The sequence below is a fragment of the Lotus japonicus genome, chromosome 5 (assembly GCF_012489685.1).
Source record: "Lotus japonicus ecotype B-129 chromosome 5, LjGifu_v1.2".
In the NCBI taxonomy this organism is placed as follows: Eukaryota; Viridiplantae; Streptophyta; class Magnoliopsida; order Fabales; family Fabaceae; genus Lotus; species Lotus japonicus.
Genome location: NC_080045.1, coordinates 1,887,482 through 2,003,525, shown reverse-complemented (window position 1 = coordinate 2,003,525; position 116,044 = coordinate 1,887,482). Strand labels below are relative to the sequence as shown.

The following is a 116,044-nucleotide window of genomic DNA, read 5'->3' as shown; positions in this document are numbered from 1 at the left end:
ATCAATTGGGTGTACTACCCCTCAATTTGTACATTCTATTTCTTCCGCTTCTTTTCTTCTTCTTTACATCACTTTGTATTTGACTTTGCATCTCATTTTCTATTTTTCTGTCACATTTTCTCTTTTCTTTTATTCTATTGCTAAACTTTCTTCATCTTTATCTCACTTTCTTTCTTTCACTCTCACAATCTCATTGTCTCAAATCGTCAATCTATCTTCGATAATCACTCTACTTCCATCATCTAAGTTCTCTTTATTTGTATCTTGTCATTTATACTTAATTTTGTGAATATGATTGTTACAAAGAGAGAGGCTGACTGAGAGAAGATTGCAATACATGAAGATTAGAAGATAGTCGTTCTGACCACAAGTATTATGATAACATATATTCTTATTTGTTTCAGATGAATGAAGACTTTAGTAGTGCAGGGAAATGCTTTAAGCATGTCTTCATCGTCCATGATAATTGTAAGATGTGTTTTGTTGCTCATTTTCAGCTGATCATGTTCAGGCTTGTTTTGACTTTAGAGAGCTTCTTAACCGTTGAAGCTAGGTGTCAGATAAGATATTCCTTCTTTTGACATATAGACACACTCCACAGCTTTTTGATGACGTGACAGTTTGATACTTTGATTATGAACATTGTACTCTTGTCAGACTCACAAAGTCACGTGTGACTCCAAGTATAGTTTTTTGCTTCAGTTGCTTTATTGGAAAATTTGTGAAGAAGATCCTCTCCTTGATCTTGGCTAGGTTTTGATGAAGACAACAATACCAATAAAGAAGAAAAATGTTGAAGACCGTGAAAATTGGAAATCACAAGGAATGAAGTTTTTATAGATAAGGTATTTTCCTTCAATAGTTAATGCTTGAGTTTAATATCACTCAAGACTCATTAAAAATTAAATAATTAAGGGTTAAGTGTTTTTCAAATTAAAAGTGTTTTAAAATAAAGTTACAAGATTTTATTTAGGGGAAATAAAAATCAGGGTATATTCATAAAATTAAGTTCACTAAATGTATACCGGCTATCATGCTTCAGATTGGATTAAATTAGTAACTTTTAAACTACACAAGCCTTTATATTGGTTTTAAACCAAGACTTCATACATTTATTTAATTTTTAGAACGAGTTTTAATTAGAGTTTAATTTATATGCATTGCTGGTGTAAAATTTTTTGACAGTGTCAATCAATCAGATTTCAAGGATGTGAGAAAATATGTTTTTTTAAACTGTTTCAATTAGGCTTCAAAGCTATGAAACACAGATTCTGACACAGACACCGAACACGACACGACACCGGTACCGTGACACGGCTAAAATTTAAAAAGTAAGACACATGGACACAATATATATATGAGATGTATCTTATGAGAAAGGTAATCTTATGTGAGAAAATGAGAATAAATCACGATTGTTAAATCTAACCATCAAGGGTTAAGATTAAAAGAATCCCTTGGTATCTATCTATCTATCTATCTATCTATCTATCTATCTATCTATCTATCTATCTATCTATCTATAAACTCTATAAAGGAAGAGTTTTAGCAGCCTTAGGGGTAAATCTGTCAATCAACAAATAAATTTAAAGGCAATGAAGCTTGACCATGGATATTTTGGTAAAAGTCCCTTTTATTTCACTTAGATTGAATCTCAGCCATTGATTCACATTAAGTTATTATTTACGGATCAAATCTTGGCCATCCAAATCCTCCAGCAATCTCCTTCTTTAAAAAGAATCATTGACTCTCTAAAATCCCTAACCGTGCGTTTCTATTTTGGAGCCGCTTCGTCTCTAGCGTTTATTCTTCCTTGCTGTTACTCTCAAAGTCTCTAAAATAAAGTTCTCGCTGAATCACGCTTCAGCCCGCTTCAGCCCTTCCCCATGTTCGTCGAGCTTGCTCTTGCTGCCAACGGAGAAGCAGTGAACAACGACGGCTTGAAGGAGAAACCCAATCGACCACATTCATAACAGATCGCGAGTTGGATTCTCCTTTTTCATCTGTTTTCATTCTTCTAGGGCTTTTAATCGCGTGCACGGCTTAACATTATTTTCTTCTTGGCAGAATTGCGGTTTCACCTCAGATTCTTTGTTTTTTTTTTCTCTGTTCTGAATCTGTCACCTTCCCCTCTAGACTATGAAAATATGTTCGACCCAGTTTAATTTGAACGAAAGGGGGTTCAGATTGATTTTAATCATGTTAGGTTTTGCAGGTTTGGAATTTTTAATTTCTGTCATGGGGAAGAGTTTTTTGAAGAATTTGGGTGATGAGAAGCCTGCAACCGAGGAAAAAGAGGCAGCATATGGAAACAAGGAAAGCCCTGTTAATGAAAGTGAAGAAAAGGAGCCTGAGGACAAGGTTAATAATCTTAAAGATTTCTCCATTGATCTTGATTTTGCTTCTTTTGAATTTTATGCCTTTCATTATCTAGAGACTAACAGGAGAGTTGTGTCTTTTGATTGAATGATAAATCATTCAAGTTCAGTTTGGGTCATAAGTTCATCTTATGAATTGCATGGGATTCTTTACGAGAAAGAAACTCTTGCTCAGCATTGTTTTCTTGATTATGAAATGATGTTTTCATTCAGTGTTGGTTTACCTTTTGAAAGTGTTAGAGACTTGATCTGCATGTATTATTTTTTGCTCATATAGTTTCTGAATTAAGTGTTACATGTTGAATTTATATTCTATTGGCTTTTGTTTGTCCTTCTCTAAATGCAATCTAAACTGTGATAGGAGATGACACTGGAAGAATATGAGAAGGTGCTGGAAGAGAAAAGAAAAGTCCTGCAAGCACTCAAGACTGAAGTGAGAAAGGTGGATGCAAAGGAGTTTGAATCCATGCAGCCACTTTCCCACAAGAAAGACAATGATGAGATCTTTGCTAAATTGGTAAGAATTTTCTCCCTTTCACCATTCTAACTTTTAGTTTATATTATATTAGTGAACTGATGCCTATAAATATGTCTTTACACCTTTAATTTCTGTCCAGGGATCTGACAAGGATAAGCGCAGAGATGCTATTGAGAAGGAGAAATCAAAGAAGGTAGGATTTTTTAGGCTTTGGTTCATAATTGGTTATTATATTAAGCTTCATGACGAGCCAGTCTCCTTGATTATGGCGATTACCTACCTTCAATAATTGTGTTTTGAAAGCTTATGAGTTGATTATAGTCTAACTTTTGATAACCTGTTGAACAACAATTGATTTAATTGAAAACACCAATTTTGGGTTTTAAAATCTTTTAGTATGTTGTAGATGTCATAATTATTGATATTATGGGTTAAAATGAAGTGATAATTTTTTTGACCAAGTTGTTAAAAGAGACATTAAAATGAAGGTAAGCAACACAACAATGAAAATGACTCCCTTGCCAAGAATTGCGACAGGATCAATGAGCAAGTTGATTCTCCACCTCTGGTGGCTTCTCTGTCTTCGATACCAGCATGGATTCAGGGTGAAGAGGAGCACATCGGTGTATCCAGCAAGTCGTCCTTTTCCTCCTCTGATTCTCACCATCGATGGAAACGTATGAGATCCAAACTTCACTTCTCCATTTTCTCCCATTAACAACCACTTCTTGAAATCACCATTTGATTCCCCTTTTTTTTCTTAATTACAATTTTCCTGTTTTGGGTATTTCAGGATTTTGGGTATTTCATCTGTCATCTAAAAGCAATGAGGGCGAGTGAAGCAGCAAGCACCATTGAATGCCGAGTGGTGAACCCTTTGAATGAGTGTCACGGTTTTGATGCTGCTCCTTTTTCCATGTTCCGCGTTCCTAACCTCGATTATGTGGTGCTTTTTTGGTGTTCAACACCGCAGCACATTGATTATGGTGGTGAATCACCCCCCATGAGGTCAATGTTAGTAGGTTTTGGTTGCTCAAAAGTTCCTTCTTAATGATAGTGTTTTTTTCTCTGCAATTTTAGGGTGAGTCTAATTCTTCCACTACATTTTGTTCAACATTTTTTCTCCTTTCGTTTCATTTTGTATTATGCATTGAGTGAAATTATGTTATTATTGATGAAGGTTTGATCTCTCAAGTTCTGAAATTATGTTTTGCTACTGATGTTGTGGGTCTCTCTTGAGGTCCTATTTTCATGTGAGTATGTCTTCCATTGTTTGTTTTATGCCAAAATAATTTACTAAACATATGACTTTGCCTATTGTAGCAGATAATGTTTGCCTGAATATATCACGCCATGGTTCAGCAAAATTTTATTTTATATATTCAATCTCCAATACTCAGGACTAGGCTCCTCCACCTTCCTCCTTGCTTGCAAAATCTGGCGGTGCCAAGAAGAAGGTTTGCGTTTCTCTCTTTTTTTTGGTTTCGTTTCTTTTTCTCCCCTTAATGTAATATCTCTTGATGGGAGTAATCGGTTGGATTTTTTTTATTATCCATGATGGGTGTCAGAGCTCACATAAAAAATTTGATACCAATCATTTTCTACAAAGAATAAATTTTTGTTATGATTTATGCAATATGAAAGATGGGGTGTGTGGTATAAAGGTCATATATTTGTGCTAACCATAGGTGGAGCAAGGGATCGAAAAAGGATCAAGCCAGCTATGACAAGCTTTTCACTGAAGCACCCAAATACAAACTCCTCACTCCTTCCATTCTCTCTGAAGTCTGATTGTTTAAGGATGTCTCTTTTTCTCCCTGTCTTTTAGTTAGTTCTGATATATATTATTCATGTTGATGAGGAATCATGTGTTGGTGTTGTTTTGGTGCATGTTCTGTGTTATGGTCACATTTGATCTCATTTCGTACTTGACGCTGAGACAGGTGGAGTTGTCGGAGTAAGACCAAACAATGGTGGATGAATGTTTAATGGCAAGATTTCGCTTGACAAAAAGGTTTGCTTTCTGTTTCTTTGATTTACATCTTTGTGCCTTTAGGTAATGCCATCTGCTTCTATATTTATTTTTCTATTATCTCATTAAAAAAACCTATTTTTCCTTACTATTGTTTTATACATGTTCCGCTCCTCTGCTGCGTGTAATGAACACAAGTGGAGATGATCAGGAAGTGGGGGTCCTGGAGTTTATCAGGTAAACTTCTTTATTAACTACTTTATCCATCTCTTATGGTCAAGAATCTTGGTCCACTGATTGCGCTCCAAAAACATGCTTTTCTGACACTTTTGTGAGGAGGCTGGGTTTGTGGATGTTGCCCATGTTCCTAAGCTTTCAATGCTGGAAATATTTCATGGACTGCAGGTACATCCAACTTCACAAAGCTGTAAAGTGTACCAAGATATAGAAAAACTATAAATTGTATCAAGTTTTCATGTTTTCTCAACTTTCTTTCTTTTGTGGGCTTAGGATTTCCAACCACTAAAGCTATCAGTTGTAATCAGGTTGATTATATATTTAGCAGAATTATCATGGTAGCACATGTATGTAATATTTAGCAGTTTCATCACGATTTTTTTCCTTATATATAAAATTCATTTTTTCGTTTTATCCTTAAAATATATTTTAATAAATATAATAAAAACAACACATATTTTAAAAAATTTACGCGATAAATTAAAATAAAAATCCTCCGTGTATCGCACGGGTCAAAGCATGTATGTCTTATGTTGTCTTCACACTTTAGACTATATTTTATGTGATCTTGCTAAGAGTTTTAGTTTTGTAGCATGTTGTGTCATCAGTTTATTTTTAATGAAGATAGGTTACTACTGCTTTATGTCCGGGTCCTTGGTTAAAAGAAGTGGCCAAAATTGTCATTTGGTCCAACTGCAATCAAAGCACTATTTAGAAGCACAAAATCATGGTTATTATAACAATCTTAGCCCTCTTAACTCAATCTTTGTTTTCGGTCTTTTGTTCATGTAAAAGTTAAATCTTATATTGAAAATTCTATTAAAGAGGAAAATTAAATACATGCTAATCCAATTAATGTGAGAATTTGAAAAATTGGTATTATGGTAAAAAAAATAGTAAATTTTAAACATATATCTCCCTTTTGATAAAGAGTAAATTCATCGAAACAATATCACATGCTCATTCATGGCCATAATGCCAATTTAAGAAATTATCTTCCTTTTACTTCAAAAAAAAAGAAAGAAATTATCTTCCTTAATTAATGGAAAAAACCCTTTGCACTATAACTATTTCTATTCCATGTGGTTAATTTCTGTGCATGAAAAAAATTAGTGGTTAATATCAGTTAGGAACTTCATAGAAAATGATTTTTTTTTTAAACATCCAATGAACATAGTTTTAACATAAATTTGATATCAATGCAAAATAATTTTTAATTTTGGTTTTATTATTTAAAAACCACACAACACGTTCATGCTCATAATGACGATACAAAAAAATATCTTTCTTAACAATAAATTAAAGGAAAAAAATCTTTGCACTACAATTATTTTAGTTACATGTGAGATATGTGTTTATTGAAAATTTTAGTGGTAAATATGTAATTAATATCAGTTAGGAATTCCAAAAGACATGATTAATTAGTTAGAATTTATAAAATATATTAATCCTAAAAAATGAAAGTTTATTGTTTTAAAATTAAATTTATATTGTTGAATTCCGAATTAAAAAAAGGTGTAGTATTTCTAAATGTTAAAATAAAAAGCATAAAGCGAAAAATGAAAAATAAAAAATAAAAAGGAATTACGAAGGCAAGGTTCTTTAAGTAATTGGTCTTTATGGTTATTTTTTAGTTTTGTCCATTTTTAAGTTTATATAATTTCAAATAAAAAGGAATGTTTTTTTTGAATTCAAGAATAAAAAGGAAAGTTAAATACACTTTAATGTGAGAATTTGAAAGATTGATATTATGGTATAAAGAAATCTTTCGCAGTGTCGAATACGATTTTTTACAGGAAATGTGCAACGATACACTTTCAATTTTATTCACAATGTAATTATTCCAATTGAAAAAAAAAACATTCCATGGCTATTTTTAGCACATGACTTTAACTCCATGGAATAGATTATTTAATAGATATCGAAAAAACTATCAATCGAGCATTTAAAAAAATAAGTACAAAAAAGAAAAATAAAATAGCTACTCAAAAAAACAAGGCTTAATTGCACTTTTGGTCTCTCAACTATTGCCTTCCTGCGAAAATCGTCCCCAAACTTCAAAATTAGCAAAAAATGTCCTCCAACTATACATGTTGTTGCACTTTTGGTCTGCCGTTTGCCTTCCATGAGAAAACTAACGTGATAAACTGATGCGGCTCCCTCACGCGTGTCTCACGTGACTTTCTTCATAGCGCTTGATGACTGGACAAGTCACATGCTTCTCATGTGACTATTTTAAGGGTTCCATGGTGAAGAAGACGATGGAGGAGGGAGATGACCGTTGGAGCAAAAACATACAAATTTATGATTTTATATATCCAAAATAGATTTAGTTCTTTTAATCCCTAAAATATCTTTTAAAAGAACTCATAGACTTAAAAGAAATACACACAAAAAACAAAATGAATATCCCCGCCGTGCAAGCACGGGTAACAAAACAATTTTTTTCCTCTATAAGAAACTAAATTAAATAGTGCAACATTAAAGACAAAACCTAAGAATACATAAAATGGTTGTGCTTCTACAAAATAAAAACAAACAAATTCTCGACCGAAAAAATTTATAAATTTGTGTTTTCTTATATTCAAAATTATTTGTCCTTTTAATTCGTAAACTATTTTTTATTGTCTCCGAATGTTAGCTCAAGTGGTAAGAGTTAGATGACATAAGAGTTGGGGAAATGAAGGGTGAAGGATCTAGCGTTCGAACCCCGAGGATTGACTAATTTACTAACATTTTTGACAACTAACATTTTCCTATCAATTCTTTTTAATAAACATAACACAAATTTAAATTTTTTTGTACAATAAACAAAAATTAAAATCCCCCGTGCATCACACGTGTAAAAGTACTAGTTTTTTTTAAAGCCCATGTCATAAAGCTTAGGAAATTGCTTTGATGTTTTCTTTGTAAAATGCTAATTGTTAACAAAAAGAGCTAATCTATCTATTGATTTTCACTCCTTTATTGATCATCATCATTGACAATGCCTTTAACTCTGATTCTTCAAGTGATAAATTGACAATTTTTTTAATGCTTCACCCTTAAAAATTATATGTTAGATCTTATTATTTTAATAAAATAAGTTTATTTTTAAAATAACTATTCCACACGTGTATAACAATAAAGGAACATTAACAAGAGTGTAATATCTATTTTTTTCAAGTTAATATAATAAATAGTAGTATTCATTCATAATTTGATAAATTTATATTAACAAATTGTATAATTGCTATTTCATGTATCGCATTAGTATAATTCTGATTTTACACTATTAATGACTTTAGATAAAATAAATTGTTAATTAATCCATTAAATTAAATAAATTCAAGACCTTGAAGTTAGTTTATAATGAAATGGTTATTATTTTCGTATATGTTAAATTGTATACATATCGTTAATCTTGATGTATCTCAATGACATAAAAAATATTTAAATTGATGTATATTTTTTTAGATATTATGATGTGATAGCAAATTTTTATCAAACGGTGGACTATAAGATCCAATTATCCGATAACAAGTTATTGAAGAGTGTAACATATTACTAGTGTAAGATGTAGATGTAAGCTGATCTCATGTGTGTGTGAATAAGATACATCAAAGTTAAATAGATACATTTAATTCCAACAAGATAGGTTTAGATATCCACCAAATTCAAAATGTATCAGTGCCAAGTGAGATTATTGAGAATCAGAATAATGTACTATAATTCTCGGCTTAGAAATGACGAGTACAAAGAGAAAAGAGAAGGAAAACACATTTATAACAAGCCATAAACATTTATTAATTATTTGTAAACACACAAGAAATAATTAAGTATTCAATTGTGTGTTTAGAATGACCAATACAAGGAGCTAAAAAAACACATATAGAAAAACTCGTAACAACATCAATGCCTTATTTCATTATGATACGATCGAGGAAATATTCATTGCTTGTAGTATAGGAGCGAGACTATGCTCATAACCTGCCTGGGTCGGATGGGCAGAATCCCAAAAAAAGTGGTTAGTAGGATCTTGGCAAGAGCCACTAATGAGATTGCATAGCCCTCCAGAAAAAATTGACCCACAACACCCGGTTGCCACGTTTACAAACCCTGAAAATTATCATAAAAATAAAATTTTAGTCAGTAATTTAATTTCTTAGTTAATTTTCAATTAGTCAGCTCGATCGAGCGCTAATATTTTAAAAAGTACCATAGCACTGAAAATGAAAATTACCTGCACTAGAAGGATTTTGTATAAGATTAAGCATAGGATTATAGACATCAATGAACCTAATGTCGAAATCAGGATGCTTAGTTTTCAAAGAAGAAACCTCTGCTTCTAACTTGGTATTGAATGTTTGTGCTTGATCATTGAGATACTGTTGACAAAACAATATACCCGCTAGAGCTCTAGGTCCGGGCAAGCATCCCAACGGCAATGTGCTTAGAACCCACACATGTCGTGCTCCGTGACTGTATAGATCCTGATCAAGTTGTGATTAACAATTAACATCAATTATCAAATTAAGGATAATTAAATTGGAATGTATAATTTCATTAATTCAATGACACCACTACTGACTAACATCGAGGAAATTTGAAGCCCATCCAACTATCATATCGGCATAGATAGGGAATAATATTAAGCTCCTTGCTATGTTCAAAGTGTGGGTAAGGGCAATGTCATTGTTCCCTGATGAAAACAAATACAAGCCATTGGATACGATGGAAGCTGCTTTTTGTTGTCCAACCGCGGCATTCAGACTTTGTATGTACTCTTCAAAATTTTTCATTTGCGCCGATAACGTTAAAACAAACTGATAAACACAACAAACAAATGTGAGATGATGTAGCAAAGAGGGACCCAAAAAGAATAAGTAAGGAGCCACAAATTTAACACCTTAATTAAAAATAACAGTAACTAATTGAATTAGATAATATAAATTTTTAGGGAGAATATAACAGTTGAATGTCATTCTATTAAAAAAAAAATGAACTGCTACGTATTTACCTGCATTTGAGCTGTAAGATCATCATTCCCTGAGCCACCTGAAGCAAAGCTTACACCAGTGCTAAGTTCATCAACCCCTAAATCGCCAGATAAATATGCTGGCACCAATTGTTTGATTCCTAGATGTGACGCTGCATAGAATATACACATATTCAAATTAATAACAATCGCAATAGATAGTTATTTGTTTTTGGCATCATGAACAAAAGGAGAATAAGTCGAGTGAAAACGAAAAAAAATATCAAAAATTGCATATACAATTGAATGTGTATATAGATACCTATAATATCTGTGGGAATTTTCCCATTGCAGAATCTTCCTGTAGGTTCTTGATTTGGCAGGTCTCTTCCATAGGGAGCATAATTGCACTTAACAAGTGAAAAAAGGTGGTTGTTATTTCCTGTATCAAGAATTGAGTCTCCAAATGCAAACAATGCCGGATATGTTGCATCAGCAGTTGCTACATCAAGAACTCTATTAGCAAAACAAACCAAAACAATAGTCACTAACATTCTCTTCAGTGGATTCATTTCTACTTCGGTGCTGATTTTCTTGCAAGGTAGTTGAAATATTTATAGGCAATAGTTTTTTTCCCATGCAATTGTTTAAGTCAACTAATTAAAAAAAAGATATTAGGAAATACACGATAGAGAATTGGCTAGAGATAATTCATTTGATTTTGTTTGACTCAAATCCTCAGGAGCAGTTACACCATATCAGACAAATATAGACAACTAAATATATTTTTTAAGTAGCTATTCACTTTTTAGTTAAAATAATATGAATCATTTAAAATCAAGATTCTGTAAAAAAGGCTTACGAGAATTGGCAGGAGAGTGTCCATTTTTTTCAACTCACTATTATTAAGCTTTAAATTGTCTTACCAATTTAATATTGGGTCCCAAATATTTGGATTTTATTTCCGGACTTGCTGAATTGCATCTCGTTGCCAATACGAATCCACCTCCCGTGTACCCATCACTAACTCCACAATGTTAGCACAATCAGAGAAACATAACACTTTCCGGAATCCTAAATCCCACACATGACAGAAGCTTGCGCACAGAGCTTGTATTTCTCTTGTAAACGTGTCTCCACCACAGCCCCAGGATGCCGCAAAACCCGTGATCCACCTCCCATCCTTGTCGCGTAGCACTCCCCCTCTGCCAATGACGTTTAGGGCTGGAATCATACTACCATATGTACATAACTCAACCGTTCCCTCCTCCCTCACTTCATGCTCTTGTGTCGTGGCCTTCTTCACATAGTTCATCCTTCCCCATCTAAGAAACTCTGTAACAACAATTTGAATATTCCTCAACACCACCTCAAACGGCCATGGGTGCGGCTCAAATGCCACATTATTTCGCCAAACCCACAGGTTCCACATGATAGCGCAAGAGAGGGAATAATCTTCATGCTGTAAGTGCGCTACAAGCCACTCGCGAAAGCTCAGCGTGCTTGGAATCCTTGGCAACAAAGCTCGAAAATAGCCCCAAACTTGCACTGCATTAGCACAGTGCCTCAATATGTGCTCCGCGTCCTCAACCTGGGTTCCACATCTAGTGCACGACGCCGACGTCGCGAGATGACAGTGGTGTCGCCGCTGGTTGGTGGAAAGAGCCTCCCTGGCGGCCAACCAAAGGAAGAAGCAGACCTTCTCCAGAGCTTTACACTTCCAGATTAGATTATACTCAGTCAGTAAGTTGTACGCTGAAGACGTCGAATAGCACCCATCATTCTCACCCTTCCACAATATCTGGTATGGGCCTCTAGTTGAAGCGGAAATGCCACCATACCAATCTCCGTCTTGATTTCATCAGCTAGTTGCGTGTAGAGACTATCAAAGCACCACTGACCACCTCGCCGCAAATTGAGATATGTACGAATGGAACCCATGTCGCTAGATGCCCGTCCCCAGCCAATTACTATATGTCGCAACCAGGATTGCGACGAGACGACGCTAAAATATTTAGAAAATCAGAAGAGTCGCCACCAATGTTTTTAAAGTGGGAAAACATTAGAAAACTCATAAACTTATGATCTTCGCAATCAGAGTTGGATCCGGGAGTCAATTACGCGTAGGGAAGGTACTAGCACCCTACGACGTCTGTTTATAAACAATTACCTCTAATTAATTGTGTAAACTTTATTAGCTTTTAAATATTTATTTCACCCTAAGAGGATTATGTATATTTATTATGAAATTTAATTAAGAAAATAAAATGAGTTATTTACAAATTTGGCCTGACAAGCCTTTGATGCTTGCACCTACGTATCCCCCCTTGTGCAATGGGGTCTTCAAGGCCATGTAGTTCTTAAGGTTTAAATAGATTTTTAATTTGGGGTGCCTGACGGGAATCGTCTCCCGGCCTACGTATTCTCTTTAGAGAGACATCAAGGCAACGTAGTTCTGAGGGAAAGCTTGAAAAAGCTTGATTTGAAAGGATGTGAGAAAGCTTGAAGAAGCTTGACAACGAAAGGCTTGAAGAAGCCTGAGCTTGACCATGAATGCTTGAAGAAGCTTGATTATGGAAGGACTAGAGAAAGCTTGAAGAAGCTTGATTACAAAAGGCTTGAAGAAGCCTGAACTTGATTTTGAGAGGCTTAAAGAAGGTGGGGGATTTGATCTTGAGAAGCTTGAAGAAGCCGGTGTGAATTTTCTTTAAACAAAGTGTATTTTTAGATTTTAATGATAATGATAAAGGGAATACCTTAATATTTTATTGGGTTTCACTTTATTATGAATTTGTGTATTTTATAAATTTCGGGGATTCTTACTATTTTGTTCTTTTGGGTAACTAACCAATACAATATTTGACCAAGTTACCATTTATATTGCTTCAATTAAATAACTAATTAATTGCATGATTTGAGAAGATTGAATAGAAAAAAAAAAAAAAAAACCTAGTCTAAATGGAAGAGGGCAGCCTCGCTGCACATCTTCATTTTTAATTAATTATTATTTTATTATTCCTTTAATTATATATAATCTTAATTAATTGATAAAATAAAATTAAAATAAAATTAGAAAACCAGGCCTAAAGAGAAAACAACAATGTTGCATCAGTGAGGAACAAGGAAAAGGAGAAAAAGAATAGAGAGGGGTCGGGGAAGGAAGAGACGAGCACTAGCGGCGCCGTTCGCGACGGCGGACGGGTGCACTGCAGAGGACCCTAAACCAGCGGTGGTGGTAGTGCCATCTTAGAGCATCTTCAATGGTAGGAACTTATTTTGGGACTTAACTCACTTTTTGTTGGCCCAGATTACCATATAGGATTTAAGACACTCATAAGGTCTCAATGCATATTTCACTCTAGTGGTTGAAATCTTATTTTACTTTTGACTGAACCTACGGTACCCAATATATTTATATTATTTATTTTCTTCTCTATTTTTCACTTTGGTTATCGTATTGAAGGAGAGAAAAAAAATATTATTTTATTTAAGATCCCAGATTTGAGAGTACCGGATCTTAGCTTTTGCTAAGATCTCTTGCCATGTAGGACAACTCCAATGGTGGGATCTAATAAGATCCGAATCTTATTTTAAGATCTCAAAATAAGGATTCCATTGGAGATGCTCTTAGAGAGATAGTGAATGAATTGTATAGATTTTAATCAAGATATGAATCAAAACAGTGGATCCAAATTTTATATATAGGAAGAAATAAGCAAGAGTTAGAGACTATTACAGGAGAAGGCAACACGATTTAGAGCAAGTGCCCAGGTGAAGAATAAGAATTTTAACTTTTTATTTCAGTAAGAAATGATCATTTAATAATTTTGAGAATACTTACGTTGGTATAATTTTCTTCCATGGATCATTATGTTATAAGGTATTCATCTATATGTTTCATCACGTCACACATCAAGATAGTAATAACAATATGCATCATAGCATAGGATTCACATAATTAAAACGAATAAATAAGAAGAATGGAGAAGAGTATAGCTTACTTGAGTGGCAATGAATTAAAAATTAAACCTTATGCATTTAGCCTTTATTAAATCTTTCTCCCCTTCTCTACTTTCTTCCATCGTATCTTCTTCTTTCTTTTCTTTGTCTTCATAACAAAAATGGTAGAAAGGAGCTTTTTACAAGTGTGGGTTTTGAGGTTTATGGAAAGTGATGGATGACTTTTATGAATTCAGTGATGGAAATCGGGTGAAATTGACGGCATTTGATAGAATAGGTTTTTAGTTGGAAAATGAATGGTGAAAGGGGTGGCTTTAATATCTATAGTTATTCTCTCTCAATTATGAACCTGATCTCACCACAAAGTCCCCTCTTTATTTAGGGCCCGTTTGGTGTGACGTATAGTATAAGGCCTGATAGTATAAGGCCTGATAGTATTAGGCCTGATAGTATAAGCCCTGATAATTTTCTTATACTATACAGCGTTTGGACATACACTGTATAATTTACCATATCGTTTAAATTAATGCAATTTTATGTTTAATGAAGTATTGAATAATGATATAAAATAAAAATCAAATATGGAGGTGATTATAACGGTGGTGGCGGTGGTGATGGAAGTAGTGGTAGGTTGGTGGTGGTGGTGGCAATGGTGGTAGGTTGGTGTTGGTGGCGGTGGTGGTGACAGTGGAGATAGGTTGGTGGTGGTGGTGGCAGCGATGGTGGTTGTGGTGGTGGTGATGATAGGGTGGTGGTGGTGGTGGTAAGGCGGTGGCGGCTACAGTGGAGGGTGGAGGCAATGGTGGTGGTGGTGGCGGCGATAGGGTGGTGGTTGTGGTGTCGGTGGTGGCAATAGAGTGGTGGCGACAATTATGGTGGTGGTGGCGATAGGGTGGTGGTTGTGGTGGCGGTAGGGCGGTGGCGGTGGCGGCAACATCGGTGGTGGCGGTGGTGGCAGCGATGGTGGTTGTGGTGTTGGCGACGATAGAGTGTGGTGGTGGTAGTAAGGCGGTGGCGGCTTAGTAGGGTGGTGGTGACGGTGGAGGGTGGAGGCAATGGTGGTGGTGGTGGTGGTGGCGATAGGGTGGTGGTTGTGGTGTCGGTGGTGGCGGCGATTATGGTGGTGGTGGCGATAGGGTTGTGGTGGCGGCGATTATGGTGGTGGTGGCGGTAGGGCGGCGGTGGTGGTGGTGGCAACACCAGTGGTGACGGTAGGGCGGTGGTGGCGGCGGCGGCGGTGATCGGATGGTGGTGGTGGTGGTGGTGGTGCCAATGGTGGTGTAAGTTGGCAGCAATAGAGGGTGGTGGTGATGGTGACTTATACGTCGCAACCTTATCATGTCTTATCCATCACTCACATGATGGATTAAATAATACGTCATTTTAACGTATAAGGGGACTTTGATGGATAAGCTTATACAATACAATGTCATCACCAAACAATGGATAAACTCATAATGTATTGTATAAGCTTATACTATCATGCCTAATACGGCGTGCCAAACGAGCCCTTATAGTTGTATGTCTAGGGTTCCTTGCTCACCACTCTTAAAATATTCTTGCGAATCATTCCTCACCATTCTTGGGGAGGAAGAAATGCTCATATAGAATAACCTAATTTATTTTGGTATTTATTATTTATTTTCGTATTTATTATATAATAATTATTCATGATTCTGAAAATTTTAATTAAGTATTATTATTATAATTTTGAGCACTTTTTTTTTTACACTTTATGTTATATAAGTTATATTAAATTATTTTTATTAAATATAGGACAAAATTAAGTGTTCACACTATACCATAATGAAAAGTTTCCGTCACCCAATCGATCCCCAAAACCGTGCGCTACTGTTGCCTTTGCCTTAAGGATTCCACACGCCATAGATACGACTCGCCCCGTTGATGTTCTTCTGTCAAGATATTCCCTTCCTTCAAGTATTTTCCAGCCAGCACCTTCACCCAAATTTTGTCTTTCACAAGCAGCAAGCTATGCACCATCTTCCCCAGCATAGCCTCATTATTTTGCCGTGCACTCCATAACCTCAATCCTCCCTTATCTTTAGGTTGCGTTATAATTCTAATTTCTGATTTTACACTATTAATGACTTTAGATAAAATAAATTGTTAACTAATCCATTAAATTACAAATTTTCAAGACCTTGATTATTTGCGCCAAATCTGGAAATTTTTTAATATAGTTAGTTTATAATTAAATGGTTATTATTTTCATATATGTTAAATTGTATAGATATCGTCTTTTTTTTTGAAATAAATTGTATACATATCGTTAATCTTGATGTATCTTAATGACATAAAAAAATTAATTGATGTAAATTTTTATAGATATTATGTATGTGATAGCAAATTTCTATCAAACGGTTTCTTTCTATTGTGTTGGCTAGGCCTCCGATTCAAGTGGGTATTCAAAATGCAAGTGTCAAAGATTCGGCGACAAAGTTGGATAAGCTTTGTTCACCGTCTCTACTGGTAGGTGATTTTGTTATGGTATCAAAGTCTTGGAAGGAGGTTTTGATAGGGAAGGAATCTGGGACCAGCACCTCGCTCTTTTCTCCAGGAGAGGGGGAGATGCTTTATGGTTTGTGTAGGTGTTACGACATAGGTCCTTGGGTGCCTAATGCAGAGTTGTTTCCTGAAATTACTTCTTTAATATGTCGAACTGGTCTTGGCTTGATGATGACTGACGGGGATAGGACACCTTCCGAGTTCTTATTCCCATAAGTCATGTCCTTTGGTTGTGAGCTTTCCGCTTGCGTAGGGTTTCTTGGTTGCCCGCCTTCTGGGGTGCAATTTGAAGGATGCTTTGGGTGTTTACCACACTGCTGGGGTTAGGGATAAGGCCTTTGCTTCGCCTCATGAGGGGCTTTCCTTACCTCATGGTTGTGAAGTAAAAGCCTCTAGGCTTAGGGGTAGGCCTAGTTTAGTTGAGAAGAGTGGAAGGAAGAAGAAGGATCTAGATAGGCTCTCTAGAGGTTACGACGTACCGGAAGACTCGACTTCTTTGGAGGCACACGAAGGGAATCAGTTGATGCTTTTGTCGGCGGAGTTTTCAGAGCATCATGGTGTTATGACTAGATCGATGAGTGTCATCTTCATGGGAAAGCGCTTGGGCATGTCGTATGATTGTACATATACGACTGTTCTGAACCAGATTGCGGCCCGGATTCAAGCGCGCAAACCTCCTTAGAAATGGTGGTTGGATGAATTCTTCTTCGTCTGATTTGTGGGTTTTTTGGGTTGTTTCTTGGGAGGCTTCTTGTTAGTTATGTTGGCTAATCCATCTTTGGTCTTTTGGGTGTGATTGATATCGGGTATAAGATTTTTTCTTTTCCTTTTTAGGGCTGGCTATATAGTCTGGTCTTGGGGCATGTTTGGGCATTTTTGCTGGGTTGGTTTTATTTGGTTGTATTCTTGACTATCTTATCATATATATCATTTTTCTTTTGAAAAAATAAAGATCCAATTATCCGATAACAAGTTATTGAAGAGTGTAACATTTATCTGATGGCGCGCGCCTCAGTCATGAACTATCAATGTGAATGTAGACGTTGCAGTTCCAGCTGGTTCGGTTATGGGCTATGGCTATATTGCAAGGAATTCGATGGGGCAAGTTCTCGCAACAACAGCTTCAAAATGGCCTACAGTGAAAACGGTGGCGCTGGCGGAGGCTATGGCATTGCGGTGGGCTCTTCAATTGTCTTTGGAGCTGGGTTTTATCGAGATATAGGTGGAGATTGATAGCCAAGTTGTGGTTAATGCTTGGAAGAACCATAGAAAACACTGTTCTTATTTAGCTCTAGTTGTTTCTGATTCAGTTTTTTATTTCCCAATCATTTCATCGTTTCTCTTTAGCTCATGTGTAGAGAGATAGAAATATAGCTGCAGACTTTCTAGTTAGATTTGCTTTGTCAAATTACTGTTTTGTGGGGATTGAGGAGGGTCATGTCGGTTTAGAGGGGGTGCTCTCCTCCGACTTGATTTCTTCTTGATTAATGAAATATCATTTCCCGTAAAAAAAGAAGAAGAGTGTAACATTACTAGTGTAAGATGTGAATGTAAGTTGATGTCATGTGTGTGTGAATCAAGATACATCAAAGTTAAATAGATACATTTAGTTCAAACAAGATAGGTTTAGATATCCACCAAATTCAAAATGTATAAGCACCAAGTGAGACTTATTGAGAAGCAGAATAATGTACTATAATTCTTGGCTTAGAAATGACGAGTACAAAGAGAAAAGAGAAGAAAAACACATTTATAACAAGCCATAAACATTTATTAATTATTTGTAAACACAGAAGAAATAATTAATATTTTTTATAAAAAATATTAAGTATTTAATTCTGTGTTTAGAATCACCATTACAAAGGAGCTAAGAAAATAAACAAAAATATAGAAAAACTCGTAACAACATCAATGCCTTATTTCATTATGAGACGATCGAGGAAATATTCATTGCTTGTAGTATAGGAGCGAGACTGTGCTCATAACCTGCTTGGGTCGGATGGGCAGAATCCCAAAAAAAGTGGTTAGTAGGATCTTGGCAAGAGCCACTAATGAGATTGCATAGCCCTCCAGAAAAAATTGACCCACAGCACCCGGTTGCCACGTTTACAAACCCTGAAAATTATCATAAAAATAAAATTTTAATCAGTAATTTAATTTCTTGATTAATTTTCAATTAGTCAGCTCGATCGTGTGCTAATATTTTAAAAAGTACCATAGCACTGAAAATGAGAATTACCTGCACTAGAAGGATTTTGTATAAGATTAAGCATAGGATTATAGACATCAATGAACCTAATGTCGAAATCAGGATGCTTGGTTTTCAAAGAAGAAACCTCTGCTTCTAACTTGGTATTGAATGTTTGTGCTTGATCATTGAGATATTGTTGACAAAACAATATACCCGCTAGAGCTCTAGGTCCGGGCAAGCATCCCAACGGCAATGTGCTTAGAACCCACACATGTCGTGCTCCGTGACTGTATAGATCCTGATCAAGTTGTGATTAACAATTAACATCAATTATCAAATTAAGGATAATTAAATTGGAATGTATAATTTCATTAATTCAATGACACTACTACTGACTAACATCGAGGAAATTTGAAGCCCATCCAACTATCATATCGGCATAGATAGGGAATAATATTAAGCTCCTTGCTATGTTCAAAGTGTGGGTAAGGGCAATGTCATTGTTCCCTGATGAAAACAAATACAAGCCATTGGATATGATGGAAGCTGCTTTTTGTTCTCCAACCGCGGTATTCAGACTTTGTATGTACTCTTCAAAATTTTTCATTTGCGCCGATAACGTTAAAACAAACTGATAAACACAACAAACAAATGTGAGATGATGTAGCAAAGAGGGACCCAAAAAGAATAAGTAAGGAGCCACAAATTTAACACCTTAATTAAAAATAACAGTAACTAATTGAATTAGATAATATACATTTTTAGGGAGAATATAACAGTTGAATGTCATTCTATTAAAAAAAATGAACTGCTACGTATTTACCTGCATTTGAGCTGTAAGATCATCATTCCCTGAGCCACCTGAAGCAAAGCTTACACCGGTGCTAAGTTCATCAACCCCTAAATCGCCAGATAAATATGCTGGCACCAATTGTTTGATTCCTAGATGTGACGCTGCATAGAATATACACATATTCAAATTAATAACAATCGCGATAGATAGTTATTTGTTTTTGGTATCATGAACAAAAGGAGAATCAGTCGAGTGAAAACGAAAAAAATATCAAAAAATTGCATATACAATTGAATGTGTATATAGATACCTATAATATCTGTGGGAATTTTCCCATTGCAGAATCTTCCTGTAGGTTCTTGATTTGGCAGGTCTCTTCCATAGGGAGCAAAATTGCACTTAACAAGTGAAAAAAGGTGGTTGTTATTTCCTGTATCAAGAATTGAGTCTCCAAATGCAAACAATGCCGGATATGTTGCATCAGCAGTTGCTACATCAAGAACTCTATTAGCAAAACAAACCAAAACAATAGTCACTAACATTCTTTTCCACAATGAGTGATTCATTTTTACTTCGCTACTGATTTTCTTGCAATGTAGTTGAAATATTTATAGGCAATAGTTTTGTTCCCATGCAATTGTTTAAGTCAACTAATTAAAAAAAAAAGTTAGACTAGGAAATACGCGATAGAGAATTGGCTAGAGATAATTCATTTGATTTTGTTTGACTCAAATCCTCAGGAGCGGCTACTCCATATCCAGACAAATATAGACAACTAAATATATTTTTTAAGTAGCTAATCATTTTTTAGTTAAAAATAATATGAATCATTTAAAATCAAGATTTTGTTAAAAGGCTTAAGAGAATTGGTAGGAGAGAGTCCATTTTTTTCAACTCGCTATTATTAAGCTTTACATGGTCTTACCAATTTAATATTAGGTCCCACATTTTTTTTGACCGTGGACCCCACAAATTTGGATTTTAATCATAAATAAATATATTTCAATGATATTTTGGTTGTTTTTTGAAATTTTTACCAAAGTTAATCTTATTAATATAGTTTAATGATAATTTATTATTGAAATTAGAAATTTAAGTAATAGTGTAATACTGAATAAACTATTTTAATAAGGAATCAATTCTAATAAATTCTATGAAAATAGCGTAGTTTTAATATATATTAAAAAAAAATAAAAAATTTCTCAAATAATATGCATGCGTATCAAACTTAATAGTTAATAATATACATTGGAATTTAAAAATGTTAAAAAGTAATTATTAATAAAAAACGTTTTACAAGGTTTTGTTTGGTTTTGAGTTTTGACGACGCTCCTTTTTGCTCCTTTTTCTTTTGGTTAAGTGAGGCAAGGTAGATTGTGACATTGTTGACCTTGATTTGTTGGGGTTTTTCGTTTATGGTTAATATATTTATCACATTTAAAAATATTATTATTTTTTATTTTTTTATACTTTTTCTTAAGTTGTAATTAATATTTCATATTTAAATAGCTTTACAATTTTATATCTAAGAAATTAAAAAGTTTCACAATTAATAATTTATATAATTAAAAATATAAAAATGTAATGTATTTATTTAGTACTACCCCTAATGAAATTATCTAGACAATTTTAATATATATATATATATATTTTAAGAACCGGATATTTATTATATATTATTAATATTTTTTTATTTTTCATTATGAAAAATATGAAAAAATTGAGATCTGCAGCACCGCACCGTCATGAGAAGGTAGGTCTGGCCGGCGTCGTCAGCCTCAGCCACACGCACGGGCACCACCGCACCAGTCTCCAGCCGCGCGCCCGCACCAGTCCAGCACAGCAGCACTCGAGCCGCGCGTCCTCCGCACCAGTCCACGCCACCATTGCCCCAATCCAGCACTCCAGCCGCGATGTCTCACTCTTCCTAGTAGGGGTGTACAAGGCCCGGCCCTACCCGCCAGCCTGTCCCGGCCCTAGTCTTTAATGCCGGATTCAACCCGGCCCTATCATTAAAAGAGACCGGGTTCGGGTTGATCATTGAGTTGTCCGACTTCGGGTAGGGTCGGGTTCGGGTTGACACTCGGGTCACCCAACTCGTCCCACATAGATATTTTATAAAATTTTAATTTGTTATAATGATAAAAAAATGTGATAGATGGTGCTCAAATTTATCTTACCATGTGAATGAGATGAAAATATTTAACATCTACCTTATGAATTAAATAAACATTGGTCACAAGATCGACACTTTCATGCTCTAACGAAGAGAAAATCATGCACGTGCATTATGCACATGTGAGACAAGTGAAGAGAGATCAAACAAAGTGAGTGGCGCATGCATATAGATAAAAAAAATGTAAGCTTCTCCAGTACAATAGATTATGCAAGAATTAGATACTCTCAAGTTTTTTCTTCTAAGAGATAGTTCCAACTTATAACTCTTTTAGTATGTTATTATCTTTAAATTTAACAATTGAGATTAAATAGTCTTTAGACTTATTGTCCCTCGGGCCAACCCGGTCCCGTCCTACATAGACCCGTCCTAAATTGAACCCGCATATTGTCGGGTTGCTTCGGGTCTAGGGACGGGTTAGGGTCTATGAATTGGCCCGGTCAATATTTAGGGCCGGATTAGGGTTAACAAAAACCCGTCGCAACCCGTCCCTTGTACACCCCTACTTCCTAGGTCCAGTCCAGCCCTTGTTGAATTGTAAGGGGTTGAGTGAATCTCTGGGTTTGCAAAGGTAAATCACCAAGCAATCGCCGCCAAAGATCTTCTTCAGGACATGATGCTCTTCGATTCTGAAAAAGAAGTGAATGCAGATGAGAGAGAGTCGAGAGAGAAGCTCAAGGTGGCCGCCGCCAGCACGGTGGTTCCGGCCATGGCAGGAGGGCGGTAAGAGACGTGATCAACGTTACCGGCCATAGCAGAAGCCCGGTGTGGGTCTCGATCAGAGTTCCAGCGGAGATCATACCCATTGGTAGCGCCAACAACGTGCTTGGATGCCATCACGCTTTCAGCAGCAGCAAAGTTCTGAAATGTGTTGGAACAACAATGGCAGATCGGATCAACAATGGCAGAACGCGACAGCGGGTTTCTCACATAAGGGAGGCCTGTAGTCTGATCAGCCATTGACTCACAGCCAAGGAAACCAGAATAGAGAAAAGCAACAGCAAAATTCGAAGCAGCAACCAGAGTCATTTTCAATCTTTGTTGATGGTTTGGGGGATAGGGTCACTCATGCTAAACTGAGAGCAATATTTGAGAAGGCAAGGCGTTTACGTGATGTTTTTATCCAACAAAAAAAGAAGCATCATCTGCGATTTATAAGTGATGATGAGGCCAGGGTTGCGATACATAAGTTCCATGGCTTGCGACTTGAGGGAAATTATCTGGTGGTACAGTAAGCGAGATTTTAGAGGCCTTCCCAAGCTGCTCCAGTCACAACTCAAGGGCGGTATCAATATGAAATCAGAGGTGGAAACCAAAGGAAGTACTTTCTGTGAAAAAACAAGAAATGGTATCCCCGAAACAGCAAGGTACATAGAGGATTTCTGAAAAACAAGGGACAAGCCAACTGCAATTCGCTGCAGCAGACATGGATGAAAAGTGGGTTCAACGGTGTGCACAGGCTCGAACACTTACAATCAAACCGGTTGAAACTTTACAGGAAGAGTTTAGTCAAATTGGCTTATTCAATTTCAGACTAATTCCGTTTGGTGCGAATGAGGTACTGTTGGAGTTTGAAAATAAGGAAGAGATGGAAAGCACTATCACGGAGTGTGCAATTTTTCTGGAACAGATGCTTACTGAGGTAAAACCATGTCTATGTTCACTTTTGGTACTTCGCACTATGTCTGGGTTCGATTATGGCAAATTCCGATGGGTTTATGGAATGAGATTTTCTTTGCTGCCATAGGAAATAAATTGGGAAGCTAAGTCTTGTCTGATACTCCAACTGCGTTGAGACATCGGGCTGATTTTGCACGTATACTAGTTCGTATGAATCATCCGATTCTACACTATTTTACTATGTCTATGGCTGTTGGAGGAACGTCGTGCGTTATATTGGTTGAGAAGGATGCAGAGGTCCATGATTATGGCGTTGTGGAGGATATGCTGTCCACGCCGGTAAAAATCTATAATTCTGAGGAGGAAGCAGATGAAACAGATGATGAAGCGAATGTGGACGACATCAAAGATGATGCGTTCATGCTTGAAGATGGTGGAAGTAAACGTTATTCTCCACTTGAAAAAAAATCAGGATTCGGCCTCTGATATTGACCCAGATGAAGAGGATGAGATTTTTAGGGATGGCGGTTTTGAAGGCCTGCGATGTTGTGGAAAGGATGAAATAATTCCTGAGGTGCTTGATGGGGAAGAATAGTCGCCGGAAAAGGAGGCGGCCATGGTTGCACCGCCGGCTATGGGGCCAAATTCAAATTCAAAAGCTTTAATGGCAGCCTTCAATTCTGTTGAGGAACAACTGCAGCAGTTACGTAAAGATGAGCAGCAGCAGTTACGTGATATTATTGATTCTGGCTATTCTCTGGAGGAGATTGAGGGATGGAAGAAGAGTTTAAAAGCTGAAGGAATTTTGAGTAAAGAAAACCAAATCTTGGATAAAAAAAAATTGAAAAACAAGAGAGAAGATATTCAGTTACAGGTTTTTCTTTTAATTCTCAAGATTTGTTTCAAAATAACAATATTTTTTGGCCTTTTAATTCAGCTTGCAGGGGCCCACGGTTCAATAATCAGGTCCTAGGGCTAAGGGGGTGTTTGCCCAATCAGTTTAGCAGCAATAATGAGCTTCTTGGCTATTTGACAACTTCTCCAACTTCACCTACGCTTCAATCACGTGAAAACAGGGACGTCTTTTTTCATACATCACCGAACCAAATAATCAGAAAGCAGGTCTCCATCCCTTAATCTGTGCGTCATGAAGCATCTCCTGTGACGCCAATTCAGAGTCGCATACAACCTGTAAATTCCCCTGTTCGTGAAACATCAATCCTTGTATCACCGGATTTGGAACAATCTCCAAATACAAACTCTTCACAAAAAAGTTCGCAACAGGGACGCCCAAAAGGTAGCAAGAATAAGCCAAAACCTTTGCCTGTTGACTTCTTAGAGCTAGTACTTGGTTACTTGGAATGCAGTTGGGTTTGAAACCTCGAGGCTCGGAAGCGTTGATGCTTCGTGGCTTAGAAGCTCAAATTCGCCAAAACCATCCTCATCTTAATTGACATGTCAGAACCATGGCTAACTTGGAACGCCCGCGACCTTGGTGGATCGACCAAAGGATAGTGGTGAAAAAAAGTAGTTTTGCATTTGAAACCAGAAATTTTGTTGTTACAAGAGACCAAACTTAATGATCAGCGACAGCGTACAGTTGATTCTTGGTCACAGCCTGCACTTGAGACATGTCGAGGTTCAATCTGTGGAAACGGCGGGAGGTTTGATGTGTTTGTGGAGCGAAAATTCAGTTCAATTGTTGTTATTGTCCATGCCACTGTATTTGCTGCTGTTGTGGCTTTATTTGCTGCTGTTGTTTGCTGTTGGTTTACTGTTTGCTGTTGTTGCTGATGTTTTTGCTGGTTTGTTGTTGTTGCTGTATGAAATTCTTGTTGTTGCTGTTGCTGTACGAAATTCCTTGTTGTTGCTGTTTACTGTTGTTGCTGTACGAAAATTGGTTGTCTTGCCGTCGTTGTACGCTGTTGTTGATTCTTATTCTGTGCTGATGCGGATTCGATGTTCTATCATGTTTTGGCTGGGTTTTTTTTGGTTATTTAACGAATCACGTGTGTCTAGGGACTGAGCTGTGTAACATGTTTTCTTGTTTAGTGCAGAATGACTTCCCCAAGACTGTAGCACTCTTTTTCCTTGCTTGTCCCTCTGGGTTTTTCCAAGTAAGGTTTTAATGAGGCTCTCTCTTGGGGCTTCATTCTGTCATTCTGGGGGTTGGTGGTGGGTTTTAAGCACAGCTCAGGTTGTTTTTGTCTGCTTAAACTTGTCAGGTTCAGTTTGTATTTGGCTCTTGCCTATAGCTGCTTTGGTTTAGGCTCTTATTAATAATATACTTTTAATTTTCAAAAAAAAAATTCATTATGAAAATGATAACTTGTGTGGTTTTTTGAGCGTTTTGACTATAATATTTATATATTTATTTTTCGGAGAATTTTACTGAGAAAAAAATCCCATAAAGTATCAATGATGTGGTAAGATACTATACATGGCAAGATTTTGTGGACCACACCTAGGGTGTGGGTGCACAACATATTCCTTGGGGAGGAAGGAAGAATTACTTGATTAATTGGGATATTGTTTGAAAATAAAATGATTTAATTCATTTTAATCAAATAAGATGATAGTCAAAATAGGATAGCTCAAGTGGTCGGAGTTGAGAGATATATGAGTTGGGTAGGAGGAGGTTTAGGGTTCGATTCCTGGCAGGTGCAATTTTTTTTTCCGATGTACAAAAAAAATTCAAATAAGGTGATAAGGAGAAATTTAAAATTTAAGATAGAGGTTTAGTTAGTGGAAATTTTTACCTAAAGATATTTAAGATCAAATTAAGTATCTATTTTATTTCAAGAGATAATTCCTAATATTTGAATTTATTTTACAATATTAAGGTTCTAGCTCAGTCCATAATCTTTTAACTTAAAGATTACGAAAATAACTATTAGAGATTAAGCAGAAGATTTTCCGCTTGATAAGAGGAGTGGCACACATAACATAGAGGGGGTTGGAAAATTCTCTAGTGATCAAAAAATTATTTGGAAAATTTCTCACTCTCTCACACATATACTCAACGTCTCTCTCTCTTGCTCTTAAGAAGAAAATTCCTTTATTCTTATTTTGCTTCAAACAACAAGGTAGGCTAGGGTTCTTATCCCTTTGAGTTTCTTCTATGCTCATCTCCATGTCTTTTCTACTTTTTCTTTTCTTTTTGGAAAGCTTGTTTAGAAAATGTTTTCTTTTGGTGAAAAGAGTTTCTTTTGATAAGGTTGCTCGTCTTTGGTTTTTTTTTAAGGTGTTGTTTGTTGTTTGGCTGGAAGCATGTTGTGGTACTTTGTAGGTCTTTTTGGTTGGAGTCTTATTTGGTGTTGCATGGATTTTTCGGGGCTTTTCCATTCCTTAGGTTTTATATCTTTTGTGGTTGGGTTTTTATTCAATATGTGTTGTAGATTGTGACTGATGGAGCTTTGCACTTTAAAATCTTTTTCAAGATTGTATTTTTATCTATTAATATCATTTTACTTTCTAAAAAAAAGTTGGGAAGTTTTGGGAGTTTTTACATCTTGTTGAAGTTGTTTCAATATATAGAGGCTGCAGCCTATACACTCTTTTTTCGGGGTTGGTGTTGTGTTGAATACTTGTATATGATTAACAAATCCTAGTTTTTGAATAGGGGTTGAAATTGGAAGTTTTGAAAGTATAAGAACCTTTTTTATAAATAGCCTAAATAGATAAAAGGTCGAGGGTTAATTTAAGTTTTTAGGGGACAAAGTCTAAATAATCAAATATTAGGGTTTTGTTTGCAAATTTATTTGTCTAGTGTGTTTTGACCCTTTCTCGAGGCCTTCCATATGGTTCTAGTCTTGTTCTTGGCTTAGTTGATAACTTAATTACTCACATGTTGTGAAGGTTCAATTAGTGGGGTTCTTGAGGTTCTAGGACATGCTTTTGGGAAAGAAAGCGACAAAGGTGAGGGCACTTCCGTCTTAGAGTGTCTATGTGATTGTTGTGTGCAATGTGTTTGATTCGTGATTATGTTATGTTATATGTTTGTCTAATTGCATGATGATAACATGATATTGTTGTATGTTGAGATGATTGTGATCTATGATGTCGATTTTAATCTATGCTAAAACATGTGATGTTATGCTATGATATTTTGATGATATGCATAACATCACATTCACATGGGGAAGAGTTGATAAAATGAATCAAAAAATGAAGGAAGATGATTGTTGGTATGTTTTGAAGCAAATAATAATTACCATTTAAATTAGTAAATTAGTGTTGGTATTCACCCCTCTTTAAAAAAAGGAATTGTTATTCGGACCCCCCGACAGTTATTTAGACCATGTTAAATTCGTAAAATCCACAAAAGCCCTTTATAAAGTTTTTTTCGCTCGCACTGTGAAAGTGCGACCAAAACGCATGTGGAAAGTGCGTCCAGGTGCGTCCATCACACACTTTCAACGTGCGTATTGGTCGCACTTTTACAGTGCGACCAACTTCTTTGAAGGTACTAAGATTTGTGTAATTTAGACAAATTCCTTCATCTGGTATTTTATTTTGAATTTCAAACATTTTTTATTACACCATAAATCTCCATATATTCTAACTTGATTTACCGTGGAGTCTCATAATTTTTAAAAATCATCTGACATTAATTATGTACAAATTTACAGCATTTCACCATTTAAAAGTGTGTTTAATTCGCACTTTATACATACGTTAACGACGCACTTTTAAAGTGCGTGCTTAACGCACTTCTAAAGTGAATTTATTTGTAGAATAAAATTAGAAACGACAGTAACAACTCCCTACAATTGGAAATTTTCAAAAACGACATAAGATGGAGTTTGTGGTGGTGGTGGTGGTGTGTGGTGGAGGTGGGTGAGAGTAGGAGGAAAGAGGTAAGGAGAGAGGAAAGAGAATGGGAGGTGGGGTTTTTTTTATATTTTTTTTATTAAGGGTATTTAAGTATTTTTGCACTTTTTTAGGGGTCGGAATAGCTGTGGGGGTCTGAATAACAATTCCCTTAAATTAATGAAGATGTATAGTTTTTTTTTGGGATATTTAAGATGACGATGAAAGAAGATGAAGATTAGGAAATAATAATTATTGATTAAGAAATGTGGATTAATTTTTATTTTTAATTAAGGAACTTAAATTAGGTTCTCATTATAAAAAAAATTGATTTTGGTCCCTCATTTAAACACGTGGGGCCATGTAAGCAAGTTGGCGGAGCTATGAAGGTTCTTAATGAAGAAGATGACAGTTTAAGGTTTTTTGAGATTGATAATTTTAGGAGATTTGAGTTTAGTATTTTTAGTTTGAGATTTGTTAGTTTTTTTTTATACAGGAAAATGTTAGTGGTGGATGTTAGTAAGTTACAAATATCCCTCAAAGTTTGAACCATGGACCTTTCCCTTCTCACCTGATATGTTTCTCCATCTCTTACCACTTGAGCTATATTGAGAATTGTTAGTGATTTGGGAGAGAGATAAAGAACATGAGGTAATTCAGGGAGAGTTTTTTTTCTTTTCTGGTTTCTATTTTTAATTAAGAAATAGATATTATATACATGGAAATAAAATTTAGGCTTAAACAAACCTTTTGTCCCTGCAAAATACATTATTTATTTTTCGTCCTAGGAAAATATTTCTTTTGTTTAACATCCTACGAAAATTAAACATTTTGTTTTTAGTCCTTACTATCACATTTTTCATCAAATTTAAATGAAATTACACATGGTATGAGTTAAATAGTTATTGTGTTAAATGGTTATGTTGTTTATTCATTTATACTCTTACATTAATTGTGTTTATTCCAACTTAGATTGGATGAAAAATGTAAAGATAAAGACTAAAAACAAAACATATAAATTGCATAGCCTTGTAGTTAGAATTGACCTAGAGTAATGATATGTACACACCTCATTTTTAAAACACTTCATTTCCACCTCCTTTTGTTTCTATCTCTCTCCTCTTACCATCTATCACATCTCATACTTTCTCTCCCTTACTTTTTCTTTTCTTCCTATCTCTCTCATCATTCCACCTCACACACCTCAAAAGTGAGTAACATTATTCAATTGACCTACAATACCCACTTACCAAGTTACCATGTTTACAAACCCTGAAAGTTACCGTAAAGATAAAATATTTAATAACAATTTAATTTCTTTGTTAATTAATTAGTCTGCTCGATCACGCGCTAATACCTAAAAAGTACCATAGCATTGAAAAATGAATACTGCCATCATTTGAAGGATTTTTTATGAGGTTAAACGTGGGACAAGGCCGTGTACAGATAATTTGGGGCCTAAGGCGAAAATGTTAAATAAATTTATTTTACAAAAATCTTAAAAAGAGACTTAGTATATTATATAAAATATAATTTTTATATTAATATTTTAGTTTCTGAGCTTCAAAATTATTTATCAAAGTGATCTTAGATATGATTTAAGTAATTTTAATTTTGAAAAATTTCTCTAACATTAACGACTGTTATAGGGATGGCCAGTAAGTTTAGGATAAATGAAATATTTTAAATTGTATTAATGATAATTTTGGATAATTTTAAAAGAGACAATAATATTAATGTAAGTTCCCTTTTAAATTTGTTACTTCCTCCGTTTCAGAAAGTTTGTTGTTTTGCACAATTTTTCAATATCCCAAAATGTTTGTTGTTTTAGAAAATCAATGCATTTTTTGTTAATTTTTTCCACCTCTACCCTCATTTAATACATTTTCTCTCACTTATCACCTTTCATATTAACCAACCACAACTCTTCTCTATTAATTACATTTTTTCTACTTATCTAAGTATAATTTAATAGTTGCAAATCATACTAGTAAAATTAAATAAGGGCAATCTAATCAAATTATGCTATTAATAATTGTTTTCTTACTCTTTGTGCCACAACCTTAAACTACAAACTTCCTGGAACAGAGGGAGTAATTTTTAAGTTCGTGTACAGATAATTTGGTAGGTGTTTCCAATGAATCTTCCCTCAATATCATATACACTAATTTTTTTTTGTCAATACGTGTCATATTCACTACTTTCTTACAATTCTATTTGTTTTTTTTTTCTTTCAAATGAACATGGTTTCATTAATAAAGACAAGTGGGATTGGATAGAGTTGACTCTCCCCTTCAATTCTAATTGTTTACATCTGATTGATTCCCATGTCCATTTCTTTGTATGCACCTTGGGCCGTCCAGAAAGAAACTATATAATCATGGTTTACCAAAAAAACATAATAACAATTTTTTGGGCCTAATTTTTGTTTGGGGGCCTTAGGCAGCATTCTTTTTTGGCTAAAGGACTGCACGACCCTACGTGGGAGTATACATCAATGGACCTATCATCGAAATCAGGGTGCGTAATTCTTCAAGCATAGGACTATGTACATTATGCTAAGTTAAATGATTTTACTTGTTATGTATTTGGATGATATTATGTGTTTTTACTTAATATTTTTTTATTTCATGTTAGTAGTTGTATTTTTGTTGAACTAGTGAAGGCTATTTCTATAGAAAATGAAAATTGTGATTTGGTTAACTAAATTGCGGGTAATAGGCGCCACTAGTAGTCTAGTACGAACATATATGTATTCAGATGGTATGAGAACAAGCATTTAAGTTTCTACCCATGTGGGTATAAGAACATGTAATTTTTGAAAACGTAGATATGAGGATATGAGTGTTATGGCACCCTACCAAAACTCTACTCATTGTCATCCCTAATTCATAACTTAAGGTGCAACATAGTTCAACATTCTAAATTACAATCATTTTATATGTGTCTGATATTTTCTTTCGGATAATCCAGTTTTTATATATTTGTTTTGTATGGCAGGACACACTTTAAAGTGCGTCACGTTCATACTATTAAAGTGTGCCACATTTAAAGTGCAGGTGGAAAAAGTCTTTTCAAATTTTATAAATTTAAGGGTGACATGAATAGATGTACGGATGACATCAATAATGCTCCCTCCGTCCTTAATTATAAGTCAAAGTTGAGACTTATGTTTTGTCATTAAATATAAGCTAAAGTTGTAAAAGCTAATGTTTCTCTCCATGTCTACCCTTGCATTTATTGGTTTCTTAATTCCAACATTTTGAATTTAAAACTCACTTTTATTCTCTTTTCTCCTCCTACTACCCACTTAAATAGGGGTAAATATGAAAGATTGTATCATTTTTTAAAAACCAATGCATCAATTAAAGGCTTTTTTAATAAGCGTGATTTTTACAACTTTAGCTTATAATTAGGGACGGAGGGAGTAACTTCCAAAAATTAATTAGAGGGAGCTATCCCTTTTACACAGTGCATTAGCCAAGATCCCAAGACACAAAATCTACGCATCTTATCGTAATGATTAATGAGAAATTGACAATGCACCCCAACCTTTTATTACCAATTATGATTATCGAAGGCTTCACATAACTGAGTTATTGGAAGTGGAATTGGAATGTCATGAATACTGGTTGGTACATCCGGTTTGGGGTTATGCTGCTTTCAATATTAACACACATGTATGTTGCTTGCACGGGTGCTGGTATCTATTTAATTGACTGCAACTCTGTGGCCTTATGGCGTTCTGCTTAAGATGGGCTTATAATTTCTGTTTTTGGATGAAAGCTGGAAGTAAGTCAAGGTAGGTTTCATGAGTTTCAAAGCAATAAGTATGAGCATAAATGAGCGGTGTGTATGGAAAAAGATTAGTTGAGAAATACATATTTATTTAATATGATTTTAGGATCTTGAAATAATTAATCTCTTTACTACTCGAATTAGAAATACTTTAGTGCTCGCAACTAAAAAAGAGAGTAAAACCACAATGAAAAATTAGTATTTTATCGGCCTAAAAGTATTTTTCAAGTTGGTTTCAATGTTTTATCAAACGTGCATTAAAGAATACATAATATTATTATGATTAAAATTTTTTATGTACGGACAGTGTAATTTTTTTATACACCGTCAACCAATCCAATTTGATGCAGAGCTTTAAAACAAAGTAGGTCAACAATAAGAAAAACTTTAAAATTTCTTAGCTAATAAACATATTTCATTATGGTATGAGGGGGCCTGGTCGAGAGGTCTCCCTATTTACAATCAAGGGTAATGGAGAGCATCATGTTACTACTCAATGGGGAGAACGAGGGTCAAACAATTACATTAAAGAGAGTAGCGGGAGAGTCGTGTGATCCTATTAATATAGGTAGCGAAGAATTAGGAGGTCTAATAGTGATGTGAGAGACTAGTGACTTGGTCAGCACAACAACCTAACGATCTATCCCCCAATTGGAGTCAAGAAACCTTGATAATGACACTTTACGACCTTACCGTGTGTGTGGATATTGACTTCAATCTCCATGTCTCATCAGGGCTAGACCTATTTTATTTTAATGGCTAACCCAAGATCATAATGGTCCATGATAAAAGTTAAGAACATAAATTGAGTTATTTTTATTTAACACGTGTATTCTTTATCGGAGGTAATCATATTTGAGTTAGTGCATATTTTGAGGGGGTTAGATTTCTCATTAGGAAACATTTTTACTTTTGAATCCGATATATTCTGTAAAGAGAATTCAGTGTATGAGTAATGATACATACACACATCCACCTCTTTTTTGCTATTTCTCTCTCATCTACTAATCAAATCATTTATATCACATATTTACATTTTCCCTCATTAATTTCTTTTTGTCTCTTACTTCCTTCACACCACATTTTTAACATGTGAACACTCATTTCTGAAGTGTGAACAAAACATTATTCTATCTACATTAAATGTGAATGAACTAAAATTCTTGAGAAAAAAAACAGAGTTAAATGTTCTGGTTCTCCTCTCCCACAGAGTTGAAATGAATTCAACTGCTGGCCATATAAATTGAATGTAGATGTTATCTTATCCCTGTCCTATGCGTTCATCATCATCATCACTACTCTTGTTTGAAAGTGTGCAAGAAAGTCCTCATTTAAGACCCAAACTTATTACCCACATCGTTACTCTCACAAATCTCACGTATACGTAACAGATGGAGAAGAACCACTAAATCAACACAATCAATCACATTCGGATGAACTCAACTCAATTTATTGATTCTCCATCACCACCCTGTCACACCACTATATAAACCCAGTTATAAACCCCTAACACAGCACTCACAACACACAACAATTCACCATAACAACATAAACAATTCCATAGCAGAATCAAAGTTTCAATGACTACTTCTCTTCAGGTTTGGGTTATGTTTTTCCTTCTCCCCATTCTAACAGCGCCAACATTGTTGGTTGATGCTGCAGGTAAAGGGGAGTGGAAAGTTCTGCAGAAAAGCATAGGAATAGTAGCAATGCACATGCAGCTTCTCCACAACGACCGTGTCGTGATCTTTGACCGAACAGACTTCGGCCTCTCCAACCTCACCTTACCAGGCGGTCGGTGCCGCCGCAACGCGCAAGAATTGGTGGTGAAAACCGACTGCACCGCGCACTCAGTGGAATACGACGTGGCTGCCAATAAGTTCCGCGCACTATACGTCGAGACCGACGTGTGGTGCTCCTCCGGTTCGGTCACCCCTGAGGGGACCCTAGTCCAGACCGGCGGGTTCAACGACGGGGACCGGACGGTTCGGACGTACAGTCCGTGTGCTGATGCTGATTGTGACTGGAAGGAGACTGCCGGCGGGCTGGCTGAGAGGAGGTGGTATGCCAGCAACCACCAGCTGCCGGACGGGCGGCAGATAGTGGTCGGCGGGAGGAGGGCGTTTAGCTACGAGTTTAACCCGAAAGGCGATACCGGTGCGTTCAAGTTGCCGTTTCTTGGTCAGACCAATGATCCTGGGCAGGAGAATAACTTGTACCCGTTTGTTTTCCTGAATGTGGATGGGAATCTCTTCATCTTTGCCAACAACAGAGCTATCTTGCTTGACTATAAGAAGGTACTGGATACACTACTGTTCTGTTTTGTTTTTGCTTTTGTTTTGTTTCACTTTAATTTTCCTTTGAGCTTATGATAATGGGGACAATTCAAGCGGGGTGTATTCACAGTTTTTGAAGTGAAAAAAAAAGGTATTATGTGTGGTTGATGATAGATATGGGTTAGAAAAATGATAAGGAAAAAAAAATCAAACTCGTTCCATATCCACTTGTGGAAAGATAGAAATAAAAGAGAGAGGAGTTGGAGTCTTGGACAGATATGATGAGTGATAGTATGAAATAAGATGAAATATAAAATAAGATTAAAAAGGAAGAAAGAATAAAGTAGAAATGAGATGAAATATAAAATTCAATAAAGAATATACAAATATAAAGTAGTGGAGTGGGAAAAGATTAGAAAAACAAGAATATGGAGCTATTACATTTAATTGCAAGTCTGAATTCACATTGTTGTCTTTTATATTTAAAGAGACTGGATATACATTTGAAATATAAATTAAAAAAAAGAGTATTTAGGAAATACAATTGAAAATAAAAATTCCTCAGCCCTATGCCCCTATCCTTCTTTTCTAAACTACCGCTATCCTACTTTACTTTTGTTGTATTTAGGATAGTATTTAAACACATAAAGTAACATAGAGTGAGTTATCTTTGGTTTCACTTATTCTCTTAGGCCTAAGTGAAGTAAATATTTTGGTCTTAGCTTATATCCAAAATTCTACTATTCTATATATGTTTAGGTAGCTATAAATATAATAGCTAACACATAACATCATCTTTATAAGAGTATTTACCAAATGTTTTGCATTTTACATTTTATTTTACTCTAGCTAGTACTTTAAATATATACCAAAAACATTTAACAAAACTCACCAATATCTTGTGCTCCTAATGTCTCTTGTTCTAACATATCCATTACACCATTTTTATCTCACATTCTATTTATAAACTCATAATCTTTTTCTCATATTATAATTTATATTCAACCTCAGAATGCAGTGGTGAAAACTTACCCAACAATACCCGGTGGAGACCCAAGGAGTTACCCAAGCAGTGGTTCAGCAGTATTGTTACCACTGAAGAATCAAGAAGCAGAGGTTTTAATTTGTGGCGGTGCTCCAAAAGGCTCATATCTACGCGCCATAAAGAGCCAATTTGTCAACGCGTTGAACACCTGTGCCCGGATCCAAATAACCGACCCGAATCCAACATGGGCCATGGAAACCATGCCCGGAGCCAGAGTCATGGGCGACATGGTCATCCTCCCAAACGGTAACGTTTTGATCATCAACGGCGCAACTTCCGGCACCGCCGGGTGGGAATCCGGGCGCGACCCGGCTTTTAGTCCGGTTCTCTACAAACCCGATAGCCCAGCCGGGTCGAGATTCGAGGTTCAGAACCCGTCCAAAACGCCGCGAATGTACCACTCCACCGCCATTTTGCTCCGCGACGGAAGAGTCCTCGTCGCCGGTAGCAACCCCCATATCGGTTACAGCTTCGGGAACGTGGTTTTCCCGACGGAATTGAGCATGGAAGCGTTTTCTCCTTCGTATTTGGAAGCGGGTAACGCGAATCTGCGTCCGAGAGTGACTGCCCCTGCTTCTCAGAGCAAGGTCAAGTACGGTCAGAAGGTGAAGGTGCGGTTTCAGGTGAAGGCGGCGTTGGATGCTGTGTCGGTGACGATGTTGGCGCCGCCGTTTACCACGCACTCTTTCTCCATGAATCAGAGGATGTTGGTGCTGGGGACAGGGAAGGTGGGAAATGTTGGAGCAGGAACGTATGAAGTTGAGGTCACCATGCCTGGTTCCTCTGTTCTTGCACCAGCTGGTTTTTATCTACTGTTTGTGGTGCACAAAGAGATTCCCAGCGAGGGTGTTTGGATCCAGATACAGTGATTAATTATCCTCTGTTTATGTCTGGTAAACTGAACAACAAGATCACCATAAAATATATGGTTTAAGTTGTTGATTATATTTAATTATTGTTTACCACTGGAGTGTGTGTGTATCAAGTGGTACAGGAGAAATAAAAAGGGAAATGTGAAGTATGTATGAACATTTCTGAGTGAAAGAAATCAAGAATCACTTATTACTATTGTTTAATTTGATTGGTAAAGTGAACAAAGCCAATTGACTATTGTTGGCATTTTTTGTAGGAGAGATGGTGGATTGTAATTATTATTGTTGGTGTTTGAAGTACTTCCAGTCTTCCTCAGCTCTCTATTGTACTATTTTCCATATGTTTTAGATTCTTTGTTTGTCATCATGGTGCAGTTGTCAAGTAAATTGGTTACCAAAACATAATTTGATGCGATTGATTCCAACCAATAGCAAAATTTTAGCAACTTGTCAAGTAATACAAATTTCAGATGATCAGCATGAGAGAATAAGAGATAAAGACTCCATAAGCGCTGCGTTTGAAAAAACTAGTAAATAACTAGTCTATGGCCCAGTTTGGAAGAGCTTATTTGAGCTTATCTGACAGCATAAGCTCTTATGCCAGTGTTTGGGAGAGCTTATACAAACAGCTTATGGTCTGTCATAAGCTATTTTCAGCTTATTTTCATAAGCTACTCAGGATAGCTTATGAAAAACAACTTATGCTTATACACAACTTATTTTTAATTTATTTCAATAAATTTTTAAAAATAGCTTATGAATAAGCGCTTAATTAAGCTGTTTATCCAAACGGGACCTATGTCTATCTATAAGCTGTTCTGAGTTTTTCATAGGCTCATGAAAATTAGGTATTTTTGTTTGGAAGCGGCTAAAGATGTAGAGTTGGAAAGATCATCGCAATTTGGTCTAATCATTAAAATTCCATCAACACAACTCAATCATACAGAGAAAATAAAAGCAACAAAATTAAGAAACACCAATGCGATTGGGTGGATATCTACAATGTAGTTAACTAATTACATGGCATGACTTGCTCATACCAGCTTGAATGCCTTGGTTAACAATGATCCATGTTGGGTAGGGTAAAAAACAATCTGATAAACATGAACTTAACAACACTCAGACAGACGGCTATATTCACAAATAACCTAGATTAATTGCGATCCTTTCAATTAGTTGGATCTATTCCTCAGTAAATTGGATAAGACAAGAACAAAAATTGTAAAAACATGAATTGCTCAAACCAGAACAAGAAAAATTAAGAAACCATAATATCAATATATTCAATGTAACTTGTCAATAACAGAACAAACTTATACGATAAAACCCTAATTATTCAGATGCTTCTGAATACGAATACTAAAAGGGAGTATTGTCCAGAACTACTACACAAAATGTATAGGAAACTTGAACGCTACTGAAACCCTAAAAACATTGAGATGTATTGCAAAATAAACTAAAGATAAACTAAAATTATAATCCATTGGCCCCTCTAAGCACGTTCACCACGGATGCGGCGAGCCAGTTGAATGTCCTTGGGCATGATGGTCACCCTCTTAGCATGGATTGCGCACAGGTTGGTGTCCTCAAACAAACCCACAAGGTACGCCTCCGCAGCTTCCTGAAGAGCAAGAACAGCATGGCTCTGGAATCGCAAATCAGTCTGCACCACAATAACAAAAACCAAATCTCAGTCACAAAAACAAAAACAATCAATCAATAAAAACTGAACAAATTAGGGTTTTAAACACAACAATTGCCGCAATTTCAAGGATCAATTAATCAAAAACTGAACAAATTAGGGTTTTAATCACATCAATTAGTTTGAAATCCTGTGCAATTTCACGAATCAAGTAATCAAAAACAGAACAAATTAGGGTCTTAAACACAACAATTGCCTCGAAATCCAGTGCAATTTCAAATCAATTAATCAAAAACTGAACAAATTAGGGTTTTAAACACAAGAATTACCTTGAAATCCTGTGCGATTTCACGAACAAGACGCTGGAATGGAAGCTTGCGGATCAGAAGCTCAGTACTCTTCTGGTACTTACGGATCTCACTGAAATTGTAAACAAACAAGAAAATTCAATCCTCTGCAACAGAGAGAAAACGTGAAAGAATTTGGGGGAAAACGGTGAATTACCGAAGAGCAACAGTTCCAGGACGATAGCGATGAGGCTTCTTGACTCCACCGGTAGTAGGAGCAGATTTCCTCGCAGCCTGCAACGAAATCACAAGAAAAAACAGCATCAGAATCAAGAAACAACTTCCAATTCGGAAAATCGAAAGAGGAATCGACGAAACCCTAAAATTTGAATCTCGAAAATTGGAAGAAACCCTAACCTTGGTGGCGAGTTGCTTCCTGGGAGCCTTTCCTCCGGTGGATTTGCGAGCGGTTTGCTTGGTACGAGCCATGGATCACGATCAGAGAGAAGAAGCGGAGAAGATTGAGAGAGAGAGAGAATCTTGTTGTAACGGAAACTCGATTGGGAAGTGTGTGAGAGAGAGAAAGGGATTAGGGGTATTTATATGAGGGTTAAGGGTCGGTTTAATTGTGATGATAAGATCATATCGTGGACTTTGAAGACTTCAACGGTAAAAAGGATTAAATTAAATCCTAATCCGTGTGCTTCTTTTCTATTGGTTCTAGCTATTGGAGGTGCGGATTGCCAGCGTGGACTCCAAGTTTTGTGTTTCTTTCGTGACAAAAACTCGCTTGCGGTGTTTTTTTCTTCTTTTTTTTTTCGATTCAAAATTGGATTGGATTGTAGTATATCCTTTGAAACAAAAAAGTTATTCCATATTCCCATCTAATTTTTTTCATTTTTTCAACTTAATTTAAATCTTTTATTTAATTTTAACTAAGGCTAATCCAATATAAAAGGGTTTGGGTTACCTATCAATTATTTAACCTCATCTTATGTGGACCAATAATAAGGTTTAAGATAATGAGTTAGAAAATTTTCAGTTTTTTTACTTTATTTTTAAAAATAATCATGTTATCCACTAAGATAGGGTAAGTTACACAACCCTAATACTGATTAAAAAATATGATTATCCTAGGTGGACTAATAATTAAGACAAGTGAGTTAAAAATTGATGAGAAAAAAGATTGTGTCAAAAATAGAGAGAAAAAATAAATTCAGATTTGAACAAGCATAACAAGGCCCTCTTTGCAAATTCCTTGTTGAAGAAAAGCTTGGAGAAGTCACTTTCAAAATTCATGGAGATATTTAAGAAGCTTCAAATCAATTTTTGTACGAAGCTTTTGAACAAATAACTCGCCAAATTCATGAAGTAGATCTTATTTAAGAAAATGAGACATAGTAATGAGGATGACACTGTAGTGTTTAGTATAACATACGAATAACTTCACGTTAACAACACGAGTCTTTCTAATGCGTTTTGTTCTCACTCACATGCTTATTTAGAAAACTTTTCAGGAGGCCACCCATCCCAATATTTCTCCAAAGCAAACACACTAAACCTTAGAGTTTTTATGAGTTAGGCTTCTGAAAAAATATGCACCTTGTTGTTATGAGTAGTACCAATCAATCTTTTTATGTCGTCCTCAACTGTATGGTCTCATACCTATACAACCTCGAAATACCTCTTATTCGGGAGTAAGATTGGTTCATTCATTTCTCCATTCCCCTAGAAGTCTTGCTAGGAGCTGCTCTTTGTCTGTGCTTTTCCATTGCATCAGTGATCACTCCTCGTCCTCACCTATTTCGCGTGTCACATTTAGTGCCTTACTAAAAACATAGCTCCGACCCAAATTGAAGGATTCAAGAAGCTTCACCATATAGATAGAGATTGAGAAATTGCTAGCGAAAAAGACACTATATGACTTGGAGGATAACATCAACTTGACGCCCTTATCTATGTCCCAAAGGCTTGAGTTGGGGAATTGAGGCCAACAACGGTGACCCTTCAATTGACATATCATTCAATTGAGTGTCCTTACAAGATTACAAGATTGTGGAGGATGTGCTCATGAAAGTTGATAAGTGTGTATTCCTGGTGGAATTTGTTGTTCTTGACATTGAAGAGGATTTCAAGGTTCTCTTTGATGTTGGGAAAACTATTTTTAGCCATCGGGAGAGAATCGGTAGATGTTGAGCAATGTTTGATGTCATTGAGGGTGACCAACACGCGACCTTTTACATGTTTTAGACCGGGCGGTGTCTAGTCAAGGTTGGTGATGCATTATTAGTGGAAATTATTGATAAAATGAAAGGCAAGGGGATTTAAAGAATCTCCATGATAGATTTTGTTTGTGAAGATAGAGTGAAGAATGAAGAAAAAGATCCTCAATTTTAAAAAGATAACCTCATGAGCTTATTAGAGAGAGGAGAGTCTGGCAAGGAAGAGGCAAGAGGAAGAAAATTTTCAAAGAAGCTATAGCTACATTTTGATGAGAAAATTCCTACCCTTTCTAATTTGATTGATTTTGGCATATCTCCCAAAATGCAATTAAAACAATGATTGAACTACATCATGATGGGCATTTGGGATTAAACCAAGTTAGGATTTAAATTTGAGGAAGGTCTAACAATGAAAAGGATCCAATTGACGCAAAAGCACTTGCAAGCTTTACCAATTGGCATTTGCTCAGCTCAAATCAACTTTGGGCTCAATTGTACGGGTAACCGTGTTTGTCTGGGTTAAACCATTTTACCCCATCAAAGCTCCTGGTGAAAGCCCCATTTTGAGGATTGCTCAGGCCTGTGCACTCTCGTTCATAGCATATTTGAATCAATTTTTCTTTTTTCAGAATCAATTCTGACACCCTAAAATTGATTTTGCCTTAAGAATCAATTATAGATTACCAAACATGTAATTAGTGAGTAATAAGCATTGAGCAAAAAGTTCATTTTTGTTTACGTTTGTGGCTTTTAAAAACTGAAAGCTACCACCTCCAGAGTCTCATGAACAACTTTATGAGACCTATAAAGATGCCACAGACCCACGGTAGAGAAGATTGCACATATCAGACTAGCCAGATGAGGTGACTTTACTTCATGCTCAAAATTAATGCTTAACATGATTTCATAGTCTCTAAACCAATCTAGGCTAATATTGTACTGCAAAAATAATAAGACTATTGAAAAATACATGGTCCAGCACATTGGTGTATTAAGATTCTTTTGAACGGCAGCAAAAGAAGGTTTGCACTGTGACCAAGGTGAAGAAGTGAAGGTCCAAACCAGAATGTTACCAATACTAGCCAGCACCATCATAATGAACACTTGTTTAGCACAGTCCAGCACATAGTAAGCCATGATTTCCATGCAACATCAACAACCAACAGAATGAGAAATATTACTAATTGAGTATATTATGTTGTCAAAATATTCTTGCACATTCATTTCACCTCTTAATATCGTATATAATATTGTAATGCTCCAACCCTTTCCACCAAGCAATCATCTCCTAACAACTAACATAAGTTTACTTCAGTGGATGACAGGCTTCAACGGATGAGCTCTAAGCTTGGTCATATCAAGGCTCCTATCAAGATCCAAATCCAGTTCACCGACAACACTTCTGCAAAGTCCAAACAGAAACCAGCATGAGATGGGTTAGGGTGTGACAATAAGAGGTCTCGAGAATAGAGAAAAATTGTAAATATTCAAGAAACAGACATACATGTTGTCACCCCTAATGATGTATAAACCGAGAACTATTTGCTGGACGCCTTCCTGTCAATAGAAACAATAATGAGCGGACACAATGAAGAGAAGTAAAATGAGCAAGGCCAAAACATAACTTGCAAGAAAGGATCCCACAAATGAAACTTTAAAGAGAAAGTATACAATTAAGAAGAAGGGGAAGGTACAGGGAAATTAACAACCACATAAATTCGACATTGTCAAATACAGGAGATTCCACAAAATCATCACAGCCATATAATCTAGACAGTAGATGTGCAGTAATTACTTATGAAGCCATTACCCACAATTATTATTGGCAGCAAATCCATGATACAACATAAAGTAAACAGCTCCAAGAGACCAGGGCAAAAGGTTATGGCTTTAAAATTGTTGACAATATCTACAAAAGGCAAAGAATCTCTACATCCTAAAAAGACAAATCTTCAAGATTCATTTCTGACACAAACCTTGATTTTAGAAGCAAAGCAAGCTCAAGAAGTTATATATAATGTTGAATCATCGATTATGATCTTTGTGAATTTCTGAATTAGAAGATTTATATTACGAAAAAGGACATAAGCGTAAACAACTTGTAATTCAAGAGCGTAACATTTTCCCATACCAGGCATACTCAAGCTAAAATATTTGTTATTTTATAATTATAACTTGAAAAGCCAATTGAATGAGTAACTGACAATCAGACATCTTTTAGATATAGAAGCCAAGCATCAATATATTTGCTAAACTCTATTCTTCACTTTAAGCAGATATACCAAGACATGGCAATTATAATTTTTGGTACAGCAACGAGTTCAAAGTTAAATGTGCAAACATTTGTGATCTAAGTCATGGCTAATCAATTTTTAATGAATGCAGAGCACATGACATCATCCATACCTTGGTAGAAAAAACTCGTTCATGGGACTCATCAAGAATTATATTAGTTGCCTGGTCAAAGCCTTTTAGGACACCCTGAACAGAAAAAAATTGTAATAAGATTTAGAAGTTAAAACAATGTTGGAAAATTACAAAATAAATACTGTCAAGACTTAAGAGTCAATTTCATGCAGAGTATACAGGGCTTACCACTATATTTCGTCCATCATTTGTAATTACTGAAATTTGCTCTGCAAAATACTAAAAGCTTTAGGGAAAGTTAACATACATAATATAGTTTAAATCACAACTCAAGGAAAAACAATGCGATGAAGATCTACTATAAGCATAGTAAATAATAGAGTAAAACCCTGCATTATCCTACAAAAAATACCCCATATCCTTCATCAACTTAGTCCTTGGCAGATTAGTTCTATCAACTTAATCCCTTAAAATTCAAATCCCCAATAGGGTAGTCCCTCAATCAACTCTAGCCCATAGACGAATTACATTAACTATTTGAATGGAAGGGCTAAGATGTTAGGAGTTTGAACTTCAAGGATCAAATTAATAAAAACTAGTCTGCAAGTGACCAAATTGCTAAGCCATGCATCTTTCACAAACTAGAATAAATTTTTATACTTGATTATAAAACTGGAACATGACATATCTAGAGAAAGAGCTTTCTTTTTTCTGTGAGAGTAAGTCCGTAAGAGGAATGAATCCTAACATAACATACATGAGTGGTCGAGATTAGAATTTAGAAGTTATCTAGTGGTCACATGACTATTTAAACTAGTCAAAAGTCAAATGAATTTGTTTCAAATTTAACCATTCGTGATTAGATGAGTAGATCTAGTGACCCACATTTACTCTTTCCACACAAAATAAAATAAACCCACTCACTTGATACATCCGTGAAGTATGTGTGCGCACATGTGTGTATGTGTGTAGCATCAAATAAAAACAGAAAATAAAGTACAGATTGCTTACGATCGACAAGAGACTCAAGTCCAGGCCCAGTCGACATCTAGCCGAGTTAGTTATTGGCTGCTTTGGTTGTCAAACTTATAGTCACAGCTGCAAAAGGGTTCAGTATCAAATCAAAATATTAACTAAACAGGCAAAACTTGAACAAGAAATCGATATCATAAAAGAGCAGCAAATATTAGGATTCACGAAACCAATCAGGATTACACATTTACACTTGGTAGAGTTTTTACAAGTTTATGAATTGTGTCCGTACGTATAGTCGAGACATGTCAATAAAAGAAGGGGGAAAACATCATAATTAGACAATGAAAAATGCCATTGAAATTCGCAATGTTTACTGTTTGATATGATCTGATTCAGATGAAACAAGTGTCATTCCATATTCAACTAAGACAGATATAGTGAATAATGGAAATCACATAAAGAAGATGCTTAGACGCTGGACAAAATCGCTATGACGCTTTCATTAGTAAAAAAAATCATAGAGAATCAATTTTGTTGAAACCTTTTTCAACAAAACAAAATAAAACTATAATTTCATATATACAAGGTTGTCAAACTAGAGAATTTGCGTGAGTAGAGGTAGACCTGCAAAAAATATTTAAGAAAAATATAATATGGTAGAAGAAGCTCTCTGTTGCAACTTGAGATATTCTACTATCCTAATGTTCTGTTGAAATCATCATTATATGCCCACTCATGAAAATCATATTTTGAAATGAAGAATTTATCTACCCTAACAGTAACTAATATGCTATGAGAGTACAAGAAAAAAATCATAAAAGAAGAACAAATTCAAATTGGAACTAGAAAACACTGTTTTGTTCTAATTGAAATCAGAATTCAGAGGCAAATAAGTCAGTACAGAACTCACTTCACGCAGCTGGAAGGAGAGAAGTGTCGTCGGAGAAGGTAACTGTCGCCGGAGAGAGTATGATACCTTCTTCGGACTGCAGTAGCTCGCCGGAGCGTCGAGGGACGTTGGTCGAGGAAGGGTGCTGAGTTCAAATGGGTGTTTTAGAATGGGATGTTGTCCGTTCAAAGCAAACAAACCCTAATACCCCAAAACACCGTCGTTTCTTCTAAGATTTTGGCCAGCCTGCTCTTTGTTTGTTTGAGGGTAAAAAGAGAGGAAATAAAAAGGCGGAGAGAATTAGAGGGGAGATATTAGATAAGAAGAAAAACAAGGAAAAGTAAGAAATGTAATGAGTGATGTGATTGCAAGATAAATGAGATATAGATTAAAAAAATTGAATGTATAAATGAAGTCGATGTAAGAGACATTCAATATGAGTTGAAACCCATGAGCCTACTAAAAATAGGGACAATTCGGCGGGTAATTAGCTAATTATTTCTAATTTAGATATAAGGTCAATTTTAAAAAATAAAAATATTAATAATCATACATCTAATTACTAATTTTAAATATAGATGCTAACCCACAATTTTACCAAGAGTTCGAAGTTGGTCAAAGGTAAAAATATGGATTTGAATCTCAGGGTTAAATAAATTGTTCAGACCTAATGCCTAATAACTTTGGTCGAAAAGATGACAAAGCCATTAAGAGGTTAGTTTTGGCCAAGTTACCAAAGAATAGTTCTCAACTTAAAATAGAGCAGGATTTTTAAGTCGAAGTTGATTCAAAAGACTTAGTAAAATTTTAAGTTATTTTCACTTGAAACTCGAGGCAGTTAAAGAGTTAAGTTTTTAAGACAAGTTCAAGCGTAACCACGTCCGAAAGAGGAGTTAGAAGAAGTCACCTACTGGATACACATACGACTTGTGCTTCTAATTAGTTTATGTCAAAGGACACGTGTAGGACTTAGATTATTTAGACGCCCATCTCCTTATAAACTCCCCCTCTTACCATGACTTCTCTGATGTGAGACTTGACTCTAACACTTGATTCCAACCGTTTTCACTGAAAGAACACAAAACTACAAAAGGACTTAAATCCAATCCCCAAATATCTTCGTGGATTCTCATTTATTTACCCAAAATTAGAGTAAACAATAGACTAATTCTAACAACAAAACAACATTAAAATTAATATACTAATTTCTTTTTGAAAGTATAAACTTAGAAAAATCATTATGTGCTTTTATTGTTTACTAGTATTGAACCCATGTCAATCATGACTAATATATAAAAGATACGAAATTATAGTAAAAAGATGAATTGAACATAATGTACGTCATAAAAATTATTAAGTTTTAATCAAATATCAGTAAAAACTTATGTGTAAACTATATTCGCTGATGTTGAATTTGCATTTCATTCAAAATTGAATAGTTTGTCGAAATTTCAAAATAGTTTAAAGCACGAAATTACATAATTGCTAAAAAAATATGATGAACAAGAAAATAATATTGACATCGATTTCAGACTATTCAATTTTGAATATTAGACTTATCACAATTGTTCTCAAACAATTTTCACTATTGTTTGTGATGTATATTTAGCTCATTAATTGACAATAAAATGTTAAAGAAATGAAATTTGACATTGTCTTAATTTATAAATACGATAAAATGATGTCAGGAAACTTAATAATTATGATGAGCAAATTATAAAACCAAATTTATAAGTTTTTATCGTAACTAAAGTCGTGTTTCTACATCTGGTTGGAAAGTGTCATAGGTTTTCAACTAAGAAAAGATGTCTTTTGGCGTCCAATTTGTCTATCTGTTTTGGCTTAACATTCTTGTGCTCCAAGACTTCTTCCTTCCTTGTAATTAAAATCAATAATTTTGTAATTGTTCTAATTCAGCAACACCAATGATTCATAGACCATCAAATAGTGCAGACATTTTCAGGCACTGTTTTTTTGTCTCTATATCTCTCTTTTCTAATCAACATCACATCATATATCACACTTATCCATTATCTTTCATTTTTCTATCTCTTTAGTAGTCTACACCATTTAGGTGGACACCAATCTTTATTTGTTCCAATTTGTTATCATTATTTTTTACTTAGCTGACCCTACAACTAAACCATTCATTATTTTTGAAAATCATATATGAAGACGTTTTAGCAGTAGCAGACGCGTGACGTGTAGAGACGCGTTAATTACCTGCCACTGTGAAACCAAATTGTCCAAGATTGACTTCTTGAGGGGCGTTTGCCGGTTAGTATTATAATTAAGATTTGGAATCAATTATATCATATTATAATCATATGTAACGTGAATGAATAATATTATCCCTTAATTCCTTTATTTCTATATATAAATCATGAAAACAATTTAAAGTTAATCATTTTCTGAAAGAAAGTTAATTATTATTTCAAATTAGAAGACTAGAAGCTAAGTAAAATAAAACAAAATAGAATGAAGTTATTATTAGCCAATTTTATTAGCTGATAAAAAGAATAGAACACGAGGCGGAAATACAGGAAAGGAAACAATATCCGCGCCCCAATGAAGTTGACACGTAAAACAAAAGCCCATTTTTTCTTATACTATTTCATTTCATTATCACATAAGAAAAAGAAAGAACAAACAATTTACTTAACAACACACACAATCTCAATTCTCAAACACAACCACATCGTCATCTCCAAACAAATTTCAACACTCTTCAACTGCTCCTCTTTCTTCCTCTCCTCCATCATCACCGTTCGATTATTCCCCTTCAGCTTCAACTTCAAGTTTCAATAGGGTTTTTCCCTTTTCACTTTTCAGTCACCTCACAACTCACTATGACCAGGTACATAATAACCCTACTGTGTTTAGTGGAATCTTTCTTTCATCAATTATTTACTTGCAACTAATTTAATTAATTCAATCAATGTCATCATGATTTCAAGGTTTAATTTCTTCATGTTTATTTTCCAATTCATTTGTACTGTTTATTGATTGATTGATAGGTGTTATAGGTAGAAGAAACTAGAAAACAAGGTTTGTGAGTGACTACTAGTGAATGGAAGGTTCTGATCAATTTGGTGTTCAACGAAATAGTTATGTATTGGGTTCAATTCCTAGACCCACAAACCGATTGAGTGCTATTCCTATGCCTAACAATCAAATGGGTTATCCTCCTGAGAATCACAAACCCTCTGGGATACCACCTTCTCACCCTAATACCAATTCCTCACCCTCATCTCCTTATCCTCAATTTATGAACCCTCAATTCAATTCTGGTCCCCAGAGGTTGAGTTCTCCCAATTTGAGTCCAGGGTCATCCTCATCATCCCATTCTAGGTCTTTGTCCCAACCCTCTTTTTTCTCCCTAGATTCCTTGCCCCCATTGAGCCCTTCACCTTATAGAGAGCCCTCACCAGATGTGTCTATGGAGGAAAGCTTGGCTACCTCTCATGCCCCTTTGCCGAACCGCGGTCACGCGGTTCAGCTTGGCCAGTGTCTTCCCCCGCGTAAAGGACACAGGCGCTCTAGCAGTGATTCCCCTTTAGGAATCTCGGATTATGTTCAGTCTGTACCTCAGTTTTTCCCTCCTGGGATTTGGAGTGATCACCGCAATTCAACTTCTAGAGGAGAAAACTTAAACTCTCGTTCTGAGAAGCCAATTCAGTTGGTGTTGAAGGCGCCGAGTAATGATTCGGGTAATGGATTTAGTGGTGGTGCTATGGATGGGAAGAAAAAGGATGATGACCTGGATGATTTGTTTAGCGCATACATGAATTTGGACAACATTCAGAATATGAGCTTTTCTGGTGTCGAAGATAAGGATTTGGATAGCAGGACTAGTGGTTCTAAGACTGTTGAAAGCAGCGACAATGAAGTTGACAGTCATGCTAATGGAAAAGCAACCGCTGCTCGTGCTCTGGGGGCGAGTTCGAGCTGTTCAGAAGAGAGGAGGGAAGGAATCAAGAGGAGTTCTAATGGAGATATGGCACCCGGTGTCCGGCATCGGAGAAGTTTTTCGTTGGACAGTTCCATAGGGAAATTTCATCTTGAAGATGAATCACCTAAGCTTCCTCCTTTGCAAAATCTAGTTGGTCAGCTTTCACCTAGTAATTCAATAGATGGTAAAACATCAGGCATCGGCGTGGAGTTTGGAAATGGTGAATTCAGCTCAGACGAGCTAAAGAAAATAATGGAAAACGATAAACTTGCAGAAATTGCCACGTCTGATCCCAAGCGTGCAAAAAGGTAATGTTTTTCTTCTCCTTTTCTATCTTTCTGTATCTTTCTTAATGACAATAAAAATGTAATGCTATGGTAATCAATCATATCTGTTAAATACTCGTCTAGGATTTTGGCTAATCGTCTATCAGCTGCTCGCTCAAAGGAGCGGAAGACACGTTACATTTCTGAATTGGAGCACAAGGTCCAAACTCTTCAGACAGAGACGACCACACTGTCCACTCAGTTTACCAAATTACAGGTGCACCTCTTCTGGGTTGAGCTGATTTTCCCTTTCTTCAGTCTTTGAATTATATTTTATTGTCACGAATCATGTTTGCTATTATTAATTCACTCATCTCTCCCTTTTTTATCTGTTCTTGTCTCCAGATGGATCATATCGAGCTTAAAAATGAAAATAAGGAGTACAAGTTGAGGCTTCAATCCTTGGAACAGCAGTCTCAACTGAAAGATGGTATGTAAATACATTATCCTTCTACCTTATGTATTAGTTAGCTCAAATCTGTTTTAACTTTCAACCCTGTTAAGTGTGAAATATTTATTTGAAGCAGATAACCGTGTCATTTTTGTATAAAAACCTGTATATATGATCATATGATCATGTTCAATAATCAATTTCAATGATGTCTGATTTTCTGTCTGTAAATAGGTTTTATGTGTACTAACAATATTTAACTTATGACAATTTATGTGTCTGTAAAGATTCAAATTTTTGGTGGTTCGCAAATCTGTGATTGGTCCATGTTAATTAACAATATTAGTGACTTTTTATCCAATTGTGTTCTATGATATCTCTGCAAGGCTGCTCTTTCCGAATCTTCCTACTTGATTGATGGATTTGATTTCATCTTGCCAAATGGTTACAAATGCGGAACCTGAGTCTATTTTGCACTAGTGCTGTCTTTTACTGAAACTCTTGTTTGCATGTTATAGCCTCTTTAAAACTGCATATAAGAAATGCTTGAACGTAATATGGCTTCAGAGTGTAGACTATAGTCTTATATTGTCCTAACTTTTCCTCCACAAAAGACGTGGTTACTTTACTGTTCTTAATTCCCAAATAGATATGTATATATATAAGAGAAAGCAAGACTAGGGATACCAGGGGGCTCTGGGAGTAAAGATTCAAATTGTCATGTATCAAGATAGTCTGGAACTTATAACAACCCCACACACTTAGCCAGTTAGCCTAACTGATCACACCTCAGAGGAGGTAGTGAGTCATGATCCCCTGCTCCTCGCCTAGCTCTTCTAACATACACCTTCTTAGTAAGAGGATGATTCCTTACCCAAAAGTTCCTTTTTCTTGTACATGGGAAAAAATACTATGGCCTTTTTTTTCAGAAAATAATTTGTTTGATGTTTTGATCTTTAATTGAGAATAGACAAAAACTTAAGTTGACCATTATGACCACAAAACTCTTATTTGCCTCCAAGCCTTCATCAGCAATGTGTTCATTTCTTGATTTCATTATTGATGTAATTATAGACTGTAAACTTGCATCTCCAAAAGGGATTTGGCTCCTTTAAAGTGAGGGAATCCATTTAGAGGGTAAAGCAAGTCATTACAACCGTTGATGGAGATTGTGATTATAAACTTGCATTTCTATAACTGTGGTGTTATTTAAATCTCAACTATTGATTTCTCAATCAACGGTGGTGATGACTTTACTTTACCCTGTAAAGTGACTGACTCACTTTAGAGGAGCTAAATACCTGTCCAAGACACTGGCAATATATAGTTTTAGCAGCTTGAATTGTTTATTACATATCTTCATTTCACCCTTTCCCTTTCTTCAAAAGCACTGTACTTCCTAGATTTTATGCTAGAGATGAATATTTTCACCTGACCAAATATTTAGCTGAGTAATCATTTGTGTCCTTACTTTGGCAGCTCTGAATGAGACTCTGGATGCTGAGGTCCGGCGATTAAGGCGTACTGTTGCAGAAGTCGGTGGAGAGAACCTCCTCTCGAGTCTGATGGGTGAACAGCGCGCCATTAACCAGCAAATGGTCCATTTACAGCATCAGCCGCAGGGCCAGCAGAGGCATTTACAACTGCAAAACAGCCATTCTCAGGAAGAGAGACAGACTCAATCACAGCAGATTCAGCACAACAATGAATTCCAGTCCCAGCGCCAGAATGGCAAAGCTACTGCCTACTGATCGCAGTGAATCATATGTAAGCAATTGATGATAGCTGGCAGCTCTTGATTCAAACTTCACATAAAATAATTTTTTGTAATGCAGCTGATGGGCTTATAAATTAGTCGTGTATATGAGCACTGAAACACCATTAGTGCATGTTTGGAAATTCTTGTACAATTGACTCTAAGTCAACACCAATTATGGGGAGAAGCTTTTGGGAGTAGCTTCTATGTGTCAAAACTGATTTTGAGGAAAGAGAAACCGATCCAAAGATGCTATAAGTTTGCTTATGTAGGTCTGTACATTATCTTTATGTTATGTTTTCCCCTCATTGTTTCATATCACAGTTCGAAACATTTTTTCATGTTAATTGACCTTGATACCTTTTAGTAGAATTTATTTGGGCTTATCTCAATACTATAAATGCGTGTGTTTGGATAAGTTTATGTAAATAGCTTATGACCTACTTATAAAATGTTGAGCATATTTTCATAAATTGCTCAGATGAGTTTATGAAGAAACACTTTAACATAAACTCTTACGCGTGTTTGAGAGTTTATGGAAATAGCTTATGGTCTATCTATAAGCTATTTTGTGCTTATTTTTATAAGCTTAATAAGAGCTTATATTTATCATAACCTATTCTCAACTTATTCAATAAGTTTCTTAAATTAGCTTCAACTAATTAATTGATAATGACTACCACACAAAGTCATCAACTAATTAATTGATAACAATCACCACACACAGTGATCTAAACACTTCATAAAGTCATCTTTTAAGAGTTATCAGTGGATATAAACAATTTTGTGTATCTCACTAATGACCACATAACTAATTACCTTATCAACTTGATCACAACCATGAGTGTGCAAGTTTAGTACATATCATAGCACAATATTCCTTCAAATGCTATGATATAAATATCCCACATTGCATCTTCCTAAGAAAACACAACTAATCTCCATAAGGATATGACAAACATGTCAATCAAAATAATATTACTTTAACTTTTCTTCTTATCATCCTCCATTAACTTTGTCAATCAAAATATAGGCAATTGCATTCACCTTTCCCGAGGTTTGTTATTATCGATTTTGCAAAGTGCATTGACTTCCCTCCTTCACATATCATTTGGAACAACATAGGAGTATTGAGTGTTATTGTGATAAATCTCAGGAGGTCAGTGCAATAATAATAAATCTTAGGGGAATGTTTTTCTTATAGACAAATGTTAGTTGTCAGTAATGTTAGAAAATTAGTCCATCTTCATGGTTCGAACACTGGACTCTTCACCCTTCATCTCACCCATTCCTTATGTCCCCTAACTCTTACCACTTGAGTAACCATCAGGGACAAATCTCAGGGAAGTTTAGTGCAATGCTCCAAATGAAATAAGAGTGATTAATATCTTGGTAAATAGTAGAGGGAGGTCAGTGCAATAATAATAAATATCAAGGGAGGTTAGTATAATTTACCAATCGAAATATCATCTAACTCTCTTTTTTTTTCAATCAATGAGATAATTTTAATTAGTTTCTATCAATTAAGAATTCTAAACTGTTATGTTTCTAGTAGGCAATACTTTTTTCTTTTTCATTTTATTTTGAAGAAAATAATAATTTTAATTAGTTCTAAGTGGGTGAAGTTGGCATGATAAGTTTTGATGCGAATGAAATTGACATGATAGGATTTAAGCGGATGAAGTTGGGATGCTAGGTTAAACCACGAAAAACCTATCAAACCAAATTCATCCACTTAAAACTAATCCACCAACTTAAAACCCATCATGCCTCATCATTAGTCAAATGATTTTAGGGATCAAAACCTATCATGCCAACAAGTTAAGGATAAATTTTAGTGAAAATTTAATTCAATGACCAATACTAATAATTCGTTATTGTTGTGGACCGAAAACATATTTAACCGAATATTTAATATACCACTACAAAAAAATCTTGCGTGGACTAGTTTGTCTCTTAGCAATAAGATAAAGATCAATTTTTTTGTGCATTGTTATTCCGGGTTTTGCTTGCGTGTCCAACATCTCTTCCTTGTCAAATTTAGGTGGCAGCTCCCAATCAAATGAATGAAGAAGATTAGCTAGTGAAAGCTCAACTATGATCATTCCCATGCTCATTGCAGGACACATTCTCCTTCCTGCTCCGAATGGAATCAACTCAAAATCTCTCCCCTTGAAGTCTATTGAACTCCCAATGAACCTTTCAGGATAAAATTCTTCAGGGTCTTCCCAACTCTCAGGGTCCCTTGCTATTGCCCAAGCATTTACATGCACTAGAGTTCTTGCTGGAATCTCATACCCATCTATGTTGCACCTTTCCATTGTTTCCCTTGGCAAAAGTAATGGTGATGGTGGGAACAACCTCAAAGTCTCCTTGACAATTGCTTTAAGATAAGGAAGCCTTTCAATATCATCTTCACTTATAAAATCTTTGTCACCAAACAAGTCTCTGATTTCCCTCTGAACCTTACTCATCACTCTAGCATTCTTCAATAGTGCTGTCATGGCCCAAACTACTATGGCTGAGCTAGTGTCTGTTCCTGCTATAAAGATGTTCTGCACATATATGCATGACATAGTTAAATACACAAATAAAATTAAGGGCAATTAAGGAGGTTCCTCATTCTTTATCCCGCTAATAAAATTTTAACATATCAATTAAAGATTAAACCACCATGTGAGTTTGTAACGATCCAACTCGGGACTGTCTAGCGTCCACTATCTATTCGGGTAATGCATGCAAACACTGCTACCAAATTGTTGCGAATTAGCTACAAGAATATCAAATTCGCAATTAATTTTTGAACAATTATTTTACAACTATTCTTTCAAGTTACAATGGTTACAAATTCCATGTATAAGCACTATCTCGATAACATCATCTGAATAAGTGATAGACATTAGACAAAGCGGTCCAACTAATCTCACTTTTTAATTAATATGGAAAGATTTCACTCTGATAGGAAATTAATTGAGACACCGTAATGAACATGGCAAGATTTTGATTCATAATTTTATAATTAATCACTAATCATGTTCTTTAAATTATGGATTGCATAATGCATATATTCAACAAACATGCATTTGAAGTTAGAAATGGATAGAAGAGAAAAAAGTAATAGATGTGATATATGATGAAAGAAAAATATTGGGGAAAAATTAGATATTTGTTAAAAGTATGTATGCCTGGTATCATTACAGTTAAATTAAGGACTATTAAGAAGGTGCGTTACTTACCATAAGAATAGCTTTTATATGGTCGGGAGTAAGATCAAAAGAGAATGAGTGGTGATTCATCATCTGCACAAGAATATCAATGATATATGGAACTTCTTGGTCATTGGTTTGAGGCCTTGTTGGATTCATGTGGTCATGGATGACTCGTTCATAGATCAAATCTAACTCCTTGAAGGTTTTGTCTAGCCTCCTCAGAGTTCCTCTAAGTCTATCAACCCACCCCATCAATGGAAAGTGATCAGAAAAGTAAAATTCTGTCAACAAAGCTTGAGCCTCATTGAGAAGTACCTGCAATCTACTCTTCTTTTGGTCATTTCCTATTTCCAATTCTTCCTCATAATCATAGCCGTACTTTCTCCCAAAAGCTATCCTGCATATTAGGGAATTTGTGAAAGACATCAATGTTTCAGTCAAGTTCACTGCTTTTTCTGAAGAATCATATTTTGCTATTTTCTGAATCATTTGGGAAACTTCATTTTCTCTGATGTTACTAAAGGATTGGAGGCGTTGAGAGCTGAAAAGGTGGAGGGCACAGAGTTTTTTCATTTCTCTCCAATAAGGGCCATAAGGTGCAAAACCCAAGTCCAAGCCATTGTAAGACAATTTCCTCATGCCAAGGAAAGGTGGTCTGCTTGCAAATTTGAGGTCATGGGTTTTCAAAACTTCTTTGGCCATTTTTGCTGAGGAAACCACCAAACATGGCACAGAGCCAAGGTGCAATATCATGAGAGGTCCGTAACGTTTGGAGAGTTTCCATAAACAGCGATGCAGTGATGAGCTATCAAGTTGGTGTATATTGCCGATTAGAGGAAGGGTTGGAGGGCCAGGTGGAAGAGTTGCTCTTGTACCATATGTTCTGTATTTGTGGATGATGAATAGAATGGCGATAGATAATAAAGAAAGAAGAAAAAGACACCCCATGATACAAGCTTGCAAATTGCTCATCTTTCTTCCAATTTTATAGAAGGGGAGAAAAGTGATAGTTACACATCACATTAGGTGTACACGTACACTTGAAAAGGAAGGAAAGTATACATGCTCTTCCTATAGATTTGGATCCATTCAATTGTAAAAAAAAATTGATCATGTGGAAGTTTCACCACCTCACCAATTATTATTATGTGTTTAATAATTGAATAAATAAATGAGAATTAAATCAATGATGTAATGATGAAATTTGACATGATCAATTTTTTTTTATAATTAGAGGATTCTGATTTCGATCGATATATATTATGATTTTAAAAATATGAGGGGTAGAAACATCGACAAAAATAAAGTAGTAGTAGAATTTGCACAAACTTAAAACATCAGGGACAAAAAATACTTTTTAGCCTAATATATAATATATGATTATTTTTCTTACTACTCCCCCTTTTAGTTTCTACTTATAACTCCCCATTTCTTGTCAACACCAAAAAGTTGTGTAAAATCTGGGGATGAGCAGATGCAAACAAATCACTGAAATTAACATATGAAAAAGTAACTATATATTCGGAAATATTTATATTACATTATTATGTTTATAATATTTTAGAGATGATTATGTTATATAGAGACATGAATATTTTAAATTTGGAGTTGTCTAAATGATCTATGTAGGATACTAACCCACAACTCAAAGCACCAATAAATTTTTTTATAAATAAATTAATAATTAAAATATAAAAATTCTAACGTACTACATATTTTCAATGTGATTGAACGATAAATCATTTAACTTAATTTTTTTATGAATCATTTAGAAAACCTACCGCTGAGTTGATTTTCTTATACCACAACCATAAACAAAATAACAATAAATGAAAGAAGAATACAAAGAAGCAGATTGGTAAAGATACGAAGCGCATATTGATAAGATACCAGACACAAATGACTACATGTGAGGCACACAATCATCACGTTTCGTTATGGCTCTCTTCCAAAGCGATGTAATTCAAACTTATCATCATGATCTATTCGGACACGTACAGAAATGGTCCATGTTGAACTCTCCAATGTCCATATCTGATAAAAATACTATTATATTTATTTTAGGCTTAAATACTCTGAAAGTCTCTGAAATTATCTCTCGTATGAAAATAAGAGTGGAATATAAGGTACAATACATGATGGGTCTTGCACCGGTGCCATATAGGTGAGGGCCAATGAAATTAAAGCATCTGTCAAGTGGGGAAACTGGAAACCGTCTGTTTATGTTAATTGAAAATTTATTGTATTCGAAATAAAATATGTAAATGACACTTGCACCCCTGTTTTTCTCCCTCAATGCTTGAAGAAAGATTCAACCTTCTTCACTGGCAAATCTCGCTGCCGCGGCCATCTCATTCTCTGGTAATATTTTAGCATCTGGATTTTGCACTTGATAAATTAACTTGATTGTGAAAAAAACTTGCAGCAGATCCGAATTCAACCCAGACGAAATAAACTGACCAAAGAATCTATTAATGACCCAGAAAATATTCAACCCAGACGCACCGAATGCTCTGAACTCTAAAGTTCAACTTGTCACTCCTCCCTTCACATTTCTTAGATTCACCAAGTAAAACAAAAAGGGAGAATCTAAATTGTTTATGCAGTTAGTTTCTCTCAAACCTTTTCTGCAGGCCCGTTGGAATTGGACATGGCATCTTAGAGGTCAAGTGTTGCTCAAATTCAAAGAGCAAAGCAACCCCATCTTTTGTCCAAACAAAGAAACGGTGCTTGAGAATTGAGATGCAGTACCCTTTACTCAGATCAAGATAATTCACCGGTTTCTCCCCAATGCCTGAATTTGTGGCACCGCTTGTGGCTCGTGGGATCGATGATGGTGGCGGTGGTCATCGACATCTCGGTGACTCCGATGGTGGCGTTGAGTGTCGATCTCGAATCTGGATGGGGAGAGTCAAAGTGAGACAACTAATTTCAGATTTTGGAGAGGACATTCCTATTAATCGTCACATCATCGCCACAGGAACAGAAGGGGGATTCATTTCCCTCGTTTGAACGATGATCCACCATGAACTCCAGAACCCGCAAACCCTAGAATAAAAGTTCTGGTCATTTCTTAAAAAAAAAACCTCCATTGGTGCACGCAAACCCACCTTGAAGATGCAAATGCAAAGCAAGGTCGAATTTCGTGATGGTGGCGATTCGCACCCAGATCCGGGGCTTTCGTGTTGGTTTGATGCAAAGCGGAGATGAGAGTTGGATTGGGTGGCGCAAGGCTGCGGTGGTGGGCTGTTAAGTTTGGTGGATTTTTTTGGAGTGGGGCTGGTTGGTTCTTGTGTGGTGGTTGGATTGCTGTTTCTGAATTCTGGCACGGCGCAGTAATAGCTCTATCTGGGTTTTTGGGATGAGTATGGTGGGTGAGGGAGGGAGATGGAGGTGGGGAAGGGGGAGGTGCAGTGTAGGACAAAGGTGGAAGATGGGAAGGATATAAGGATAATTTCGTAATATGACTTTTTTATTTTTTTCTCAAGGTAATTATAACCTCCTATAAGAGGTCAAATTCACTCTTGCATGGTGCAAGACCTAAGATGCCCTTGCACCCTAACAGCCACCGAAAATAAGTCACTGAAATGTTTTTTTTCGATTCGGAATCCGAGGAATTTTTTTAATCAGAATAGGCCCCTACCCGTATTATATGCTTATGTGGCTCTTATTTTGCACAGTCATCAATTCGAAGTGTATTTTTTATTTTTTTTATATTCCAACTGTGTTAATTAACAATTTTTTTATTTTTAATTCACAAATAATTTTTTTTTTCATCTCCATTGCTGAAGTAAAGAGTGGCTCCCAATCATGTAGCTGACAACAAATGTAATTTTTCATTCTTCTTCTCATAAATTTTTTAATAGAATTTTTAATTGATCTTCATCTTCAACCCTCACTACCACATTCATCAAGCCCCCTTCATTTCATTTTCAATATTGCACCACCGCCAACCCAAGTTCTCACAAAATCATCACCACCCACAACCACCACATTGTTCAATCTTTCCAACCCATATCATAAGAGAAAGCATGAAACCAAAATATCCGAACTCAAAAACCCAGATTCTCGACCCAAAACACATACAACTAAATTTATTCACCATCATTTTCATCATTCTTTCATCATCTTCTTCCTTCAATAGGAAAAAAAATCAGAAAAACAAAAACATATAACCAAACCCAATGCCATCAACACCACCCAGATCTGAACAAAGGAAGATGAAGGAGGGAAGCCATCGAAACCCAACACCCACCACATCGAATCGTCTCCCCATCAGACCAGATCTGCCTCCAAACCTTAGGGCCTCTGTTATCTGCCTCTGGAACCAAACCTCAACTTCATCTTCTTCAGAAAAGACACCAGATCTGACCAGATCCAACAAGAAATTGACTACCTTCTGGCGGGGTAGGGCACCACCGCGACCCTTGACGAGGTTGAGGTGAGGGTCGACCTCATCAGCACTGTCGATGGTGAGATTGAAGAAGAGTTGTTGTCGGCGCGAAAGGTGAACGAAGGTATAGGCAGAGGCAGGTGAGTGCGAGGAAGGTTGTGGCTATGGCGCGGTGTGGCTTTGTTTTGGTCGCATTTTTGGATCGGTGGTGGAAAACGACAACGACAGCGACAAGAGATTGGAAAATGACGGCGACGACAGGGAGGGGATGGGTTGGAGAAGTGGGAGAAGTTTAGGTCTAAGAGGATTTGTGTTCTGAGTGAGTGAGTGAGAGGGTGAATAATTTATTTTATGGTTTTTTGTGGTTATTGGTGGATGAAGATGATGAATAATTTATTAATCTTCTCCCTCCTAACCTAATCTGATTGATCTATGGGAATTAAAAATAAAGTTATTTGTTAATCATAATTTATTTAACACAGTTGGAATATAAGAAAAATAAAAAATACATATGGAATTGATGACTACGTAAAATAAGAGCCACATAAGCATATAACACAGGTAAGGACCTATTCTAATTAATTTTTTTTTCAGGGATTCGGAATCGGAATTTTTTTTCAGGGACTTATTTTCGTACGAGAGACAATTTCAGAGACATGCATAGTATTTAAAACTTTCGTTTATTTACGCCGCATTCAAGCGACGTATAGTGAAGTTTTTCAATCACTGCTAAATGTGGAGTGTTAAAAAGAACATACATGTTTTTGACGGAGTCAAACTACTATAAAATTCGCCTTTGTTTTCAAATGTAAATTTATTAAACTTTGTGTTCCTGTAAATTCATTTAAAATCATTTTCAAGAGTTTTTTTTTCCTATTGTACATGCACTTCTAAATCAATTCGGTAAATTTTTCAATTCAATAATTTCATATTATGTGATACATTTATTTCAATTTTTTGTACAAATTTTTCCTTGTAAGTGTCTACCGCTACAACGTCAAACCTCAGAGTCAACCTATACAAATAACGCAAACGGATGTACAAAAATGTCAGCTTAGAGTTAGTTAAACCGACACTAACTATTAGTGTTGTCCACAAATAGGCGATGATACATGTTAGCTTCAAGTCGTTTAACGATAGTTCCGGCGCCGACAATAAATCAACTACAATGCCTATTTTTGGCTTGTTAAAGGTTGCTTTCAGCCGACAGTAATGGACATTTTTTTTATAGGCTAACATCTAAAGTCACATATAAATTAGTCTCTGAAAATTTATTTCATAAGTTTTTGTCCCTGAATTCTTCTTTTTTATTCGAAATAAAATAAGTGACATTATAATGCTCACGTAAAAGTTGAGTTTGGTCCTTGAATGTTGATTGGAATATTCAGGAAAGAGCAGGAGCTTGTGGAGTTGTGGTCGACGAAGGGTCTGAGATTTGATTCGTTCATTCCATCCTCCCTTGTTTGCAATATTTGAAACTCACTGTAGTTTTGATTCTGTCTCTCACTTCTGGACGACTGCTGGCTATGGGGGGTGTGGTAGCTCAGAGGCAGTGGGGCACCGGGGAGGTGTATGCGTTTTAGTTCCAGTGGATCGGAGCTTCACTATTCAGGTTGTTGATATACATGTGCAGACTGTCTTAAACTCAATGAGCTCCAGCAACAGGTCTTGGACTTGTTATGCGCAATTTATGCAAACCTGAATCCCACCTTGAGGGAAGTGTAAGATCAAGGTTTGATCAGTGGTTGCATCTCTATATTTTGATGATTACAATTAAGGTTTGTGATGATGAACAATTGTGGTACCCTAACGTTTGTCTTCTTTAGTTGTGACAAACAGGTTCTGAATCTGACCCAAGACTATTTATTCAGAAGAAGAAGAACCAAGGGATACTAAAAAGAGAGTCCTAAAGCGTACCATGTTCGTTCTGAACAGTGGCAAATCCTTCAGAAGTTCTGAAGATTCAAGCTCTCAAGAGGTTCTGAAGAACCAGAGTCAGAAGTTCTGAAGACCAGATGTTCCAGTGGAACGGTCCAGAAGTAGAAGACTCAAGTTCTGAATACCTGCAGGAAGTTGGTCCTGAAGACCCAAGCTATTCTTGCTCTGACGTTCAGAAGTTCCAAGGAACTTGTTCAGAAGCAGAAGTTGCAAGGTCAGAAGAATCCAAGCGTTAATCTGACGAAGATCAGAAGCTTCACCAACGTTCATCTGAAGCACCTCTGATCTCAAGTCAACTGGTGAAAGGACAGGTCGCTATCATAGTACAACATCGTACAAGCCTTAGTCTGTCTGCCACCTACCTTGTTCAACCTAGCAGTCTGATATTACAAGAGTGCCACTCCAACGGATAAAACCTTAGCAACGGCTACATCACAAGTCTTGGAGTATATAAAGGCTGAAGAAAGAAGAAAGAGACTAAGAAACTTTGCTGAAATCATTCAACATATACGAACTCTTAGCATTATTTCTTCACTGTTCTTAAACATCTGAGTTTACTATTAGCTTTTCAGAAGCACTTGTTGTAAACCCGAAACCTTTTACATGACATTGTAAAGTTCCTTAAGAGACCAAGGTTGGTCGGATCTTGAGAGGACTGAATCAAGGCTGATTCAGTGTTTAGCTAGTCTTAAGAGGATCGGTAGATCAGCTTCTTAAGAGGATACTAGTGAGAAAATCAGTGTATTGTTAGTCACTTAGCAGGTTGCAAAGTGCAGTTGTAACACTCATTGATTTTAGTGAATTGCCTTCATCAGAAGAAGGAAGAAATCACCTTAACAGGTGGACTGGATTAGCTTGAGCTTTTATCTCAAGTGAACCAGGATAAAATACTTGTGTGCTTTACTTCTTATCCTTCACACCTATTTATTATCTTCGAGTTTTGAAAAGTTTCAAAAGTGTACCCATTATTCAAAAACTCTATTCAAACCCCCCCTTTCTAGTGTTTTTCGCACCTTCAGGAAGAGCTTTTGGGCCACTTGACTCATCTAAGGCAACAAATTCTGGAACCTTGGCTTGCTAATGGGGACTTCAATGAGATTACTTCTCCATCTGAGGTTTTAGGAGGGGAGTACTGTCAGAATCGGGCGTCCCGTATGCTATCTATGATGGAGGCCTACGAGCTCATTGATATGGGAGCCACATGGAGTGTGTTTACTTGGGAAAGGAGACATAACAGACGACGTATGATTTCTAAACGTTTGGATAGGGATGTTGGGGATGTTTCTTGGCGCCACAATTTTCCTGAGGCCTATGTAGAACATTTAGCCCGAGTTTACTCAGGTCACTGTCCGGTGCTGGTTAAATGCAATGCTGCTTTGGAGGACCGTTTAGCTCGTCCTTTATGTTTTCATGCCGCTTGGGCGGCACATCCTCCCTTTGCCCCTTGATTAGGGACACTTGGAAGGAACCACCACCTTCTTTGGTGCAACCCATCCTTTTAACACTAACGTGTTCGAGAATATTACTAGGAGGAAGAAATAGGTGGAGCGAAGACTACAACATGAATTAGAAGTTAGAGAGACGAAGTCCATGCTACGACTAGAGAAATCTTTGCAAGAATAATATGAGCAAATCCTAACCCAGGAGGAGTTAACGTGGTTCCAAAAGTCCAGGGAGAGATGGACGAAGTTTGGAGATCGTAATACAAAATTCTTCCATAGCCAAACTATAGTGAGACGAAAGAGGAACAAGATTCATGGGATGTTTGTTGGAGAGGAGTGGTGCACAGAGCATGAAGCGTTAAGGGCGGGGCCCAAGCGTTTTTCACTAATCTTTGTTATGTTGATTCTCAGGTTCGCAGGAATCATGTCATGGGCATTGTGCCGCCTTCCATTCCTGAGGGGGAGCAGAAGAACCTAGTTTAACCAATCTCTCTGGAGGAACACACTCCTATGGGAGCCACTACAATAGGGTGGGATGATCACTAATTTTGATGCTCAGTCCAAAGCACCAATGTTTGTTTTTGAGGATGGAAGTTGGAACCCAATTGTGTGGGGAGGAGGGGTTGCGCGACTGTACTTCAGAACAACGCTGATGCATGGGTTTCTGGTGTTTTCATAAGCTTCAACCATGGGAGTGCTTTTTTGGCTGAACTTATGGCGGTGGAGCCCGAGAATTGAAGCTGGTAGAGAGGGCTCCTAGATTCAGATTTGGAGAAACCCTCCCTCTTTTGTTTATGCATCGCTGTATTTGGATGTTGTTAGTTAGCCTTTCTTTTTGCTATTAATTTTCCTCATGTAATAAAAAAAACGACATGTAAGAAATCACATTATGTGCGCTGACAGACAATGTAAAAATCTTCAGAGTGTAATCCAAATCAGATTTTAAGTAGGAGAAAAAACCTGTTTGTTTTTTTAAATTTAAATGATTAAAGTTGCACTTTTAATTTTTAAAATCCAATTGGTTTAGAGTGTATTTTTTTTATTTAATGAGTCAACATAAACATCATTAATTAACATATTATGCCAGGATAACTTAAGTGATAAAAGCTAATAGACATATGAGTTGGAGAGATGGAGATAGGGGATCAATCTTTAAAATGCATATTGGACATTTTCTATGTTGATCGCTTCCTGACAATAAGGTTAAGATCAATTTTCTTGTGCATTGTTAATCCTGGGATCACTTGTGTGTCCAACATCTCTTCCTTATGAATTCCTGGAGGAACATCCCAATCAAACGAGTGGAGAAGATTAGCTAGTGAAAGCTCAATCGTGGCCACTCCCATGTTCATCGCTGGACAAATTCTCCTTCCACTTCCAAAAGGAATAAACCCAAAGTCTCTCCCCTTGAAATCTATTGAACTCCCAAGGAACCTTTCAGGGTAAAATTCTTCAGGGTCTTCCCAGATCTCAGGGTCTCTTGCTATTGCCCAAGCGTTAACATGCACTAAAGTTCTTGCTGGAATCTCATACCCATCTATGTTGCAACTTTCTATTGTTTCCCTTGGTAGAAGTAATGGTGCTGGTGGGAACAACCTCAATGCCTCTTTTACCATTGCTTTAAAATAGTGAAGCTTTTCAATTTCATCTTCGCTTATAAAATCTTTGTCCCCAAATAAGTCTCTGATTTCCCCGTAAACCTTATTCATCACTCTAGGATTCTTCAATAGTGATGTCATAGCCCAAACTACTAAGGCTGAACTTGTGTCTGTTCCTGCTATAAAGATGTTCTGCATATATATATATATATATGCATGATCAATAACACATAATTAATATTTGTATATATATGGGACGTATGATATAAGAAATTATTTGTTTTTTTATGAAAAAGTAAGAATAAATCACGATCGTTAGATTTAATCATGAGCGGTCAAAATTAAAACAACTTAATGATCATGTGATCATTTAAAAATATAATGTAACTTCATGTTTTAATTTGACCATTTATAATTAAATTCAACATTCATGATTCATTTTTAATTATGTTTTCATATAAAAACATTTTTCTGATAATATACATCACAGTGGACTAGTTTAAAAAGGAAAAAGCTGAATGTTACCAAAAGAAAATTCGTTAACCATTTTGATTGGCTAATGTTTATCATTTTACAGCCACTATTAAATGATGTTTAGCAACCACCAATTAATTACTCTCTTCCACATCAGCGTTCTTACCTTTCTTGATGGAGTATTAGCATTAACTTAATTGCTCATTTAAATTAATCTACTGTGAACACTAATTATGTACCACTTTGAAATTTTTGATCTACCATGCCATCCTTATTTGGTCCTTGTCCTTGCCATCCATTTTAATTTTTTATCTCACTCTCGACCATCCAAAATAATTGATCCACTCATTAATTTTTAAAGCACCAAGCCGTTCTCATTAATTTTTTATCTACTCTCTTTTGCAAAAGTTGATCTAGCTTTCCATCTTTATTTAACTCAAACTTTTTTATGGTACTTGCTACGATACCACAACACTTGTGTGGGTATGATACACGAAAAGGTTGTGGACCAATCACATCCTCCGTATTTAAAAAGAAAAAAATGAAAATATAAATTATTTTTGTTGTGAACCAATCACATCCTTCATGTATGATACATTGTGGGTATCATAGAAACCACCCTTTTTTATATATAAGTCATTTAGACAACCTTTTCTAAATGATCTATGTGGGTTACTAACCTACAATTCAATAGACCAATAAAATTTTATATAAATAGATTAATAAATAAAATAAAGAAATTTCAACTCACTTATCTTCGATGTGATTGGACGATGAGTTATTTAACCCAAACTTTCTAATGAGTCATTTTAAAAATGATTTATCTTATAACATCTCTATCGTTTAGTATTAACAGAGTGGAGGTAGGATTTTATTTTAAGGGGCAGAAATCAAATTAAATAGCATGTAAAAGACTAAGTAGTGATCAGAAAACAAAATTAAACTAAGGATGGCAAGGTGCTTTACTTACCATAAGAACGGCTTTTATATGGTCGATAGTGAGATCAAAAGAGAGTGAGTGATTGTTCATAATCTCCAGAAAAATATCAATAATGTCTGCTACTTCTTTGTCACTAGTTTTAGGCCTGGTTAGATCCATGTGGTCCTGGATAACTTGCTCGTAGATCATATCTAACTCCTTGAAGGCTTTGTCTAGCTTCCACAGAGTTCCTCTCAGTCTATCAACCCACGCTATCAATGGAAAATAATCTGAAAAATAAAACTCTGTAAACAAAGCTTCGGCCTCATTGAGCAGCATGTGCATTCTACTCTTCCTTTGGCCACTTCCTAGACCAGCTTCTTCCTCATAATCACAGCCATACTTTTTACCAAAAGCTATCCTGCATATTAAGGAGCTATTGAAAGACATCAATGTTTCAGTCAAGTTCACTGCTTTGCCTGAAGCATCATATTTTGAAACTTTGTGAATCATTTGGGCAACTTCATTTTCTCTTATAGGTCGAAAGGATTGGACACGTTTAGAGCTGAAGAGGTGGATGATACAAAGTTTCTTAATTTCTCTCCAATAAGGACCATAAGGTGTAAAAGCCACGTCTTAAGCCATTGTAAGAAAATTTCCTTAGGCCAAGGAAAGGTGGCCTGCTTGCAAACTTGAGGTCATGGGTTTTCAAGACTTCCTTGGCCATTTTTGCTGAGGAAACCACCAAACATGGCACACAGCCAAGGCGCAATGACATGAGAGGTCCATAGCGTTTGGAGAGTTTCCATAGAGAGCTATGTGGGGATGAGGCATCAAGTTGGTGTATATTGCCAATGAGAGGAAGACCTAGAGGACCAGGTGGAAGAGAAGCTCTTGCACTATATGTTATGAATTTGTGAACAATGAATATGATGATGATAGATAAGAAAGAAAGAAGAACAAGCACCGCCATAATGTAGGCATACATGTTAATTACACCTCTTTCTTTCAAATTTATAGAAGGCTAAAAAATAGTAGTAAACATCAAATTGACTGTATACATTCAAATGAACAAAAATAAAGAATTAATGGTTAAATTAGTCATTCTGCTTGTATGTCCATTTGATTTTAGTTTCTCACCAAAAAATAATTAGTGATTGTCTCTGCGTTACATCAAGTTTGATTTTAGTCTCACCAAAAGACGGAGCTCCGACGAGCATGTCTAGTGGTAGAGTTGACATGACATTATAGACGTCATTTTTAATTCAATTTTAATTTTCACCTATATAATTAAAAACTAAAAAATTAAAAATTAATAAATAAACGCATCATCTTTATCATAATATCCCCTTCGTCGCTGATCACCACGGGCAAAATTCACACTCCATGATCTTCATCTAATCTTCAACATCTTCCTCTTCTTCAATACTTTTGTGTTTCGTCCACATGTATAAAGATGGTGCAATAGTTGGACCTTTTGCCGTCTCTCATTGTCATCCTTCATAAATATTTATGATAGAAAGATTTTTTTTTAAAAGGATAGAAATTTACACATATGCCAAAACATCAATTGCTTTTCCTTGTCTTCATTGAACATGTATATACATGCTAAGAAAGCTAATTGCCTCCACGCAATTGTCCTAGCTAGAATCATACATAAGAACACAATATACAGTTTCCAATGATAACAAATATGTACAGATTGTTCCCAAAATATCTTGCCAATTTGCTGATATGATTGGATATAATCGGTGGAGATTCAAGAATTCTAGTTTGTGGAATAACTTACACATATAAATTTATAATACTTAAAATATTAAAATAACTAGTGTTTTTACCCGCGCGTTGCACGGGAAATATGTTTATTTTATTTGATACATCAATCAATTCATTGATTATTAAAAATATAATAAAAAACAAATGAAATAGAAGAGTCAGAAATGATGAACAAAGTGGACAAAAGACTTCTCTTCTAAGCCTGATTGAAATCAACAGGAACTCGTTTCACATTCTTATCCGTGCGTTGCAATCGGAATATGTCTATTGTATTTGATACGTCAATCAATACCTTGATTATTAAAAATATACACAATCAAATTTATGTCTGTCCATGGTAGCTCTGTGGACCTTCAGCACCACATCAACTCCCTTTTCCTAGAATTAAAATTAAATAAATAATATGATAAATTAAGATAAAATCAAGAAATAAACAACCTAAATTCTAATCAAATCTAAAATTTAAGAAGGTACTAAATAAAAATAAATAAAAACTATCAAAATCTAGCAAATCACAATAAAAACTCATAAAATCCTGAATTAAATAAAAATCGGAAAATGTTGAATAAGTAGGATGAAGTGACGGTTGACCCCTATCAGCCCGACTTCCTTTTGAAATAACCGGAAGAATTTTCCTGAAGTCTCCTCACCTTACCCCAGAAAGGTTTGTCGCGACCAAAATTTGCTATGGTTTTCATAACGTTATAAGACTCGCCTTTTGGAGCAATTCAGCTTTAGGCGATCCCTGGCGAAGGTTGCATGTGGAGACTTCATTTATTGAGATGAGTATTGAAAATCTGGGATAAGCAGTTCTCCCTCAGTAAAGAAGCTATCCCACTGGATGCAACATTTAAAACAATTAAACCTTTAGAGCACACCGCAGCAGACAATGTGTTCCTCCCAAACCGTAAAGGAAAAAGAACCCTCCCTTATTACACATGACGACATCCAACACCTGGTTATACACATGCTTTTGTTCTCCGGTAAGTGAACCGACCGACTCTTCATGAACTTTGCTCATCTCTTTCTTATTGTAGTTGAGCTCATCCAAAACGAACTTATTTTCAAAATTCATTATTTCAGAAAAAGTAGGATATAGTAAAGACGAAATTTTTTTAAGAGATCTGGCATTGCACTGTAGCTCCTTTTCAATTTCAATTAGACACATATTCATCAACTCGATTTGGAGATCTGCATCGCGCATCAAGTGAACAATTAATAGCACGGAAAATTAAATAAATAAAAATAAGATTAAGGTAGGTCACGTAAGCTTTCGTCAATGTAATGTGCATGTGTTGTTGGAATATACCAAAATTAAAATATTAATAGAAACAAAATAACTTACAATAAAAAAATTTAAGAGATGAAGTACCTGGAATATTAAGCGCTTTCCTTCTTTCGTACAAAATTCCATCACTCAGAAGCCTCCATGTTTTTTGCCAAACTTCTTTTGGCCTGCTCATTGCGTTTGTGATCAGCATTCTAGTAGACAAATTCCTTAGGAAAACTCCAGATCCCAGTATACTTACGCCAATAATTCTATCGATATGCTCCCGATAATCCTCCATTAACCCCAAAGCTTCACATGCATCGTGAAATGTGGGATAGACAACAGATCGTTCTTGCATCCCCTTACATTTGAAGGATTGATAGTGCGAGATGACCTTTTATTTGAAAGTACCCGTTTCCTTCTTGCTCTAGCTTCAGCATATTGTGAGACATGAGATATCCTTGCACGGTCCATGGATGAAAGTGCTCTTATAGTAGGGTTTGAACAAAACTACACTGGTGGAAAAACCATATGAAAAGGATAGTTAATGGGTTTGAGATGCTATTCAAGATAAATATAAATAATTGATTGGAAATTATTAATGATATCATATGATATTAATTTAAGTCACTGATTGGAAATTTAAATGTTAAAATAAAAAACTATAAAATATTTATTCATTGAATATTTTTTTCTTTAAATATCTTAATGCTATCAAATATTTTATTGCAAGTCGAATAAGTCCAAAAATTTATATCGTATGCGATGTTTATGAAATTATAATTAAAATTTTCACGGTTGGGATTAAAATATTAAAAAGGTGAGGACAATTGTTGGCTTAAATTTGAAAACTGACTTTTTTAACTTTAATTTATTGGATGCAACAATATATGCAATCAATTCACCTGCATAGCATAATATTGACGTGCATAATGTTTTTAACTTATATTTACTTTTAATTTATTGATATTACTAGTATTTATACCCGTGCGATGCACGGGGATATTCGTTTTTGTTTGTCCGTGAAAATCTTCAAAATTTGTGTTATTTTTGTTATGTTTTTAAAAGACATAGTAAAAGAAAAAAATTAATTTTAGATATAAAAAACAGAACTTTGTAAGTTTTTTCGTGGTGAATGTGTTAGTTATTGTTTTGTAGAAGCACAATTATTATAGTTATTTGTAGTTTTTGTTTTTTTTTTTTGGTATATTGGAAAGATAAATTACACTGATCAAAGATTGATTCATGAACCTTCTCCTCCCAAACTCATATATCACCTAACTCTTACCACTTGAATTATCGTTCATTTGTCTTTGTTCATTTAAATGTTACGTGTTTTTAATTTAGGTTTTATATAAAAATTTAATAGTTTATTGCAGATAGATGAAGTTAAATATATGAAACAATAATAGACACTGAGGAAATTCTCTCTTTTTATTTACAAATGAAATAACTACATTGAAAATAAAACTGAGAAAACATATTTCCTAAATTAAAAGAAAAGATAGAGGAAAAAATAATAGTAAATTTAATGGTATTGATGTAACCACTAATTTTTTTCTTATATTTTAAATGTTATAATTAATAGATATTTAATAAATATCTATTAAATTAAGTGAAAAGTTGCATATGGCAAACTCAAATATCACATTGCAGGCTAAAGCAAGGAAACACTTCGAAACACCAAATCCATTGGTTTTGTTTCAGTACCCGTAAAATCATACACTGTGGAACTCCAAGGCTATAGAGATAGCAATAGAGAAGCCACAAACACCTCTCTAAAGTGTATTAGAAATAGAATAATGTACAAAATCAAGCATAAAAAGTCTGAGCTACAATTTTTTTTATCAATCAAATGGTCAAACTTAATTCAGCCGCTAGAGTCTACAGAGCTACTTGCTAGTAAAATAGTCAAAGGGCTCTTTTATGTCAATCATTGGACACCAACATTCATAAGATTCAGTAAAATACTACACAATTTTATAAGGTTTGCATTGAGTTCATTAAAAAGTGATCATACTGATAAAAATCAGCAAGCTTCAAATTACAGCGTGTCTCTGCCAGTTTCATATATACCAATCCTTTAGTATGCGTCCCAAGAAGGAAATCCTTTGAACGTTTCCAGCAAATGTATTTCAGCACAAAACAGGCACAAATCCAATTGCTGAATGCAAAGACACCCATCAAAGTCACATTAAGCTCTCAAAGTTCCTCAACCATTGTAGTGAATTTTATGATTTTGGGAGCTCATACCATGAGGCTGCTGTTGGGAAGCATGCATGTTCAACAGATGTATTGTAGTGAGCCAAAGGCTGAGAGTAGAGACAATTCATCTGCAAAGAACCTAGGAAATTTATTGGATGTAAGAGTTGCAGTGCCAAATAACATGAAAAACCAAGCTTCAGTAAAATAAGGCATAAAACAACCACATCATATTAATTTTAACTGATTATTGTTATAATTATACATTTTTATTAAAAAGCTGGAACTACATGAAACCTGAGTTTGAAGGTTAGCATTAGATCTCCATTTCGCTAACTTTCTATCTATTATCTATATATTATTTCTCCTCAGCTCTTCTAATTAACTAATTACTAATGGTTGCATAAAACTATTCACCTCTCACCAGTTACAAATTAATAACTTTTAATGTTTCTCCACATGTTACAAATTGATCACTTTTAATGTCCCTCATCTGTTACAAATTAATAACTTTTAGTGTCTCTCATCCATTACAAATTAATCACTTTTGATGTTTCTTCATCATCTATAGTTACGATATATCTTAGACTGACCTACAAATATTATCTTAGTCCTTCTAATTCCAAAGACTATTTTATCTAGTCTTTGCATGAGGAGCATTTTCGGTACATTTTTCCCACATGTTCCGATCACAGCTCAACCAACAATACATAAACAACCAATGAAAAATCATAATCAGGCCTTGAAAACCATGATTGAATTGGGAAAAAAAATCTTGAACCTTATTGAAACCATGATGGGCTTCAATCGCAAGCTTAATCTTCTTTCCATTCAGTATAAACATGTTACAATATAAGCAAAAAAGGAAAAGACAAATGACCTAAGGGGCACTCATGTTAACCTCACCAGACGTCTTAACATAAAATTGTTAGAGCCTAGAGAGCTATCTAATCTAAGATCAACAAATAAATTAGTGAAAGAAATTGAAAAAGATAGAGGAATTAGAGAACTACCAATGCAATGCTCTAATTTTCTGAAGGTTCGTTCTGATGGCTTTTAGCGGCACCATATTGCAATGCTTCTCTAGCAGTTTTCAGCTGATAGGAGAAAAGGAAATTATCTAAGCAGCACTTCAGATCACTTGAAAAATAAACGCATTACAAAATTATCAAAAAATGAATAAAAATTATAAACAATAGAGGAACTTATAAGAGAAATAACAAAAATAGATTGAAACAGATTAAAATAAACATTAAAAAAAAATTCAAAACCCAAAATCCAAATGATTCTGCAAATTTTTTGAAAAGAAAATCAAAAGCATGATCATTAATCATCTTAAAGCCCATAATCACAACCATAATGGAAAAGAGAAGTCACAGTAGGAATTGAAACCTAGAGCTTGAAAAGAAATTAGAAAGAACAAACAACATGGAAGTCAATTGATAACATAAAAAAATGGAAGATAAAATTAAAAGGTCATTATTGACATCTAGATGAAGAGTTCAAGAAGTTTCTCATCCAACCCTAGATGCACACAGCCACAATAGTGATGACCACTTTATTGAAAAACATGCACCCTACATCGAGCAAATTCAGTGAAATAAAAGCGTTAAAAATGGATTTCTAAACACTAATAAGATAAGAAAGAATCAGAAGATTTGAACAGAGGAATCAATTTTTTACCTCCGTCGTGTCTGTGCCCTCACAGTCTAAAATCAGCGTGGAACCCTAGCTCTGTAAATTGGAAGGTGTCGCTGAGGATCTGATCGAACATAAATGAAGAACAAAGGAGTGAAGCATAGATGGATTGTGAGACCCAAGTTTTTAAGTTTGGAATAAACCGAATAAAATTCCTTTTCACGATTAAATTGATGTAACGTGAAGGAAAATCTGAACAAGTGTTTATTGAATGGAATCAATTTGTGAAGGAGAAAGTTCAGGAAAAAGCTAAGGATTGTATCAAAATCGATAAAAGTTATAGCACGATTAGTATTCGCTTAAAACTAGGTCAAGAATGCTAGTAAATAGCTAATTTATATTTTAAGACACGACGGAAACTAATTCCAAAATCTTCAGAGAAATGTTAGAACTTTTCTTATTCGCCTATAAACAAGCGTTTCGATACGAAACCCTGGAATGTACGAACGTCAAATTCCAATACTCGGAAGTTTGCCGAAACCGAATTACTGATAGTTCAGAAACCCTTTAATCAACGGACGATGAAGACTTTTTCTATTCGGAGCTTCAAACGAAGATTCCACACGCGTACGCCATATTTATCTCGATATTTCTAATCTTTCTTCAGAACGAAGTTTTCTCATCCGACATCAACTGCAAAAAGTAGTTTTTCGGGTAAAATCGATTTACACCGACTTTTGATCGTTTGATTAAATTCCAAGAAACCTGTTTTGAGTTATGGAATTCTGTCGCCAGAACCTATCTTAGAATTCTCCGAGGATTACGCAGGAAAAATCGGAATCGCGAAATTTTCATTTTTCCAAATTTTCCAAAACCTATAAATAGCGAGAAAATGAAAAAAATTCAAAAACTCACCCCATTTCTTCCCAAAACCCGCGAGCTTCCAAGGAGAGGAGGAGGATTTGATTTTCGCCGATTCTTGCCCGTTTGCTGCACCGATCGTTGCTAATCGAAGACTTCGAGGTATAGATACCATATCTCACTTCTGATCGTCGTTTCTGTCGACTTCTTCTATGTCTTACCCGCATCCGCAATGACCGCAACCGCGTCCGCAACCGCGACTGCAACCGCAATTTAGAACACTACCAAGGACCCCTTCATCAAGCCCCCATGCACACGCCGCTCTGCTATTCTCAATCAACTCATTAATCTCAAGGTTCATAACCTCTTTTGGTTCTTAATTTCTCATATGGGGTGTTCCCTTTCCGCTCAAAGTTCTATTCTTTTGGGATTCAGAATTTGTGAGTGAGTGATACCCTTTGCGTACAACAATAAAAGCAGGGAAGGAAGGTGAACCAAGAAGAGGATGATTACGAGGAAGCTGAAAAAGGTACCCTTTTCTGATTTTTCTGGGTTTTTCTAACCCTGTTTTCCTTTTAACCCTTTTTCTTCTATGATTCCTTTCATCGTTCTGCCTTTGCTACCTCTGTTATAGTAAGAAACTAACTTATCTTTCTGCTGAATTTTGACTCAGTGTTTTCTATTTCCTATTTGCATCCTGATAGCCCCAATTTCATGCCTTATTGAGGTTCTTCCTATAACCAGTCCTGAATGAGAAGGGATTTCATGGATGGATTTGTAGGATTGCTAAGGTTTTCACAAGCTGAGAGACACAAAGTTCCTTACTGAAACAACTTTTTTCTTCACTTTTGTTGATATAAACATCAAATAAGGGGCAGACATGCGGAAGCATTCACGCACATGTGACATGCTGTCATCATTATATGGATTTGATTTTTAACTTTTTATAAATGAGGAAGTCTGTGTAATCAAGGTGCACAATCATTCTATGTAAATGGAGAAGTGATTAGTGTCATGTGGCTTCATGGTGATCCTGATATAAGCAAAAGTTACATCACGAACATGTTTGTTGAGGTATCTACTACACTGTTTTGATTTGAACTTTTGGTCATTATTGTTTCTAGAAGAGAATAAAAGAAATATTTAAAAAATGTGGGAATATTTTGTCCCATGAAGCTGCCCTGTCTGATGATGGGAAGAGCAAAGGATACAACTTTGTTCAATTTGAATCAAAGGAATGCACAAATGATGTAGTGGGCTCTCCACCTTTTGGTTTTTTATTCTGTTGGTTGAATAGTTGTCTTTCTCATTCATTAATTACTATGAAAATCAATACATGAAGACAAGTAACAACTTTGAGAGGGTACTACACTTTTTCTAAATCCTTTCTTACCTTGAAAGGTTATTATTTCTCGCAAACTCTGTTTTCATGTGGACAGAGTAACCACCCATGCAATAGTGTTTCCTTTCATGTGCTTATATTTGGCTTTTTGATAGATTAAGAAGTCCTTTGTGTAGAAAATGCGGTAAGAGTGATCAAAATCACCCGGTTTTCATTTTGGATATTGTGCCTTATTAGTTTGTGCAATTTGGTTGTGCTTCAGCATGCTTGGCTGAGAAATCTCACACTTGAGGAAATTGCTACATCTGCTTATCACAAAGAAATTCTAGAGTTTGCTATCACATGTATCTCTCTTTGAGATGTTCACACCATAGGTATGCAAATTTTCATGCAATGGGTTATATAATTGATTTAGTGCCCCATGAAGTGTTAGTTGGGCATATTTGCTTTTACCTTGAAAGATTGTGCTGAGAATCTGAGATGTTTGATCAAAAAGTGCGCTTCTATTTGGCGGAAAGAGTGATCAAAAAGTGTTAGTTGGACTTCTATATGGGTTTTGCCTTAGTGGGAGACTATCTGCCATGGGTTTTTCTTTATGGTTTGGCTGCCTTCTATGCCATCAATTGGATCTTCGGTGCTCTTCCTTCATCTATTGGATATATAATTTTTGTAAGTCCTTTATGCTGAGGGATGTGGGCAGGAGTACACTTCCTATGTGTATAGATGCCAAGCCTTAGTGAGGTTGGGGATACAATTAATAGATCATCATCCAATAAACTTACAGTTAATATATAGTAGCTTTAAAGGAACTTCAATGTGTCTGAACTCATGCTCTGAAATCAGGGTACCAAAATACAAGCTTCGGTGAATTTTTTTTGTAGTTATATTGACTCTTGGAAAATTCAAATCTTCTTGAAGTTATTACATTGAGCTTTTTAAATCATTTCCTTTATTTTTCAAAAGAGAGTTAGAGGTGATATAAGTTTCTACAGTTAAAAATTCTGAAGAGTTATAGTGGTATACAGCTTGAGAGTTGTACACTTGAACTGTGAACACCATCAAGTATAATATTTGACTGTATTGTTGATGGGTGCTTGAATTTTGTAAGCCTCACCATGGTAACTCAATATATGCAACAACCTCTTCAATTTTGATTCATAGAATGAAGGAACACCCCCCATATTTAATGAGTAGACATGAACCAAATTCTTCTACATTCAACTAGGACGCACATGTCTTTTTGAATTTTTAATATGTTAAGATAACACTTTATCCTTATACACTACAACATTAAGAGATTGGCAAGAAAAAAAATTGAAGAAGGAGAATGGTGGAAGTGAACTGTGCCATGCTCTATAGCGTAGATTCTTATAAACATTGCTTTAGTTTTGAAGTCAAAATGTGACAAAGGTGCTTACTTCAATTGCATTAATTTTTCGTTAGAGCTCAAAGGTCACTATTTACTATTTTGTGGGAGATCAATAGTCACCTATTAGATGTCTAAGTAATAAGATATTATTTGATCACATTGAAAGTACATCAACCAAAGTATTACATAAAAGGCATAAAGAAATGAATTGAGTGGCCTTTTAACTATGACATGATTTTGTTCAATTTGATTCAGGTGCAGTGACAGTTAAGTTCCAGACTTTAAATGCAACTTTTTCTTGACCTACTGGATCATCCTCTATTGATTTAGCCTTCTTCATTGATTGCGCAGTATAGAAACAAAGCAGGAGATAGGTGCGGAAGTGAAAGTGAGATGGTCAATGAGGTGAGAAAGATGGTGGTTCAGGATCTTTGCTTCCTTGAGTGGCATAATCTATATATATATATATATGTAAAGCACACTTGTGTTTTTGCATGCAATAGATGCATTAATTCATAAAAGCTCACATACATTTATATTAAATACATTAAAAAATAAAAAATTTAATAAATTAAAAACTGAAAAAAATTGTATTATAAAAAACTATTCAACTACTTATATTAAATAACAACATTCATAGACTTAAAATTGACTTGAGCTTTGCATTTGAAAAATTTAAAAAATTAAAATTTAAAAAAAAATTTATTAATAAATAATTTAGATAAAATACTTTTAAAATAAAAATTTTTCTATATATATACATATGTAAAGCAAATTTGAAAAAATAGCATTAAACACATAAAAAAATAGTAAATTTCTTTTGAATTAAAAACATTAAATAAAAAATTGAAAACTAAAATAAAAACTACATCCACTTTATTATTCATTATATTAATTATTAATTGTTAAACTTTTCAATTTCTCATATTTAAAAGTAAATATTAAGTAACCAAAAAAAAGTAAATATTAAAATTAAAATTTTTTCAATTTCTCTTATTTAAAATATTTAAATTTTAATTATTCATCACAACTTGAGGTGATTGTTTTAAAAAATAATAATAATTGAAATTGACTACCTTTCCATTAATGACAATAATAGATTGTTAATAATAATTTATTTATACTCTCTACTAATTGTTAATAATAATTATAAATCTGATTAATTATTAATCATAAGTTGAGAAATTAAAAAAAAAATAAAAAATAAAACTTATTACTACATTTTACTTATAAAAATGTTTATTAATAAATAATGTCGAAAAAATAGTCAAAAATTTAAAAAAAATGACTCTATAAGATATTATTATTACTATATCGAATGTATATATTATTTGAAAAAAAATCTTTAAATATGATTCTTTTTTTAAACTAAATATGATTTTTGATCTATTATATTATATAGAAGTAAAAATAACTTGAGGAAGCATAACAGAGAAAAATAATTATAACAAAAGTTGAATAAATTTAAATTTACTGAATAATATTTTACGATACTAAAATTATAACTTATTTTAATTTTTAATTTAAAATTATTTCATTGTTGATAAAAAAATTATAAAAAAGTATGTTATTATAACTTATATTAAAACCTTATTACTTGATTTAAAATATTTCAAATTCACTTTAGGATTTTTCAAATTATTAAATTGGTTTTTAAAGATTAGTTAAGATATTGAAAAATAGAATAACATTTGGGGACAATATTTCCCCTAATTGAGTATCAATGTTTACAACCGGATATATGATAAATCAGCCCCTCTGCAATTGAATTACAATAATAAATCTAAAAATAGAGAACCCAAATCAATAAATAGGTTACCACCAAAGTTTAGAAAATTAATTCAATGTTAATACAAAAGAAATTTAATTACACTATAATAATTTTTATAATATATTAAAAAATAGTGTAAATAAACCCGTGCAACGCACGGGTATTATTTCTAGTTTAATTGTAAAAGCTTCTAGAGAAGGCTATGTTGATCAGAAAGAGCTTCAATGGAATTCCTATGAAACCTTGGATGAATAGTTGGAGCTGGAGTGGTTGGTAAGTGTCAAACAGATGTAAACAAATGCAATGAAATAGAAAAATAGCACCCATGACCTATGAACAAAGAAAGAAAATCGTAAAAATTGGGCTAAGCTTGACATGCTTTTTAAAATTGAGATTTAGTTTGTTCTGTTTTTTACAAAGCCTTAGACTCTAATATGAAACAAACATTCGTTCCAATGTGCAGAACCAATTATCATTGTAGTCATATGTTAGTCTATATTATCATTTTGCTATTCAAATATCTTAGACATATTTCTCTAAAATTAAAAGATACTAATCAAGTATTCCAATAGTTATGGTGTTTTTTTGATTTGCCTTCCTGAGTTTAATATTTAATATATAGAATTTAATTACCTATTAATGGGAGAAATAATTGTAACTAATTTTCGTGTTTAAAAATTTCATGGTGGTAGGTTTAATATTAGAGATTAATGGATATGCACCGTCAGTGTGAAGAAGTTTTACACTAACGTCCAATCACATTTTGCCACATAAGATTAAGTGGTTATATATCTTTTTAATTCTAATTAGTAAATTAATAAATTACTAATGTGGCGGAAATCAATTGAGTACATGTGTAAAATAAGTTTACATTGTCAGTGCACCTTCCATTTTCTCTTTTGGTAACTCCTGTAAAAAGTGAATATTATATGAGGTTATTGCTAAATTTTACAAATGGGCTCATTCATTTCCAAACATAAGAAAAATATATGAAGTTACATATAACACATTCAAGAACGTGTGCTACACGATGAGCTTACTTGACGATGATAAAGAATACATTAATGAAGTAATAGAAACTTTGCATTGTTGTGCTACAAACAATATTAGAAGACTTTTTGCTACTTTACAATTATCATATTAGGTTTTAAGGGCATAATTTGTTTGGAAAGAAACATAAGAGTATTTAAGTGATGGTTCTTTATAGGCTTAATTGCAACTTTAGTCCCTGACGTTTACCAAAACCACGATTTTAGTCCCTCACCTAATTTAATTACAAGAATAGTCCATCACGTTCCCTTCCGTTTGCAACGTTAGTCCTTCCGTCTAATTGTTAACGGAGAAGGCTTATGTGGCAACGCACATGCCTCTCATGTGACCAAGAAAAAGGATTTAATTGCATTTTTGGTCCCTGACTTATACACATTATGTAGTTTTGGTCCTTAAAGTTCAAAAATTGCATTCAAATTTATATAAAAACAAAAAAAAAACCAGAAAATGATAAGTATTCATATTCTTCAAATTTAATTACATATTTATTAAATCATAATCAGACATAATATTATAAATTTTAATTTTAAATAATTAAAAACATATGTATTGATTTGTTTATACTTTATAGAATAATAAAAATATATTTAATCAATACATTTAACTTAATATAAAAGATATCGGAAAAAAACATGGAGGATTATATATACATACTTTAAATTTAAATTAAATTGGATAGAAAGAGAAAAAATTATGATTGTTATCAAAACATTACTGAATAAGAATTTAAATAAGTATTTTATAAAATCATAATCAGGCATAGTAAAATAAATTTTAATTTGAGTAGAATTTTTGAAGAAGATGAATAGTTATCATTTTCTATTTCTTTATTGTTTTTTTTATTAATTTGGATGCAATTTTTGAACTTTAAGGACCAAAACTACACAATGTGTATAAGTAGGGGACTAAAAGTGCAGTTAAATCATTTTTCTTGGTCACATGAGAGGCATGTGCGTTGCCACATAAGCCTTCTATGTTAAAAATTGGACGGAAGGATTAACGTTGCAAACGGGAGGGAACGTGAGGGACTATCCTTGTAATTAAATTAGGCGAGGGACTAAAATTGTGATTTTGGTAAACGTCAGGGACTAAAGTTGCAATTAAGCCCAGCCTTCTTTATCTAAAAGAAAACTTATTATGCGACGTAATGGTGAGCACGTTTTTAATCAAAGCTCAAACAAAAATAAATAAGTACAAAAACCACAAAAAAATAAAATTATATCGCTTCTGCAAAATAAAAAAAATACATTCATCATTTGAAAAAAATACAAATATAAGTTTACTTATATCTAATTTTTGGTTACATATCTAAAATAATTTTATTCTTTTTATTCATAATAATTTTTTTCAGTAAATAAAAAACACACATTTAGAAAGAAAAATTATACACGATAAACAAAAATGAATAACCCCGTGCATCGCACGGGTATAAATACTAGTATATTTATATTTTGGTACTAATGAGTTGAAGTACCCCTAGTATTTTGATAAGTGCAATTTTTACGTGTTTTTCATTATCATTATAGACACTTATTTGACTAGTATGCTTGCATTGTTGATCATTTTATCCCCAAAGTAGCTTGCTTAGAAAATATTTAGTTTTAGCATAAAAATAATGTAAATATTATGCTTTTAATATTTAATGTCTTAATTTTGATGTAGGAGTAAGATGATCACTTGAAGAAGGCTTGAATCTTGAGCAAGAAAATAAAGTGAGGAAAGTTGGCTCAAATTTAGCTTGAGCGGACTGGAAACAGAGCTGAAAAATAAGCAAAGGAAAGAGTTCGCTCAAAAGTTGGCTCAAGCCACCACTTTACAGTAGATTTTCAGCATAGTTCGCTTGAGCCAACTTGAGTTAGATTGAGCGGACTGAAGGCGGCCTTAACTACTTTAGCATGAAGAAAGGTTCGCTCGAGCCAACTTAGCTTGGCTTGAGCCAACTAAGGTCGGCCAGAAACTCTATAAAAGGCCAGACCACGAAATTTTTAGTATCTCTTCCATCTCTCTTCCATTTTTTCCTCCCTAAACATTCATAGGAGGCTGGGCTTCATGGGGGAAGGGTCCCTGGGTCTAGGATTGAAAGATTGAAGCTCCGGAGCGTGGCGGCGACCGCCGAAGGACCGTGACAACCTCTCGGGGGCGATGGAAAGCTTGGGAAAGCTTCTATCGCCGTGGATCCTTCGCCGTTCTTCTGGGTTTCATCTTTTCTTCCTTATCCCTTGTACTTGTTGTTTCTATTTTTGTATTTAGGATGTTATAACTTGATGCTTTGATTGTTGTAAACTCTTTTCATAAATGTAAATGATAATCTTTCATGTATGGTGTTTCTTTCTATGCTTCATGCCTCTAACCAATCAATTGATAATCAAAATAGTTCACTAATTTATAAATAGATCGGAAGGTTGATATGAATTAGTGTATGCTTAGTTCAATGAAGGTAGAACACCTATGTCTTAGGTCACAATTTGTGTGTTAAAGTTTTGCTTTATGTGCTTCAAGTATCAGTGATTTGCGTTAGATTTCCGAGTACTAGCATGAGATCGGGAGATAAATGCAGGTCCGGTTCAAGAGAGAAACCACTCACTAAACCAATTGTCTTAAGGTGAGAATATCTTAGGTAAGAGCAATAGTGGATTTCCACGTGACAGGTGGGGTTCTGAGTTCTAACAGGAGTTTCCGGGTGAGAACGGAGATTCGCAAGCCTAGGATACCTTGTATTAGGATAGATTGGTCATTGGGAATGTCTTTGAGAGAGAACTTGAGTTATATTATTCCTTTTGGGTTTTCTAGATGGTAAGGGATTACGTCTAGGAATTCCAACTGATAGATTCACCTAGGCTAGGGATAGTTAGGTGGATAGCTCTCGGCATCATAAGTGAAATGAACCATTACATAAGTGTTTGAGTTGAAAACAATCAAATGACTAGGTGACGACATATCTAAATACATTTTCTTCTTTGTTACCTCAGCAAACCTTCTTTTACTGTTTTCTCCTATATTCAAAATCACAAAAACAATTTATCAAACATCTTTGTATCCGCTCAGATCAATGTTTAACTGGTAGAACTAATGTTCACACAATCCCTGAGGAATATAAACCCGTATCTGCTTTGCTATTATTGAATCATAAGGGTTTAGTTCCAAAGCAGTACTAACAAGGAAAAAACCTTTATCAAATTTGGCGCTGTTGCCGGGGATTGTGTTTTGAAATGTTGGTGAACTAGTAGAATGTTGATTCGAGTTGTAAATAGTGTACATAGTTGTTCTTGTGTATCAATATCCCTGGTTTATTATTGTTCTTAATGCTTGTTGTAGCCTGATCAACTATAACTTGATTTGTGGTTTGGAATTCTGTGAACCTGTCTTGGAATGAATCAGCTAGTGAATTTAATGTAATTTAGGTTCATTGGTCATGAATTGATGCATAGCATAATGTATATAGGTGTTGTCTTGTGCATAGTTGTTTGTGTTTTCTTTCTCTTGTTCTCTTGTTTTTGTTTTTAAATTCCCTAAGGATTCCTCACTTTTGGTTCTTGAATGATCTTTTGCAAGTTTTCATGGTCAAAATCATCTTTTGAATTTGTGAATCAAGATAGAACCATGAAGTTTTGGAAACCATGAGTTTTGGTGTGTTTATTTTCTATGCTTTTGTGTGCTTTCTGTTTTAATTTGTAGCAATAGTGATTTTGTGAAGTTATGCCAAAACCTGAGTTTTAATGAGCTTCACAAATTTTATTTAGCATATTAAGACTGTTCAATGAGTTTGGATGCAACAAATGTGATAAAATCAAATTTTGGGGGTGTGACTTGTTGAATTTGCATGTGGAATGGAATGTGAATTGGATTATGTGCTTTTAATTCTAACAATATGAAATTGAGACTTGACACAGGTCCAAAATAGTGTTTTTCATGTATAGGGAGGAATGGAAAGCAAGGATGGTAAGTATTGTAAAATTTGAGGTATGAGGTGGTAAAATAGAAGAAAATCATGTCTTTAAGTGAAATTGCTGCATAATTATGCAGGTTGCTCTCCAAGACCTTTGAATTTTCTCATGTTCAATGTTATTTTAGTATATTTATGCATTGAGTTTTGTGTATTGGTGCTTTGGTTTGTTAAATTTCAAGTTTGGTTTGATTTTAACACTTTGCAGCTCTTGAGGTTTCATTTTTTAGTTTTATGAACTGAGTTTTTGATCTTGTGGATTCAATGTCTAAATGCTAGATTTTAAGATTTCCACAAGTTTTCCTTGATGATTATATCATGTTCAATCAAGTTTGGGGTAAATTTTTAGCATGAATTGGTTTTTGGGGTATGGAGTTGTAAAATACTTGAGAAATTCCCTGGAATCCTGTCAAATCTGCATAATTCTCTTGTAGTTCGCTCAAGCCAACATACAGTTTGCTCAAGCGAACACGTATCAACCCTTAGGCAAACTTGACTTCATGATTCTTGAAAAACTTGGCTTGAGCAATCTCTAAGCCAACGCAACTTTGCTCAAGTGACTACAACTTTGCTCAAGCCAAGTACCTACCTAGAAAATGCATCTTCCACTGGAAAAGGTTGGCTCAAGCGATGCTTAAGCGAAATACATACTCAAAAACACTGTTTTGAGTTCTGAAGTGCTAAAAGGGATGTTTTTTGAATTTTATTATGCTTAAGCTCATAATTTTATTATTCTTACCCCTCTTTTGCGTTCTAACTTGATTTTAAGTGACTTGAAGGCAGGTTCATGATGATATTTACATTTGGCTTGAAGACAGTCCTAATCTCTTGGAGGGGGTGAGAGCTTTGATGAGCAACCTTGGATTAAATGCAAAGCATCATGAGGGAGTAGTTTTTGTCCTTCTTTCTTTTGTTTTTAATATCTTATTAGCATTTTGGTATATATATTAATTAACACTTTGTGTAGATTTCATCGATAGCTGACTGGTTTTAACTAGTATGGTTAATGAAACATCAATATAATTGCATGATACGCTTTTAAATGCAATTTGAATTGTTTGATTCCTTGATTTAATTGGTGTTTGCACTCAGAGATAGCATGATTTGATATGATTGTATGATTCACATGAAATTCATAGGCATAACATGAAATTTTTTGAAAATCAGGGAATGCTTTGAATCCAAACCAATGTGAGGGAGTGTTCCTAAACACTTGTGAGCTGAGAGATTCTTCATTGTGTTGCATGATTGGTTTTGTTTGAGTATCTTATTATCATTGTTGTATGTAATTTCTTGGAAATGATCAAGGCAAATTTTGTTCCATATATACAGCCACTTAGCCATATAGCCTACCATTTACATGTTAATTCCATTGTTAGCCCTTTTGAGCCTGGAAAAGAATATTGTTCTGATTTGTTCTTGTTTATAACCTTGAGCCTTAAAAGAAAAACAATGATCTCTCCTAAGCTGAATGGGTTAAGAGAGCACTTGTTCATGATATGGTTGTATTCAAGTTGGGGAGAGAAGGATAATAGTGTTATTTTTGTGTGGTTTGTGTATCAATCTGTTTGTACATACTTGAAAGTGAAAACAAAAAGATGAAAAAGGAGAAAAAGAGAATTAAAAAAAAAGATAGATTGATGAAAAGGGTGAAAAGAAAAGAAAAGAGTGGTGAATGAGAGAGTTGGTAAAAGCACTAGAGTAATTTATCATTTATGGTTAGTTTGAACTATGATTGCTCTCTTAGCTTGTTGAGTACCTTGCATATCCAGAAAAACCAATTTTCTTTGAAGCCTAACCACATTACAACCCTCAAAGACCTTAGAGATCCTTGATTGAACATGCAGCCTTGATAACTGCGGAGACGGATAACAAAATTGATTTATGTGATTCAGTGAGTGAACTGAGTGAAACACTCGCCTTACTTTGAACATAATGAAATGCTGAGTGAATGAATATCCCTGGTTGGAAAGGAATGAATTGTATGTTTATTGATTTTCATAGTGGATGTGCATTTGTATCATTGTTGTGTTTTTCTTTTGTAGGCATCACATTTCTAATTTTGGATCCTTCAATTTAAAATCTTAAGAAATCTTGCAATTTGAGCTTTTGAGGATTCAAAGACCATGCCTGTTGAATGAAAGTCATGACCTTTTGTTTGAGGACAAACAAAGTGTTAAGTTGGGGGGAGTTGATAAGTGCAATTTTTACGTGTTTTTCATTATCATTATAGACACTTATTTGACTAGTATGCTTGCATTGTTGATCATTTTATCCCCAAAGTAGCTTGCTTAGAAAATATTTAGTTTTAGCATAAAAATAATGTAAATATTATGCTTTTAATATTTAATGTCTTAATTTTGATGTAGGAGTAAGATGATCACTTGAAGAAGGCTTGAATCTTGAGCAAGAAAATAAAGTGAGGAAAGTTGGCTCAAATTTAGCTTGAGCGGACTGGAAACAGAGCTGAAAAATAAGCAAAGGAAAGAGTTCGCTCAAAAGTTGGCTCAAGCCACCACTTTACAGTAGATTTTCAGCATAGTTCGCTTGAGCCAACTTGAGTTAGCTTGAGCGGACTGAAGGCGGCCTTAACTACTTTAGCATGAAGAAAGGTTCGCTCGAGCCAACTTAGCTTGGCTTGAGCCAACTAAGGTCGGCCAGAAACTCTATAAAAGGCCAGACCACGAAATTTTCAGTATCTCTTCCATCTCTCTTCCATTTTTTCCTCCCTAAACATTCATAGGAGGCTGGGCTTCATGGGGGAAGGGTCCCTGGGTCTAGGATTGAAAGATTGAAGCTCCGGAGCGTGGCGGCGACCGCCGAAGGACCGTGACAACCTCTCGAGGGCGATGGAAAGCTTGGGAAAGCTTCTATCGCCGTGGATCCTTCGCCGTTCTTCTGGGTTTCATCTTTTCTTCCTTATCCCTTGTACTTGTTGTTTCTATTTTTGTATTTAGGATGTTATAACTTGATGCTTTGATTGTTGTAAACTCTTTTCATAAATGTAAATGATAATCTTTCATGTATGGTGTTTCTTTCTATGCTTCATGCCTCTAACCAATCAATTGATAATCAAAAGAGTTCACTAATTTATAAATAGATCGAAAGGTTGATATGAATTAGTGTATGCTTAGTTCAATGAAGGTAGAACACCTATGTCTTAGGTCACAATTTGTGTGTTAAAGTTTTGCTTTATGTGCTTCAAGTATCAGTGATTTGCGTTAGATTTCCGAGGACTAGCATGAGATCGGGAGATAAATGCAGGTCCGGTTCAAGAGAGAAACCACTCACTAAACCAATTGTCTTAAGGTGAGAATATCTTAGGTAAGAGCAATAGTGGATTTCCACGTGACAGGTGGGATTCTGAGTTCTAACAGGAGTTTCCGGGTGAGAACGGAGATTCGCAAGCCTAAGATACCTTGTATTAGGATAGATTGGTCATTGAGAATGTCTTTGAGAGAGAACTTGAGTTATATTATTCCTTTTGGGTTTTCTAGATGGTAAGGGATTACGTCTAGAACTGATAGATTCACCTAGGCTAGGGATAGTTAGGTGGATAGCTCTCGGCATCATAAGTGAAATGAACCATTACATAAGTGTTTGAGTTGAAAACAATCAAAGGACTAGGTGACGACATATCTAAATACATTTTCTTCTTTGTTACCTCAGTAAACCTTCTTTTACTGTTTTCTTCTATATTCAAAATCACAAAAACAATTTATCAAACATCTTTGTATCCGCTCAGATCAATGTTTAACTGGTAGAACTAATGTTCACACAATTCCTGAGGACGATAAACCCGTATCTGCTTTGCTATTATTGAATCATAAGGGTTTAGTTCCAATGCAGTACTAACAAGGAAAAAACCTTTATCAAATTTGGGGAAATGTCATATGGCACGAAACGAAATTCGTTTGTGTCCTTTATGTGATATATAAATAAATCTGATTTTTTTTTGAAATGTATAAATAAATCTGATTGGATGTAGCTTAATTCGTTGAATTCGTTGCCTAATCTTTTCGGGCCATATATCTCACTACTCTATTATTTGGCTTACCTAAATAAATAAATAAATCAAGCAAGGCTTTGACATGGTGCAGATTTGGCGATAGTGTGGCGCTAACATTGTGATATTGTAATCGTTTTCAACCTTCGAATTTGGGGACCAACGAAATTTTTTAAGGAGACTCTTTCTCACTTTACCATCCTTTCGAGCATGTGTACAACCTCGTTTTTTCAAAAAATAAATGACCGCAAATGAAGTTTTTGAACAGCTGGCCAAATTTACTCATGCAAGGAAAACACAATGGCCAATTTCTGGCTAAACTTAACCAAGAGCGCAAGAAGCTGGGGAATCTTGCTATAATGCCAAATGGATCAAAAATCTAAAGAAAAACATGGGAAAGCACTCTCGTAGGTATTTGCTTCAAGATTTTAGATGATGAACACATACACATAATACCCGCTAGGAGCATATAATTATTCAAAAAAAAACAATAAGATGGGTAGTGGATACTACCAATCCATATGCACCTTATTAGTCAAACCATGCGTATGCGTGCTTGGAGTTGGTGTTCTACCTCAAATAAGATGTTCATGATGGGATTCTATATTATTCGTTTCTTGGCAACAAGGCAAAGATCAATTTTCTTGTGCATCACTAATCCAGGTTTCTCTTGGGTGCCCAACATTTCTTCCTTGTCAATTCCAGGTGGGAGTTCCCAATCAAATGAGTGGAGAAGATTTGCTAGTGAAAGATCAAGTCAGTGTTTGAGTTGAGAGACAATCTCAGAGACTCAGTTAGAACTTAAGTGTAAATATTAATAATGAATATCATGCTATGTAAATGAATGATATAACCTGTATTTATAGGGTCAGAGTGAGTGTGAGGGGGGTGGTCCTTCGAGCCCTTCATTGATTTGTTGGTTTCAGAATATAATTCTTTCGTTCTACTGTGAAAAGTGGGGGACAGTGTCTGATCCTTTCAATCAAGCGATAGACTCATCAAGGTGAGGTTTGGTGGTCCCGCTTATATCCTTTCTATCACTCAGGGATCCAGAATGGAGCAACAGGGGGTGTCAGCTGTTCGGAATTAAGCCGATTGACCTAAGATGTCCATCATTGAATATGGCGCTGGCCTGTACTAACAATTCTAAAAACTGTGTCGGAAAGTCCTATCTTTCCAGAGCTTTCCTTGTGCTAGGAATTTCCCTCTTGCTTGAGTAATGGGAAGCAGACTAGTCCCCGAAAATGCACGTCTCTGATGGTAGGATGCTTCTTTTGAGTCATTTAACCCGGACTTATAACGGATGCTTCGAGGCATGCCTTTTGGTCGGCTGAGATGTACTCATACTAGTGGCTGAGAAGCTGGGAAGAACAGTAACTCTATCCTTATTATCATCAAAATATACTAAGAGGTTTTTATATACCAATTGTTTGGGATGCCCAAATACATCAGGCCTAGCCCGAACTTGCAAAAGCCGAGTTTTTTTGTGCAACTGGGTGGGTCGACTTGATTCAACGACGTGCGGTTCAAAAACCTGTCTCTTGTGGTTAAATCGGTCTGTTTCGGATTGGCCTCCAGCCCGACTGAGCTAGGTCTTTAAAAAAATAATACTCCTCTAGGCCCAGCCCACATGCGCCTCAAATACCCAACCCCAATCCTAGCAGTCACACACCCTCAATCTCTCAACCACTCTCAACATCTCCAAACATAATCGCCACACTTTCTCAATCTCTCTATCACTCTCAGCCGCCACAAGCCCACTACCACCAGTAGGTATTTTCTCCCCTTTGTCGCAACAACCTCCTCACACAGATTCATTCTCTTTCGTTGTCTTCACCTTCTTCGCCACCAATGCAGCCCTCAGTCTTCACCATGAATGTCATTCTAGCCCTTTCTTTCTATCGCGGATCTGTGGAAGCTTATTCTCCTCTTCCTTGTTGCAGATCAGATGAGAGATCTCGCCATGGCGGAGGAGATCTTCTTGCATGCCTCAAATCCCAACCCCAGAGGTGAAACGAAAGACTAAGAAGAAGAAGGAGAATGAAGATGAGGAATAGATTGAGGTGACAAACACAGAAGCCACATAGCGTCGGCTTAAAGCATTGACATTTTCCAACAACTTCCTCTAAGACCCCAACCGGAATCTCCATCCACCTCAAACCTTCTTCCATTATCGCCAAACATCATGACAAAGACCCCATCAAGAAATCTCACTAAAAGGTCAGTGAGATTTTGTTCTCGTTGCTGGCGGCAAGAACAATGACATCAAAGTTTTGGGAACCAAAATCCTCCTTCTCTACCTCGATGACAGAGCAGGGGTTTCACCGGAACGTTGACGTAATAGAGGAGCATGAGCTTCCACATATATGCGATGAAGCTTCATCTCCTATGGAATTTGATATATAACCCTCTTCTAGTTGGGTTTTTTAGCATTTCTTTTTCATTTTGTTAAGATTTTTCTGCGTTGTGCTGTATGGAATATGATTTTGTTTCTTTCATCTTCTTTTTCTTTTTTTTTTTTAATAATTTTCAGGATTGACAAACCGTGCGAACCCACCCGACAAAACCATCATCCGACAAAACCAAACCCGCTAGCCCGTAGTTAGAGCACGAACGGTAGCAAACCTGGTGATTTTATGTTTTTCAACCCTGAAACTGATGATCTTAATCCAAAACCGTATGATAAATAACCTTGCCAACTACTCAGACCTATCGATCTCTCCATTTTTATGATAGCGAACTTGAATTTATAAATTTAAAATTTAAGCCAAATAATTCATACTTATATAAATATACGAGATAATCTAATAAAATGGTTATAAATGATTACTCCCCTCGGATATATACTCCTTCGGTCAAATAATCTTTGAACTTCTACTCAATTTTACTTGATCCTTGTGCTTACTTCTATTTAGTTTCTAATTATCACTCCCCTTATTATATATCTAAATTGTTGTGATACATCCTAGTAAATAAATAGCAAAAGAAGAGTACAAATTAAAGAAGGCACATTGATAAAGATACCAGATGCAGATTGATAAATATTTTCAAACGCAAATTTCTGCATGTGACTGGTAATGGATGTGAGGCACACTCACATGACACAGCCACCACTTTACGGCTCTTGTTTCAAAACTTATCATCAAGATCTGTTCGGACACGTACAAAAATGGTCCATGAATTCGACTCTCCATTATCAATATCTGATGAGTTATGATATATACACATCTCCATTCCTTTTTCACTTTTATTTTTTTATTACTTTTCTTTTCTCTATCAATCAAATTATATATCACATCTTTACTTTCTCTCTCTTTTTTTCCTATCTCTCTCTTCCTCCACATCTTCACACCTCAAAAATGAAATGTGAAGATATAATTATTCTTTTTCATTTTATTTTTCTTTACATTTCTCATCACATCACAAATTATATCACTTATTATCTTCTTTTTTATCTATGATGGAGGTGAAAATAGATTGTTAACCTAACTTTATTATGTTTCTTATATGTGAATGTCAGAGGGTTAAACAATAAGTTTAAATATGTTTTAAATTCCTAATTTTGTATGAGAAATTAAATTGGGTTCTTAAAAAATAACTTTTAAATTAATAAAATTAGGTCCTTTTATCTTTTTTATCATCAATTTTAACTAGTTGACAATTCCAGTGACAAGTCTAGTCAGCGTTTCACATCCGTTTTAAATTAAAGCCTCGAAAATGATTTAATTATTCACATCCGATCTCGCTTCTTCCTCTTCGTCTTCCCCTTTCTTCCTCTTCGTTTTCCCCGACCCTTCTTTCTCTTCCTCCAAAACCACCCACACCTCACAAATTCCAATCACCACCACGATATAAAAGCAGGGGCAGATCTACCTTGGTAGTGGGAGAAGCATATTTATTAGGACTATACTGCTCTTTCTAAATATACTACAGGGATGACAAGGGTAGGTCTGAGTACGCTACTCACACCCGCATTATCAAAAGCTACACGTGCTCGTCTCCATACCCACGTTGGTAGCAACTTAAACGCCCAGGCCCGTACTCTTTGGGTATCTATATGCTCATACTCGTACTATACTCGCAATTTAGTTAACTAAAACATTATTTTTACTATTTTTATTTTTCAACATAAACAAATATTAATTAAAAATATAAAAGGCTATCCAAATATTTAAAAAATTAAATCATTCAATTAAGTATAGATATTGTTAATAAGAGTGAGTGAGAATATTATAACTTTAAATTTATAATTTAGATTAGTACATGTTAATATAGTATAGGTTAATTATTTACTTATTTCACAAATAAGCTTAGTAAATTAGCAACACTAAATATAATATGTTTTGTGAAGGTATATATAATATTACGACACCACTTATTTAAAAAAAAGTTAGAAATTTGTAACTATAATTAAGTTTGTTAAAATACTATTAAGTGTGTAGATATATAAATCAAAATAGTTAATAAAGTGTGTACGAATATGAGGCTGGATGGGTACTATATTACTCCTATCTACTTAATCCGTACCCACTATTTTTTACGAGTATTTAATCATATCCAACCTCATATTGTTTCAGTAAATTTTACCTACTATTATAAGAATTTTTAGCCGATGGGTCCGAGAGCCATTTTCAACCTATATACCATTGATATGGTAGTATATTATTGTATTAAATTTCCCCCAAGTCCCCCTGCCCTTATGTGCCCCACATCCATTTTTTTTTTGTCAAATGAACTTAGATTCAAGAAAAGGACCTAAGTCCAATTACAAAGGGGCACAAGGCCGGATTGACTTTACGCTACAAGGCAAAACAAATAACAAAAGACAATAGGGGACCGCCTAGAGCAAACCAATACCAAGTTAAAGTTTCCAACCGATTCCCACGTGAAACAGACAGAGGAAGGTGGGAATATTTTGGAAACTCACCAAGTCATAAAGCTTCTTAAAAGCTACAACTAAAACCAGCTAAGGACACAACAAACAGAGAAGTAAAACAAAATACTATTCTGGATCAACCTTCTCCTCTTCTCATCCGCACATCCATATCCAACTAGCTATGTAAGCATCTTGGCCCTAGTTTGGTCCTTTATGATTATAGTCTTTTGCCATATCCATATCCATATCCATATCCATATAGCTATGTAATTTGGACACAAGCCCAAAAGACGCTGATTTGGATAATAAAGAAACAAATAACATTGACCGAATAGCTTGAGAAGGAAGAAAAAAAAAGAAAAAATCAATGATAGAAATAGCTTCAGTTTCACACCACCAAAAGAAGATTATGTGTGGAATCATATACTTCATTTGGGGAAATGGCTAATTTACAAATGTTTAATAGTAATTTACAAATATTTATGATGGTGAGGTTATGGAGGTCCAATCATCTCCTAAATTGACTAAGCCGAAGAGGGGGAGGCCTCCTAAGAAGCAAGGTGGTAGCACGCCAGTGGGTAGATTGAAGAAGGGACATCCTAAAGGTAGCAAGAATAAGGCAAAGAGTCTGATTGCAAGTGAGTTTCATTTTAATCCAATTGAAAGGAGTCCAAAGTCATGATTAGAGCCCGCAAACATTGCTTTTTAGTAAGCGTATGAGGTGGTAATCATGGCGATGTATATAAGGGTTTAATAGAGCAAATTAGTGCTAATCATCCTAATCTTTAATTGTGATTAGTTGGCTCGGGGTGCTTCTTCTTTCTTTGGTTGGCTTTTTGAGAGGGCTGGTTGTTGGTTTGGTGGGTTGTTTTATCGTTTTGGTTCTTGTTCCGTTATCTTTCTTTAATTTTCTCAATAAATTTTATGGCTGACAGCTATTGCACTAATTTTTTCGAAACTCAAAAATCACATTAAATAAATAGTTTTAACAATTTATTTTTCATACACACCACTTAAGAATCGAAACCTGCATTGAAGAGCTTAGCTATTTGGTAGATACATATTTGTTGGTGGTCCTAAAAGGCTTAAACATTATTAGATACTCCTCCGTTCTTATTTAACTGTCCAAAGAGATAAGAAACACACATATTAAGGAGTGCAATTAATTTTGTTGATTTTCAGAAAAATATTATTTGTTTTCCTTTTTCACCCTTTAAATTGTACTTTATCTTTCATTATTTATTGTCCATGAAATGTCATTTCTTGGAAAAACATCATTTAATGCTCTCTTGAAATGCTAAATGGACAGTTAAATATAAATAAATTATTTTTCTTAAAATGGACAGATAAATATGAACGAAAGGATTACGAAATCCATACTTTTGTGTTTCGTCCGCATGCATAAAGATGGTGCAATAATTGGACCTTTTGAAGTCTCTCATTATCATCCTTCATAAATATTTGTGATAGAAATTAAATTACCCATATATGCCAAAACATCAATTTCTTTTCCTTGTCTTCATAGAACATGTCTGCAATATACACATGCTAAGAAAGCTAATTACTTCCACATAATTTTCCTGGAATCATACGTACGAATCTATATATATTAGAAAAGAAGAACTTCTAGCATGACGTGTCGCTCTCACAGGCCAAGTTAGTGACGTGTCGCTCCGAGATTAATTCTCACTTAATTATTTACACGTCAGCTTTTCCACCTATTAATTCTCATTTAATAATTTACACATCAGCTTTTCCACCTTGGCCCTATTTGTCACATTAAATTTTAGATTTGATTAGGATTTAGGTTGTTTATTTCTTGATTTAATCTTAATTTATTTTTAGAGCATTAATTAATTTTTATGGTATTTTTATTGAATTTTCGGATTTTTAATTAATTCAGAATTTTATGAGTTTTTATTGTGATTTGCTAGATTTTGATAGTTTTTATCTATATTTATTTAGTACCTTTTTAAATTTTAGATTTGATTAGGATTTAGGTTGTTTGTTTTTATGTATCTTTGTTAGATAGTTTCTGTTAAAAAAATCTTCCTAAAAAATATTTTTTTTTATATAGAGTATCAATATCAATCTATATTAGAAAATAAAAAGGGTTAGAAGAGCAAAAAAAAAACCTTCATACGTTCTCTATCTCCAAATACTCACACAATTTTCTCTATTTCTCCCTTCTTCATCTCAACCATGGCAAACCTCAAATCATATATGCTTCAAAAACAACATGGACCTTCACTTCAATTAAATTTTTCATTATAAATTTATCCCCATCACAATTGAGAATTTTTTTTATGGTTAAAAAAAATTGGTTAACCAAATCTCAAATTATGCAAAACATATTGGGGGATGTGGTTTAATGATGGCTAATAACAATAGCTGATTTAATCTACAATGAAAAAAGGAGAAAAGATTCTTTATGTACGTGATTATGCGAGTTCATTTTTTACACAGTAAAATAAACTAAGTTTGACTCATATCAACATGAAGTCGTTTCACATTCTTCATGAGCCTAAAGACAATAACACAAATTATATATATGAAAAATCACCAATAAAGCATTCAGAACAAATTTTAATCTTAGAAAAAAAAGAATGTATCGCGAAATTTGTTATTGTATTTGATACATTAATTAATACTTAATGAAGGTATTAAGCAAGAAAAAGAAGATTAAAGATGGATGAGAAAATATGGCTCTTTTGTTCTAGGTATGTAAAAAACAATGCTTTGTGGCTTTGTAGACTAAGAATTGTTATCACTCAAAAGTCAAAGGCATATCATTTTCCTCATATCTCTGGTAGTCCTTCTTCTTCAATTTTAATGATTCTTTCATGTAGTTCTAGAAGTGTCTTTTGTTCGCCAAATCATGTTTTAACCCATTCTATGTTTCATTATTATTGTTTTGTAGTGTTCATGTATTAATGTGTTTGTTGATAAAAAAATTAACATTGATAGATGAACATCCCATTTATTTATTTTTCATTGTTATGTATGTTATTTCAACATTTATCTGTTCTCACTGGTCATGAAAGGTGAATTGTTTTCCATTTGTTCTCACTTTTTAAGGGGGGATTAAAAGTTTCTTTGATGTTGTAAGCTTATGAATTAGGTTAACCAGATCTTTCTGCAGTGTGTTATCCAAATCTTAAGGTTAATGGCCATAAGTACGTACTTTAATTTGAGGCATGTACTACTAACAAAGATTGAGATATAGGTGCATTTGAATGTATGTGAACATTTATACAAACATAGTCTTAGTGACTAACATACGCAAGGTGAGATCAATAAAAAAAATATTGTGCATATAAAATAAAAATCAGAAAAATTCACTAAAAATACCATAAAATTTAATTAATACTCTAGAAATAAATTAAAAATAAATTAAGATAAAATCAAGAAATAAACAATCTAAATCCTAATCAAATCTAAAATTTAAAAAGGTATTTTTTTATGAGAATATAATTAACTTGAGATCAATAAAAAAATATTGTGCATATAAAACAATAGAAAATATATATTTTTTAATTAATCCAGGTATGTGGAAAAGTAGTGTGATTCATTTCACCTTGCAATTTAGATTTTTTCATAGTTTTGGTGGGATTCTTCTACAACTGAATACCTATAGGTTAGTGTTAATTTGGAATTGCCAAATCCTATTGCTAGGTTGCATTTTTTTTTTCTGGAATGGTGAATTTTCTTTAGAATTTTATGGTCCCTTATTTGCTTAAGCTAAATCTTGAGAACATTTATTTGTTTGCATATGAACTTTTTGTTGTATATTTTATTAATATTTCAAAAGATTTAAAGTGAATTTAAATTAAAAATATTTATCTATTTATGATTGGCATCCCGTTTATGTTTTCAATTAAAATATTGATTACATGGTTAATATGTTACCATTCAATATTTCCCTCTTTGTTCTTATATAAGTTTTCTTTGTGCCAAACGTTACCTTCCCTCTCATAATGTACATGGTAAAAGGTTTTCAATTCCCGTGAAAAACATACCGCCAGTCTACCAGCACCTTTCATAAGTTTTAAACCATATAGTTACATATTCCCTGAAGAGTGTTAATTAATTTTTATCGTATTTTTATTGAATTTTCGGATTTTTATTTAATTCAGGGTTTTATGAGTTTTTATTGTGATTTGCTAGACTTTGGTAGTTTTTATCTATCTTTAATTAGTACCTTTTTAAATTTTAGATTTGATTAAGATTAAAGTTGTTTATTTCTTGATTTTAGCTTGGATCTTTTATTTTATATTGAGAGTATTAATTAATTTTTATGGTGTCTTTATTGCCTTCCACCAATAAAAAATAAGTTTTGGAAGTTTTTTGAGTAGATATAAATGAAAGTGACCTCGATAATAAAGAAAAATATTGGAAAGTAGAAAAATTCTTTAAATGCTACAAGGGTAAACATGGAGAGAAAAAATTAATGTTGCATAGATATTGTAAAGTGACTTATATTTTGGGACAAAAAAAAACTCACAAAAAGTGACTTATAATAGGGGACGGAGGGAGTATAAATGACGAGGAGAAATTTCTGTACCTAAAATTCATTTCCAAAACAAATCTATCTTGGCTAATTTGAAAATTTTAAATCTATATTGATTTATGAAATTTATAAGATTTTGTTTCTCTGATAAATGAGAATCCATTGAGTAAGATGATTTGCATCTAAGTCTGCTCTGAAACCTAAAAGCGGTTGTTGTTTGTATTTGCGTATAATTTTCAATTGTAAGTTTTAATTTTAAAGTACTATAATGCTATCTACGTGAGATTTTGTTTTATATAAAAAGTATCATTATACTTTTTTTATACAATCATTATATTCTAAACTAATTAATTGATATTATTTTAATAGAATAAATTTAATATAATTAACTTTAGTATTATTTTCAAAATTTAAAGAGTGTATATTTATATAAGTATATAACTATAATAATTTGATAGTAAGAAAAGTACGAGGAATACAAAATATTAATACATATGGACTATATAATTATGACCTGAATTTATTAGTGCTAACAAATTAGAGTTACGAGATCTCACGGGGAGAAACATTTTACATGAAAATGAAAATTTGTACGAGTTAAAAAAAATAAAATTCATTTTCTATAACTTAAGTGTATTTTTAATAATTTAAAAAATAATTATATATTTATGTATTGTTATATATCTAAAACACAAAAACATTACCCTTTATGCAACACGAGTATACATCTTCACAAACAAAATTCAGTTATACCTCACATGCAAAAATTAAAGCTTTTGGTTTATTAACTTCTGTGTTTTTCAAAATTTGTGCTCTTTAAATATCTACATCTTTATTATGATTATTCTTATATTCTTAGCATCTTAAATATTTATAATTTAAAATATGAATCGATATATCAAATACAAGAGACATATTCCCCGTGCAACGCGCGGGTAAAAAAGCACTAGTACAATATACACTTTCCTATGATAACAAATATGTAGGGATTGCTCTTAAAAATGTCTCGCCAATTAGAAGTTAATTAGAACCCAATATTTAATTTGCTGATACATGATTGGATATAATCGGTGGAGATTCAAGAATTCTAGTTTGTGGAGTAACTTACACATTAAATTTGTAATATTTAAAATATTAAAATGAATTTAATTGTAATGTACGATCAATGTAAATATTTTCACACAGACAACTAATGATGAATCATTAAATCAGAAAATAAACTTTGAATTTAATTAAAACTAGTAGTTTTGACCCGTGCGATGCACGGGGGATATTCACTTTTATTTATTTTGTGTTTTTATTATTTTTGCTTTATTTTCAAGATATTTTTGTATTAATATATTATTTTGTATAAGAATTTTTTAAGGTTTTTTTATAAATGTGTTTTTTTTTGTTTGGTCGTGGCGTTGTGATGGATTTAGTGTGTCTTTGGTGTCTTGTCTCCCATAAGACGACACACCACATTCTTTTAACTTGTCTTGTTTTACAACCCTTGTTGTTTGCACGTTACCTTGGCAATATAGCGGGTTGTATTACCTATATGCAGGATTTTATGTTATTTGTTTTTACCTTGGTTGATGTTACTCCATTCAAGAGGATTGAAATACATGTTCCGTCACCAGCCTGTCACTTCGTTAGGTTTTTCGTTGTGACGTGCTGTTGCATCGCATCCATCTTTGGTGACAACAAATACCCATATGCGCCCAACCTCTAGGGAGCTTCCTCCGGCCTGGGCTCGACCTTTTCCAAATGTAGTGAAGGTCGATTTTGATGCTTTTGTTTCATCATTTATTTCAGCTAGTTTTGACTTTTTGTTTTGAATTTTTTTTTTTAATTATGATACAATATTTTCATGAAGTTGAAACTTCCTGTTGTTATTGGCAGTCCACAACAACAACTTCTCCTCCAAAAGGTTGGTTGAAACTGAAATTATTAGTAAATATTTTAATATCTTCGAGTGTTCAGTCTGCAACTTCAAAATAATGCTTGCGAATATTGAGTTCTTCGTCCTTTGATCTTATAGTTGTTGTTTATGCTCTCCAAATGAAAGTTTTCTCCGTTCCTCCATAACCATAGAAAAAAAACAACACCCATTTATCTTAATTAATTGTTGACATTATCATCTCATAAACACTTTTTTATTCCGGTGTCATGTTAGATAGAAGATGTACATACTATGTTGTTAGATCTTGTCTATCATAATATAATTCATCCATAATAAGCTTATTTTGAGAAGTTGGTATTGAGGACCTATCAATTTAAGTCATTTGGGGGAAGCCGACTAATGACCTGATGTTGCTTTGAATAAAGTGATTATATTTGCAAATGCGAAAAAAATTTATTTGCTCCTTAGTAAGTTTTAAATCTACAACAATATAAGAAGTAGTGTAAGAAAACTATTGCATTATCATTTTTATTTTGAACAGTGGTGTTTTTATTTTTTGATAGACAAATGTTAGTTGTTAGTAATGTTAGTAAATTAGTCACTCCTCAGTATTCGAACCCTGAAACCTTCATCCTTCATTTTACCCAACCCTTATGTCACATAACTCTTACCACTTGAGCTAACCCTGTGGAACAGTGGTGTTTTATATAGTCTTTGTTTTAAATGCGCTCACCTCTACGTTATATAAGAAGTTTTTGTCTTGCAAACTAAAGCATCATTCTAAGAACCTTTTTTTTAATTTTAAAATGACATTGTTTATTTTTTATGAGAGATCATTTTTTTTAGTTTACACTCATAAAAATTTGATTTTTTTATTTGGTTTATGATTACTAAATGTTATGAATATCGTTTTAGATATTAAATATATGTAAATATTACACATGTTATATGGAGTTATGAAAGTGAAAAGTTTTTTGCCTCATGAATTTAATTCTTTATTTTTTGTGATGATTAGACATTTTAAAGGGATATTTAAACTCAAGATTGTTATATCAACCTTAATTATTCATTCAATTACACAATCAAAATATAAATAGATTAATGGTATTTAAATTATTTCTTTCCGTTTCAATTTAATTAAATTTCTAATTATTGTGTTTTTAATGACAATAAATTACATTAGCTTTATGAGTAAATGATATTTAAATCATTTATTTCAATCTAATTGAATTTTAAATCAATAAAACTGTAATATTAGATACTTAAAATTAAAATTAAAGGCAATTTTTCTTTTAAAATATAACGTTTGTATTTATTTCAATTTGAACATATATTTTGGTATGATACATATCTCATATCTACATCTCTGACATTTCTTCCTTAAATATTTTAAAATTATTTTTAATCAAGTTTCATATATTATCCTTATAATTTAAAAAAATTCCAACATTTTCGCATATCTCATTTATATTATTTATTCCATCCTTCCACTACAATAAAAAAATGAGTGTCATATATTAAGATTAACTATGACATCAATTATTATAATTATTAATATAGAATGGAACTTGAAAAGTTTGTATTCTATATACTATAAATTTATTGAATGCACTTCAATTTTATAACTTGTGCCCCTTTACAATCCACTTGCAAGCTTCACCTAAATTCCATGTAAATGACATTGTTTCAGGTTCTATTACTCATATAAATTTTTCAATTTATGATTAGATTTAAAATATTATTTATATTTATATGTGTTGGTCTGTTATTTATTTTTTTGCAATAGTAACATAGAACAATTTATTTATTTATTTTATCTATTTGAAACAAAATATGTGTTTTAACATATTTTCCTTAAAATTGGAACAACATAGAGTTCACTCTATTTAACTCATGAGCTGTTAATCAATCTAATGTAGTGGTGCAATGCACAGGGTCGTTGGGCTCTCGACAAAATAGATCGGGAAAGCAAATAAACATTGTCCACTAACAATCACCGAATGTAGATAAAAAGTATTAACCACTAAATTATTGCCTTAGATCAAATAAAAATATTAAACAATTTAAAAATCTTTGTTCGAAGAGAAAAATGTATAGCACCAGATAGAACCCCCAAAACATATATAATCTAGTCCCTTAATGTATCAACCCATGTCATAATAAATTTTAAACTTCTTTAAGACAAAATATCCAATTCTTTTATGCAAAGAGGTTCAAAGACAAAACTAAACTTCAATTTACAAAGAACACCCGAAACAAATTCACATATGCTTCATTACTTAAGGACATGGATAACTCATTAGTTTCAATCAACTTCTCTATTATATTCTTCAACCCATTGTGTTTCAAGTTCAGTGTTAAATTTCTATTATGTTAATAAATACATATTAATATGTACAACTTTTACTATTATAATTACTAATAATATAAATAAAAAGAAACAATATACCAATGAACTTGAATATTCTTCTATCAGGTTTAAATAAAATTTATAGATTTAACATTTGTTTGGAGTAATTCAAATTGATGCACTTGTTGCTTTAACATTTCTCTGCATCACTACCCCTCCAACTTTGTTTCATTGTCTGCCATACTTTTATGGTTTTCATAACATGCTTTGCACTATATAGACTTTATGAGCCACCATAGTTTTCAATCTTCTTCCACGGACTTACAAAACCTTGATGAACAATGTTGGGGTCTTCAACCGTCGTCTATTTCATTCTTCTTTAATCCACACTTCTAAAGATATATGTGTCTTTGTTGTAGTTGCATATCTATCATTCTTTTTCGCTACCAATAGAACAAATCACTTGAAATACTTAACTCAAATTCTTGCCCATATTAGAACAATATATGGATGAGAGAAAATGAGATGAATTTCTTAAGGATAAAAAAAGTATAAGAAGAGTGAAGGAATAGATACCACATCATGTAAAGATAATAATCATGAATTTGAAGCTTGGTCATCCTCAGCAATCGTATCGTAACTGTTGCAGCAACTACCCTTCATAGCGTGCATTTTCCTAAGCAATTCAGTTTATCTTCCAAGTTGTTCAACTATGGAAGCAAGAGTTCCTTCATCTTGATTATTTAAACCAAATTCCAAACACAAATTTTTATTTTTGTGTTTCAAAGCCACGTCAAAAAATGATGCAAGTTGAGTCTTCACCCAATAAAATAACAATTTATAAATTCAAGCATGGAAGTTTAAAGGAATGAAATACAAATTTATTAGATAACTTTCAAATCATGATTTATTTACACATGTGTCTTACTTTACGTGTTCCCTCATAACAATCTAATTTATCCTCTTCTCCACTAGCACAGTTTGAACCTGAAATTAACAAAAACCAAATTATGATATTCTAAATTAGAAGCTCAAACGTTAATAGACACACTCACTTTTTAAAAAAGTGACAAAAGACAAAGAAATAATATAATAGAAGGAAAAGGCAAAAGATACAGTGAAAAATCATTCACCATTTGGGAGTTTGATCAAGGTTGAAGTGTCTGTGACCGAATCTACTATAAACCATATAAAAAGCAAAGATAAAGGTAAGAAAAATGGCAAAAAAAAAACTATGGAGCAAAGGGGTATTTATACTTGTAGTTTAAGCTTTGAAGAAGATGGAAGGTTTAAAAAAACTGAAGAATATTGAAGGTTTCTTCAAAGGTTTTTAGGACCTCATATGAATGAATGCATTGATTTTTACAATTAAGTTTAGTGAATGCATTTGGGAATGCAAAAAGACAATGAGATTGCAATGAAACGGACGGCTAAGATTCAATCTAAGTGAAATAAAATACATTTTTACTAAAATATTCATGGTCAAGCTTCATAGTTTTTGGAATTAATTGTTGAATGACAGGTTTGCCCCCAAGGTTTCACAAACTCCCCCTTTATATAGTTTATAGATAATCAGAAACATAAATGTTTTTAATTACGTGACATTCATTTGTGACATTCATTTATTGAATGTCTGTGTAAAAATATTTTACACTGATCATACACAATCGTTAAAAAACTCTATCAAAATAATATAAAAAAAATTAAATATGCAATCATAAAATTGAATGGAATTTTCAAACAGCGGCCGAATTTACTCAATGCAGGAAAATACTCTGGCAAATTTCTTTCTAAACTTAACCAAGAGCACAAGAAACTTGGAAATCTTGTTTCAATGCCAAATGACTCAAAACCCCAAAGAAAAACATAGGAAAACACTCTTATCTATAGATATTTGCTTCAAAGATTTTAGATGATGAACACATACACACATAATGCCGGCTAGGAGCATGTATTATTCAAAAAAAAAAACAATAAGATGGGTAGTTGAAGCTGTATACTAGCAATCCATACGCACCTAATTAGTCAAACCATGCGCATGCGTGCTTGGAGTTGGAGTTCTACATCAAATAATATGTTCAAATGTGATTCTATATTATTCGTTTCTTGGCAACAAGGCAAAGATCAATTTTCTTGTGCATCACTAATCCAGGTTTCTCTTGGGTGCCCAACATTTCTTCCTTGTCAATTCCAGGTGGGAGTTCCCAATCAAATGAGTGGAGAAGATTTACTAGTGAAAGCTCAACCGCGGCTACTCCCATGTTCATCGCAGGACACATTCTCCTTCCGGCTCCAAATGGAATCAGCTCAAAATCTCCCCCCTTGTAGTCTATCGTACTCCCAATGAACCTTTCAGGGTAAAATTCTTCAGGGTCTTCCCATCTTTCAGGGTCCCTTGCTATAGCCCACGCATTAACATGCACTAGAGTTCTTGGTGGAATCTCATATCCATCTATGTTGCACCTTTCCCTTGTTTCCCTTGGCAGAAGTAATGGCAGAGGTGGGAATAATCTGGTTGTCTCCTTCACCACTGCTTTGAAGTAAGGAAGTCTTTCAATATCATTTTCACTTACAAAACTTTTGTCCCCAAATAAGTCTCCAATTTCCCCTTGCACCTTGTTCATCACTCTAGGATTCTTCAAGAGTGCCATCATGGCCCAAACTACTATAGCTGAACTAGTGTCTGTTCCTGCAATAAAGATGTTCTGTATACATGTGCAATCAAATAATTAACAACATTTTTTTAAGTAATCATGTTATGTAAATGAACATAATACATTTGTGTAACCAAAATTTAAGGCGAAACATGTTTTGCAGCAATTTCTAACAACCATAAATTGCAATTTGTAAAAAAAAAAAACAACTCTGCAAATTATGACGATGAGAAACCACAATAATGAGTAGGTGTGGTGGGTGTCATTTGTTAGAATATAATATAAAATTATTTATTTAATTTTTACCCAACAAATTAAATTTTTTGGATAATTAACTAGTAAGTTACCCGTGCATTGCACGGGTTGCGGTCGGTTGACCGCGATTGATTTTATTTAACATTTTTTTTAATTATTAAACATAAATTAATATTTTTGTGATAAACAATTACAATATATATTTGTGTTTATAAAGTACATATAATATTCGAGATTATTTTAGCACATAGTTTTTTTTTTAAATGTTTGATTATTTTTATGATAAATTTATAATGTGCCAATATGTTTTAAGTTTCTTTTTATAACTAATCTCTATATAATATAAAAATTTATCATGATAGAAATAGAGAAAATTCTTTTTGGTACCATAGATATTTTCTCGTTAATTAGTGAAATTATTTATTTAAATATTGAAAAAATAATTTATACTTAAAGTTAATGTAAAAAGTAAGAATTTTTAAAAATTATTATTTTTGTTAGCATAGATATTTTCCCCGTTTATTAATAAAATTATTTATTTACACATTGAAAAACTAATTTCATACTATAAGTTAATTTAACTAACCCTAACTAAATGACGACATATATAACTAATCTATATATAATATAAAAAAATTAAAATTTATTATTTTAGTCAGCATAGATATTTTCCCCATGGATTAATGAAAATATTTATTTAAACATTGAAAAAATAATTTTATAATAAAATTTGATATAAGTTAACTCTGTATAAATGAAGATATAACTAATCTCTTTTTTTTTGACAACAAAAGATGAATATTATTAATATCAAATGCAAACATGAGAACAACCCTCTCATGGCTAAATCATTTGAGATATAACTAATCTCTATATAATATAAAAATTCTTCATGTAAATTTTTTATAAAAATATTATTTTGGTTAGTATAGGTATTTTCCCATTGATTAAAGAAATTATTAATTTAAACATTAAGAAGATAATTTATACTATAAGGTCATTTAATTAACTCTAAATAAACGATGTTATAACTAATCTATATAGAATATAAAATTTCATAATGTATGGATTTTTAAAAAAATTATGATTTTATTTAGCATAAATATTTTTCCCGTTGTTTCCCGTTGATTAATGAAATTATTATTTAAATATTGAAAAATAATATTATACCAAAATTTAATGTAAATTAACTATGTATAAATGAAGATATAATTAATATTTAAATAATATGAAATTCCTCATGTAAGAAATTTATAAAAATATTATTTTATTTACCATAGACATTTTTCCCGTTGATTTATGAATTTATTTATTGAAAAATAAAAAATAAAACTAACTTTATACTAAATTTTAATATAAATTCTGTATAAATAAAAATATAACTAATCTCTATATAATATAAAAATTAATTATGTAGAATTTAATATTATTATTTTAGTTACGATATTTTTCCCGTTGATTTATAAAACTCTTTTTAATCATTGAAAAAATAAGTTTGTAGTAAAATTTAATATATAAATTAATAAAAATATATTATCAAAAAAAATTAATAAAGATACAATTAATCTCTATTTAGTATAAAATTCATTATATAGGAATTTTAAAAAAATAATTTCAGTTACCATATTTATTTTCTTGTTGATTTATGAAATTATTTATGCCCGTTGATTAAAAAAAATTATTATTTTCAGTTAGCATGTACATCAATAAGCTCTTCAGTGTTTACAATTCTCATAAATCATCCCATTACCGTCCAATTCAGTCAAACGATTTAACAAACCATTTTGAACCACAAAATACATAACTCAAACAACATATTTAAACCAAACAACAAAATTAAACAGTTTTAGATGCTTAAAGAAAGAAGGTTGTAGCCTTGCCTATAACAGGTCTTGCCTAACGAAAGCAAAGTGACAGAAAAGCTGCTTTAATAGGTTGTTCCCGTTGATTAACGTGAAGCTTTGTATGACTTTTAGTGAAGACATCTAAGGATTTTAAAGCACATAAAAGTGCATTGGACACATTAGCCCTCCAAAAAGCGATTATGCAAAGCATATTGGCTAGTTTCTTGCTTTCAGAAGATGTAAAACTCAGATCATAACATTAAATTTCCAAAAAGTAGAAAATTTAAGCTTTGAGAATTCTTTAAAAGCCTTGTTGTCAATTAACAGCTACTTAAAGTTATAAATTTCAATTGCAAACCTAACATACTAAAAATCAAACAAAACCATACATGAAAGTACATTGGACACATTAGCCCTCCCTGGATGAAGGACATCAACGACCTACAGCACACACTTAAAACATATACAGAAAAGATTACTAATCTTATCAGCATCTAGAGCCAAAGTAGCCTACACTTCTTAATTTTCTTACTAATCTAAACAACATCTAAAGCCACCTCTAGTTGTTCCAACATTGTCACATATCACCCGAATGCCCCAGCAGCTTAGAAACCAGATGCAAGTTAGTCTGCAAGAATAAGTTTACTATTTAGTATTTAGCTATAGTTTCCATGAAATATTAAGCAATGGTTGTTACAATCTCCAACCACCAGGATTGTGAGGAGAAAAAGACGCAGATAGGAAAGAAGAGCAACATTAGATGACAGCTATTTAAATAAATGTTGGATAGAGTGAGAAATTCATTGTTAATTGCAATGCATTATTCATGAACTAAACATATTCCTCTTCTTAATCTTCTCATTCAGCAATGCTTCTACATGCTGTTTGGTGAGAATGTCAGAGAACCAAACAAAGAGTTCTACGAATAGAATGACAATAGAGAAAAAAACACTATATTTGACTTGAATCTAATATTTGACTATTGACATATATCTAAATGATTGAAACTATTTTTCTTGTCCTCAAAGTTACAAATTACGCGTTGAAGCTGCAAGCATCTCGCATTATATGTAGAAAGAAAGGGTTATCCGTCTTGGTTCTTAATGGATTAATATCATCATGTTCTTTAAAATAATTTAGTTGTGGATGGACTTTTACTTTAGAATTGAAATGAGCCTTATTAAATGCTCAAGGAGAAAGTCGAATCAGTACCAAGGAACTCTTTAATTTTAGACCCATAAATAAAAACAACATTAACAACATCCCCAGCAGCAAGGAATGTATTCAACTGATAGTAAAAAGTAGGAAATACAGAACAATTATAAATCAAGAACAAAGTAGAAGGGATATTATTCAATGGGGAATGAAGGAAGCCAGCAGATTATGCACAATGGAAACCAATTGCAATATATATACTATCTAATTCACCATAAGGAAGATATGATCATTGGAAAATAGCTAACAATCATAGCTCACATGTATCAGAATGGTTATTTGAAGCAGCTCCACTCGGAGATCTTATCATAGTTCGCATCCAATTTGTTTTGGACTCTATTCTTCTTCTTGCTGATCATCTATAGATATCAAAGATAAATGTCAGTCAATATCTAAAGAAGTAGCCCAATTTGGTTTTTCAAGAACTTATAGTTCTGAAAAGCTAAAGTATGCTGGTAGTTTCCAACTTCAACTAAAAATCAACAATAGATCAGATTAGTATAATAGTATGGGTAGAATGAAATATTGAGATTTCAATAGAGTATAAAGACGAGTTTTTTCTAAAAAGCAGATTAGTAATAAAAAAAGTACACAAAATACATAGTATAGAGAGGCTTACTATGGTGATATAAACACAAACAAAACAACACACGATAGTAAACTTAACATTGGATCTTAGAGGATAATAAATCATGAAGAATAATCAAAATTTATACCATGATTTAAACTTAATATTCACAATTACAGCACATGATAGTAATATGTCATCATTGCAATTATTAGCATGAGTAGTTGAACTGTACATTATTAGCATGAGTAGTAGAAACAATACAATTGAAAGGGGGGAAAAGCTTTAGCAGCAAAAACATGTTAAAGAGCAAATGCAGCTTCTATCTTGAGAATGAACTAACCTTAGAGTTGAGGGATTCTGTTTGTAAAACCACGGGTGATCATATTTCGTCCCGTCAACCCAGAGATTCAGTTCTGTTGCACAAAATAGAGAAAAGAAGAATCAGACAAAAAGAAACCAAAAGAAAGATATAATTATAAAGATGAAGTCCAATCAATACTAATATCTAATTTTCTCAATTTCAACAATACTAAAATCTAATGAAATTTGTTGAAACTGTGTAGCAATTTGCCAGCCTCCAACAGAAAAATTGTTTGAAATATATGCTTTAATCATTATAGAAGATTAGAATAAAATCCCATACATAAGAAGATGAAAACCAAGGATTGTAATGGAAAATCAAGAAAAAATTAAGCTCAAAACATTATATCTACGCATATTAGGCTTTTGAAGACTAATTTTTGCAGAAATAAAAGAAGATAATAACTAAAATTAGAAAGGGACCTTGGTTATCAGTGAGATTCCCATCTCTAACCTGCAACGTATTTAGGAACACCGAACACCAATGAGATTCCCAATTCAAATCACAATGTAAAGGATATAAACTAAAAGAGCAAGGAAGAAAATTCAAAATTGCAATTAGAATTATCTAACAAAAAATTCGAATAAGATGAAAATGGTTTAACCTTGCATCAGATCCAGACAGTGAGATTTCACGGGTTTGGGTGGCAGACCTAGGGGCAGTGAGGCAGAAATCTTAAGTGAGGGTTTCAAACAACAGCAGATCCTCTTACCCTGACCGCGCTGCAAGGAAGGAAAATATTTGTGGATTGCGACAAACAAAAAAGGTTATGAGGGGAGCTCCAACTCTTCGGATAGCAAAGAAGACCTTTTCTAATAGATTTTGTCACAAAACAAATGGCAAAGAAGACCTTTCCAGGTAGAGTTCAATTCAAAGTTGTAGAGAAGAAGATTCAGATGAGAGATGCTTGTAGAAGACCAACTTAGAAGAACAACATATGGATTTTTTTGGTTCTTCTAGAGATAAAATCCGGATTTGGAAAGAGATAAGATTTATTCAATTTTTTATTATTTCTCTTTCTAACATGTCTGACCTTAGCAGAACTTTTTCAAAACAAATTTTTGAATTAGGGAGGGAAATTCAAAGAAACATAGCAGAACTAAAAATGAAGGAGAAAACTTAAATAATCTAAAAATTTGAGAGAAGGACACGTAACCCAGTTAGGGGTTTCTTTTCTTAGAGTATATTGATTGTTTGATTGTACAAAGTATTTATGACTTAGCGATCTAGAGTTCGATCCTTGCTCCCCTCACTTTCTAATTAAAAATGTGGAATTTAAGCACATGATAGGTGAACTTGTGCATTTATCTACGTTTCAAATCCAAAGCACTACAAGAAAAGTGGCCTTTACCGACAAATTTGTAGCGGCAATAAGCATATTGTCAGTGATTTATTTGAGAATTTTTAAAATCCGTTATAACTAAAGATTGGTTGGTATTAATTTCATTATACTGGCAATTAGTGATAATGATAATTGCCCACTAAAAGAGCACGAGCACGAGCACGAGCACTTCGCATGCGTTTACCCCTTCATTCCCTTTTTTACCCTTTTCGAATGTTTCTCTGTTTTCTTTTCGTTTCTCTCGCCGCAAGAGAAGAGAACGATGAAGACGAACGAACCAGAGGCGGTGGGCGATAAACGACGACGAATGTCTATCGAGGGTTTCTTGAGAAACTTGTGTTATACCTTGTTGTACCTGCATCAAAATCAGGTCGTTCATCAGTATTTTGGATCTGCAGGGAAGGATCTCGCTGATTTCACCTTTGCTTTTTTCTATCTAGGTTTCGTGATTTCTAGCTGTTCTTCACATGCTTTTCAATTTGTTCTTATAGTTGTATTGGAGATTTCAATTGTTGTTCAAATATCAATAAATTTCGGAATTTCTCCCTGCCTCAGTTCGCTCAGAAAGCAAATTCATGTATGAAGAAAGTTGAGGTATGATTTTTAATCCTAGGATTTTTATCTTCACGTAAGTGTTGTCAAATCAGTTTTTTCTTTTTGGCTTTTGAGGCTGTAGAACACAAATAGCTTAATGTGTGGATTTTTCCAAAATAACTCAATGTGTGATAATTAATCATTGCAATTTTCCTAAAGTCATTCAATCATGTCTACACATCTTTGTAGGAAATTTATACTCAGATGCATTGCTTCCGCTGGATTTTGATTCAATTTAAACGGTTAGATTCCTTGAATTGCTATATTTGTCATTGTGGGGTGATTCTCTTTGTATTGGTTGCAGGTTACTTGCATAATCTTCTACTTTATCACCTTGTTTGCCTCATTGGGTGTTCATGCATGCACCTGTTTCTCGTAATTTTGATTTGTAGCCATTTGGAAATATTCCTATAATTCAAGGGTGGAGAAAGATCTCTATGAAGTTGAAAAGATTGCGCATGGTGTCAAAGCAAAAATAGAAGCTTTAAACAGAGCTGTACTGAGATACTGGAAAAGTAAGTTGGTAGTGCATATCTATATTCTATATTATTATACTTGATAATACAACTACAACCTGCAAAGCTGAAATCTTACTTTTCCATGAAACCACAGTGCCTTGACTAAAAAATTCAAGGATCTCAATGATTGAGTTTCAGGTACATTAGTTTCTAACTCTGAACAATCAAAGCTCTATTTCCAAGGTTTGAACACTTTAGCTAGCCCCTTCATAGAATTAATTGTGTTTCCTTATGATGGTATTTTAGTTTTTCTTTTTGTAATATTTTGTGACTTGTGTATTAGTCTATTAGAGTGTTCATTTTCTTATGCTTTTTCCTATGTGATTGCTTGATTCAATTGTACAGTCACGGGAAGTAGGCCAGATAATCAGGTGAGCTTGGCTCATGAACCATGCACTGATGCACACAAAAATAACACAGTCATGCATACAATCTGCTTCTGCTTCCATTGTTTTCTTTCCTTTTGCACCAGTTTTGCAATAGTTCAGTTTCTTGCTTTCGATTTCCTTGTATATGTATGTGAAGATTAAAAAGAGAGTAGATGAAGATTTTTAAGTTCAAAATCTTGATGCAAATGGATGAAATTATTGATTAGTTACAAACAGGATGCTAAAAGTTGTTTCTGATTGAGTTTATTTGGTTGTATGCATATATGTACTCATATTGTCTAAGTAATGAAATTAGTTTTTATGTGAAATTTATATAGGTTGTAGATGCAGTGCTAGTTGTAAGGATCAACAATGCTAGTGCTCATATTTTCTTGCTATCTTCATAAATATAAAAGAACAAAGAAATTAGTCTATTCCTATCTCTATACTTTCAATTGCTCTAATTTTATTATACCTATTGCAGTATTACATTTCCCCCTCAAATGGACTAAAGTTCAATTCCAAGTCATACAAAGTAACTGAGGTTTGATGATATCTTTCTCATTTGAAAATAATTTCATTACAGTTATAAGTTTCTTTTCTGAAAGTTACATTTTACCATTTCACCTGTTCTTTAATGGTTTATATATTCTTTTTATTTTATCATTTCAGGTAATTGGTTGATTTTGAAAATCAAATTATGGAAGATTTCATTGGGATCAAGCATTAAAGAATTTGTTTATGAATAAACTTCTGTACTATGGCTATGTGCTTAGATCACTTGTCGTACCTAAAATGATAGTATATATTAGATTTGGATATTAGTAGGCTTTATGCTTTTAGAAACTCATAAACTTGTATCAGTTAGAAGTACTTGATATTTTAGTATGAATTTAGTGAAATATGTTTTTTCAATGGAACTATGATGGTTAAGTTGTAAAATATTTCAATTAATTTTATTTTCCATGTCAATGAAATGAGATATAAAGTTGTTGTTGACATGTTGTATATTGTCTATCTAGAAGAAATCAAACTACAGTTAACCTTGCAAAACTCTGAAGTGGGTTGAATGAGATCAATACTTTTAGTGGCAATAACCATAGCCAGTGAAGCACCCCAAATAACACAAAACAAAATTAGGCTATAGTGGCAATAACTAAAGCCCGGAAATATTGCCGCTGAAAACTGATAATATTTCCCGGCCGTTCTTCTGGTCTTTACCGGCGCCCGCTACAAAACCTGGTAAAACTTTTACCGACCCCTGATACAGCAGCTAAAATGTCATTGCCGGTAAAACCTTTGGTGGCCATTTTTATTGCCACCAAAGTGGAAAATTATTGCCACTAAAAACCATTTTTGTAGCGGTGAAGGGCTCTTGCGTGAAAAAACTTGTTGAAATATAATATAAAATCATTCATTTAATTAGCGATTACTCAGTAGTTTAAACTTTTGGGATTATTATATTGGTTGTTTGACATTATTTAAATTCTGGTGTAATGAATCACTGCTGTTAAATGAAGGAGAAGAAGGGTGCGTACCATAAGCACAGCTTTGATGTGATCGATTGTGAGATCAAAAGAGAACGAGTGATTATTGTTCGTTATCTCCAGTAGAATATCAATGATGTCTGCTACTTCTTTGTCACTTGCTTTTGGCCTTGTTGGATCCATATGGTCATGGATGATTTGCTCGTAAATCCCATCTAACTCTTTGAAAGCCTTGTCTAGCTTCGACAAAGTTCCTCTCAGTCTATCAACCCACCCTATCAATGGAAAATAATCTGAAAAATAAAACTCTGTAAACAAAGCTTCAGTCTCATTGAGCAGTGTGTGCAATCTACTATTCCTTTGGCCACTTCCTAGACCAACAACTTTTTCCTCATAGTTATCATGGCCATACTTTTTACCAAAAGCTATAATGCATATTAGGGAGTTTGTGAAAGTGGACTGGGCGAGCCCCTAGAGGGGCAACGCCCAGGGTTCACACCGCCCCGTGGCGGGTCCCCAAGCCAGTAGGGTTGGGCCTCGTTCAGCCAGGCCCACACGGCCCATTAAGGACACTAGCATATGGGGGCCCAACACTACCTCTATAAATAGGTAGCAGATACCAATTGTAAAGGACTTTGGCTCATTTTATGAATACACACATGAAATTCAGTTATTCTCTCTCTAGATCCCTCTCTTAAGTGCAATCACTTCTCTCTCTAGGGATTACACCCTTTCTCAATGTTCTTACCCGGAACATTTGGCGCCGTCTGTGGGAATCGATAAACTTTTGATTCCCGGATCACGTGGATTGATTGCACCACTGATTTTGCTTGAGATTTTCGTTGTTTTTCGTGGATTTCGTGGGACGGATTTTGATGACGGAAATGGATCTTGGATGATCTTGACCTTCAAAAATACAATGCACCTTGACCTTCAAGAATTCGTGTCGCCACAGGTCTCCCGACAGCATCTTCTTCCACAAGGTTCGCCAACGATGGCGGCGGAAGTTCGGGAATAAAAGCATCGAAGACAAGCCACGCATTCTGAGGCGGAACCGCTTGTGCTACTGGGAGGAGGGGATTTGCGATTTAGAATGGACGGATCTGTTGATTATTGCGGCATCACAGGCGGATCGTGGCGGAAGCTTGATCGCTGTTGTCAATCGACGGAGCAGGAGCTAATTCGAGACTGAGAAAGGAATCGATGAAACTCAGTGGCTATAGTGGACGGGAGAATGACGGATCAAGAAAGCTGATCAGATTTCGAAACGGGAGAAGAAGCAGCGATAAAAGGAGGAGTTTCAGATCGGTGGCAATGCGGAGGGGAAGGAACAGGGTGCGTTCACGAGAGAATGACAGATCGAGATTCAGCGTGTAGAGGGGTGTTAGTTCTTCAAGGCGCATCCAGCGATGGCAGATCGGAGCAACACGGTTCAGACCGACAATGAAGAGCGTCAACAGAGGTGAAGCTTCAGGTCGAGGAAGCATGTAGGCAAGGGAGAGCAGATCGGTAATGACGAAGAAAAGAACGAAGGCGAGGAATCTGTCCAGAGCACAATACATGAGGAGCAGAGCCAATCCCGAGACGTTTTTTGATGAGGCGTGGGAATTCTGGCGGGCACGCTTTTGCTTTAGTGGTTGAAGTTCGGCGAGCAAGTGTCGGCGGCGTTGAAGTTAGGCGGTGAGCAAATTCTTGCGAGCACGTTTGCTTTGGCGAGCACGTTTGCTTTGGCGAGCACGTGTTGGCTTTGGCGAGCACGTTTTGAAGCTAGGCGGCGAGCAAGTGTTGTTGGCGATGGGGTTCGGCGGCGAGAGAATGTCGCCGGCGTTGGAATCTGGCAAGCACGTTTTACTCCGGCGGCGGAATTCTGGCCGGCACGTTTTGTTTTGGCCATGGAAGTTTGGCGAGTAAAGCGTTGCTATGGTTAAGATCGTTGGCAAACAAATTTTCCAATTCCTTCAAACTTTTCCTCCATCTTTCATTTGATTCCCTTCTCAGTTGTTGTATTTCCTAATTTTCTTATTTTGAAGTTGATATTAGAAGTTATATTGTCTTCATTAGTTTTGACTCAGACAGAGAGGAGCAAATCGGATCAAAGAGAAGGAGTGGGTGAGTTGAGACACACCAACTGCTCGATGAAATGTCACAGGGGAACATTGTCCTTTCCAACACCATGAGGGATGACGCAAGATGGTGATAGCACGTCCAGTGTCGGCGTTGCGGCAAGTGACTGCTGAGCACAATGGCAGATTACTGATTTTGGTTGAGTAAACTGAGGCAATGGAGGATAGTTGAACTAAACAATAGTGGTGTTCGAACAAGGCTCAGAAGCTGGAGTTGGAATGATACGCCGGAATTTCACATGTTCAATAAGGTTTTCTTTAGCACCATGGATGATTGTTATGATTATGAAGTTGCTGCAGGAGCTGAGTTAATTTATTCTATTATCAACCTTCTGATTCTGAGTGCAATATTCATCTACGGTCAGATTTAATTTGACATTTCTAGAGAATGATATTAATGATATCTGTTGATTACATTAGAGTATAAAGTTCTCTCATTTCACCAAAATGCCCTTTACACTTTCTGTCATACAAGTATGAAATTCAGGAAAGGCATGTGCACATGGTCAATTTGCTAGGAGAAGGAGTAACAGTGCAGAGGAAGATAACAACATGAGATGCAGCACATTGGATTATGGTTTAGCTTGGAAGACTCTTCCATAAGCGGTTTGTTATTGGGTGGGACAAGCTCCTGATGGCGCGATTTAGTTACAAAGTGAAACAAGTTTCACGATGAACTAAATTAGCCCCGGAAAAGCCCACGTAACAACCGGATTCATTGGCGATGTATGGGGTACAAATTGCCCATTCTACTGAGCACCGCTTTGGTAATCCAACTGGCCATTGGAACCCAAAGCACTTTGAGTCCCGAAATGGGACGATCACACCAAGGGTGGCGACCTACCGCTAGGGTGGTGACCACATGCCAAAGGGTGGCGACCAAACGCTATGGGTGGCGACCTGTAAGACTCAGTTTCTAGACACACAAAAGTCGCCAAAAGGGTGGCGACCTGACGCTAAGGGTGGCGACCTACCGCAAGAGGGTCGCGACCTACCGCAAGAGGATGGCGACCTACCGCTAAAGGGTCGCGACCTACCGCCAAAAATGAGGGTAGCGACCTACCGCAAAATGGTGGCAACCTACCGCAAGAGGGTCGCGACCTACCGCAAGAGGGTTGCGACCTACCGCCAAAGATGAGGGTAGCGACCTACCGCAAAATGGTGGCGGCCTTACGCTGAGAGTGGCGAGCAAGCCAAACTAATTTCTTATAAGGCACAAAATTCTTTGACAAAATTGGTTTTAACTTAGATTTATAAGAGCACATCTTTGGTGGTTGATCTTTCTTTGATGATTAGGAAACAGGCTAAAGCAAGATGGTGATGGCGATGCGGCGAGTGAGGACACTCCTACTCCTCATGACTTGGACGGAGTCTGGTGAACTTGTGGACTCTGGCGAGAGAAGGAGCATGCGTGCTGGGCGGACCTTCTCCTAAGGACGATGCGGCGGCGACTTCGGCTTGAAGACACATTATGCTCTCAAGCTTCGAGCTCGGTGTCTCGTGGACTGGTTGAATCCTTTCACCATATTAAGGGACTCGCCCCGGAAGCAACTTGATCCGTGAAGATGCTACGAGGGGCGGATGCGGGAGAGATTGGCGGGAGACCATGTCACCGGGCGAGCCGGCTTCTATTCAGCGAGTCACGTCATATGTGGCGGGCCACCACGACTCCTTAATCTTGTAGGCGTTTGTACACCATCTTTCTAGGTCCCGCGTCAATGGGTGATTCATGTATTTGTGTATTTCCTTGCGCCTATTAGCGGTTTGTGTTTCATTCGCGCCATGTCGGCGACCTACACGCTTTATATATTCTTTGTTGATCCCGCCAAGTAGCGTGGTTAGGTGATCTTCTAGGCGGGGAAGCTATTGCAGCTAGAAGCTTGGGAATAGTTCCTGCGCGTTGGTCGGAACCGCCAGCCGAGGAACGCCGTACCAAGTGGAAAGTGGCAACGGGCGACCTGCTAGGGGAATCACAAGGGGACAGAGATTGGCGGTCACATTTTGAAGACACACTTCGCTCTCCTGCTTCGAGCTTGTGGACTTGCGGACCAAGGGCGCTCGCCCTTCATCTTTCCACGACATGTTGGCGACTTGGATTTTTTGCATACACGATGGATAAGCATTAGGCAGTTAAGTTTTCTTAAAGACACACTTAGCTCTCATGCTTCGAGCTCGGTGTCTTGTGGACTTGTGGACTGGGCGAGCCCCTAGAGGGGCAACGCCCAGGGTTCACACCGCCCCGTGGCGGGTCCCCAAGCCAGTAGGGTTGGGCCTCGTTCAGCCAGGCCCACACGGCCCATTAAGGACACTAGCATATGGGGGCCCAACACTACCTCTATAAATAGGTAGCAGATACCAATTGTAAAGGACTTTGGCTCATTTTATGAATACACACATGAAATTCAGTTATTCTCTCTCTAGATCCCTCTCTTAAGTGCAATCACTTCTCTCTCTAGGGATTACACCCTTTCTCAATGTTCTTACCCGGAACAGAAAGACATCATTGTTTCAGTCAAGTTCACTACTTGGCCTGAAGCATGATCATACTTTGAAACTTCATCAATCATTTGAGCAACTTCATTTTCTCTCATAGGTCGAAAGGATTGGACACGTTTAGAGCTGAAGAGGTGAAGGACACAAAGCTTCCTTATTTCTCTCCAATAAGGACCATATGGAGTGAAACCTATGTCCAACCCGTTGTAAGAGAATTTCCTTAGGCCAAGGAAAGGTGGTCTGCTTGCAAATTTGAGGTCATGAGTTTTAAACACTTCTTTGGCCATTTTTTCTGAGGAAATTACCAGTGTTGGGATGGAGCCGAGGCACAACGACATGAGAGGTCCGTAGCGTTTGGAGAGCGTCCATAAACAGCGATGTGGGGATGAGCTATCAAGCTGGTGTAGATTGCCGATGAGAGGAAGGCCTGGTGGACCAGGTGGAAGATTTGCTCTTGTGCTGTATGTTTTGTGTTTGTGGACAATGAATATAATGAAGA

The 116,044-nt window shown here is 34.8% G+C and overlaps 9 protein-coding genes, 2 long non-coding RNA genes and 1 pseudogene across 13 annotated transcripts in view; 5 read left to right on the top strand and 7 right to left on the bottom strand.

The window, feature by feature from the left end:
* Positions 1 to 2,238: 2,238 nt before the first annotated feature.
* On the top strand, positions 2,239 to 3,152 carry LOC130717380 (RGG repeats nuclear RNA binding protein A-like). Its single transcript, XM_057567593.1, has 3 exons — positions 2,239 to 2,361; positions 2,740 to 2,895; positions 2,996 to 3,152. The coding sequence occupies exons 1-3, from the start codon at positions 2,239 to 2,241 to the stop codon at positions 3,143 to 3,145; spliced, it is 429 nt and encodes a 142-aa protein (XP_057423576.1). The 3' UTR covers positions 3,146 to 3,152.
* A 49-nt stretch (positions 3,153 to 3,201) lies between these two features.
* On the top strand, positions 3,202 to 5,445 carry LOC130718413 (uncharacterized). Of its 2 annotated transcripts, XR_009012620.1 has the most exons (3): positions 3,459 to 3,533; positions 3,650 to 3,937; positions 4,037 to 5,442. XR_009012620.1 is itself a non-coding variant. In XM_057568997.1 (2 exons), exons 1-2 carry the CDS (start codon positions 3,339 to 3,341, stop codon positions 3,905 to 3,907), a joined length of 453 nt encoding a protein of 150 aa, XP_057424980.1. In that variant the 5' UTR covers positions 3,202 to 3,338; the 3' UTR covers positions 3,908 to 5,445. The 2 variants fall into 2 exon arrangements, 1 of the variants encoding a protein (XP_057424980.1); XM_057568997.1 differs by having other exon boundaries at positions 3,202 to 3,533; positions 3,650 to 5,445.
* A 12,987-nt stretch (positions 5,446 to 18,432) lies between these two features.
* LOC130717378 (GDSL esterase/lipase At5g63170-like) lies at positions 18,433 to 20,058 on the bottom strand. The gene is made up of 5 exons (XM_057567591.1): positions 19,803 to 20,058; positions 19,523 to 19,653; positions 19,100 to 19,330; positions 18,748 to 18,997; positions 18,433 to 18,623 (listed from the first exon to the last, which is right to left on the bottom strand). Exons 1-5 carry the CDS (start codon positions 20,056 to 20,058, stop codon positions 18,433 to 18,435), a joined length of 1,059 nt encoding a protein of 352 aa, XP_057423574.1.
* A 13,065-nt stretch (positions 20,059 to 33,123) lies between these two features.
* LOC130721533 (aldehyde oxidase GLOX1-like) lies at positions 33,124 to 36,471 on the top strand. The gene is made up of 2 exons (XM_057572334.1): positions 33,124 to 34,195; positions 35,186 to 36,471. Exons 1-2 carry the CDS (start codon positions 33,479 to 33,481, stop codon positions 36,086 to 36,088), a joined length of 1,620 nt encoding a protein of 539 aa, XP_057428317.1. The 5' UTR covers positions 33,124 to 33,478; the 3' UTR covers positions 36,089 to 36,471.
* Positions 36,472 to 37,349: 878 nt separating this feature from the next.
* LOC130720717 (histone H3.3) lies at positions 37,350 to 38,608 on the bottom strand. The gene is made up of 4 exons (XM_057571403.1): positions 38,438 to 38,608; positions 38,238 to 38,314; positions 38,063 to 38,153; positions 37,350 to 37,754 (listed from the first exon to the last, which is right to left on the bottom strand). The coding sequence occupies exons 1-4, from the start codon at positions 38,507 to 38,509 to the stop codon at positions 37,584 to 37,586; spliced, it is 411 nt and encodes a 136-aa protein (XP_057427386.1). The 5' UTR covers positions 38,510 to 38,608; the 3' UTR covers positions 37,350 to 37,583.
* A 2,683-nt stretch (positions 38,609 to 41,291) lies between these two features.
* On the bottom strand, positions 41,292 to 44,733 carry LOC130720723 (sm-like protein LSM8). The gene is made up of 6 exons (XM_057571411.1): positions 44,495 to 44,733; positions 43,621 to 43,707; positions 42,838 to 42,878; positions 42,649 to 42,723; positions 41,747 to 41,799; positions 41,292 to 41,644 (listed from the first exon to the last, which is right to left on the bottom strand). The coding sequence occupies exons 2-6, from the start codon at positions 43,655 to 43,657 to the stop codon at positions 41,554 to 41,556; spliced, it is 297 nt and encodes a 98-aa protein (XP_057427394.1). The 5' UTR covers positions 43,658 to 43,707; positions 44,495 to 44,733; the 3' UTR covers positions 41,292 to 41,553.
* Positions 44,734 to 47,112: 2,379 nt separating this feature from the next.
* LOC130720939 (bZIP transcription factor 29-like) lies at positions 47,113 to 51,214 on the top strand. Of its 2 annotated transcripts, none has more exons than XM_057571646.1 (5): positions 47,113 to 47,330; positions 47,500 to 48,733; positions 48,836 to 48,968; positions 49,097 to 49,181; positions 50,622 to 51,214. In XM_057571646.1, exons 2-5 carry the CDS (start codon positions 47,544 to 47,546, stop codon positions 50,891 to 50,893), a joined length of 1,680 nt encoding a protein of 559 aa, XP_057427629.1. In that variant the 5' UTR covers positions 47,113 to 47,330; positions 47,500 to 47,543; the 3' UTR covers positions 50,894 to 51,214. The 2 variants fall into 2 exon arrangements, with proteins under 2 accessions (XP_057427629.1, XP_057427628.1); XM_057571645.1 differs by having other exon boundaries at positions 47,491 to 48,733.
* Positions 51,215 to 52,742: 1,528 nt separating this feature from the next.
* On the bottom strand, positions 52,743 to 55,082 carry LOC130720938 (cytochrome P450 71A1-like). Its single transcript, XM_057571644.1, has 2 exons — positions 54,135 to 55,082; positions 52,743 to 53,453 (listed from the first exon to the last, which is right to left on the bottom strand). Exons 1-2 carry the CDS (start codon positions 55,077 to 55,079, stop codon positions 52,821 to 52,823), a joined length of 1,578 nt encoding a protein of 525 aa, XP_057427627.1. The 5' UTR covers positions 55,080 to 55,082; the 3' UTR covers positions 52,743 to 52,820.
* Positions 55,083 to 63,012: 7,930 nt separating this feature from the next.
* Positions 63,013 to 65,898, bottom strand: LOC130716604 (cytochrome P450 71A1-like; annotated as a pseudogene).
* Positions 65,899 to 101,810: 35,912 nt separating this feature from the next.
* LOC130720339 (cytochrome P450 83B1-like) overlaps positions 101,811 to 116,044 on the bottom strand; it is a 14,271-nt gene continuing 37 nt past the window's right edge. Inside the window, exons 1-4 of the mRNA XM_057570967.1 lie at positions 115,552 to 116,044; positions 111,848 to 111,854; positions 110,981 to 111,400; positions 101,811 to 102,425 (exon numbers count right to left, since the gene is read on the bottom strand). The exon at positions 115,552 to 116,044 is cut by the window's right edge and continues 37 nt beyond it. Coding sequence (XP_057426950.1) covers positions 101,811 to 102,425; positions 110,981 to 111,400; positions 111,848 to 111,854; positions 115,552 to 116,044 — 1,535 coding nt within the window. The remainder of the gene's footprint in view (positions 102,426 to 110,980; positions 111,401 to 111,847; positions 111,855 to 115,551) is intronic.
* Positions 105,950 to 107,635, bottom strand: LOC130720342 (uncharacterized). The gene is made up of 4 exons (XR_009013044.1): positions 107,225 to 107,635; positions 107,043 to 107,073; positions 106,600 to 106,672; positions 105,950 to 106,047 (listed from the first exon to the last, which is right to left on the bottom strand). It is a non-coding gene; the product is annotated as an uncharacterized LOC130720342 (long non-coding RNA).
* Positions 108,097 to 110,401, top strand: LOC130720341 (uncharacterized). Its single transcript, XR_009013043.1, has 5 exons — positions 108,097 to 108,556; positions 108,861 to 109,071; positions 109,169 to 109,212; positions 109,927 to 109,986; positions 110,115 to 110,401. It is a non-coding gene; the product is annotated as an uncharacterized LOC130720341 (long non-coding RNA).

Bases quoted from the DNA above. Each gene is read 5' to 3' on its own strand.
- LOC130717380 (XM_057567593.1), top strand. From the start codon at position 2,239: ATGGGGAAGAGTTTTTTGAAGAATTTGGGTGATGAGAAGCCTGCAACC. The intron at 2,362-2,739 runs GTTAATAATCTT...AAACTGTGATAG, and splicing joins AAAAGGAGCCTGAGGACAAG to GAGATGACACTGGAAGAATA. The intron at 2,896-2,995 runs GTAAGAATTTTC...ATTTCTGTCCAG, and splicing joins ATGAGATCTTTGCTAAATTG to GGATCTGACAAGGATAAGCG.
- LOC130718413 (XM_057568997.1), top strand. From the start codon at position 3,339: ATGAAGGTAAGCAACACAACAATGAAAATGACTCCCTTGCCAAGAATT. The intron at 3,534-3,649 runs GTATGAGATCCA...TGGGTATTTCAG, and splicing joins TTCTCACCATCGATGGAAAC to GATTTTGGGTATTTCATCTG.
- LOC130717378 (XM_057567591.1), bottom strand. From the start codon at position 20,058: ATGAATCACTCATTGTGGAAAAGAATGTTAGTGACTATTGTTTTGGTT. The intron at 19,331-19,522 runs GTAAATACGTAG...TGTGTTTATCAG, and splicing joins ATCTTACAGCTCAAATGCAG to TTTGTTTTAACGTTATCGGC. The intron at 18,998-19,099 runs GTTAGTCAGTAG...CAACTTGATCAG, and splicing joins GGGCTTCAAATTTCCTCGAT to GATCTATACAGTCACGGAGC.
- LOC130721533 (XM_057572334.1), top strand. From the start codon at position 33,479: ATGACTACTTCTCTTCAGGTTTGGGTTATGTTTTTCCTTCTCCCCATT. The intron at 34,196-35,185 runs GTACTGGATACA...ATTCAACCTCAG, and splicing joins TCTTGCTTGACTATAAGAAG to AATGCAGTGGTGAAAACTTA.
- LOC130720717 (XM_057571403.1), bottom strand. From the start codon at position 38,509: ATGGCTCGTACCAAGCAAACCGCTCGCAAATCCACCGGAGGAAAGGCT. The intron at 38,315-38,437 runs GTTAGGGTTTCT...ATTTCGTTGCAG, and splicing joins GGAAGCAACTCGCCACCAAG to GCTGCGAGGAAATCTGCTCC. The intron at 37,755-38,062 runs GTAATTCTTGTG...ATTGTGGTGCAG, and splicing joins AAATCGCACAGGATTTCAAG to ACTGATTTGCGATTCCAGAG.
- LOC130720723 (XM_057571411.1), bottom strand. From the start codon at position 43,657: ATGTCGACTGGGCCTGGACTTGAGTCTCTTGTCGATC. The intron at 42,879-43,620 runs GTAAGCAATCTG...AGTATTTTGCAG, and splicing joins ACTTGAGTCTCTTGTCGATC to AGCAAATTTCAGTAATTACA. The intron at 41,645-41,746 runs GTATGTCTGTTT...TGGACTTTGCAG, and splicing joins ATCATTAGGGGTGACAACAT to AAGTGTTGTCGGTGAACTGG.
- LOC130720939 (XM_057571646.1), top strand. From the start codon at position 47,544: ATGGAAGGTTCTGATCAATTTGGTGTTCAACGAAATAGTTATGTATTG. The intron at 48,734-48,835 runs GTAATGTTTTTC...ATACTCGTCTAG, and splicing joins GATCCCAAGCGTGCAAAAAG to GATTTTGGCTAATCGTCTAT. The intron at 49,182-50,621 runs GTATGTAAATAC...TTACTTTGGCAG, and splicing joins GCAGTCTCAACTGAAAGATG to CTCTGAATGAGACTCTGGAT.
- LOC130720938 (XM_057571644.1), bottom strand. From the start codon at position 55,079: ATGAGCAATTTGCAAGCTTGTATCATGGGGTGTCTTTTTCTTCTTTCT. The intron at 53,454-54,134 runs GTAAGTAACGCA...ATATATGTGCAG, and splicing joins ATATAAAAGCTATTCTTATG to AACATCTTTATAGCAGGAAC.